The sequence below is a fragment of the Medicago truncatula genome, chromosome 4 (genome assembly GCF_003473485.1).
Source record: "Medicago truncatula cultivar Jemalong A17 chromosome 4, MtrunA17r5.0-ANR, whole genome shotgun sequence".
Taxonomy (NCBI): Eukaryota; Viridiplantae; Streptophyta; class Magnoliopsida; order Fabales; family Fabaceae; genus Medicago; species Medicago truncatula.
Genome location: NC_053045.1, coordinates 13,396,919 through 13,541,097, shown reverse-complemented (window position 1 = coordinate 13,541,097; position 144,179 = coordinate 13,396,919). Strand labels below are relative to the sequence as shown.

Sequence of the window (144,179 nt, the reverse complement as noted above, 5' to 3'; positions counted from 1 at the left end):
TCAAGTCATATTTGGAAATTCATGAGAATATGGTAGCAAGATAGATATATTCCAATGTTTGTTTCAAATTTTTACAATTTTATTCCTGGAAATAGAAGTTTCCTGGGAATGTGGTCATTTCAGGAATACTTTAGATACTAATCGAACACATTTTTACAGTAAATCCAGGAATAAAATTCTTATCCTTATATTTTCAAAAAAATTATTCTCAGGATTATATTTTGTAAACTTGAAACAAACATTTCTTAAGTCCATGCCAAGAGTTTGGAAAAAAGAACGAAATTGTTCCCCTTAGAGTTTAATTTTATAGAATCAAGTTAAGTTTGACACCAAAAATAAGATGAAGTTTACTTTAGATTGTGCAATTGTTTGAAAAAAATATACAAATAATCAAGCTCATTTGAAAGAAAAAAAAAAATGCAAGTCTTATCTCAACGGACAAAAATGCTGAAAATGTTAATTCGAACACTTTGATCAGGGTTCAATCCCGACCCTTCCACATGTGTGTGAATTTCAATGATTATGTATCATTTATTATATTTAAATAAAATGCATTAAAATGCATATTGGACAGAAATTATTGTTTTCAGTTATGGTATGTTATTTCCCAAAATACTTTGCTATCAAATCAATTATTATATTTCTATATTTTCTCAAGAAAAAATTATTACATCTCTGAATCGTTTTGGTTTGGTTGCTAACCTCTCACTATATGATATTGATACTTAGGTGTTTGACTTTGCAAACAATCATCGTGGGTCTTATAATGATTCTATAGGCAGTGGAGTATGCCCCTTCTACTGTGATATCAATGGCTACATGGTATGACTTTCATGACCTTAATTCATAAAAAAAATTGCATATAAAAAATTTAATCAATGTTGAAAAATAGTTTAAAAATAAATAAATATGAAATTCGTCACTAATTCAGTCACAATGAAAGATGATTTTTTCTTAATCACAAATGTTATTATGTTAATTGTTATATTAGTATTTTTTTCTCTTCGTTATGACTTGAACCTGGAACGAAATCCAGGACGAATTGATTTGGGGAGCAGCATGGTTGTATAAGGCAAGTAATAATGAAAATTACATGAAATTTGTAAAATCAAATATACAATCCATACAACCCTATGAATTTGGATGGGATGCCAAGCATGCTGGCATTAATGTTCTTGTTTCTCAGGTTTGTCTCATTTTTTATTATATCTCTGGTTTTTTTAGACAAAATTATGAATTATCTCATTTTTTTAAGCATGTTAGATTAGTTTTTCTCCTTTATCTGAGTCATGTCATTTCTAAAATATCGTTTGTTCTTCGAATTTTGGCAGTGGGTGATGAACATTTCATCAAACCAAAATCCTTTCATTCCCAATGCAGACAACCTCATATGCTCTTTGTTGCCCAAATCACCAACCAAATCAGTCACATACTCCAAAGGTAACACTATATATTTTTTTTTCTTCTTCAAGTAGTCCAGTGATTAGAGCTCACACAATTTAATTATGAAGAAGTGGAGTGTCCGGGGCTTGAACCTCAACCCCTGTATATAATATGCAATATCCCTAGCAACTGAGCTAAGTTTACGGGGATCTAGCACTACTTTTTTTTTTTTTGGTCAAGTAGTCTAGTGACTAGAGCTCACACAATTAAATGTGGAGAAGTGGGATGCTCGAGATTCGAACCCCAGCCCCTGTATATAATATTCAAAATCCTACCAACTAAGCTAGCACTACTTATTTTTTATAGCTATTGCTATGTGGTTAAATTACATAAATTTAAAATACTTTATAATAACTTATAGTATAAAATAAAGTATTAGTCGTAAAATATTAACCCGTACTCCCAGGATACTGGTTAAGGAATTATAAAAGAAAATATTGTTTTGGAAACTGTGTATTCTACTTTTTGAAAGTTAAGAAAGTGTTATTTTCAATGCAAAATTTGATTTTTCTTTCTACTTTTAATTCATGTCTGATTAGAGAATTCTTTAGGGGTATAATAGCCATTCGTTTTCATGGCAGGCTACTCGTTTTGTTGCTATAGGATAGCTTTTGGCTTCCTTTCTCTCTTTTGTGTAAACAGGTTCAGGCCTTAATCCTGATTTGCTTTATATTTTCATTGCTTTGATAAAAAAAATCCATAACTACCGCCCCGGAGCCACGGATTAACAAGACCCTTTCATTATATATTTACTTGAGTATTGATGGTGATTAATTAGGTGGACTTCTATTCAAACGTGGACCAGGTAACCTACAACATGTAACAGCACTATCTTTTCTACTAATTGTGTATGGACGCTACATGCATGCCAACAACAAAATAGTATATTGTGGGAATGTAACTGCCACACCATCTAAACTCATTCATCTTGCAAAAACCCAGGTAACCAACAGTAGTTGAAATCAAGCAATATTCATGGCAAGATAAGTGTACATGTTTTGAAATTTGTTTCTTAAATTCTCTATTGTTGCAGGTGGATTATATACTAGGAAACAACCCACTTGGAATGTCATATATGGTTGGATATGGACAAAAGTATCCTCAGAAGATACATCATCGCGGTTCAACTTTACCATCATTGGATGTACACCCAAAAAATATGGGGTGTCGTGATGGAGACGAACATTTTCAATCATCGAAACCTAATATCAACGTACTAACGGGTGCCATTGTTGGAGGACCAGCCTACGATGACTCTTTTCTCGACTCGCGCCTGAATATTTCTCAATCGGAGCCAACTACATATATCAATGCTCCTTTTGTTGGTGTTTTGGCTTACTTCAAAAAACATATGTAGTGTTACGAAGTTAGCTGCTTTTGACTCTGTTGGATCTAGGTTTGCTTGTTCATTGTTTGAAAGTTAGCTGCTTTTCATTTTATTTCTATTTAGTATTAGTATTTGAATTTTAGCTTTTAGCAAAGTTTTGAATAAAACGTGTGTCGAGAAAATTTAAAATACTCACGTCTTTTAGAGATAAGTTAGACATTCTCTTTCAAACTTACTGTGATACCACCATTAGAGATGTTCAAATTTAAACCGATGAAAAAAACACAATAAATTAAAATAACTTAATGTCGTTCAAAACCGGATTTTTTGGGCCACTTTGAACAAGAACCAATAAGTTAGGTTTGGTGTTCGGACCACAACTCAAAAGTTAAACTGCATCTACCTAAAATCAGTAACTTAGGTACGAGTCCCTTAAAGTTGCAAGCTTAAAATTACTACTTTGTATTTTTCTTTGAATTCTAAAACGGATCTTTTTTTTACACAATATGAAAGTAAAATATTTCCACCAATAAGATGGATGCTGGACATATTTACATATAAGTCTTTAGAGTGGTACACATTAAAGAGTAGAAAATAATATGTTAAAACAGTACCCATGCAAATGACTTCATATTATAATTTAAAATCAATGTTTGGGGATTGAGGAAACATTTAAAATGATTTTTATCCAGACATAAAACGAACTCTAAGAATGAGACAAGGTTTACTATTGATTATTTATATAAATTTCACTAAATTTATGTGAAACACATTTACATTTCAATGATAAATACGTCTATGTTGACAATGGTGTCTTAAATAATGTGTTCATACTTGCTAGCATAATCAATTACCCTTGAGTGAGATAAACCCCACACATAAGGATCATAGTGTGACTAGTAGGTACGACTCAACAAGCGGAAGGATAAACCTTAATCGACTGAGATAGTATAGACCTTTCACATAATGATCACTGTCTGATCAGCAGGTGCAGCTTGCCAACCGATTCGGTTATCACACATCCCACGAACTCATCACTTAAATAGCCCTTACGTGAATTAACTCGAATAAGACTTGACTGTTACGTAAATCCATCAAATGAATAGAGGGGATTCAAAGAATCATAACCGCTGCTAACATTGTTGCAACCAAAACAGGTAACTTGCTTTGTTGCAAACAAATAAAATTTTTAAATCTCTAAACCCTCAACTCTTTATTTTATTTTATTGTTTAAAATAAGTAACACGATTTCTTTAGACGAAATGACATGTAGATACGATACTTTACTTATCACTTTATTACTTAATAAATTTTGTTATTATATTAAAATTTCATCATATTGATCATATTATAGTTGCAATCTCGACAGATTAGGATTATTGGGTGTTGTTTCTTAAAGAAATTCAAAACAAGTGGCTACAAAGAAGACTTATTTTAGTTACACCATAAAAATATCCGATTACACCCAAATCTCTTTAAATTTGATGATAATACCGAAATTACCATGTTCATAAAAAAATTCAAAACCCCTTTTTATCTTTCATTCTAAATCTTTAAATCTTTCACAAACGAAACATCCATGAATACAAGACCAAGTTTGATGAAAGGTTAAATTGACGTACAAAGTTTTCCATTGAAATGATTGTACTGTTTAATTTTATGCGATTAAATGATTTGCTGCATCTTTTTTTTACTTTAATTCAATTTTATATGTGAATACGAATTCTTGTTAAGCCTCATACATGATCCAATTATAACTATGCCTATTTGAATTAAGGGTTAATAGGCTTTTACCTCTTGTAATATATGCCACTTTTGGTTTTTCAAATTTTTTTGTCAAATTTCGTCCTTGTAATTTTTTTTTGTTTTAGAATGCCTCCCCTAGGTCAGCTGACTGTGCATTTTCGCTGATGTGGCATGTTGCGTAACCTTTTCTGATGACGTGGCATGCTTAATGTATAATTATTTTTATTTTTTACTTTTTTATTAGATACACGTGACATTTGTGATTTTTTTAATAAAAATAATAAAAAAACGAAAAAAAATCTTTCAAAAATTAATAAAATGAAAAATACTGAAAAAATTAAAAATTCTGGTAAAATTAATAAAATAAAAAAATGAAAAAAAATCTGGTAAAATGAAAAATATTTTAAAAAATAATAAAAGCTAAAAAATCTCGAAATATTTAAAAAAAATTGTGGAAAAGATTCATATATATATTGAAATTTTTGAAATTTTTTTTTTCAGAATATCATATTAAAAAGATTAATCATTTTTCAAAAAATGAAACTTTTGAAAAAAGATTAATCATATTTACAAAAACTAAATTTTCGAAAAAAAATTCTGGAAAAGATTAAAATAAAACTTCTTACTTTAGAAAAAAAATATATGAATTTTTTTTCATTTTTCAAGGATTTTTTAAAGTTTTCCCTCATTAAAAAAATTATGGAAATATGATTTTTTTTTCTAAATATATTACTTTTTAGAAAACTTCGATATATATTAATCTTGTCCAGAATTTTTTTTAAATATTACCAGTTTTTTTATTCATTTTTTATTTGTATCAATTTTTCCAGAATTTTAATAAAAATTCCGCATTTTATTAATTTTTTTTCCAGATTTTTTTTCATTTTTATTAATTTTTAAAGATGTTTTTTCGTTTTTAAAAAAATTTAAGAATTTTTTATTTTTATTTAAAAGGTTAATTAAGTTTTTAGTCCCTATAAATATTCACAGTTTTGTTTTTAGTCCCAATAAAATAAAATCACACTTTTTAGTCCATATAAAATTTTCCATCAGCATTTTTAGTCCCTATAAATTTTTTCTCCGGCACTTTTAGTCCTGTCAAAAATTTCCATCAATAGTTTTGATCCTTAAAATGCTTAAGAAAAATGTCACAGGGACTAAAAAGTGTGATTTTATTTTGTAGGGACTAAAAACAAAACTGTGAATATTTATAGGGACTAAAAAATTAATTAACCCTTATTTAAAATACACAAATAATGAATTTTTTTTCCAGAATTTTAAATTTATTTCGGTATTTTTTCATTTTATTAATTTTTTTTCCTTTTTTGATTATTTTTATTAAAAAAAACACAAATACCACATGTACCTAATAAAAAAATAAAAAATAAAAATAATTATACATTCAACGTGCTACGTTATCAGAAAAAGGTGACACAACATTTCACATCAGCGAAAATGCACAATCAACTGATTTGAGGGTATTCTAAAACAAAAATATTTTACAAGGACGAAATTTTACAAAAGAAAAACAAAAAATGACCTATATATCCCTTGAATTAATTATAAGTTAACGTTGTTTCGAATCACAATAAACTTCGGTTTCTTATACAACTATGAATCAATTAACCGACTTTTCTTAGGCATTAAACATTTTGTTTGAAATCCATATGTAATCATTGTGCGCTGCAACAATTGATTATTCTATCAAATAGTGAGAGAAGAAATGGATGAAGAAATTAGGTTAAGGGGTGCAAGGGATAGAAAGAGAATTTAAAAAAGGGTAATAATTTAAAATTAGAAAATGAATTAGGGGTGTGTTTTTGTCAATTTAAGGTTTAACCGAAAGTTTATAGGGTGTAATTAGAACAAATCGAATAATAATTGTAGAGTATTGGTTTCGAGTATGTTTTTGAGAACCCCATTACATGGTTTCTTTTCGTCAAGCCAAAAAAATTCATGTGCATTTAATGAATAAAATCATATATATTGTACGAAAAAATATATTTGGCACAAAGGAAGTCACTCGTAGATGATATATTGGTTTAGATTAGAACCAATTTGGACCGCAAATATTCCATAAAGGGCTCGTTGGCCCTCTACAAGGGTGCGCCCCTTGTCCTTGACCCAGAAGCCGCCTATCCAATATTTTGTCCTTGACTCGTCTTGCTATATTTAACCTATTATATTACATTACAGTATCAAGGATGATGTCATGGAAAATTATGTTATGTTGTGGTACAGTACCAACGTCTATGTTCTTAATATTATGAAATACTATATTACAATCTCATCTAAACTATTTTGTTACTTATTACCGTCAAATATTACCTTCCATATGACCCGTACGTTAGCAGTTAGCACAGATCAATGGTCTAGTTAGTCTAAACATACACGCTTCCTTGTAACATAGGGTTTAAGTTGCTAACAAAAGTAACTTAGGCCTCAGTCATGAATTAAAAAGCCCAAAAAGGGCTATAAATATCCCATTGATATCATTCTCAAAACATGACCTAAACATATATTAATCAATATTGTACTCACTAAAGTACACAATTTCTTCTCATTTATTTTAGGTTTAATTGCACTTTTTTTCCTATAGTTTGCCAATTATGTGTTTTTGCACGCCATAGTTTTAAACGAGCAATTTTGCCCCCTATAGTTTTCCCCCTTTCTGATTTTATGGTCCCTATGACATTTAGTGCTAGTTTTTTTATCAATTAATGTGTGCCACGTGTGTAATTCCATTTTTTTAAAAATAAAAAAATGGTATTTTTCAGATTTTGAGAGAAGGGGGCACGTGATTTTTCAGATTTTAAGAAGAAATATCACGTGCCTCCTTCTCTCAAAATCTGAAAAATACCATTTTTTTTATTTTTATAAAAATGGAATTACACACGTGCCACACATTAATTGATAAAAAAAAACAGATATCAGCACTAAATATCATGGGGACCATAAAATCAGAAAGAGGAAAAACTATAGGGGACAAAATCGCTCGTTTAAAACTATGAGATGCAAAATCGCACAATTGACAAACTATAGAAGGAAAAGTACAATTAAACCTTTATTTTATTTTGTGTCTCCGTTGACATAAAATATATGGAGATAATGCGGAGATCCACATGGATGACCACATGTTCATTTTACGTGTGACGTCATAACATATCATAACCGATATTAATAAATAAACATTTTTTCCTTATACGTTTATGAATGTATTTATCAATTTATAAAACTAAATAATCATTAATCTCTTGATTTAAATTGTCGGGTGGTCATCCTGGTTGCTATGGAGTAGAGATCATATTTTCTTAAAAAAAGACATAGATATCTCTATTACTTTATTTTTGTATATAAATGTCCAGCTAATATCCTCTAATTTGAAAATGTATACAATTATATCCTGTATGCACTTTAAAATTATAGAAATCGAGCTCTCTATTTCTTTTATTAAACTCGGAGAATCGTTTTCGTGAGCTTAACTCAGTTCATTAGGACAATGCATAAAATATGTAAGATTTGGTATTCAAACCCGAACCAAAAATCCGGAGAATCTTTACTTGTCAATATGATAATTCTTGAAAACATTATCTATGTAGATTCAAATGGTGTCAAAAGAAACATTCTTATCTTAACGCTTACATATTCTAAATATATTAAAAATATGACTAAGTAAGTTTTTATTCCCTTTAAATATACCAAATTTCAGTTTTCTCCTCATAAAAATAAGTGGCATGTTTGAGTCTCTATAAAAAAATTCAACATAGAATTTTAGTTGGTGCTAAATTCAAATTTGTTTAATTGTCTTTAAATTTTACTTGATTTTTCTCAAACATGATTGGAAAATTATAAAAATAACTCGTTGAAAAATGAGCGCAAAATATGATTTATAGGTATATATTTTCATTACTTTTATATCAAACTTTTGGAAGTTTAAAAGATTCATATTTTATTCATTTCATGTTAATAGTCTAATTTTTTGTGAGAGCTTTTTATGAGGTTTTAAATAAGGCTACAAAAAGTCATTCAAAATTTAAAAATTACTGAATAATTAAACAAATTTAAATTAACGAACACTAAAACTTCATGTTGAAAACATTTATAGGAACCTAAACATGCTACTTTTATTTATGAGGACTAAAAGAAACATTTGATATGTTTATAAGGACTAAAATCTTATTTAACCCTTAAAAAAATATACATCATTCACATATTGTTACGTTCTTTTTATGTTCTGCGGGGTAAACTAAGGTATTTTCCACACACAAGTGCATAGACTAATCACTCAAGGTAACTAAGACCCATTTAAGAGGTTGAGCTCTCCGAACAAATTTTTATGCTATTTAATAGGTATGATATATTATTTGCAAGAACTTATGCCCTAAAAATTTACATGTAAAAGAACAATACCTTTCAAAAAAGGAACTTCTACGGTACACCTCACAAATTGAGGTGTACCGGTATTCCTGCTTCAAATATTTACAATTTAACAATTATTTTATGAAATAAAGAGTTATTTATCAATATTTATATTTTATAAGACATCGTTTTATAAGAATAAACATCATTTCATTGTTTATAAGAATCATATTAAATTTTTAACATTTTCTCATAAAAAATAATAAATATTCTTTGTTATATGTAACAAAAATTTTAAAAATGTAAATTTTATTTTGTCGACACTTTCGGTAACTAAGATCTAATTATTGTAATTGTTAATGATAGAAAAAAAATTCTTTTTCTTCGAAAAAACAACTCGTTTCAATATGAATTTGATGATTTGGTGTACCGATACACTCAAATTTTTGAGTGTACCATAGAATTTGCCTTCAAAAAATGTAAAAGAAGAATAAACAATCAATCTACATAATGGAAGAAATGCTTTAATAAGATACTTTATTATAGTATCTTATTATTACTATATATTATGTATAGGGACGGTGTTGTTTGTGATTTCTTCTATGAGAAAACTAAGGTACATATACTAACATAATATAATGATGCATTGTAGAGCTTTGTTATAAAAATTGAAAGGCTAGAGAAATATAAATTAAATTTTAAAGTAAACTATAAAAGTACAAATACAATTATACCCTTACAAGAAGAACTCACAAACATTACCAACGCACTTCACATTATCAAGAGGTGTAAAAAACTTTAGACAATCTTTGTTAGTAACGCAGGCAATTGCAGCTGCATTAATAAATAAGGAAGAATGGTGTTATAAACATGATATAATAATTTGTAAAAGATGAATTATAAATTCAAAATTGGTGCAAAAAATGACTTACTCTTGGTGGTTACTACAAGATATGGGAAAAGACATATGATCATAGCATAAATCAACATGTAATTTTGAGCCATATTTTTTCTCCTTTGCATATAATATATAAAATTTTGTTAATCCCTTTTTAAATAAAAGTTTCATGATTCGTTAACTTCAATTATTTATGTTTATCCCTTAAGTTGAGCAAGAAGCCATTTATTAAATCAGAATTAATGTTAAATGTTTTTGATAAATATATTTTGTCTATCCTTTTTACCTCCCTCAATCGACCAAGTAATCTTAGTAAAGATCTCCCATCATTTTTTTATATTAAAAATAAATGATATTCAATCATTCAAATTGACATAGTACATAGATACAATAAAAATTCAAAGTCAAAAAAATAAAAAGGATCAATATGCGAACAAAGTCACAACATTCATCTTAATAACATAAAACTGTAGAGCAATGTTTTACAACTCGAGAGTTTACCTCAACTCGTTTTGCTTAGGTAAACTCGACTCGAGACCTCGTACGAGTTTACCTAAAATTAAAATTATATAAAATTTATTGTATGCATGCCATGTATATAAGGTAATATAATATTGTAAATAGGTCAATAGTGCAAAATATGACTTAATTTCAAAGGCAAATTATACCAAACTACCATAATAAAACGTTACGCTCAACCTAACATCAAAATACAAAAATTAACGCACAAAATCATAAGTTTCATAAGTCTAAGTTTAATCCATCCATAAAACCATCCAAACAAGCAAGTTTCACAAGTTGTTAATAAAACGTTTCATTTCAAGAAGCTAGCAACGTGTTACTATAAAGTTAACTATTCAGTAAACATTTCTGTCTTTGGGCTTGTAGAAAAAGAATTGGGTTTTGAAAAAAAATGGGCTAAAAAATGGGCCAATTTTTATTTAGATGTAAAATCGTAAAACTCGGTAAACTCGGTCGAGTTTACCGAGTGTTAACTCGGTCAAACTTTCTGATTTTACCAGAAACAGAGTTTAGTACCTAAAAACGTAAACTCGGCGAGTTAACACTCGATTTGCGGAACATTATTGTAGAGTGCTTATGCCTACTAATATGACTATATTCAAATCTCCGGACTCGTTTTCTCATATTTTTTCAACGTTGACAATACAAAATTCATTGACTAAATCTGCACTTGGTCAAAGTTAATGTTTCAACTTGAATCAAATAAACACCACATTAAGACGGGTAATAAAAATGCATCGCACAAATACAGGAAATCAAAACAAACAAAGTGGTGCAAAGATGATGAAATCACAAAAACAAAATAAGATTGAAAATGTGAAATTCACTTATTTAATTAAGAAAGAAAAACAATTCGGATTGGCGTTTTTGGGTCAAAATTGATCATAAATCACTCATCTTTGATAGAACAAGATGAAAAGTGGTAACGGCTAGTGATTGAAAAGATAGAGTGTGTTATTGAGTAACGTGTACGTTTTCTCACATAATTTTTTTTATGATGATCGAAGTTCATTATTTTTTATTAAAATTTATTTTATATAATATATATTAGCCTTACGTGATATATAGAGGAAAAAATTAAAAAGAGGAAAAACGGCAATGAATGAATAGAAAACTTAGCTGTATAAGTAATGCATAGAAGAGGTAACATTGTTTTTTTTATATGGAACAATATATTTATTTATAAATTGAAATCTGTTATGAATATATATATTAGTGGATGTTCATCTATAACCCTTCCACATGCTTGTAACTCTCACTAGTAAGTGGATTGTAATGTGATCATTCATGTACCTATATGTGTCTTATAAATAGGACCTACATTACAATGTAATGACACACTTGTGAAGTATAATACAATATACTCTCTGGTTCTCCCTTTATCCTTTCTCTCTATTCTTATATACTTTACAATATCTAGCAATGCTCTGGATTAATTTCATAACACGTTATCAGCACGAAGCTATCAATCTGAGATTTATAATTTTTTTTCAATCTAAACCAAAAGAAGAAGAAGAAAAAAAGGAGTAAAAATATAATATTCTTCATCAACCGCGTATGTCTAAAATATAATTGAGTATTGAATCAACTATTAGAATTTTTTACTATTCTAATTTTTCTCTTCTCAATTAGATTTTATTTTGTACATTTATCTTTGTATAATCATCAAAAGTTTTTTGACTTGTATAATTATCATTTGTTTCTTTATTATTCTTGTTAAATTTCAAAGGATTTAACATTGTAGCGTCCTTGAAGGATTGCTTAAACAATGAAAATCTTTTATAATACAGTTCTTGAAAAACTAAATATATATGAAGATCAAAAGAATTGTCCCTGAAGGATTGCAAACAATCAAATTTTTATCATTGTTTATGATGGTTTGAGATATATGTAGTTCTTGAAGAACAAAATATTTAATATCAAACATCCTCGAAGGATGACAAAAATCATGATCTTACTTGATGTTGATAGATTTACGATTGAAAATAAGATCTATTTTATCTTTTAAAAAGGAAAAATAAAAGTATTGAAGAATTAATTTGTTATTTTAAGGATCCCTGAAGGATCGCTCAAATAAAGAATTAATTTGTCACTGAAATTATACTATTGGATGTATGTGGTATAGACTTATGTTTGCTTCGCATATACCCACTGTAAGTCCCTCCCAACCATCTCTTGTTGTTATTTGTTTTAATTAAGTTTATGAAAATATTTCTTTCTTAACATCTATTGTTTATTTACCAATTTTGAATTGTTTTTGATTTTGAGCAACACTTTTTGTCTTCTTGGATATGGATATTAGTGCTACTTTCTAAATTGTGGTGTTTTATTTTCTGAAATTAATTTAGAGAAAAATATTACATTAGATGTTATTCTAATGATCGATAATTGTATCTAAAATATGTTTCTTTTCATGTTGGAGTTTTTACACATTAGGAGCTATTACCATTATGAGTAGCATGTTAAAATATCCATAATTGTTCATGTGTTATACCTGTAATCGTTTCTTTATTTTATGAGCATAATCAGATCATTTGATGTACTGATCATTGCATCATACCCGTGAGTATACTTCCTATGTGTAAACAGAAGAAGAATTAAAATTTAATATTCAAAAATTGCTCAAACAATGAAGATATTTTATGATATAATTCTTGAAAAACGATTTTTTTTTTTTCTTGTGATATTAATGCATCCCGAAGGATTGCTCAAAGAATAATTTTTTGTTGATAGAGGTTTGTGTTTGAGTTCCTGAAGAACAACACATTTAAAACTTGATATTTATAAGATCTATTTGATCTATAAAAATAAAAGAGAGAAAATATGAGATAATATGTATATTTCTATGTCTTTCGAAATGCTCCTGAAGTAGCAAATAAGTGAGTATCTTCAAGAATATTTTTGAAAGATTAGTCACATTTGTAATTGAACAAAGAGTGACTCCTGATCAAAATGGTGAAAGGTCGCATTGAACATCATTCCCAGAAGAGAATGGCTCATACTATTTGTTTCATATAACCAAACCAATGTTTTGGTTATGGTAATTGATTTAGTAGAGTCTACTATTGATACAATACATGCCAAGATCATAAAATTTCATTAGTATGGACTTAGATCGTTTGGGAAATTAGTGTTTGATCAAAGATTTTCTTGATACGATCATGTCTCTCTATTATATGGATTGAAACGTGCAATATTGTTTCCTTATTCTATGATCAAAGTTTGGTTATAATTTTCTTCTTTCTTATTGCATATGACTTCTAGAAGGTCTGAATTACTAGGTAAGTAAGCACAAACTCTTTTCTACATAATTCTTGAAAACATCTTATATGAGTTATGTTCTCTTATTTACTTCTAAATCCTTAAAGATTATTATATGTTAGATATGTATTTATTTTTTTTTTGAAATAAATTTATTTGATTTTGATCTTATATATAATATAAACTTTGGAGATGTCAAACTTTAAAAATATATTATATTGATAGTTTGTGTTTCCTATCTACTCATAGGATAAATGTGTATGATTTATAAAGTCTTATTTGTTGGTTTATAATATTTATTATATAGCTTCACTTTGACATTTTTTTTTCCTTTTTGTTTCAAATAGACAAGAACAAATAAAACACACACTATTGTAAACCAGAAGTTTAGAAATCATGTTTCAAAATGGATTAGAACAAATGAATCATATATTAATGTAAATCAGAAGTTTACAAATCGTTGGCAAGACCGGTTAAGTTCCCGGATCTACTATGATGCATAAATTAATTTGTGAGATTATTAGGTCAATAATTTGACTAAGAGTTTATTTTTTGAACTTTTCAGAAAGCATTTTTATAAGTATCGTTCGTCAAATGCAATTGACATTGAACAGCTTGTAGCATATGCTCATAAAAATGGACTTTAAGATCCATTCTTTAGACGTCTAAAGTTAATTGTATAATTGATACTTATAAGACCATATCTTATAAACTCTAGTTTGATTATGAGACTATGACTTATATACTCTATTTTAGGGAATCAATAATCTTATATGTTGAGATATTGATTTGCATCAAGCCAACACATTACTATATATAAGTTCTCCCCTTAATCTATCATTGGTTTTAGGTTAAGAACCTAATATTTCTCATCTAAGTGGATTTTGGATGTGTTGTGTATATCACAATTGCTCCAATATATTGCACTAAGATAAATCTTGAAAGAATATTGGGAAAATATATTTGATATAAATCTCCATCTATCATTAATTGTGTTGAGCCAACTTATTTACAGCTCAGTACGCTGATTATCAATTGAAGGATTATTTTTTTCCAATATTAGGGGGAGATAATAAGCAGCTGGAAATGTGAACCTGAAGTTCAAATAAATATTATTGTCTCATCTTGATCCTCAAGATATAACTCATTTGCAAAGTCAAACAAATTAAATATCAGCTACTAATGCTCCATGCAAATGAGTCTCAATCGTGCCTGAAGCATGGTAGATCAATCGGTTCCAAATATAAAAAGCATCGAATAAGAAAAGAAGCTTAAAGGAATGATAACTCAAACGAGGATATAGAAACTCTAAAAGAGTTTTCTGACATAATTGATTTTTTTTATGTTCCAGAAGAACTTATCAGGTACCTGAAATGTATGAAAAAGAAAGAGATATCGATAAATTATGTCATGAATTGATGAGATGGAACCGAAATAAAGTCAACGTCGACGTGTTTTTGGATATAATATAGCGCTATATATGATAAGTAATAACGAGGATCATGAATTTAAGTCTATTAAAGATTATAGAAAAAGAAAATATCTACAGATAGAAAGAGACAATTCCAGTGAAATCAAACTCGCTTTGCAAAGCTGAATTTTTCGGACCTGTAGTCCGCACACTCGAAGATGTGAAGTTAATTAGATATGTAAGATTTTTCGCGCAAAAAGAGAATTAGAATGGTAAAACACACACACACACACACACACACACACACACACACACACACACACACACACACACACATATATATATAGTTTGATATGTTCACCCGAAGTGAATTGGTAACTGTCTACCATTTATTTTTAAGAGGCATATATTCTTTAGACACATATTCACCTTGTAACACCCCGTTTTCCCAACATAAAAATTTCGCATAAATAATCAGAGTTTTTCAACATAAACGGAATGTCACATTCTTTTCTTAAAATCATAAACTGAATAAATAACTATTTATCCTTTAAAATTCAAATAAAAGATCTTTAATACTTCGCAGCGGAATTTATTTCAATAACTAAAACAGTCTTTGGCACGAAGGCCTCTTCATAAATGTCGCATAAAAATCCAATCTAAAAACATAGTCATAAATCTTCAAAAACAATACGTAAGGAATAGAAAAGCAATAACAAAGTTCCCATCCCGTTACGTATCAGAGCACCTAAGACACACGAGAAGGAAAGCTCACACGACATCAACTATTCTTGGTTACCTGTTAGTTACCCATGGTGGGCAAACAGAAGGGGTGAGATTTCACAAACAATAATATTAAGCATATAATTCATCAATTACATTTAACAACATAAGCATCATCAATCATATTTAACAACTCATAGACAACATCATGTAATCATCATAATATTCATCATAGATAATAATATATCATAATTCACTTCTTTAATAGTTCATATAAAGAATCTTAACAACTTAACAACTCGACAACTTGATAACTTGACAACTTGACAACTTAACCTCTTGACTATGCAACTTAATCTTCTAATCATGCATGTGGTACCAATCTTTGAGCGTAAATAGGCTCCAGGGCATCAAGCCCTCAACTTTATTTGAGCGTAAAAAGGCTCCCAGGGCATCAAGCCCTCAACTTAATTGAGCAAAGGCTCCAGGGCATCAAGCCCCCAACAATGAAATGCTAATGCATGGACTCGACCTCTTAACATCTTAAATCAACAACCTCTTATATAATCCAATAATTTGGAACTTCATCATCTTAATCAACTTAGACCGACTCATGCAGTTTAGTTAAATAACAACAGCAACACAACAGTATACAAAAACAGCATGACATAATAATATCAAATGCAAGTCAACAACGTCTCAATTATTCACATATAATTCAAGTAATGCATATACAATTATATCACAATATAACAACATCAAATAATAATCAACATCTTAAAACATCATATATACATATAACACTTCATCAATCATGGACAATATCGTATTCACAAACATATACATACATATACTAATTCATCAATCATAATCAATTATTCACTGTGACCTACGTTCAGTAATTTGACCATAACTCAAATTCTATAAATCCTTTTGAAGTCAAACCAACGGCATTAGAAAGCTAACATTTATACCTACAACTTTCGTGTTTACACCTAAGACCAATTCTGTACCAATCAATACCAGTTTTCATTTCAAATTCGGACAAAGTTGTGCTGAAATTCATAAAAATTCACTGTGACCTACGTGCAGTAATTTGACCATAACTCATAAACCGAAAATCATTTTCAAGTCAAACCGACGACACTGGAAAGCTAACACAATTATCTACAACTTTCATGTTTACACCAAAGGCTAATTCAAAACAGAAACGTGTGAAAAAGACGCAAGAACATGGAACAGGACATGCTGTTAGAGAGCAACTCGGGAAAAACACACTTTTCACCCCAAAATCCCAATTTTAACTTCCCTATGCCCAAATTTGATCCAGAAGTTTGTCTAAACATTTATATACATCAAAAGAGACTCAAAACCATATAAAACTTGACCCAAAACATTATTTTAGAAAATCATCAAATAATCACTTTTAACCCTAATTCCCAAATTCTCAAAAACGAAAACCTACAACATGTTAAATCCAATTTTTCAGAATCGATGACTTAAGATTATTGAATGTTAGTCCCACCCTTACCTTATAGATGAAAATCGCAGCACTCCTAGGTCTTCTCCCTCCTCTCGGCTTTTTCTCCCTTTTCTCCAAAATTGATCGTACGTTATGTTTTTTCTAAACTAGGTTTCTCCTATTTATAACCCTTTTTCTATTTTATCTTATTTCTCTTTCTCCCCCAAAACTCTCTAAAATCTCATAACAAACTCTCAACTCAATCTTATTTCTATTTTCAAATCTTAATCTATTAAATAACAACATAAGCCACTTAATAAATCACATAATCAAATAAATATATTTTAAACTCTTCTTAATAAATTTTAGACTCAATTAAATAATTAAATAAATCTAATAATTCAAAGAGGGCGTTACACACCTCAAGTGACTCAAGAACTTTTTCATACTTGATTAAGTTAAGTAGCACATGAAAGACTCAAATTATACGAAAGATGTGCTACAATATATTTGTATGGCTCACTTGATAGTGACATATGAAGCTCCCTGAAGGATTTCATTTGTGTAATAGACACTATCAAAATTATTGAAAAGATGACATCATTTGTCCCATTTTAAAGATATGGAAATGAATTTCTTATAAGCAATTTTATGATAATCGTAAAAATATTATTAGAACACCTGATGAGATTCTAAAATTTGTTATATAAAGGTCGATATGAACAAATCTAGTTGATTATGTAATAAAATGATTGTGATGTCACTTGATATGAGTAAAGATCACGTCCTCAAGAAAATTATGAACAATTTGAATTGGTCAGGTAAGAACACTAATGTATTTTGCTTATTATATATATCATGGTATTTTATTTTTGTCAATGTTAGTAAATACAGATATTGCAGCAAAGTCAAACATGCAATTTATATCTTAAAGAAACAACAGTATCATCCGATCATTTGAAAATGTTAGCAAGTGGAGAATGCTGTTTGTTAAGTATTATGATTTCATACATACAAGAAACTTATGATTTTATAATTTGATAATTGGAGACTCTTTCTACAACTACATATGAAGATAATATCTAAAGAACTTCTAATTTGGAGAAAAGTATGAAGATATATCATATCTTTCTACAGAGTCACCGCCAAGTAAAGATTTTGAGTAACTAATGTGAAAGATTATTTAAACTTCTTTGTTGTATTTATGAGAGGGAGACATTAATGTGTTCTGCACTCTTTTTCCCTTAACCATGGTTTTATCCCACTGGGTTTTTCTGGTAAGGTTTTTAATGAGGCAGATTATGACACAAAATGATGTTGTACTCTTTTTCATTCACTATAATTTTTTTTCCATTGGGTTTTTTTATAGTAAGGTTTTAATGAGGCGTATCCTGATGGACATTCAAGGGGGAGTGTTATGAATAATAAGCTTAGTGGATGTCCATCCTCAATCTTCCACCTTCCTATAACCACTATTAGTGAATGTATACTTAATGGTCCTTAATGACTTTGATCATTCACTTGCTCATTTGCGTCCTATAAATAGAACCTATATTATAATGTGAATGACACACTTATGAAAAGAATAATACAATATACTTTCATCTTCTTCCTCCTCTTCTTCTTTAATCTTGTGTTTTTAGTTTATTTCTTAATAGAAATACAATTAAAATCCCTTCTTGTGTTTCCATTATCTTTACTTATGGTTTTAGTTATCTTAGTCTTTATATGTGTTTGCTTTGGTTCTTCACGAGATATTGGCCTCTCCTTATATCAACCCTTGGTGTTATTTTAACTTTTAACAAAAAAATAAAATAATAATACGTCAATCATATATTTTGCAACAAAATAAAGTGATTATTAAATCAATAATTACATTGATATATAGATTTGGAAGTTATAGTTCAAAACAATCTATATTCTCTAATTATTATTATAAAACAAATAACTATTTTTTAAATTCATTGAATAGTTAATGTATTTAATTAATATTATAGATTATATATATCGATTATTGAATGAACCTAAAAAATGAATTTTGTTTATAATAATAACTGAATGATGTGTATTTTTATGAGTAAAAGCTAACACCATGTGTGACGCAGACTTAAACCATCAACTTCTCTCTTTAGAAGTATTTGTTGTGTATGTCTTCAAATTTGTGAAGTTGAGAATGATAAGAATCGTGACACGATTTAGCAAGCGTGACACGATTTTCTAGGCAGTGAGCTGTTTGGCAGGGTGTCCAATCGTGACATGATTTTGGGAAAACGTGACACGATTTTCGGCTTGCTGGGCAAGTTTTCCAGGATAAGGTTGGTCGTACCTTGGGTCGTACGCGCCAATCGTGTCACGATTTTGACAGCTGAAGACTGCTATATAAGTGTTCTTTGCAGATTTTGAAGTTGAGGTTGAAGAGAGAGAAACTTGGGAAAAAAAAGGAGGTAACTTTAGAGTTGAGGGTCTTTGATTAGAGTTCTCTTGGTTTGGGAAACAATGTAAACACCTTGGGTGAGTGAAAATCATTGAGTGTCTTGTTCATTGGCGAGATTAGGAAAATGGGTAGAAATTAGGGTTGTTCTTTGTGAACTTGTCAAAACTAATTTCTTGTAACCCATTTGTATCTCTTTGTAAGAACTCATTGATAGTGGATTGGAGAGATCAATCTCTTCCCCAGAAAATAGGTAGAAATTAGGGTTGTTCTTTGTGAACTTGTCAAAGCTAATTTCTTGTAACCCATTTGTATCTCTTTGTAAGAACTCATTGATAGTGGATTGGAGAGATCAATCTCTCCCCCATATTAGGTCAAGTTGGACCGAACTGGGTCAACAATCTTTGGTGTGTTTGTTCCTCTCTTTTCTCCTTTTATCTTTTGCTTGTAGTTTTGTGCTTTTCACTTTGATTACTAGATTAGATCTAGGTGTTGTTATTATTGTTGCTTGTGTTTACTTTGAAATTGGTTACTACTTTCCTTTGCTCCACACAACATAGTTTGTATTGGTGTGAGTTTTGAGTCCGAATTCACAACAATTGGCGCCCACCGTGGGGCATAGGAGTAAATTGGTTTAGTGAGTACCATGGGTTCAAAGTGGGATATTGAGAAGTTTACCGGAATTAACGATTTTGGGTTATGGAAGGTGAAGATGCAAGCGGTGTTGATACAACAAAAGTGTGAGAAAGCTTTTAAGGGTGAAGGTGCGCTGCCGGTCACCATGACACATGCGGAGAAGACCGAGATGGTGGACAAGGCTAGAAGTGCCATTGTCGTGTGCCTCGGTGACAAAGTTTTGAGGGATGTCGTGAAGGAACCTACCGCGGCGTCGATGTGGTCAAAGTTGAAATCATTGTATATGACCAAGTCTTTGGCTTATAGGCAATTCCTTAAGAAACAACTATACTCATTCAAGATGGTGGAGTCAAAGACCGTGATGGAGCAATTAACGGAGTTCAACAAAATCATTGATGATTTGGAGAACATTGAGGTGCAACTTGAGGACGAAGACAAGGCTATACTCTTGTTGTGTGCTCTACCGAGATCATTTGAATCCTTCAAGGATACTGTAACACCCCGTTTTCCCAATATAAAAATTTCTAAACATTTATCAGAGTAAACAGCATAAGCGGGATATCACATTCAACATAATCCAAAATCAGTTAAATAACAATTTAACTTCCAACAAATTACTTAAACAATGCAACGGAAATTATTTCATAATCCATAAATCGTTTTGGCACGTAGGCCCCATCAAAATATTTCAACAGTTAATCAACATTATAAAAATAACATAAATGTTCACGTAAGAGAATGAAGCATGCGTAACAAACACCCCATCCCGTTACGTATCAGAGCGACCTAGACGACTCAGTGAGGCAAGGCCACTCACGACAGCAAACTGCACACTTAAGCACGATCACCTACAAGTTACTCATACGAAGAGCAACATTTTCCAGCAGAAGGGGTGAGATTTCATAACACAATAACATTAATCAATATAATTCGAAATCATAATTAACATCATAATCAGTCTTAATCAACATTGCATCTTTGATAACAATTATCAAGTAATCACAACTTCAATCATCATCAATAACATAAACATCTTTAAACTCGACAAATGCGACAATGCAACTTAGACACTTATATGCATGTGGTACCAATCGTCATTATAGTATTAATATACTTTTATCGTGTGGAGGACAAAGCTCCTATCGTGTGGAGGACAAAGCTCCGATCGTGGTGAGGATAAAGCTCAATGTATGCTAATGCATGGACTCTATCAACAAAACATCTTAATCAACTTATCACTTATACATCCAATAATTTGGAGTTCATCATCAACTTAATTCGGACTCATGCAACTTAGTTAAATAACAATTGCAGCATAATCAAATCACATCAAGCTTAATAACAATCCATTTTCAACAAATTCTTGATCATTCAATAATAATTCAAGTAAATGCAATCAATCCATAATTCACTTTATATTCACTTAACATTTCATAAAAGCTTCACAGTTCTCAGTCTATATCTTTAATAGGTCTCAATAGTACCTAAGGTTCATTTCCTAATCAATCCAAGCAACTCAAGTCTCACAATCCTCAAATGCACTCAGTTCTGGAAGTGCTCGCGAGGCGAGAGCATCTGCTCGCCATGGTGAGTACAAGCCAGATTCCCAACTAAGGTTGTTCCAGGTTCAATCTTGTTCTAAATCATTCTCTAATCAATAGTAGACACCTAAAGGTACTCAAAGGCATCTAAGGTTCAACTCAAAAGTCAAAAACTTAGAAAACGACATGCTCTCTGGTCATGCTCGCTATGGCGAGTAGGGTTGCTCGCTATGGCGAGCTACGACATGTAACTCGCGAGGCGAGGGGTTTTGGCTCGCGTGGCGAGCGATGAACTTCATCACTCGCGAGGCGAGGATCATCACTCGCCAGGGCGAGCGATGAACATAGGCTCGGGCAGAATGCAGTTCTTCTCAAAAATCCATCTAATCTTATGGTTTCAAGCCTAATTTCGTTTCCAGAATTCATCCTAAACATATTCTAAGGTTATAGGACAGTTTCTACATCAATCTAACCCAGTTTTACCGTTTGATCATCAATTTTAGGGATTTGACCTAATTTTAAAACTTTTCTAAATCAATCCTAACTTTGTCAATTAATCATCAGAATCATAACAATCAATATTACTGAATTATTAGTCTCACCCTTACCTTAGTTTGAAGAAATCGCAGCCCTCTCTCTAGCTCTTCTCTTGGTTTTCCTTCTTTTCCAAAAACAGTCGTACGTGCAATTGTTTTTCTAAAACTAGGTCTATCTCTTTTATACCTCTTCCTAAAATCTTATCTTATCTCACTTTCTCCCCCAAAACTCTCTAAAATCTCAAAACAGCCCTCAACTAAATATTTTTATTTTCTTATCAAATCTTATTTTATTTAACAATAAAATAAGTCTCATAATCTTATCAAATCATCAAAACACATCAAATCATTCAAATCAACTAAATCATCTTAAATCAACAAAACTCACACGTATATTATATAAATATAATATAATTGCCTAAACTCAATTAAATAACTAATTAAACGAAAGTGGGCGTTACAGATACCATGCTCTATGGCAAAGAAGGCACTGTCACCTTTGAAGAAGTTCAAGCGGCTTTAAGAACCAAGGAGTTGACCAAGTCCAAGGACTTGAGAGCGGATGAAAACAGTGAAGGCCTTAGTGTTTCAAGAGGAAATGGTGGAGGTAGAGGTAACCGAGGAAGCTCAAAGAGCAGTAAAAAGGATAAGTATAAGTGCTTTAAGTGTCATAAGTTTGGTCACTTCAAGAGGGATTGTCTGGAGGACAATGAGAACTCCGCGCAAGTTGTGTCTGAGGAGTATGGGGGTGCGGGTGCTTTGGCGGTGAGTTGTTGGGAGGATGATGAAGGTGAGGTTTCTCACCTTGGTATTGATGCCTTGTAAAGTGGTGATCGTCTGGAGAGACGTTAAACACTCAACATCATCCTGGATAGGCGGTGAGAAGAATACTCATGGTTAGCCTGGAGAGGCGGTGTGAACAATACTCGTGATCAACCTTTGAGGTGGAGTTGCAAGGTGGAAGCATAGTGTGTGTACTCATTTGGAAGTTGAGGTAGAGAAAGCTCAACTTGAGGTAGAGTTGATGATACCGGAAATGGTACAACTATGGAGGCCTTGGGTGTTTATGCTCTAGTTGTAAGCACGTGAATTCTTCATGAGGACGGAAGACATTCCGGGGTTTGAAGAATGTATGGTGTGGCTTGTGTGATTACCTAAAAGACCAAGGGTGATTGGATGCAAGGTGATCTTCAAGGAAGCGGGAGACGTTCCGTGGTTGAAGATGGTTTGGTGTATACTTGTGGAGCTACTTGGTGTAGTTGGATGCAAGGAAAAGAAAAGGGGATTACTGGTTGATGGCTAAAGTGGCATCATTATCAATTTGAAGTCAAGGTGGAGAATGTTGTGTATGCCTTCAAATTTGTGAAGTTGAGAATGATAAGAATCGTGACACGATTTAGCAAACGTGTCACGATTTTCTAGGCACTGAGCTGTTTTGCAGGGTGTCCAACCGCGACACGATTTTGGGAAAACGTAACACAATTTTTGGCTTGCTGGGCAAGTTTTTCAGGATAAGGTTGGTCGTACGCACCAATCGTGTTATGATTTTGGAAAACGTGACACGATTTTGACAGCTGAAGACTGCTATATAAGTGTTCTTTACAGATTTTGAAGTGGAGGTTGAAGAGAGAGAAACTTGAGAAATCAAAGGAGGTAACTTTAGGGTTGAGGGTCTTTGATTAGAGTTCTCTTGGGTTGGGAAACATTGTAAACACCTTAGGTGAGTGGAAATCATTGAGTGTCTTGTTCATTGGTGAGATTGGGAAAATGGATAGAAATTAGGGTTGTTCTTTGTGAACTTGTCAAAGCTAATTTCTTGTAACCCATTTGTATCTATTTGTATGAACTCATTGATAGTGGATTGGAGAGATCAATCTCTCCCCCAGATTAGGTCAAGTTGGACCGAACTGGGTCAACAATCTTTGGTGTGTTTGTTCCTCTCTTCTCTCCTTTTATCTTTTGCTTGTGGTTTTGTGCTTTTCACTTTGATTACTTGATTAGATCTAGGTGTTGTTATTATTATTGCTTGTGTTTACTTTGAAATTGGTTACTACTTTCTTTTACTCCACACATCATAGTTTGTATTGGTGTGAGTTTTGAGTCCGAATTCACAACAATATTCATTAATTTTAAAGTAAAACCCACTAAATGATTGAAAAAAGCTGTTCAATATGATAAGTTTTTTTTTCTTTATATAGCATAAAGTCCCCTCGGTTTTCTATTTCTCCTTTTTTTTTCTTAACAAAAGTTGATAGACAATATTAATTTCAAAATAAATAGAAATGATAGTATTTTTTTTGAACGACACAACAATTGTTAAATTTATTAATAAAAAAGACATTGATTTGTCAACATTTGTTAAACGACACATCAATTGATTTTTTATTTTATTTTAGGGGACACAATAATTGTATTATCAATAGATCGTATTTCAGGAAACTTATTATGGGCATCAGAAACCTAAATGTTTTGTTTAGCTTTACTAAGAGGGCCAATTGTATTTGGATGAAATCTGTTTCAGAATCCATTAAACCCACTTATATCAATGTTTTGCTGAATTAATATATGCAGTCTTTTATTAGAAAAAATAATTGAATTGTCAATCTTCGTTAAAAAAACAATTGTTTTTATTTTGACAAAAAAAAAAAAGATTTTTGTTTTGTGGTGGTTGGAGTTTGAACTACAGACCTTATATATATATATATATATATATATATATATATATATATATATATATATATATTATGTTTTATCGATACCAACTGAACTAAACTTACGAGAACAATTTTGTCAACCTTGTAAAGTTCCACCTTCATGTTCTTTTTTTTTTTTTTTGGTCAAGTCCACCTTCATGTTCTTATAGTAATTATTTTCCTTTTGTAAAAAGTAACCTTTCAACTTCAGCCAAAAAAACAAAAAAAAAACTTCAGCAAAAAAAATATCGTCTTAAAAGACAATCAAGCACATTTAACCACTAATACTGTTTTGATTGTGTTAGTTTAAGCTTTTACAAAATTAATTTTGTTTTCCTTCAAACAAAAATTGTTTTGTCATTAAAAACTATCTTTTTTTTTCTCAAAAAAAAAAATTGTTTTAAAAAATATATTGATTTTCCTATAGATTTAAAAAACAAAATTGAAATTAATTCTGTTTACTATCATTTTTTTTAAATGTAAATTTCCGGCACTTAGGTTCCTTAGTTTTGAAAAAAAAATAAATATTGGAAAAGGTGTTAGGAATAGATAGCTATCTATTCTATGGTTAAAACTAAATTTTTTTAACAGTGAGTAATTAAAAAATCTGAAACTAACACTATTAAAATAAAAAAAATTACTTTTTTCTTTTGAGAGAATAAACAAAAGTTACTTTGGTTAAAAAAATTAAAAATATTTTTTTCTTTAAAAATCTCAAACAAACGGGCTTTTTATCAATGCGAAAAAAGAATTAAAATGGGTAAAATAATTAAAATGACAAAAAAAACATACGTCAAAATTGAAATTGAAAAAGGCAATATTAATAGATTTTTTTTTGTCAAAAAAAAATTGATTTTTTTAAGGAATAATATTTATTGATTTTTTCCTAATTTGTATATTTCCTTTTGTAAAAAGTAAAAGTAAACTATTAACACGCTAAAAAGGAAATAAAATCGGTGAAATACCTAATATGATAAAATTTCAGATATCAATAGTAAATGTTTAAAAAGGAATTAAAAAATTCTATATCAGCAAAGGAATTTCGTCTTAAATAAAATCACACCTTACCAAAAAAAAAAAAAAATCACACACATTTAGCCGCTGGCACTTTTTTATAAAACAATAATAATAATAATAATAATAATAATAACTCTTAAGAATCTTTAAAAAAAAAAAAAAACTCTTAAGGAAATAAAGTGTGCAAAATAATTCATAGCTATATATACTGTTCAGAGATCACACCTATATATACTGTTCAGGTGAATGCTCTCAAATAACATATCTCAAAAAGGAGAAACAAAGAAAATGAGAGGAAACATGGTAGTAGTGTCCAAATTATCATTGTTATTAACAATGATGATGATGGTTACGATAGTAAAATCACTTTCACTAATTAACTATGGTGATGCATTAACAAAAAGCATCTTATTTTTTGAAGGTCAAAGGTCTGGCAAATTGCCACCTTCTCAACGTATGACATGGAGAAAAGACTCTGCCCTTCATGATGGATGTGATATTCTTGTAAGTAAATTCTCTATCATTTTTATTTTTGTGGTAACCCAGCGGTTTTCAAAGAAAAGGGTTCTGATAATCGGTGTAAGTAAAGTCTGACTAAAAAGTTTTTAGTGGAACTTCTCTATTTTTTATGCCAGATATTAACGTTGCTCTACTTACCTTCGATTGAACTCCGGATTATCAACTCTGGTTTATCGAATTCTCACAGTAATTTTCACATCAAAATATAGTATTAATAATGTATATCTTTCACTCTATTTGATTATGCATTAAAATTTTAAGGAGTTATTGATCTGAACCGTTATATATAAATTTTGATGGTTCACGGTTTAATTCTCTATATTTATTCCTTGATTTAATATGTTAGTCAAATATTTGATTTGCTAATCTTGACTTGTATTCCAAACCCAGATGAACATGGTTGGTGGTTACTATGATGCTGGTGACAATGTAAAATTCAATTTCCCAATGGCATATACAACCACCATGCTGGCTTGGAGTGTGGTGGAATTTGGAGAACTCATGGGTCCGGATTTGCAACATGCATTGGAAGCAATTCGTTGGGGAACTGATTATTTCCTCAAAGCAACAAAAAGACCAAATATTGTTGTAGCACAAGTTGGCGATCCCATTAGTGACCATGATTGTTGGGAAAGACCAGAAGACATGGACACTTCTAGGACAACCTATTATTTGTCCGCGACAAGACCTGGTTCGGAGGTTTCAGCCGAGATTGCAGCCGCGCTTGCGGCGTCATCCATTGCTTTCAGAAACATTAATCGTGGATATTCTAGGATTCTTCTTGCTAGGGCTAAACGGGTATACATTTATTTAATTATGTCAAAGAAAGTAACTTTCTCAAATTTGGTAGCAATTTATTTCCATTGCTGATATTTTATTTCTCAAATTGCAACTAATTATTATATCTCTATAATAATATTTAGGTATTTGACTTTGCAAATTATCACCGTGGGTCTTACAATAATGCCATAGGTTCTGGAGCATGCCCCTTCTATTGTGACATTAATGGATACATAGTATGATTTTCATGATCTTAATTCATACAAAAAAATATGAAATTCGTCACTAATTTAATTACATAATTAAAGACGAATTTTATTCCTATTGTCTCTAATTTTTTTAATTTTTTTTTGCTGGTATCTTAATTATTATTATTATTTTTTGGTTGCAACAAAATTCAGGACGAGTTGATTTGGGGTGCAGCATGGTTGTACAAAGCAAGTAATAACCAATATTACATGAACTTTGTAAAATCAAATATAGAATACATACAATCCAATGAATTTGGATGGGATTCCAAGCATGCTGGCATTAATGTGCTTGTTTCTCATGTGAGTCTTATTTTTCATTATCTCTCTGATTATTTGGACAAAATTATTGATCATTATCTTGTTTTAGCATGTTAAGTGTTATCTTATTTATTTTATTGATTTTTTGATAATTAAAAGTTTTTTTTTCTTTCAAATAGCATGGTTTGAACCTTGGCTTTTGTATATAATATGCAATGTCTTTTGCAATATTATGTTTAAAAGGATTTCATTAATAAGTGTGAGTGTCCAACAAAAATACTACACACTTAAGAACACTATGTTTACACCAAAATATATATTAAGAATATTATGTTTACACCAAAAGATATATTTTGACTTGCACTAAAGTTCATGTAAACTCTTTTTTTTTTTGGTCTTAGATGAAGTGGTAATCCACTGAAAATAAACTCACACACAACTGTGAGGTCCTGGGTTCGAACCCGGGTCACAACGTCTGGCCTTACAATTTTGGCATTTGTCAGTTGAGCTAGTACTTCTAGACAGTTCATGTAAACTCTTATTGAACGAAAACATTATTTTCACAAAAATTTTTATTTATTAATTTATTTGTTCATTTATTTTTTGCACCAATTAATTGTTAGCTTATAAGTCATAACATCTCTAATTTTGGCAGTGGATGATGAACGATGCATCAAACCAGAGTCCTTTCATTTCCAATGCAGACAACCTTATATGCTCTTTGTTGCCCAATTCACCAACCAAATCAGTCACATACTCCAAAGGTAACATTATATAGTTAGTTATAGCTTCTCTCAAAAAAAAAAAAAAAAGTTAGTTATAGCTATTTTAAATTGATCAACATACATATATCTTATACAAAATAAAATATAAGTAATCCTTTTATTTACTTGAGTTTTGGGTGATGATTATTATTATTAGGTGGGCTTCTATTCAAAGCTGGACCAAGTAACCTACAACATGTAACAGCACTATCTTTTCTGTTAGTTGTTTATGGACACTACATGGAAGCTAACAACAAAATAGTAAATTGTGGGAATGTAGTTGCCAAACCATGCGATCTTATTAATCTTGCCAAATCACAGGTAATTAACAATTGTTGAAATAAAAAGTACTATTTTATTCGAGTAGCGCGAGCCAATTTTTGCTAAAGAGTCTCATATCAGACAAAAGATAGTCTGAATATGTGTGTATAAGTGGAGGCAACCCTCAGAGCACAACCATACAAAACCGACTTATGAGGAAGTCCCCTCTTCTAGCTCTTTGGATCATCCTTTTTATACATTTTTTAAATAGATTTCTTAAATTCTATATTGTTGTAGGTGGATTATGTACTAGGGAACAATCCACTTGAAATGTCATACATGGTTGGGTATGGACAAAAATACCCTCAGAAGATACATCATCGTGGTTCAACTTTACCATCATTGGATGTACACCCAAAACATATGGGGTGTCGTGATGGCGACAAATATTTTCAATCATCAACACCTAATATCAATGTGCTAATAGGTGCAATTGTTGGAGGACCGGCAAATGATGATTCTTTTCAAGACTCACGCTATAATGTTTCTCAATCGGAGCCAACTACATATATCAATGCTCCTTTTGTTGGTGTTTTAGCTTACTTCAAAAAATATTAGTAGTATTTTTTAGCCAAATACAATTTGCAATCCTTCAAATTTATCATTTGTGACATATTGACAATTTAGATTTTTTTAGTTCTACATTGATTATTTATGTTTTTAATGGTTTACATTGTTACCATTTTGATGTATCTCTGTTGAAAAAAATATAATGTTCATATGGTGATTTTGATGCTGATTTGGCATATCTAAATTAACAAATTTGTTCTAAATATTACAAGCAAGTTGATGTCCACATAACAATTTAGTTATTGGGTCATACTATTAACTCATGCATATTATTGTGTTTGTTCTTCAACTTATTGGTGCTTGTTTTTCAAATTGTTGTATTTCTCTATAAATAGAGCTCACATGTAACCTAATTGGTTATCACAAGAGAATAATAGAATATTTATCTCTCCTATCTCTTCCTCTCCTTCTCTCTATTATTGCTCATATTTCTTTAATTTCATAACAAGTTATCAGCACGAGTTTACCAACTCAGGTATGCAATTCTTAATCTTTTTTATGAAAATAAGTTTTAATTTTTTTTTGTATCGATGATTATAGGCTATACCGTTGAAATTCTATCAATTGAAATCAATGTCTTATAGGGGGTCAATCCAAGCATTGTAAAACACTTATTTCAACTTGTTTAACATCTGTTTGTACTCCTAAACCTATTGGAACATGATTAACTTATTCAAACTTGGGATTTTCTAGTTGGGTTGAAACTTGAAATTTTGATAATTTCGGATTTTGTCGGAAATGAACTTTTGTGAACTAAAAGGGATTACAAACTTGGTCTACAGTCCATGTGGACTTAGGCAAGACTTGTAAAGTTGGTACATGGTCTTAATCATGTCAAACTTGATTTTCGGGTGGGATTACGGAATTTGTGTACTTGGGGTTTTCTCATACGAACTTAGGCTAATCTTTGAACTAATGTTTGATAGTTCGTAAGTGGCTTAAGCTCATGATTACATGATTGATTAAGATTGATCTGTGAGTTTCCAAACTTGAATAAGTTACCTTGTTTTGATAATTATCAATGTTGGCCGTTTTGCCACTTGATACAGACTTTGTCGAAAACGATTCTTTAAAGTCAATTACCTTGTAATCTTTCGTGAATAGCTTTATATGATCAAATGAAGATATGTGAATAATTGTTACGTGTTGAACATGATGTTTATCATAAGGTGTTGTATTTTCTCCTTTACTTGTATTGTGAGAAATGGTGCGAAGTTGTTGAACTATAGGATATAGTTGAAGTTGATTGATGAATACATGTTGATTAATTGTGACATTTTGATGATGACTCTTAATTGAATAATGACATGACGATTGTGTGGACGCAAATACTTAATAATGCAATTGTTGTTGAAGTTGATCAATGTAAATGGAGGTGTACTTTTACATTGTGTTGGTGTATGTATTCGTTGAGTAGTTTGCATTATTGAGTCTTGTTTGTATGTCCATGCATCATAGTCATATCGAGTCATATGAGAAATGTAAAAGAAGGTGTACTTTTACATAGTTGATCGTAAGAGGAGGTGTACTCTTATATAAGATGTGCAGTTGACATCTTGTTGTCGTTGATTGGTATCACATGCATATATGTGTCGGAATTAGGCGCATAACATATTTGACATGAGTCGTAATTGTTGCATGTGAATGATGATTATTGATGATAAGTGTGCTTGATGAGTACTTATTCGTGATATTTGAAATTGTTATGTGAAACTTATATTGAATTAAATGCTTATGTTAAGTACTTGGAACTTGATTTAATTCATTTACATTCAAATTATTCATGTCGATTATGATTGATGTGAAACTTACCCCAGTGATTTTGACCGCCTACCTGTTTGTATGAATGAGTAGACGGAGTGCAGGAGTAGTTTGCTTTTGGTGAGTGCTTGGATAGCGGGAGCTAATCTCCGTTATCATTTCTTGGAGTCCTAGATTTAGGCTCTGATTAGGACGTTGGTCTTTATGTCTTTGTTGGATTTATTTATTATTGAGATTTTACACGTATGTCGAAATTTGGAGAATTTTTTTAATGATGTATTTTGATCTCATGGCATGTAGACTTTGGAGATGTATGATCTATATCTGTAACACCCCGATTTCCCAACATAAATATTATCAAATAAAATCAGAGTTTTTCAACGAACGGAGTGTCACACTGCTTTTCAAAAAATCTTGAATAGGATAAAATTCTATTCACTAAATAATAGTTTCAATAAAACATATCGATTCATCGCAGCGGAAATATTTTTCAACATTAAACATCCTTCAAATAAAACTGGCACATAGCCTCAACATAATTATCCTTAAAGATTTAATCCAACAAAAGGTTGATAATGATACATAAGGAATGATGAAAATTCAACGACAAAGTTTCCTCATCCCTTTACGTATCAGAGCCCTAAGACACATGTGAGGAAAGTTCACTCACGACAGCAAGGAACAACAACTACTCTAGATTACCTGCAAGTTACCCATAGGAAGGGCAACATTTCCAAGCAGAAGGGGTGAGATTTACAAACAATAATAATAGATATATATAAATCATCAAATGCATCTAACTACTTAAAACTCCATCAATTAGTAATAATAATTCTTTTAACGACTCCTAAACCACATCATGTACTCATCATATCAACAGTCATAACTCGATATCATAAACAACATCATAACAGCATCATAATCAACAGCTTAATCATAATCATATAACATCTTACTCATAATTCGTATACAACATGACAACTTCATAATCAATGACATAAACAACGTAACAACATCATATTCATAGTTCATATACAACATAACAACATCATTAATTCGTATTAACATTCTCCACCAAGCACCTTATTAACAACTCATGAATAGAGGGCAACTTAGCAACTATACGTAACATCATCATTTCATAATAATAATTATTCATCAAACATTCCGTTAGCAATTCATGAATAAAAGACAACTTATCAACTTAACATAACCATCATCAAGTACATTTAACAACTCATAGATAACATCACATAATCATCATCACAACATTCATAATCATCATCATGTAACATCATAACAACCTCATATTCAACACCATAAACAGTCATCATAACATCGTAATCAATATTCATAAACATCTTATCATAATAATATAAACGACACAACATAATCATCACATCATAACAATATAAACAACTACATATATTCAACAATAATGTTCTTACTTCTTTAACTTTAGTAACACTTACTAATTCAACCAACAACGACAACAACTCACTCAACAACGACGACAACAACTTAATCAACAACAACAACAACTCAATCAACAACGAAGACCACAACTTAATCAACAACAACAACTACTACAATATGCATGTGGCATCAAGCCCCCAACGTATTGAGCGTAAATAGGCTCACAGGGCATCAAACCCTCAACTTACAGGGCATCCAGCCCTCAACATAATATGTATAAATATACATTATAGGGCATCAAGCCCTCAACTTAAATGAGTATGCAATGGACTCACATTTGTGTATATAAAACTACAACTCAGCAACCTCAACGACAACGTAGACAACGACAACAACAACTGTGCATAAATAATTATGACTTACTCCACAACTTGGTCAACTTAATGATATTAATAATCAACAACAGCAGAGACAGCAACATAAGCAACTTGCAACATAGCAATATTAATAATAACAACTTGAATGATATAAACAACGATACTTTCTATATCATACATTTTCCACATAAAATATATAGCTTAAATTAACCAACAACATCAATCATATTAGTTTATATTGACTGAGAGGCTATACTTTTATAAACAACTTCCATTCCTACCCCAAGGACCAACTCATGAACTCATTGGACCCTTTATACAACGTTATTTCCTTCCTAAAAACATCTCTAGATGGTTAGGATAAAGTCCCTACACTTAGGAAGAAGTTTGGAAGCAATTGGAGTGAAGAAAATTGCATTTTTAAGGTTTCTTGGATGACAGAATCGTGGCACGTTGGTCTCCCATCGTGGCACGATTTTTCCAGATTCGACAGACGACTTCAGATTTTCAACCTTCACGTTTTCGCACATAAAAATCAAACCGTTAACCCGTTTTCGATGCCGTTTTCGCCTAAACGCTCCTGACACTTAGGTCTATCATAATCTACAGAAAAATTCAAGTTTCAACCAACCAAAAATCGATTTCCAAAATCTCACATAATCGCTTATTTGCAAAACGTTTCGACACCGACTCTTCAAACGAAAATCCCAATTTCCATCGACTCAAACCCCAATACTGATTGGAAACTTAGTCTGTGATTAATCTACAATCTAAACATCTTTTATCACCCTAATCCATCAGATTATCTACTTCTTTCCACAATTCAATTCTACATTCTAACCCTAATTCCCAAATTCATAACAACCACATGTTAAATCAATTTCAGAATTCACATACACTATGATTATTGAGAGTTAGCCTCACCCTTACCTTGAATTGATGAACAAAGCTCTACAAAAATCAGATTCTCCCCTCTTGGCTCTTCTCCTAGCTTTCTCTTGGTTTTTCTCCCAAAAACTGTTTTTTACGTGAAAACTTTTCTAAACCTAGTTTCCTCTTTATATCTCTCCTCAATCCATTTTATCTTATTTCCTCTATTTCCACTAAACTCTTCTAAATTCCAAAACAGCCCCACATCTCTATATTTATTTAACTTCAAATCCTATTCTATTAAATAATATAAAACATAAAATATTTCTATAACAAATTAAAATATATATATTATACTAATAAATACCAATATATAACATAACAAAATATCACTCATCAAAATAAATTATATAAATCACACAAATCATATAAGTATATTCTAAACTCATTAAAATTATCAAATAATTAAAGAGGGCGTTACAATATCCGCTGCGACTGTTGAGAATTTTTATATATGCATGTTGATTTTGTTTTTGTTGAAGACGTAGCGTCTATTTCTTAAATATTTATATTATTCGCGTGTTTTATCGCTTTAATAGAAGTAGGGCGTTACATGCATTAATTGAAAAAAAAAATATTGAGAGATATATTCTCAAAAAATTTATCATTTGAGCGTCAAACACATAACATAATAATTGTTTATATTGTCGCTTCCTTAAAAACAATTGTATAAACCGTCTCTATATTATTTCATTCTTATTATATATTGTACCTATCCTATTTAATGAACTTAAATGGAAAGTTTATTTTTTTTTTTATAGAAATATAAAATTTGAAATATTTGATTTAAAATATTTAAAGAGTGACCTGACATTTGCTAAATTGATTTTTTGTTTTTGTTTTTAAGAGTAAGAGAAAAAAAACCATTACTCTCTTTGTTTCATATTAGACGTCACATTTAAATTTTACAGAGATATTAAAAAAAATAATTAATAATGTTGATTTTAATAAAGAAACATGTGTCATTGACTGAAACATTCTTATCAAATATAGTTAGTGGAGTAACTATATGATTGAAATCCAATAAATAATAGTATTTTAGTGGAAAAAATAATTAATGTTGCATTTAAATGGTAAAATAGACAAATAATTTAAGACAAATAAAATTACAAAAGACTAATGTTTAGACAGGCACGGAGTGTCCATCTATTTTCTTTTCTTATTGCAATAACATGTATAAATTATGAACAGTAATTTTTATGAATTTTGATTAAAATTAATTTGATGTGTATATATTATAAACAATAGTTTTTATGAAATTTCGATTAAAATTAATTTGATTTTAATTAAAACTATAAATATAGATAATAAGTATTTTGTACTTTTAACAAACAATGAATTGGTTGAAGGAGGGGGATGCAAATTCGAGGTTCTTTCATAACTATATGTCGAATCGACGACGTCATAATGCCATTCACATGGTGTCGGTTGATGGTGGTGGTGTTGAAGGAGTTCATGATATCCGCACGACTGTTTTCAATCATTTTTCTCATCACTTTAAGTCCACGGGTGCAGCACGGCCAGCAGTTGAGGGCCTCAACTTTCGCAAATTATCTTTTATTGAGGGGGGAACATTAACTAAGCCGTTTTCTATGGAGGAAGTGAAACAAGTCATTTGGGATTGCGACAGTTATAAGAGTCCGGGACCTGATGGTGTTAGCTTTGGTTTTATCAAGGAATTTTGGAATTTATTAAAGGATGATTTGTTACGGTTTATGGTGGAGTTTCATCGAAATGGTAAGTTGACAAAGGGTTTAAATTACAATTTTATTGCTCTCATTCCGAAGGTGACTAGTCCGCAAAGATTGAATGACTTTCGACCTATTTCCTTGGTCGGAAGCCTTTATAAGATTCTTGCTAAGGTTCTTGCAAATAGATTGCGGTCTGTGATAGGGAGTGTGGTTCAGAGTCTCAATCGGCGTTCGTTCGTGGGAAACAGATCTTGGATGGTATTTTAATTGCAAATGAAGTAGTTGATGAAGCGACTCGGTTGAACAAAGAGCTTCTTTTGTTCAAAGTTGATTTTGAGAAAGCTTATGACTCTGTTGATTTAAATTACCTGGATTCCGTGATGGCAAAAATGAATTTTCCAATGTTATGGAGGAAGTGGATATCCGAATGTGTTGGCACGGCCAAGGCGTCAGTTCTGGTTAACGAAAGTTCGACGGATGAGTTTCCTTTAGAGCGGGGACTTCGTCAAGGTGACCCTTTGTCGCCTTTAATTTTTTTATTAGCTGCTGAAGGTCTTAATGTGCTAATGTCTGCAACTGAGGGGGCGCATATTTTTACTGGTTACAGAATTGGTGTTAATGCAGCTGTTCGGTTGACGCATCTTCAGTTTGCGGATGATACTCTCATTATAGGTGAGAAGAGCTAGTTAAATCTTCGCACAATGAGATCGGTGTTGTTGTTATTTGAGGAGTTGTCAGGTCTCAAAGTGAATTTCCACAAAAGCATGTTGACTGTTGTTAATATTCCCGTCTCTTGGTTATCAGAGGCGGCTAAGTTGATGAATTGTCGAAGAGGTGCCATTCCTTTTGTCTATTTAGGGCTGCCTATAGGAGGTGATTCTAGAAAACTTTCTTTTTGGAAACCTGTTATCGACTGCATTGTCTCGCGCCTGTCGTCGTGGAACCATAAGTTTCTATCCTTCGATGGTCGTCTGGTCCTTCTGAAATCAGTCTTGTCCTCTCTTCCGGTTTACTTTCTTTCCTTTTTCAAAGCCCCTGCAGGTACAATTTCTTCTATTGAATCTATTTTTAAATTTTTTTTTTGCGGGGGTGGTGAGGATTTTAGGAAAATTGCTTGGATAAAATGGGAGTCGATTTGTACTCGAAAGGAGGAAGGAGGTTTGGGGGTTAGGAGGATAGACACTTTTAATTTATCTTTATTAGGTAAATGGTGCTGGAGGATGTTGGTAGATAGAGAGGGTTTTTGGTACCGTGTTTTAAAGGCTCGCTACGGGGAGGAGGGGGGTCGGTTGAAAGAGGGAGGTCATCATTGTTCGGCTTGGTGGCGGTCTGTGGGTAGGGTCCGAGAAGGGGTTGGTGAGGGTGTTGAAAGTTGGTTTGATAACAACGTTAGGAAGGAAGTTGGTAATGGGAAGGGGACTTTTTTCTGGCATGACATATGGGTTGGGGATATTCCTTTGCGTTTAAAATTTCCCCGGCTTTTTGACTTGTCCGTTGACAAGGAGTGTTCGGCGGAGAAGATGAGGAGGGATTTAGGGGCGGCTGATGGGAGGGAGTGGGTGTGGCGTCGACGTTTGTTGGCGTGGGAGGAGGAGAGTGTGAGGGAGTGTTTTATGTTACTCCATAATATTGTTTTTCAGGAACATGTCGAAGATACTTGGAAGTGGTTGCTAGACCGTACTCATGGATATTCTATGCATGGGGCTTACCGTTTTCTCACTACTACGACCGAGTTGACGGACAGGTCCTAGTTTGTCGATATTTGGCATCAACATATTCCTTCTAAGGTGTCAGTGTTCGTGTGGCGCCTTCTTCGCAATAGACTTCCAACCAAGGACAATTTGGTGAGGCAGAGGGCTCTATCTCATGAGGAAGCATTTTGTGTGTCTGGTTGTGGCAGCCACGAAACAGCAACACATTTATTTTTGGAGTGTGAAGTCTTTGGTTCCCTTTGGTATCAGGTTTGGCTATGGCTAGGTATTTCTACGGTTTCACCGCGTGATCTTCATCACCATTACACGCAATTTATTACAATGCCTGGTTTGCATCAATCTACGCATCTGTTTTTCAAGATTATTTGGTTCACCTCGGTTTGGATTCTTTAGAAGGAAAGGAACGATCGCGTGTTCAACAACACGGTATCGACACCTTTCAACCTCATAGAAAAGGTTAAAATGACATCTTTTTTATGGTTAAAATCAAAACAGGCAGTTTTCACTTATAGCTATAATGACTGGTGGAAGCAACCCCTCCTTTGTATGGGCGTCCACGTGTAGTTTTTTGTCTGTTTTGTTGTTTTAGTGGTGCCGGATCTTGGTGCCGCTTTATTTCTTGTAAATATTCTTGAGTGGTTTCCCCTTTGCGCGTCTTGTACTGGGTAAACTACAGTTATATATATATATATATATATATATATATATATATATATATATATATATATATATATATATCATTTTTGTTTATTAAAAAAAAAACTTTTTTAAGCATGTAACAAATTAAACTTATCTTTCCCTAAATAAACAAATGAAACTTATTTTAAAAAAAAAAAAAACAAATATAATATAAATTTTTATTTCGTTAATGACTAATAAAATAATATTCTTATCGGAGGTAGGGAGCGAGTATCAAATTGTCTAGATGTGGTGCTAAAATAATTTCTTCTTCCCACTACATTGTACTAAGCTTCCGATTTGAAAAGTGAAAACAAAGAAAAAAGAAGAAAAAATGCAGCAAAGAAAATCAGCGTTGGGAAGACCTTCAGGAACCGATGGTTCTGATTATTCCTACCGTATGGTTGTTGATTCAAGTCAGTATTTCCATTCTCTAAATCCCTAATCATTCCCCTTTTTTCTATTTTATATTAAATTAACCTTAATTCGTTTTGATTTTTTGTTAATTAGGGTATCAACTTGTTGCAAAGGGGAAGAAACGTCTCTCTGTCTTATTTATCATTGAGGTACCATTGATTTTATTTATTTTAGTTTTTATTTTATAATTACAATGGATGCGTGGTAAGACCAGACATGTAGATGGTGGAAACTCGGCTTAGGTGGTTTAGACATGTAGAGAGAATATCGGTAAATTATGTAGTTAGGAGAATAGATCAGTTGGAAGGTAGTCTAATTACTAGAGGCTGAGGAAGACCTTAAGAAACTATGAGAAACTAAAGTTTCGGCAAAGTTGGTGGAATTTTCTGGCTGTTGGACAGTGTTTATCTTGGGGGGACTGGTGGTAGGCTTGGTTTTTGTTCCGGGTTGGGCTTCAGTCCATATCGAGGATGGACAGAGGACTTTGGTGCGCTTGACCGCACAGGAGCGCTGATCATTCAATTAGGATTGTTGATGTAATCCCTATATAAAGATGGTTTCGCGCCACGATTAACACAACACACACATTTCACCAACTCTTCCATCGAGTCCTGTCTATAGTTTCCCTATAATCTCACTGTGAACTAAAACAACTCTGTGGCATTGGAAAACACCTTGTATATACTATGTTGAATATACTTCGATCCGGTTTACACTAGATCAATTTTGATTGGAACTGGACTAATCTCTTACTTCATATTTTGGGGCTCCAGGTTTTGGCTCCAACAGGTTTCTTCATTTGTGTTTTAAGTTGGTTTGGAGAGGTAGTGTTTTTTCTGGTTTGTATTCATGTTAGCTTAGATGTGCATGTGGTTTTCTGGTTTTCGCTTGTCTGGTATAGGCTGTGCGCCTGAGCTTTAGATTTCTGTTGTGGACAAGGGGGTTCTTAGAATGTGTTTTATTTTTCTGTTGTAGTTTCGGCTTTGTACCTTGTTTCAATCGTTCTATCCTTGTAGTTTTCCGTTCCGATAACGTCTTGTGATTGGAAATTCGGGGTTATTAATAGAAGTTCAGTTTTTCAGAATCTTAAATGTGAATTAAAATATCCCTAAACATTATCTGTATAAGGGCTAATTTGATCTATAGTTGCGATTTTAAAGACCAAATTGACATTTTCAATTTTTCAGGACCAAATAGGTCTCTGTATACTTTGCCTCGGACTTAGTTGGGTATTTACTCATATTAGTATACGCCTGTTTCAGAGGCATAGAGACAATTGGAATGCCGTGGAATTGAGAAAACATTGGAGACAAGTTTTTATTTAGAAAAGATTTCTAGCTGAAATTACTGAACATAACAGGTCTATATTGGTTAATTATGCTCCTTCACTTGCAAGAAATGTGTAAAAAAAAGTTATCAATTGGCCGTGTTTTTGGTCCAGTATTACAACAACTCTACAATACATATTTATTTTCCTGCATTGGAAGTTTGGCATATTTGCGAATACGAGATAGTACTAATTGGATTAACTCGGTTTGATGTTAGTTATATTCAATGAAGAATGGTTATGAATTATTATAAAAAACTCAATATGGTTAAACTGTTTTGTTCTGCTCCTCAAGATACATTTGACTAGTAAAGAAACTATCTTAGTAAGGAAGTTTCAGTTGCGAGCCGGGAGTAGTTTTATGTTGTAATATTCTTAGCTTTATAAATGCCGTAGTCTATTTGTTTGATTGATGTTCATAGTTATGCAATAATTTTATTTTTATCTTTTTGAATTTTTTGCGACAAAGAATGAATCTGTATATTTGTATCAACTGCCATCTTTATTTTTGTCTTGTATAGATCTGAAATATTAAATTGTACCCTGCAGGCTTTGTTTCTGTTAATAGGAGTGATATTTGCATTTTTACCAGGAATAAAAGAGGATACACCAAATACAGTTGCCATTTCTTCTGTTATTGCTAGTGTTGTTTTGTTGATCATTGCCGATATAGGTTGCTAAACCTTGAACTTTATTATTTTATTGAGTTTTTTTATATGAACCTTTAAATTGAGCTATCTCTGTCAATTTTGTGTGAAAGGTAGAAGACGAAGCCGGTCGAGTTTATTGAGATTATATGCTGTTCTATCTTCCCTAGCATTGCTTCTATTCGCGGCTACTCTTGCTAACCGGTATTCCCTGCTGAAGGTAAATATGTCAATAATTCATTGAAGTTTTATAAGAAAATGCTTCCTTTTACAGGATATAGTTTTATAAGAAAGTGCTTCCTTTTACTGGATATTTGATGAATAATAGGTGTGTTTTATGTTTTTCTCTTTACATACTCCTTTTTCCCATGCCTTCTACTCTCTAAAGGGGTGCGGTTATGGTGCATAAGGAAATTCTTATGCACCCTGCATAAATCCAGAAATGGTTTTGGAGTACAACTCACAGAAACCATTTCCACAGCAAAATGGTTTTGGCATAATTTTATACAAAACATACTATGATTTATGCAGGGTGCTGGAAACCATTAAGTATATCTAATGGTTTTGGAGTACAACTCACAGAAACCATTTCTGGATTTATGCAAGGGTGCATAAGGATTTCCTTATGCACCATAACCGCAACCTCTCTAAAGTGCAACTTGCATTTCAAACAACCCAAATCCCACAATGACACATGCAATCATTTAAAACAAGCCAAATCCCACAATGACACATGCATTTCAAACAACCCAAATCATAGGACTGTTCAAACAAACTTAAAACCTGAACCGAACCAAACTGCACTAAAATCAACTGATCCATTTCTGTGAGTTACAAACTGAACCTATGTTTCAAACACAGTTTGCTAACCTGACCGAACCCAAATAACCGTACTTAAACTGCAATAACCAAACTGCACAACACTCAATTATTTTCAAGTTTCAGCAGTTCATTTTCAAAACTCAATCACAGCCCAATATAGAGGCCCAAATCAAAGCCATTTGCGGTCGCGACGGCTGCTAAATGCTTGTAATAAACCTTGTTTTAATAGCCATTTTTCCGGATTTGAATGTTTTTGCTCAATTACCTTGAGTCTTATATGCACTATCCCACTATAGCGCTTTTTAGGTCAGCAGCTACGCGCCGCTTTCCGAGGCTGATAACTTTATGTCTTATCAGCTACAACATATGCATATTAATTTCAAATGCATTTGCTACATAAATTTATTGTTGATAGTTCACTTTTTCCTCAGAAATGCCCATTTGATTGAATGGAAATTCTTCTGTAGGTTATCCAGTATTTTAGTAATCGGGGAACAAGCAGTTTTGATGCTGATTTTCCTAGTCTTCAAACTGGTAAAAATTTCTTTCAAATTCTAAATATTTTGTTCATGTACAAATCGGTGTCACAACATTTCTCTTTTAACTTGACTTTACGCCGTACAGGTTTGTTGGTATATATACTCACTTTTTCGCTGTTCAAGATTACTACCATCAAAGCAGTTGTATTCCTTCTTTTTAACATGACGCCTCCCAAGAAAGCCTCTTAGCCTCATGGTCATAGATTTCCTTCCCCACTAATCTGTACTCCATCCGTTTCAAAATATAAGCAAATTTTACTTTTTAGGTTCATTCAATTAATGATGTATGTGGTTCATATATATGAACCACATACATCATTAATTGAATGAACCTAAAAAGTAAAATTTGCTTATATTTTGAAACAGAGGGAGTATGAGTTTATCTTCTTTTAGTGATTGAGGGAATCTGACTTAAGCTCATGTAGGTTTTTCCCTGCAAATCGTTCCAAAGACATTTGCTTTTTTTATGCAACTTTTAGTTTTTGTATTGGAGTCTAGAGCTCCTATTGAACTATTACATCATATTTATTATGTTTGGATGGTGAGTTTCGGAGGGGATGATTTATTTTCTATTTTAAATTATAGACACTAAGAGTAAAAAGTAAGAGTAAAAAAAATTAGTTTTTTTGTTTGTTTAATAGTGCAACATTTCATTAGCTTTTTTAAACATAACAGTGCAATATTTCATTCATAATGGCCAAAAGCTTCGTCCTAATTGGCCGTTCCAGATAAATTTTGCCCGGATTGAAGGATCGAAAGAAAGTAAATTTAAAAACTTCTGTGAACGGGGATGGGTTTTCTTAATGCAAACTCTTAGATAAATCCTTACATATATGTGTTGCTTTTAACTTTTAAATCAATCAATCTAAAATATTTAGACACCAAACATAGACATCTGCTAAGTTAGGTTGAATTTGTTTGCTCGAATCATATAATTGAAAAGTTGAATCATATAATTGAATAGTCTGTCGTTTCTAAAAAATGTTTGAGATTTTGATTTTTTTTTTTTTCTTCTTAAAAAGGGCAAAGATTGGTTTACAATATATTATAATTTTTCGATTTGGTATATCATTATATTTGTGTTCACCATCCCTCCAAATAATCAGCAAAACATAAACTCATTCAATCTATATATTCATTACAACAATAAAAGTTTATAGATTGAATTTAGTCTGTCCAATTGATTTCACGGAGTGTGGTGATAAAATTGATCTCGCGTTCGATTATTAACAATTAATTGTTGATACTCATTAATATTTAAATAAATATCAAATAATATATTTACGTTGTAAATATATTTTAATTTATCTCCGTGAGTTTAGTTCAATTGGTAGGGGTATTGCATTTTATATGCAGGATCCGTGGTTCGAACCCCGGATAAACCCCACTTCTCCACAATTTAATTGTGTGAATTTTAACCACTAGATTACTTAACAAAAAAAAAAAAAAATTAATTTACTCTTTCCAGTTATAATATAGAATATTTCTTTTGTAGTTAAGCGTATAATCTCCTATGTAATAGACCTTTCGTAACGTAATTCAGACAAAACAGTTTTGTTGTATGTCTCTCTTTTCTCTCTTACTCAACATGGTATCTAGAGCCTTTTGAGAGGCAACTCTAAATCGTGTTTACTCAATGGATCCATTGTCATTCGGGGAGAAATTTTTTCGATAAACTATGTTTCAACTCCGGTTTGTCCTCCTTCACTACCATGACACTTTCTGACATCTAAATTCATTAGAAACCACCACTACCATTGTCGTTCATTATGGCGACCTTTCTAAAAACCTACTACACCGCAATCCATAGTTTGTCTTGTCATTGAAATCTCCGCCGCAGATAACCTTTCACGCGGTGACTCTTTGTATGGCGTAAATTCCCACACGTGCCCTTCACATGAGTGCACATTTGGCTGTTTTTTGTCTTGAAGGACTCAAAATTACAAATTCGGTCTCATTTTCAGTTATGATCCACGAAAACACATGCTCATTTCAAGCAGCTTGTAACATGTAACATGTGAGCTCATTTGGTTGAATCAGCTACTCAGAGAACTTCAATTAGAAGAAGCACAAATAATGTCATTTGTATGTGATAGTCAAGGCACGTTGCATATTGCCTTAAGTCTATTTGGCGGATGTTTTTACAAAATCCATCACAAACTTTGCCAATTCAAATGATCAATTGAAAATGTTTTTACAAAATCTGTGCAAGGTCCTAGAAGAAGTTATATATGTGGCTTGCTATTAAAAAAAAGGCTTAATAGCAGTTTTAACCCCCTAACTTTCCCAAAGTTGATATTTTGGCCCCCTAAGAAAAAAAAACTACAAAACCACCCCCTAAGTTTTGCATCTGTGGCAGTTTTGGCCTCCAAGACCAATTTTGACTCGGTCTACGCTGATGTGGCACCCCAAGTGAGGTGCCACATGTTATTTTTTTTGACCAAAAATTGGCATTGGGGACCAAAACTGCAGTTGCAAAACTTAGGGGGCAATTTTGTAGTTTTTTTTAGGGGGCCAAAATCGTAAATTTATGAAAATTAAGGGGCGAAAACTGCTATTAAACCTTAAAAAAAATGTTACATATGTCTCAAGCTTGACACATTTAACTTATATGCTCCGGCTTGAGGGGAGTGTTGATATCCATTGATATTTAAAGAAATAGTAAATAATTATATTTACATTGTTTATAGATTTTAGTTTACTCTCTAAGTTACTTATCATAGAATATGATCTAAAATATTCCTTTGTAATTAAGTGTATAAATCTTCTATATAATAGACATTCTGTAGGACTATCCAGACACACAATTTTATCACATATCTCTATTTTCTTTCATACTCAACATTAACTGTTTAAAAAAAAAAAAGTCATTATATTTCTATATATTAAATAAAATAACATTCAATGGGGTGATTTAATCGACAACAGGCAGACCAACAATAAATTTTTGAATTTTTTTATTCTATCAATTGTAAAACAAAATTTTATTCAAATATTTGACTTCTAGTAGGTATTCACAATGACGTAGTTAGCAGATGAACACTCATTTATTTTTGTATAAATTTGACTGCCTTCTAAATCAAACTCATGTTTTTTCATGAAGAATAGTTTTTGTTTTTGTGACGGCTATAAACTTAACTCGTTTCATCAATAATAAAAGTACTGAAACAAGTACAATCTATGGGCGGCCTTAGTGAAAATAAAGCTTAACTCGTTTCATCAATAATAAACATCTCTAGGTCGGATTTTCAACCCACCACAATTCATCAATAATAAAAGTACTAATGCAATTGTGTATATCGGCGAAAATAAGAAAACTAGCTATAGATGTTTGCTAACACATAAACAACCTTATTGACTTGTCTGTCTTCTAATAAACTCAATACACGAGCCATGTTACCAAATCTCCGATACTATATTCTTCTTAATTGGCTCAACAGTCCAAAATATCTAGAGTCTGCAACTTGGAGGTTGCAGTCCAAAATATTTTCGAAAAAAATCAGAATGTGTAACTGCAACTTGGAGGTGTGCTATTTGCATCTTACGTAGAATCTGTAGATGATTTGAACAAAACAATTGGCCCATAACGTATCTTACTCTGTCCACGTTGTTCAAATGTTTGTTTTTTTTTTTTTTTTTCTCTCAAATAGAGCTTCGAATTGATGACATTAGTTGAAAAAAATGTGTTGTTTCCCTATCATCTAGAAAGGAAATGAAACTCATACCCCACGTCAATTACAACTTGAGAGATGATTTTAACATCGTATATATCCGCACAAAATTAATATCTTCTATAATTCTCTATTCTTTTCCGGTTTTGAAAGTATTCTAGCGGTTAGAATATCTTCTATAATTCTCTTAGTTGGTTCTAGACGTTTAGCTCATTGCCGCTTTAAGCGCTCTTAGTCTCCCCAATAAATTGGTATTAGAGCCTAGTTAGGCTTGCTGGGGGAGTGGGAGCAGGATCCTAGTATGGATCATCCTAGTGATGTGGGTTAGTCACACTTGAGGAGGAAATTGTTAGAAATCAAGTGTGAGAGATAATGTTCCACATTGATTAGAAATGGAGCAAACGTTGAATATATATAAGAGGAAACCTATAAAAATTCAGTCTTAGGGTTTTGGGTAAGAGTGTGGTCATGTCTCTCTCTTTTGACAGGTCCTAGATGTATAACCCATTGCCGCTCCAAGCGTTCACTGATCTCCCAAACACAATAAATATAATTTTTCATTCGAAAGAAAATTATATCTACTGCATTAATCCATGTACATTTCCACTTGATTTAAGTTCAATCGGATGGTGAGACATAGACCCCAAACCATTTTTCTTCATCTACGCAAGTCCCAAATGATATATAGACCTAGTTTCGTTAAATAGTTTAATTAAGTGTTTATAACTCATTATATAAGTTCTTAAAAAAAAAAAAAAAACTCATTTAATATAAGTGTCAAACTATTATCATATAAATTATAAACGGTTTTCAAAGTTATCTAGAACAAATTATTCTTGCTTGCTCTTGAATTTACATAATCTCCCTCCTTCGTTGTCAACTATTTAAAATAATAATCTCTAATGTTTGAAATATTTGTCTTGTTAGTTCTTATTGATTTGTAAATATGTAACAATATGTGTTATCCAAAATATTAGAGATTACTTGAGCATTATAGTTATTTGAGAGCATATCGTGTCTCTTTCTCTTTCTTCTCTCCTTCTCAAATCCTAGCCATCGATTTTTTCTTCTTCTTGTCTATTGAAAGAGGTGATTTAGAGTCAATTTTGACCCAAAATCATCCGTCCGACTTGTTTTTTCTTCTATCCTAATTAAATAAGTGATTTCCACATATTTTCAGTTTTCTTTCGTTTGTTTTTGTGATTTCTTCGTCTCAGCACGACTCTATTTGTTTTGATTTCTCGTCTTTGTGCGGTGTGTTTTTGATTTTCCGTCTTAGTGCGGTGTTTATTTGATTCAGGTTGAAGGATTAGCTTTGATTAAGTGCAGATCTGATTAATGACTTTGGCGTCGTAGCCGTTGCAGATCCAAAGACATGAATATTCTAGAGACTTTAATATAGTCATATGTGTAGGCATAAATACTTTGTTGTTTTATACTATTAATATGGATGTTGTGAGTTTCTTCGCAGATTCATCATTCTTATTTTTAGTGCCTTTGAATATGTATTGTATCGATGTAATTTATCAATTTGAATAAATGAATATCGTTTATTTTTATAAAAAAAAAAAAAAAAGTTATTTGAGAGTAGGGAATGGATAAACCCATTGCCAATTAGGGGAAGTTGACCCCACTTATAAAACAAATTCAAAACTAATAATGAGATGATTTTATACTTTGACTCCTCATGAAATATGATGGATGATGCCCCCACATGGTCCCATTAAAAACGCTCCAAGACAAACTAAACGGAGGTTTTGGTGTAGAATCTTGGAAAAAGTATAGTTTTTTTAATCCTTAAAAAAAAGTATAGTTTTTTAAACTTGCATTTTTCGTTATTTAAGTAAAATTAAATAAACAATTTTGTTAATAAGTGTCTCCGAGGTATTCTTTAAAGATTCAAAAAGAAGAATTTATTTTATAAAAAGTTAAATATTATAATTTCTAATGCATTGGTTATATAAATTTTTAAAATTTACCATTTAAAGATCTTAAAAGTTTTTTTGAAGAAATCAAAATGAAATATATAACTGAAAACGGCTTCTTTTCAAGGTACAAGGTGTACCATAGAAGACAACCAAAAGATACAATAACAGTTCAGATGTAACAAAACAAAAATGAGCCAACACCGCACAAAAGAAAGGGTTTTAACACCAATTATGAAAACTATAAGGAAAAGCAACAAATTTAACTTTATACCACCAAATGATAGGAGTTCAACGGCCTCCAAAATCTGATAGGGAGATCGTTCTTGACCACGGAATAACATTTCGTTCCTTTCCTTCCATAACATCCACACATTTGCAAACCAAATCAAATGCAAAAGAGGGCATCTTGATTTGCCAAAACGTAAAGAAGTGTCAAACTGATAAAAATGATTGACAATATTACAAGGATCCGCCGCATAAACACAACCAATTCCGAATAAGCTGTCAACTCTGGACGAAAAAATTACGAGATAAAAACAAGTGAGTCTCCGACTCCTGATGACCACAACCAATGACACACAGCTGGTCCTCTAAAGGAATAATGCCACGACAAAACATATTTGTCTTAGAACGCAATCTGTGCCTAAAAAGACGCCAAACAAACACCGACACCTTCAACGGAACATCCTTTCTCCATAAGAGAGCCGCTCAGACATGATCATTGGGAGGCATCCTATCAGTGAGCGTGCGATAAGCCCCAGTGACCGTATACTCGACACCAGGATCAGGAGCCCAAGATCTTAAAAGTATCATAGGAGCACCCGTTAACATTTTTTTAAAATAAAAGCCGGTAGCCGAACAAACATATTATCCATGTAAGTTGTGCTCTTTTTGTTCTTATTTTTGAATTATATTGTATTGTTGAGATTTAGCAGATTTTATCCCAACTTTTGTTATATTCTAAACTTATACATGTATTAAAATTAAGGAATTAATTAGTGCTATTTTATATTAATATATAGAAATTGAAAACTTTGTAAAGAAGATCAAAATTTGAGTCTCACTTAATTAATGAAGTGGAAAAAACAATAACACAAAAATTAGGACAATCTTTTAAAAAAATCTTACAACACTTTTAAAATATGTTAAATTATACTTTTGATCTTTTAAGTAATTTTTTTGTTTTATGGTGGTCCTTTTTGTTTTTTGTTACAAACACTGTGTATTTTTTTTTTTTTTCGAGGAAAAACACTGTTTTAATTTGGATAGTGTTTGAAACTTAAGAAGTTAAAATGTAACAAGAAAACTGATGAAAGGATCAAAGTGAAAACTGCAATGCAATTAACCGAATGTTGTATCAAAACTTTAGAATAAGTTAATCTCCTCTAACACATAATATTAAGTTTAATAAAATAAAAAAATTTAAAAATCTTTCAAAACCGGTTGGATGGATTAGATGGATGATGAATTGATGAATTAAATGGTTATCCTCAACTCATTCTCTATACGGCTAAATGATGGAAGAGACTAATTTATTTTAATATATGTAACGTTTTAAACCAACTTAAAACTTTTAAAACATAAGAGATCAATTTAAAACTCTTAAACCATAAATGACCAACTTAAAAATTCAAATAAACATAAGAAACCATCATTTAAACCAAACATTATCCCCGTGAATTTAGTTCAGTTGATAAAGACAATATATACAATATCCGAGATTCGAAAAAAAAAAAAACCAAACATTCGAAACTTGAAGTTGTGCTAGTCGGCAGTCGCACCAAACGTAGAATCTGTAGATGATGAGAACTTGAATAACTAATTTAAACAAAATAATTGGCCCATAACGTGTCTAAGTTCACGTTGTGCAAATTTTTTGTTTCTTTCTCAACTGAGCCTTCGAATTGATAGCATTAATTGAAAAATTGTGATGTTTCCCAATCATCGTCTAGAAAGGAAATGAAACTCATATACCCCACGTCAATTACAACTTGAGAGATGATTTTAACATCGTATATATCCACAAAAAATAATATCTTTTGCAATTCTCTAATATTTCTAGTTAATTTTTTTTTCTTTCTTTTTCGCTAAACCTAAATCAGGAGAAATGACAGACATCAAGGGGAAGCAACGATATCCCAACTAGGTTAACATCCCGTTGGATCCCATCATCTACCGCAAAACTCAATATTATTAAAAAAGGGGAAAAAGATAAAAGAGGAGGACTAGACTAAAACCCTCGGAAAAAACGAAAAAAAAAGAAGAAAATACAGAAACAAAAAGAAAACAACCGCCTAAGGAAACCTATAACAAGGCATACCACAACGGTCCAAATAAAACTCCTCCTGCAAGTTAGGAGGTAAAACCGACAACCACACTGCCCCATGAACCGAGTGACCCAAATTAACAAACTTATCCGCACAACAATTACCTTCACTGAAAAATATGACAGGAAATAATCCGAATTCAAAGAGAACAAGCAATATGCCAACTGTTTCAAAGCAAAACCGGCACCAACGAGCCCCAAAGAGCCCAAAGGCTCGACAACAAATTTCCTTTGTCATTAGAACAAAATTTTGTGACTCTAAACATGTCAATACCAAGAAGGAATGTGCCAAAAAAAATAACACAAGCTTTTTTTAAAGCAATTTCGTGTCTGAGTTACCAAACCACATACATTCCAATACAAAACAATCATTGATTAGTTTGAGAGGTATCACCCCTAGAGCGGGTGTTGTACGGTGGCTTACTAACATTAATCTTCTTCAGTTGTTGCTTTTGGTTCTTGGTTAAAACCAGGATGAATGGCATTTTAGCTGACTTTTTATCATAATCACGAATACAACGCCATAACTCCATGTGTTGCTGAATTCTCGGATTACTATGAATGTCTTCCTGTGTTGCCATCACCAAACTATCTGGGGGCCGAAACTTGCACCAAATCCGTAGACACATCTTTAGACCGCTCCTCAACATCTACTACCAAAACCGGCTCTACAATGGACCGAACTATGAGAGGGCCAACTAGGGATCCAGAATGCACGTCATCATGTGTTACATCATAATGGTGATCCGTATGAACCGGTGATATTTCCCTACATGCGAAAGAAACCAATTCAACATATCTCTCTTGCGCGTCATCGTGCGCTACAAGGGATGAAAGTGTCGCAGTCGCATCAGAAATCTTGGGACTCTCCACCAGCTCTCGCGATTTCGAACGCTCTTGTTCCATAACATTAGAATGCACATCATTGTGCTCTACTTGAGTAACCAACATCAACTGGGATGAGAGTGCAACAGAAACATCAGAAACCTTGGGGTTTTCCACCACCTCCAGTGGTTCTGGATGCAACTGCTCCACCATTCTCTATTCGAATGAATTATGGTGATATTTACATGATGTTAGTATTCTAGTAGTGATGAATATATATATATATATATATATATATATATATATATATATATATATATATATATATATATATATATATGCTACACTTGCAATCTTTGAATGTTATCTTATTGATTGTATGTTATGTGGAATATAATCTAACCCCAGTAGTCGTTTGGTTGACCGCCTATCCATTTGTATGAATGGCATAGACGGCGTGCATGATTGAGATCTTATTGCTTGTGAGTATTCGAGGACTAGCTTGGTGCTACCTCTTTGTCTTTTGCTTGGTGTCTAGTTAGGCTTTGATTATGAGTGTCAGAACTTTTTCTTTTTATGTTGTTTATCTGTTATTGAATTTTATTTGATGAGACTATTGTTATGTTTATGAGGCCTGAGACATGATGTTGAGATTTTATTATGCATGTACTTGAGGATTATTACATGTTGATGAAATATTTATGTATGATGATTTTTCGTTGCGAGTTTTATAAAAACTGTGTATATGCATGTTTTGAAAAATTGATGACGTGACATTCTTAAACTCTTTTGAATAATTGATTTATTTAAATGATTTATTACATTGGGGTTTAAGGATGTTACAATATGCATGTTTGAATAAACTAACAAATTTAAAATAAGTTTAAAATAACAGAAAAAAGTTAACAAATTTATAATTTAATCCAAAGTATAAAACTTAATAAAATAGTAGTAATAGTAACAAAGAATATTATTCATTCCTTCAAAAAAGTAACTATTATTCATACTTATTTAAGTAGATTAATTTGATAGATTTAAATGACTTTTCTCATGCTTTGTAGTATGACATTTTTTTTCTATTTTAAAAAAATCTGATTTGATTTTGGCCAAAAGCTAAACTTATGAACATGTAATAAGTTGTTTTAATAAGTTTCGACAAACAATCTCTCAAATATTTATACCATATGTAAATCTGTATGGTCCTCGTGAACTTAACTCATTTGATAGAGACAATGCATAATATATGCAAGATTTGGAGTTCAAACTCCCGACTACCACAAAAAAAATCTATACGGCCGCCAACTTCTATTTTAGGGTGTCAATTTTATAATATCTTAAACTCGCAAAAGTTTCTCAATCCATTGCCACCACTATGTGGGGACTAAGTTCAAATCGTAGAATCACATACGTGATGGCAAATACTACTCCAAAAGAAGAATCATACTCAACTTGGACAAAGATTTATTGCTCCTAATTGGGCATGTTGGTCCTACTCACATAAATGTCACTCTTTTTTGTTCGAATTGAGACGAACTACAAACCCCACCGGTCCCAATTTTTTGGAACGAAGCTTAATTAGTTCATGCATATAGTACGTGAAAAATCACATCCTTTTACCGAATGGCACCTTGGTCCTAAAATAATTTTGAAACCCTTTGCGTAAGTGGTAAAGTTGTTGTTGTCATGTGATTGGAAGATTACATGTTCAAGTCCTAGAAACAACAAACAACATCTTGTGTAAAAAAATAGGGTAAGACTGCGTACAATACACCAAATGGCGGGACCCCTTCTCAGACCTAGCGTATGCGGAAACTTTAGTGCACCCAGTTGCCCTTCTCTAAAATATCTTCATAGTGGCGTAATTATCTTCATTTTATAAGAACGTGTATGTGACTAATTAAAAATTCTACATACCACAAAAAATTAATTAAAAAACCCAAAAGATTAGATTTTTTGAGTCCTATATATAGTGTACCTTCCTTCCCATTTTCCTCAACCACCCCAATTGAGATATAGAGTAAGATTAGAAAGAAAAAAAATGGAGGCTTTTTCTTCAAAGATGCTTCTAATAATTTTTGCCTTTAGTTTCATTACACACTTTATCCAAGCAATTGAAAGACCATACCAACAAGCAAACACATTATTCATTAAAAATTCTTGCAGCTCTACAACTTATCCAAGACTATGCTACACCTCCCTAGTGAAGCACGCTGATTCCATTCAAACGAATCACGTGCTTTTAACATGTACGGCCCTAAACGTGACTCTTGCGTCCGCGAAATCAACATCGGCTATGATATCAACTCTCTCAAAAAGCCAGGGGCTGAAGCCAAGAGAGGCTGCAGCTATGAAGGATTGCGTCGAAGAGCTGAGTGACTCCGTGGATGAACTACGAAGGTCTATCGGTGAAATGAGTCGCCTTAGGACTTCAAATTTCGAGTTAACAATGAGTGATGTACAAACTTGGGTCAGTGCCGCTTTGACGGATGAGAGTACTTGTACCGACGGATTCCAAGAGGTTAATGCTCCGGGTAATGTTCAGACAACAGTGAGAGGGAAAATTGTGCAAGTAGCTCAATTGACTAGCAATGCTTTGGCTTTGATAAATAAACTTGCCACTTCACATGAATGAACTAGATCAATTAAGGTATTGTTTTGGTAGATTCATATTTCCAGCATTATTAATGTAATTGGTGTTGCATTCTCAAGTTATGTAGCATCAAGTTGGCGTGGTTAAACCTAAGTGTGTAAAAGATTGTAAATGTGTGGTAATTAGTTGTTTAGATTTATGCCAATATAAGTGAGTGAATTTGGCATGTGTATTGTAAATTTGTACACAAATTAGTGGTTGAGATTTATACGAATATTCAAAACTCTTGCTCATCAACTCTTTTTTTTTTTTTTTTTTTTAAACTCGGTATCCGATCCAAGGACCGATTAATCTGAGGTGACCAATCCCTCCGCTCACTTGCCAGAGCAGTTCTAAGCCAGAGCAAAGCACTGTATGGACTTGTCCACCGAAATTGACATTAAAGGGAATCGAACCTGAGACCTTAAGAGAAGCATACTCCAAGATCCCAAACCAACCACTAGGCTCATCAACACTGCAATGATTCATTCTTTTGCAATCCAAATTCCAAACCATTTTGGGAGCCATGACTACTCCCAACACCAAACATCCTACTATATTTGAAACCAGTCTGCCTAATGTTATCTAGATGTGACACTGATATATGTGTTTACGTTCAATTAATTTATTTTCTCAAATTATTACCGATATCGACGTATCCGTATCTATTGGTCTAAGTCGGTATTTCATAGCTCCGTTGCGTTGGAGTCTTAGGTGTCTACCGGTGCTGATAATTTTGCTAAGATGTAATCCCACACTCCCATGTGGACATTCTCATCAAATTTTCTAATGGTATACCATCCAACCACTTATTTAGCCAAATCTTAACTTTTTTACCGCCACCTATTCCCATCAACCAACCATCCCTTATAACTTGATCAAATTTGTCTCCTCATCTAGTCATTGACAATATTATACTCCATAGCCTAATTAATATATTTTTACTTATGTCTTGCTTCAATATAGAGGTTTCTAGCTGCATATTGTGTACCGAACATATAACCGTCTTCCAAAGTACATTACCTTATTTAGAAAATCTCGACTACCATTCTAGAAGTAAGGCAACATTTTTTATTACTCAAGTCGCCATACCAAGACCACCTTTAACCCAAAACGTGAAGACTACTCAACGTAACATTGAATCCATCTCTAAGAATCATGAGGAAGCTCAAAGAAACACCGAGGCTTCAGTAAAGTATTTAGAGACTCAATGGACAGATTTCTACACAACTTGCTAAAACTTGACAAAAACCGGACACTTTGGTAATGCCTTTAACAATTCAAGGAGCGAGATGTGCAAGATGATTATAATGGGTAAGTGTGCTCAATAAAAGAGACAGAAGGCAGCCGAAGGTACGGAAGAAGGTAAGACGGAACAACCAACAAGTTAAATAACTTCGTTGGTGGCGCAAGCCGAGATACCTAGGAAGGAAGGCAAGAATGAGAAGCAAATGCAAGAAGGAAGATGAAAACGAAAGTAAAGATCCAATTGAAAAGGAAAGAAAGGAAGAAGCTTTCCATGAAGAGGTAAGTGAAGAGGAAAATCCTAGTGAAATTGGGGAGGATTCTAATGAAGTGAAAACCGAAGAAGAGGACCCCATTCTGACCTTAAGGCTTTGTTTGCGAGTTTGGAGGGGATTGGAGGGGAAGGCTTGGGAAAAAAAGAATAAGTAAGTGGAAGAAATAGAGGAAAATGGGAGAGGAGGGCTTTGGGGGGTTAACTTTTCTTCATAATACAAAACCCTCCTCATTTGGAGGAACTAAAAAATTGTATTGGAGGAGGGTTTTGGGGGGTTTTGGAGGGTTAATAAGAATTCTTCAAATTTAATTTATGTTGTTATAATATTTTTAAAATTAAAAATAAAGTAATCATATGCATTAATTTATCATTCTCTAAATAACTACTCTTTTAAATTTTTTGAAAGATTTCTCTATTTTTCCTCATATTTTGCACCCCTCAAAGCCTTTCCTTTCCTTTCCCTCCAAACTCCCAAACAAAGTCTAAGAGGTAGTTATGAGGGAGAAGAGATACCAATAATGGAAGTAAAATCAATTCAACGTAAAAAGAAGTTTGACGAAGATGAAACACCAAAAATGGAAGAAAAACTTTCAGCAGCTGATCAAAATCTTAGAAAGATTTAAAGAAGGTTCACTCGATTGGCCCATTACGCATTTCAGTCCCTAAATCGATTTCCCTCGTGATTAATGAACTAGAAAACCCCCTAGAAGAAAGCTTCTTATGTCCCTTGGAATTTTGAGCATCTCAAATTCCTTGAAAGATTCAAACCATTGCACAACCAACAATTGTCCTGTAGATCTAGATCCAAATTCTCACGGATTAATGAAGAAAGTGTTATTTTATATTTCTGAGAGAAGGAGAGCAGAGAGAAAAGCTATGAAGCACGGACGCTCCTCGGATTAGGCGTGTTCCGATGTCCGACATAGACACGACATCGACACTTGTAATTACACTGAATTATTTCATTTTTTAAAAATTATTAGTTGTGTCTGCGTGTCAGTGTCTGCGTCGTGTCTGATGTCCGTGTCCGTATTCGTGCTTCATAGGAGAATAGTAATGGATGAATTCAATAAATGGGTACAATGAGGGGAAGTTATATTTATAGGTGGAGGGTTTCAGAACAAGAGAAAGCCGATTTTTAGTGAAAAACAAAATCTGAATCGATTCAGAGAAAGTGTGAATCGACTAAGAGACTATAATGGGTTCTGGGAATCATTTGAAGATTGAATTGATTCAGATGAATATTGAATCAATTCGATGACCAAACTACGAAGATTGAAGGATTCATATTGTCTCCTACATGTTTTAAAACGATTCAAAAGTGTTCCAAAACCTTCCTATTTTCACTGAATCGATTCAAGATGTCTTTTATGCCATTGAATCAATTCACAAGTGTAAAAGTGCATAAAATATAGTTTGAAAACACAATAAAACTATACACTTTGTAATATATGATTTCCATCTCAAAGCATGTTCAATAACAAGTTTATCAAAAGTTTTATGTGTGCAAACTATATTTTTGCAAGGTGAGAATAAGTCCTAAAATTAAAGGTACACATTACACATAATCTAAAACTATCAAAGAGCAAGAGACATCACTGAACCCTAAGAAAACGAATACGATACTACAGTGAGGACCTTTAATTTTTAGGATGCCAATTTATCTTGAGTTTTCTTTAGTACAAGATTCCAAGCTTTTGGTTTTGTTAGGTTCACTACCTAATGGAATACCCAAATACAAAGCTGATAAGTCTACCATTGTTATGCATTCTCTTTCAAAATATTTTTTTTGTTAAGATCATAAAAATAGGGCATCTTAGTTGTTAAAGAAATTGTTGATATGAATATACAATTTCTTGTATATATTAGTATTGACTTCCCTTAAAAAAGTATTGAATTTAATCACTGTAAAATAAAAGTGTTGATTTTAATTTGTATACACTAAAGTTGCATTTAATTTTAATTTTTTTACGCCTGCATACACCATGCTGTGAATGCTTCGATGGAATTACGTTAAAAAATTGATCAACAAACTTGATCTTCCCAGACCTAATATATCTGGATAGTGGTGTTGATTGGCTTTTGGATAGGGACTTTCGTCAACGGCCTTCTTCTTCGATGGCAGCACTCCAAATGATCCTTCTGGAGATGTATGTATGAGTGGCGAAGGCTAAACTTAACACTCATTTGTGCCTGGACCCAGACTATAATAGTTTCCCCCAAGTTATTAATTAAGGGAGTTAAGTGATAGTTTTCGTCCAGAGCTTTCGAGTGCAAAGTCTAACCTCTTTAATCGAGCTAAATGGCATTCCAGTCCTGAAGCCTTCAGACCTATGTGCTAAGAGTAATTAGCATAAGATTCGACCTTTAGGAGGCTCAAGTGAGATTGACTTTTGTGATGAGTAATGGTTCGTTTAGAAGCCCATAAGGGATCGACTTGTGTGTATATCGGTCTTCGCCTTGCAGGTATCGCTTGCTTTGATGAGCTATGTCCTGCTCCCATTTCTCCGGATGTGGTTATATCGCATTTGCTCCTTGTTGTGGTCTAATCAAACGATCATTATATCAAATTGGGGACGCAAATGAGGCCTGGACATATGATTCTTCATTTGTAGTCTTTAACTAGCGTGGCTGCAATACTTATGTTGGATTTTTTGAATTCGTTACCTGAATTTTGAAGCTTGGGTCATGGAAGAATGATGTAGAGATTTCAACTCAGATGTTGCATTGTGTTTGGATTTTTTGCGCCGGTTCCTAGCTATTCTCACTCATGTCATTTCTTTGTAATGAAGAATGATATTTGTACAACCAATTTTAAACATTTTTTATGACAACCTTTTTTCCTCTCTTATAATTGAACAATAACAATAGAGAGAGAAAGAGGAAGAGAGAGAATATGAGTACAATGAGAGTATGAGAGAGAGAGATTTGTTTAAAAAGTTGTTGAAAATGGATGTTCAAATATCATTTCTCCTTTGTAATTGATGCTTTATTGTTCCTTGTCACTTTTTGATGTTTGACTATGTTAAAATTGAACAATAACAATAGAGAGAGAAAGAGGAAGAGAGAGAATAAGAGTACAATGAGAGTATGAGAGAGATTTGTGATACAAAATTAGCAAGTGTACTAACTTATCACAAGGTTTTAAGTCCGTTAATTCAATCTGTCCCTATAATCATCAAAGGTTTTAAGTCCGTTAATTCAATTATCACAACCTAACAACGCTTCATCCCTAGATTGTCCGTTAGATTGAACTGTATAGATATTTATGAGTTACACGCTAGTGTCAATAGTCATATATACTATTGAATTGATTATATTGGGTCAGAATCATAAAAGCATTAAGAATAGTTTATAATGAATAAACTAGAATGGCATTCATAAAGATTAAGAGTTACAAGTTACATAAACATGAGTTAGAACAAAATCATCTCTTGACCTAATCACAGAGGATCTAGCTACTCATGGCTAAAACACAAATAACTAATGTAAAAGAATGACTCATTACATGAAATTGGTGACCGAATATGAGTTTTGATGTTCTCCCACCTTCTCTCCAGATCTCCAGCTCCAAAAGTCAGTTTCTTTCTCCAAAATTTCGGACCCTTCCTTAAGAAAACAATTTCCCTTTTAAAGGAAAATTCTCAAATACGCCAAAATCGTACTCTGATAATGTAAATTAGAGCATGATTGCTTCATTAAACTCAAATCTTAGCTGGAGCGACTGCCAAATTATAGCCCGATGCTCATAAATCGGAGCACGATTTTTTACGAGACCAAATGTCACAAAACAGCTTCATAAATCGGACTCCAATGCTACAAATCGGAGTACGATTTCCTACTAGCTTCAGCATAAAAAATCAGTCTTTTTGCAGCTTCTAACTCATACAGAATCACCTGAACTCAACCAAAATTATATAAAAACTATAACGAAAGTGCTATATGACCTAGTGTCATCAATTTGTTTCAAAAGTTGTTTGAAAAATGGATGTTCAAGTATCATTTCTCCTTTGAAAAATGGAAAGATAACTATTTACCTGGTTCAAAAGCTTGGGGTACTCCGAGAGCGATTGAAGAGCGTTTGGATAAAGCTTTAGTTAATAATGTTTGGTTTGAGTTTTTCCCTCGTGCTATTCTTGAGAATCTTGCTTCCCCATATCAGATATGTTGGAACATTTCTTGAACACTTTAAATAGTTGTTGCATCTGTCGAACACTTGAAAACAATTCTGCAAAAAATTCAAACTTGAAAGCACACAAAATAATTATGTTAGATACAAAATTCGGGCTGAGTCGCGGACTAGGTCGCTCTCTTTAAGACCTTTTGCGGCTCTGCCTCAATGGTGCAACATTTATTTCTTGCCTCGTTGTCCCCAACATAGTTTTAAAACTCGGCTCGGTCATCGACTAGGCATGGGTACTGGGTCACTAAGTCAATGGTCGAACCACTGAGTCATTGATCGAACCGCATTACTGAACCGGATCAACTCGGATGACTCGGTTAGATAACTCGGTCTTGAGATTAAATTTATATAACTATTTAACCGGATTAAATCGGATTTAATCGGTGACTAGTTCATTTAAAAACTAAAAAAACTGACATGTAATATGTATATTAATAATTTTACAACTATATTTTAATGACATGAAATAGATTTTGTTTTGCATATATATTAATATTAATATAATACGTAGATTTTCTAAAAAAAATATGATGGGTATATTATTATTATTTTTGTGTAAATATTATATTTAACATTAATTTGCTCTCTTTAAAAGAAAAAAAATGATGTGTTCTTTCCTCTTATAAAATTAAAATGTAATATATTTACATATATAATATATTTCAAATTTATAATCAAGATTAGAAGTTGTTGTAGTGGTTAAGCTTCCAATTGTTGATTTTAATGTACACGGTTCGATTCCTGTTGTCCCCAATTTTTTCATATTTCAGATTTTTTTACAAGAGTCCAAGTTGTTGAAGCATTTATCGGTATTAAATGTATTAAACCGAGCATTAATTAGTATTAATTCGTGTGCTTAACGACTAATTATGACAAATTGAAAAGAAAAAAATACTAAACCGGATTGACTCGGAAAATCGGCCGAGTCATCGGTTTCCACCGGTTTTTACCAAGCCAAATCGATTTTAACCGGTTCAATTGCATAACCGATCTGATAAACAGCTCGAATCAGGTACACCACCGATTCACGGTTCAACCAGTCGGACTGGCCGGTCCTAGCCGGGTTTTAAAACTATGGTCCCCAGAATAAAACAACCCTTCCAAACTTAAGTATGAATACTCTCTGCACAAAGAGAATTCACCAAACCAACACATCACCAAAACTGCTTGGTATACGAAACAAAAGATTAAAGAATTTCTTTTAGAAATCAACTATTTTCTTGTCACTAAAAAATTGTTTTCTCAACCAAGTTGCTTGGGCTCCAGTGGCAAGGAGATCCTTCAAAGGACGTACTCGAGGAATACTGAGTTCGATTTCCAGTGGGAACAACGCTTGACCAGTGTGTATGTCTCTACGCATAAGCCGGATTAGTCGCCCATCTTTAAAGGATCGGAAACCGATGTGAAAGCCAAAAAAAAAAAAAAATTGCTTTCCCCGTATTCTCAAATTTCACTTCTTTCTATTTTTCTGAAACTGATTTCTCATCTTAGTCTATGGAGCTATCCACCTTTATAAAACCCTTTAGCAACGTTAAAACAATTTAATAATAATCAATGTCATTCAAGGATGGTTTAAAACATATTAAGGTCTTTCAAAACATTAGAAGTTTTGTAACCAAAACTAACCTATTTAAGACCAAATGATGTTCACGGTCAAAGAGGGTAATAACCAAAAGATATATACTTATTTTATTTATTAATTTTGACAAAATCACCAACAATCCTCCACTTAAATCAACCGTGGCTAAAAGGTTTGCTTTGTCTTCAGCCTATTACAGAAGTGCAGGTCATGTGGGATGCTTTCACCGTTGGTCATCTTTTCAAGCCAAATACAAAGAAGTGGAATGAGAATTTTATCCTGTATATGTTTAATGTAGAAACATCTAATCAGATTCTACAAACTCCCATTTTACAATCAGTTCATATGGATAAAGCAACATGGAGATTTGAAAAGAATGGCTTGTGCTCGGTGCGCAACGCATATCGAGAGATTATTAACAGTAACAATGTTCTACTCTAACATAGGGTTTCAAGGAATTGGAATATAATTTGGAACCTTAAACTCCCACCCAAAATTAAGAATTTTTTGTGGCGTATATGTCGAAATTGTTTACCAACTCGTATGCGGTTGATCACAAAAGGAGTCCAGTGCCCCCCAACTTGTGCCATATGCGACAATCATGAGGAAGATGGGAAACATCTGTTTTTTGCGTGCAGTAAGAGTGTTGGGTGTTGGAAGCGGCTGGGATTTTGGCCCTCAATTCAGCAGATGTGGTCTCATACTGCCTCTTGTGCTGATGTAATTTTTTCTTTACTCCAGCAGCTAGACATCGCTCAGCAGCAGATTTTTGCGGTTACCCTTTGAAGCTTATGGAAACACGGGAACAACAAAGTGTGGAATAATATTGTAGAAACAACTCAGCAGATTGGTGACCAAGCGGTGGCTTTCCTAAATAGTTGGAAGACCGCGCAAGAGACAAGGATTCACAACTCGCCGGAAATCCCGCACTTCGACATACGTAAGTGGTCAAAACCAAGCGTCGGGAGATTCAAGTGCAATGTTGATACTTCCTTTTCTGCTTCTCTCAATAAAGTAGGCTTTGGAGCTTGTATTCGCGATGCAAATGGAAATCATGTTATAAGCCGTACTGAGTGTTTCACACCTTTACTTGATGTGGAAATGGGAGAAGCTACATGACTCCTACATGCTATTCGATGAGCGAAAGACCTAAATTTGGTAAATATGGATTTCGAAACGGACTCAAAAGTGGTAGCAGAAAGTATCTATAAGGGAGATGGGGTCTCAAATTTCATGGCCATAATACACGATTGTAGACACCTATTAATGACTGATTTAGCGAACTCTGATGTGAAGTTCATTAGGAGACAAACCAATAGTTTTGCCTATAATCTAACTAGGGAAGCACTAAATCATCCTAGTTTCCATTATCATCCTAATATTCCACATTCTATACATACTTTGATTAATAATGAAAGGGAAATGTTAACTGGTGCCCCCGGGGCACTGGTTAAGGAAGCCAAATATAGCATAAGTACCTTGAAACTTGTATAGTCAAAGTTTAAAAAGTGTAAAGAATGATGTTTTCAATGCAAATATTTCCTATTTCCTTTTTTGTTTCCTTAGCCAGTGCCTTGAGAGCACTAGTTAATAAGACCCATAATGAAAAGCTATAAGCTTATTTCCCTAAAAAAAAAAAAAAACAATCCTCCACTTAATTTTATTAAAATTCATTTCATCAAGCAGTAAGATAATCCAACATAAGATTGAACATAAACAATAGTGTCCGTAGACTTGAACTATTGCGTAGTGATGATGCTTTCGAATATACTAGAGTGACTCGTAGTCTTGAACTCAATCTCAGACAATATTACACGCTCAATCTTTCAGGGTGCAGTTCAATAGCCCTTACATTATGATCATACACGTTATCCCCGTGTAGTGAACGCTCTAAATTTTTTTCCCAATTTTACGTGAAGCGGCAAAACCTCCACATTCACATAGGTGAGTCTATCAAGAGTATTGATGTAGCTCTCCATATGGAGTATAGAACTCAAAATTAATTCAACCTTTTCATTCACTACATGATATCATGCTCCAAAAACTAAATGAGACTTAAAAAAATTCTTTGCATGATTCACATCTCTATATAAGTTGTTATTACCCTAAGAAACCAAAGAGCCTGTTTAAAACACTTCCAAAAAACTCTTTTTTAGTTTTTAAAAACTTGAAAATTAAAAACTTTTTTGCTATATTATTTTTTAAAATTACAGTTTTGGAAACTAATTTGAATTTTTTAAGTTTGAGGACTAAAACTAAAACATGTAAAAGAATAACTATTGTAAGAAGAAGACTTGTATATTTCAAAAACTGAAAACAAAAACTATTTCAAACCGACTCTAAAGAATTTCTTTTAGAAATCAACTATTTTCATGTCACTGAAAAATTGCTTTCTCGGTGTTCTCAAATTTTACTTCTTTCTATTTTTCTAAAACTGATTTACCATCTTAGTCTATGGAGCTATCCACCTTTATAAAACCATTTAGCAACGTTAAAACAATTTAATAATAATCAATGTCATTCAAGATGGTTTAAAACATATTAAGGTCTTTCAAAACAATGATGGTACGGTAGAATGAAGTTTTGTAACCAAAACTAACCTATTTAAGACCAAATGATGTTCACAATCAAAGAGGGTATGGCTCGACTCCAATGTATTCGGTGGCGGAGCCCTTCATGGGCTGGCCCACCCGGAAAATTGAAAAATCAACGATTATAGGTTTATTTTGCGAGACTTTATGCAATTTTGTGTCGATTTTATGTTTTGGTTGATCCAAATTCCTGCAAAGTGGTGTAGTGGCCCACCCGAAAATTTAAATAGTTAAATTATAGGTCTATTTTGCGAGATTTTATACAATTTTATGTCGATTTTAGGTTTCGGTTGATCCAAATTCCCGCAAATTGGTGTAGTGGCACATCCGAAAAATTTAAATAATTCAATTATAGGTCTAATTTGCGAGACTTTAAACAATTTTTCAATAGTTAATTTTAGTGGCCCACCCTGACATTTTTTGCTGACTCCGCCACTGAATGTATTGGGCGGAATTTTAGGTATAAAAATGCATGGAAGCTTGAACTTGGCTTTAATTATTTGTGTGATAGGTGGACTATCTATAATGGAATTTTGGTACCTGAGAGACTTCAGTGTTGCGCAGAAGATATGTCCCCTTGGAGATGCAATAATTCTAAACTCTACAAATGTCGGGCTCATTCCAAGAGGTAACTCCCAAACCACTATGAAGACTTTAACCATGTTTTTTTATTGTTCTTTTGCTGTGCAGGTTTGGTATCAGAAAGACCCTAGGGATATGATTCAGCGTGCGATTTCCCACGCAAGCACCACACCTGACACCATATTTGATCAAGAAGAGAGAAAGAACGCGGGTGAAAAGAATGACTAATATCGTATTTGTTTATTTTTTATTTGTTTTCCCTTCGGCTGACTGTATTCACTGATGTGAACAATGTTTGTTGTAAAGAGCACTAATATTACGAAATTGTCACCGCGTTTATCTTTTCCCTCAGTCATTTAGTTCCACAGATGTGAAAACTATTTAGTATCTATTATTCCTCTTAGGCATTTCCTCAGCTGGTGTGAAAACCTTCTCCAAAGTTCTTTCCCTTCAAGTATTTCTCCACTGATGTGAAAGCCCTGATGTCAAATGTAAATTTTCTAGTAGTGTTTCATCTTTTACATGAGCTATAGAGCGAAAATTCCCAAAGCCTTGCTTCCACTCTTTGAAGCCTTTGGAAACACAGTAACCTTAAGCTTTGGCAAGAAATATCATAACACAGTTGCTCAGGTAATTGATTGTGTTGTTCATTTATTGGAAGACTTGAAACTAGCGAATCCACATGTTGCAACAACTCGACATTAAAGCACGGATCGACAACTTTATAGCAGCGTTGCTCTGACAATTATACCTTTATGGTCGGTTCACACCGCTGATCAAGATGATGCTGACTCCAGGTTCAATTTGGTGACAAGGCAATTTTGCGGTGGCAGCCACCATGGCGTTGTCGTGTTAAATGAAATGTTGACGCATCTTTCTTTGATCAACTAAAAGAACAAGTATATGTACTTGTATCCGTGACGAGGAAGGAACTTTTGTGTTGGCAAAAACTATTCCCATATCTCTGAAATGTCATGTACCCATGGGGGAAGCGTTGACGTTATATTATGCAATGCAATGGCTGAGCGACATGTCCTTCAACAACGTGGATTTCACATCTGATTCCAAAGTTACTATAGATGCTTTCCATCAGGCAGGTTGATGTTACGGAGATAGTCAAATTAGATCCGTGTGTCGACATTTGTTCACTTCACAATTTACAAACTCCAAGGGCGAGTTCTATAGACGACAAACAAATGAGGTAGCTCACATTCTGGTAGGGTTGCCACATCATTAGCTAGTTCCACTACTTATTATAATGTACCTCGTTATATTAAACAACTTATTATTAAAGGTTAAATATGTTTTTGATCCCTATAAATATGTCAACTTTTCATTTTAGTCCCTCTAAAATTTTCTTTCAACTTTTCTATTAATGAAATGATAAATATTTTTCCTTAAAAAAATTAAAAAATTTATCTTCTAATGATTTAGTTCTCTCTAATTTGCATTACTGATTGAAGCTCCATCCCTTGGAGATTCTCTTAGCCTATGAAATGTTCTAACAAACTTCTACCATCTTTTTTTTTTTTTGTGGTGGCCAGATTCGAACCCCAGACCTTGCATATATTATGCATTGTCCAAATCAACTGAGCTAAGCTCACGAAGACAAACTTCTACCATCCGATACGATTCTAGGGGACCAATCAATCCGAAGTTATCTACAAAATCTGCTGAATAAGATAAAGAAGAACCGACCAAGTGGGATGTGTCCTAACTAACTAACTAATTTGAACAAAATAATTGGCCCATATTGTGTCCTACTTTGTTCACATTGTGCAAATGCTTGTTTCTTTATCAAATAGTGCTTTGAATTGATAGCATGAATTAAAAATTGTGATGTTTCCCCATCACGTAGAAAAGGAAATGAACCTCATACCCCACGTCAATTACAACTTGATAGATGATTTTAGCCTCAAAAATCCGAAAAAAGAAATATCTTCAATAATTCTCTAATCTCCTTTCACTAAATAGGCCCCATGGTCTTTAGGGTATCGATTCCATCGCCACCACCATGTGGGGACTATCCAAATAGTAGAATTACAAACGTGGTGGCAAATACTTCCTCAAATAAAAAGGCTAAAGAGGTCTTAAGTTTGAGATCGATAACAGATTTATCATTTAAGTTATTTTATTTACACACGAGTCTTTGTAACAGATTAATTTTAAGTTATTTTGGTCACACATAAGTATCTTAAACGTTTTCAATTTAGTTCTGGTTATACTGTTCGTGGTGTATATGACTTGTTGACATCACAGGAACAACCTCATGTTCATCAAAATATGAAATTAATTTGGCATAAACAGGTTCCTTTAAAAGTTTCTATCCTTGCTTGGCGACTGTTGAGGGATCGTTTACCTACTAAATCAAATTTGGTGGAACGTGGGATTATAGCTGTGGAAAATCGGTTTTGTGTAACGGGATGCGGGCAGGTTGAAGATGTGAATCATTTATTTTTGTCTTGTCCAATTTTTGGTGCATTATGGCCTTTGGTGCGGGCTTGGCTTGGTGTCGAAGGGGTCGATTCTCATACTATCTCCGATCACTTTGTGCAATTTATTGAATATGCAGGTGGTTTGAAATCGCGTCAATCATTATTTCATTTGATTTGGTTTCAATGTGTCTCGGTTTTATGGAAAGAACGGAATGATAGGTTATTTCAGAATCGTCAAAGTTCTATACCACTATTGTTAGATAAAGTAAAATCAAATACCTTGTGGTGGTTGAAAGCTAGCAACATAGTCTTTATTTTTGGTACACATAGTTGGTGGTCGAGCCCGCTTCTATGTATGGGCATTGACTATCCTTGATATAATTTTGACAGGGCTGTAGTCTTTATGTGATTGTTTTGGCACGTCTTGTGCTTCAACAATTACAGTGTTTATCGTAATATATTCCATTTTTGTTTCTTCAAAAAAAAATTAGTTCTTCTATTAATCAAACATTACAAAAACGATGATGTGACATAAGGACTAAATAAAAAATGTTTACAAACTTAAAAGGACTTATGTGTGATAACTTAAATGATCAATCTAATACAAACATCAAACTTAAAGGACTTATGTGGTGACCAAAATAACTTAAAAGATCCAGTATAATTTAGTAAAAAAAAAAATCAAACTCAACTTGGACAAGATATGTTTCACTCATTTAGGCTTGAGGCCCTACTCACATAAATGTCACTCTTATCAGTTAAAATTGAAAGGAAAGATAAACACCAACTAGCTACTCCTAATTATTGACACAAGCTTCATTATTAGTTCATAGTATGTGCACAATTGAAATTCACATCCTTCCCGCATGGCACACCTCGGTCCTCATAAAAAACCGAATTTTTTAGTATGGAACAAATTCTCAGATCCTTTTTCTAAAATATCTTCCTATTGGCTTAATGTAGGACCAATTAAAATTCCACAAGTAACAAAAAAAAAAATTCCATAAGATTTGTTTTTTGTGCTCTCAACAAAAAATAAATAAATTTGAGTCCTATATATAGGTCACATTCCTTCCCATTTTTCCTCAACCACCCAAGACCCAATTGAGTTATAGAGATTAGATTAAGATTAAAAAAATGGAGGCCTTTTCTTCAAGGATCCTTCTAACAATTTTTGCCTTTAGTTTCATCACACACTCTATCCAAGCAAATGAAAGACCATACCAACAATCCAACACCTTATTCATTAGAAATTCTTGTAGTTCCACAACTTACCCAAGACTATGCTACACATCCCTAGTGAAGCATGCCGATTTCATACAAACAAATCAAATGCTTTTAACAGGAACGGCCCTCAACGTGACTCTTGCATCGGCAAAATCAACCTCGGCTTTGATGTCAACTCTCTCTAAAGGTCAGCAGTTGAACCCAAGAGAGGCTGCAGCTATGAAGGATTGCGTCGAGGTGCTGAGTGACTCCGTTGATGAACTACGAAGGTCTATCGATGAAATGAGTCGTCTTAGGACTTCAAATTTTGAGATAACAATGAGTGATGTACAAACATGGGTTAGTGCTGCTTTGACGGATCAAAACACTTGTACCGACGGATTTCAAGAGATTAATGCTACGGAGAATGTTAAGACATTGGTAAGAGGGAGCATTGTGCAAGTAGCTCAGTTAACTAGCAATGCTTTGGCTTTGATAAATAAACTTGCCACTTCACATGGTTAAAATAGCTCAATTAAGGTATTGTTTTGGTAGATTCATAATTCCAGCATTATTAATGTAATTAGTGTTGCATTCTCAAGTTATGCAGCTTCAAGTTGGTGTGGTTAAACTTAAGTGTGTGAAAGATTGTAAATGTGTAGCAATTAGTTGTTGAGACTTATGCCAATACAAGTGAGTGAATTTGGCATTTATGTTGATTTTTATATGCATTTGCCCTTTGGTAAAGATTTTTTTTTTTTATGTAGTAGTTGTTGCTCAATGGTTATGTGAGGGTTATAAAATGTGAAAAAGGTTAAGTGAAATTTTAATGTAAAGGAGAAAAAAGCACCACACTCAATTTTTTTTTTGTTACAAAGCTAAACAAAGACAAGAAAAAGAAAGCAAGAAAAAACAGAAACTAGGCTCTAGGAAAAAAGACTCAATTAAAAAAAACTAAAGATTATTAATACACACTAAATCTATGTAAGTACGAAAATGCTTATAAATGAACTCAAATAAATCTCTGAAAAAATTATTCGAACGTTAACTGAAAACAGAACATAACTAACTTCAAAGTATAGTATCGTTAGCGAAAGTAAAATAAATCCCAACCATGATCGGTAAGATGAATCTTTTAGTCACATCAGTAATTTATAGTTCTCTCTGAGCTTGCATTAGATGTGTCTTCCATAATCTATTTTTCTTTGTTATGACAAAAAAAAAAAAACAGAAAATTGCAATAGAGGGGTTGAATTGATCAGTTTTTAAAAACCTTTGTCTAATCTCTTTGCAAATACAAACTTTAAGACATATGGACCGGTAAGTGGCGCAATATGTTGCATAGACCGGTTAAAATTGAATCAGATATATCAGCTTATGTTGACCCAGATATAAATAGGATCGGAAGGAGTAATTCTCTATTATTAAATAATCACAATAACTTCAATGCTTGTAACGAAGGATGAGCATTTTTAAGTCCTGAAATTTATTTGTGAACCTTAAGACATACTAGTACGGCCAAATACCTCTTTTGGTATTTGAAACTTAATTAACAAATTTAAAGGACGACCTCGATATTTTTGTCAAACTTAAATGATCAAAACATGTATTTTGCATACCGGTACATATTCAACTTAGAAAATGTATTGGAAATTCTAAAGGTTTTGTACATTTAATCCTTAACTATCCAACATCTCTGAAGTTTCTACATTCATGAAGGAAACCACATTCTTGTCCTATAAGTATGAGGACTTGCTAGGAGTTGGATCATCTCTTCTAAGACAAGCAAGCTAAGAAGGTTGGATAGAAAGATATTTTTATTTTCAATTTAGTTTAAAAAATACTTATTATTTAATTTTTTTTATATTTTTTTTCATTTATGAAGTGTGTCCAAACTCTTGTGATCATACAAGAGTTTCTCAATCACAGATAGAGGTGTCTTTTTTTTTTTGGTGGAGGTATCGGGATTCGAACCCCGGTCATGGCATCCGGCCTAACAGTTTCAGCATTTTGTCAGTTGAGCTAGGACTTCTGGATAGATAAAGGTGTCTCTTACTTTAAAAAATGATATTTGTACAACCATTTTGTGACAACTTTTTGATAACTTTCTCTCTCATATTCACATTTTGTTCTTATCCTCTATCTTCCTTTTTCTCTCTCCAACGTGTTCGACCGATAAGAAGAGAGAAACACATGATTATCACCAAAATTGTCATTAGATAGATATACAAATATCATTGCTCAAAAATAAAATAGAAAAAAACAACAACAAATAGATGAATCAGAACAGGGCAATTGGATATGGTCCTACTTCTTAGGATGTGTAGATGGATGAGAACTAACTAACTAACGAAATTTGAAAGGAAATGAAACTCATATACCCTACGTTAATTACAACTTGAGAGATAACTTTAACATCGCATATACATCTCGCAAATACTATTATGGTATAGAATTCTCTAATCTGCTCCAAACAAAAAATATCTCTAATCCTTTCCAATGTAGAGATTGGTTACTAGGAATCATTATTGTCTTCTGCAATTATTGATAATATCAGTCGGCTTATAGTGAATTATTTGGCTAGTTTCATTAAGTACATGTCAGTATCTGACAAGGCCTATAGGAAGAGATCATTTAGACTTAGGTCTGACCCATGCATAAAATCAAACCATTTATTGATTTGGACGTTTATTTTAAGCTGTAATATCTCTAAGACCCTTTAAATACACATATGATAATTATCTATCAGATGTATATTTGACAATAAAACGTACATCCAATATATTACTACCAGATGTGTATTTAGAAGGCCTTCGAGATATTAGGTCATAAGGAGAAGCGCCCCATTGATTTAACCAAGGTTATCTTTATTTTCCCATAAATTTTTCAAGTTATCTTTATTTTCCCTTAAATTTTTCAAGTTATCTTTATTTTCCCTTAAATTTTTCTTCTACAGTTATACTGCCATAATTATGAGCAATGTTATTTGTGATAGGAGAAAAGTGTTTATATTATCATACGTTATGTAAAATACATCAAGTAGGTAATAGTAAAGTATCAAGTGAAAAAATCTAGCTTTCTTTACAAGTAAACCATGCAAGCTTAGACTAAACACAAACTAATCAAGTTTTTAGCACTTAACCTAATATACTCTCCCTTAAAGTATATATTTATCAATAATAGTTTACAAGTATGCATCATTCTTAATCCAAATCATCAACAACTCCCAACTTTGCTCTCTTGCAGAAGTTTTCAAGCTTAAGAGGCTTGATCCTTATATTTGCCACTGGATCTTGTAAATTGCAGTGTAACAATTCTATGATTCCATCTTTAGTCAAGTCCCTGAGAAAATAAAATCTCACATCTATGTGCTTGCATCTTTTATGCATAACAGTACTATTATTTTGAACCTCTCCTAGGTAATTAACTATCCTTCTTAACCATATTCTCTCACATGAGCAAGAAGTTATTGCAACATACTCAGCTTTGGTAGTAGAAAGAGTCATAATTGGTTGCTTCTTAGATGATCAAGATATAGCTCCATTTTCCACCATGGACACATACCCTGAGGTACTTACACCGTATAAAATCTGAATCACCAACATAATCTGAATTATACTTACACCGTATAAAATTGAGTTGAATTCGAATTATTTAAGCGTTTAAATGAACATCTTTTACGTAAAATTAAACATAATGAAAATTTAAATAATATATATTATTTAAAACATAATAAAACAACTTAATTCAACAACGTATAACTAACACGTAATAAAAATAACATAAAACACATAATTAAATAAAACATAGCACATCATCTAAATTAATGTCTTCGTGTGGTGCATCCATTAGTGCCCTGATCTCTTCGTAGTTCATAGATCAGCCCTCAAGTACTGTACTGACCAAAGATCGAGAACATGGTTCTCACGCCGTCTTCGTTCATGATCTTCATCGTCCGTCTGAACCGCACACTTCTGACCGAGTCGGTCGACGGACGTTGATACTCAACATCATCCATCCTCTGTGTCTCTGTAGTTGAGTTCGAAATTGATTTGATTCAAGGACGCCTATTTATAGAGGTCTCTAGGCGTCTTGGACCACAGAAAATGTCGGTGCAATGTAAACCACATGAAAAAAAATCATGTTTCGGATTATATAATCTGAAATGTCCCGCACCCTACATAAGGTACGCAGTTTCCTTCATTTTTCACAAGTGTCGAATAAATTCGGTTTCATTTCGCCAAAGACAATGCACTGCAAAGAAGTGCGGTTTGTCTAGGTGTCATGTTGATATGTTTGGGTGCAAGGTTGGCCATCAAGATCTCTTTCTGTAACACCCAAGGCTGACGAGGGCGGGGAGTGGTCGCCGGTGCACAAGGCACGACAATGAGCGGCTCCTGACAGCTTCTAGAGGAACCGAATCACACCGGAATGAGAGGGTTCCTGAGGCCGTGCAGGTATGGGACTGCATGGTTGAAGGAAGGCTTATAAGAATTGTTTGGTACTACCTATATCAACAAGATGCATCTTCTTTTCGGTAGCTCATTCCATAAGAACTCCACAGTTAAGCGTGCTTGACTTGGAGCAATTTTGGGATGGGTGACCTACTGGGAAGTTTCCCGGTAAGCGTGCGAGTGAGGACAAAACACGCTATTTTGCTTTACCCCATCACCTCCATCTTCTTCAGAAGCAGATGTAGTTACACCCAAATCCTCCTTCCCTATACAAGAAAAATATTTTATTGTAAATGTATCGATATAATAATAAAAGGGTTAAATATGTCTTTCGTCCCTGCAAATATAGGTCATTTGAATTTTTGTCCCTGAAGTTACTAATCCTTCCAATCCGCCCCTGCAAATATTAATCATTTGACTTTTGGTCCTAATTAGTTTTTTTGCTGAGGTGGGCTGTCATTAGCGACGTGGTGCCCATGTGGCAAGTGATGATTGGGCGAGGTGGTTTGCTTAAATAAGTCTTTCATCCCTGCAAATATAGGTCATTTGAATTTTCGTCCCTGAAGTTACTAATCAGATGTAATTAGGACCAAAAGTCAAATGATTAATATTTGTAGGGACAGATTGGAAGGATTAGTAACTTCAGGGACGAAAATTCAAATGGCCTATATTTGCATGGACGAAAGACCTATTTAAGCCATAATAAAATGAGATTTTATGTGTATCAATTTTGTTCTTTTATTTATTTTATGATTTTGGCATCTAAATAATATAAAATAAACCAAAGTGTATTTAAAATTCTGGTAAAAGGAATTTTTGGATTATATAATCCGAAAAGTTATGGGAATCAAATTCGGATTATATAATCCGAAGGGTATTTTGAGAGTTTTACAAGACGTGCGAGTAGCACATAGTGTGGGAAAAGTAATTGTCAATCAATTAATAGTTTCGTTTTATGTTTGGATCAGACCCAAATCCAAATCTCTTCATATAGTCCCTGTGACTATTTTCGAATCAATTTGAGGATACTGATTTTTGGTGTAAGGATTAAAGCGACTATTTATTACTTTCACTTTAGTCCCTGTAATACCTCATGCACCTTGTAAACACAAACATTTGTAACCTCATCAATTAACAGAAGTTTTTTGCATCAGAGACTAAACTGATCACGAAAAAGCACATTCAATGACTATTTTATTTTTAATCCTTAATCAATAATCTATGTGACAACGAGATGCAGAGTTAAGATTAAAATGACCATTTACTTTAAAAAAATCTCTATAAGTCGACTGATTATTATCAACAATTGCAGAAGACAATAATGACTGCTAGTAATAGCCAATCACTGCATTGGAAAAGATTAGAGAATTCTAGACCATATTTTTTGCGGGATAAGTTGTAATTGACGTGGGGTATAGGAGTTTCATTTCCTTTTTAGGTGATTGGGAAACATCAAATTTTTTAAATAACAATGTGAACAAGTCCTTCTGAGCTTAATTCAGTTGGTATAGACAATATATAATGCATGTAAGATCTGGTGTTCAAATCCCATCACCACAAAAAAGTGAACAAAGTAAGCAACGTTATTATTAGCCAATATTTTGTCCAAATTTCGTTAGTTAGTTGGGAGTTATATCGCACTTGGCCAGTTCTAAATACTATCTCCTCTTCTTCCAATAAGCTCTAACAACAAACATTATAATTATTTCTTAAAAAAACAAACATTATAATTATTCTCTCAAAAAATTAAATAAAAAACATTATATTTTTTTTTTGCTCTTTTAAAAAAAATGTGTTTTTATTTTGACTAGGGGCCTATTTTTATTTGAGAGTCAAGCCTCCATTTTTGTAGGAATGGCCCTGCACGTGACCTATGCTTCCATCACCAAAACAAACACTTACTAAATATATCCCATGGTCTATGTTAGGGTGGCGATTCTATGTCACATTTAAAAGGTTTAATAGTAGTTTTGGTCATCTAAGTATCATGAAGTTGCGATTTTCACCTCTTAAGAAAATAAAATACAATTCAGCCCCCTAAGTACTGCTCATTTTGCAGTTTTGGCCCCAGGGCAATTTTGACCAAGTCAATGCTGACGTGGACGCCACATGTGTAATTTTTTATTTTATTTTAATGTTTTTTTATTTTTTTAATTAAAAAATAATTATTTTAACTTATTTTATTTTTTTAATAATTAAAAAAAATTACACATGTGGCGACCACTAGCATTGACATGGTCAAAATTGGTCTAGGGGGCCAAAACTGCAAAAGGGACAGCAATTAGAGGGACTGAATTTAATTTTATTTTGTTATTAGGACGCCAAAATCGCAACTTTCAAATACATAGGCTTTGTTTGCGAGTTGGGTTTTGGAGGGGAAGGGAAGGAAATGTTTATTGAGTGGTAAACCCTTGTTTGCGAGTTTTAAAAAAACAAGGGAAAGATTTTGGAGGGTTTTGAAAGGCTTCATTTGTCCAATTTTAAAGTTCCCCCAAATTGAGGGGTTAAACATACAAATTGACGATTTTGCCCTCTTAATAATTCAAAATTCCAATTTTAGACATTACTAAAATTATTACCATCTTTTTTAAAAACATCTTATTCAAAACAACTTATTTATACAAAACAGTTTATTACGACCTCATTTTCAAAAACAGCTTATTCAAAACAGCTTATTTATACAAAACAGCTTAATACGACCTCATTTTCTAAAACCACTTATTTAAAACAACTTATTTATGCAAAACAGCTTAATACGATCTCTTTTTCAAAAACAGCTTATTTATATAAAACAGCTTATTAAGACCTCATTTTCAAAAACCGCTTATTCAAAACAACTTATTTATAGAAAACATCTTATTACGACCTCATTTTCAAAAACTGCTTATTCAAAACAGCTTATTGATACAAAACAGCTTAATACGACCTCATTTTCTAAAACCACTTATTCAAAACAACTTATTTATGCAAAACAGCTTAATACGATCTCTTTTTCAAAAAAAACTTATTCAAAACAGCTTATTTATATAAAACAGCTTATTACGACCTCATTTTCAAAAACCGCTTATTCAAAACAGCTTATTTATACAAAACAGCTTAATACGACCTCATTTTCTAAAATCGCTTATTCAAAACAGCTTATTACAGAACAGCTTAATACGACCTCATTTTCTAAAACCGCTTATTCAAAACAACTTATTTATAAAAAAAAACAGCTTATTACGACCTCATTTTCAAACATCGCTTATCCAAAACAACTTATTTATACAAAACAGCTTAATATGACCTCATTTTCAAAAACAGCTTATTCAAAACAACTTATTTATACAAAACATCTTATTACGACCTCATTTTCAAAAACTGCTTATTTATACAAAACAGCTTAATACGACCTCATTTTTTAAAACCGCTTATTCAAAACAACTTATTTATGCAAAACAACTTAATACGATCTCTTATTCAAAAACAGCTTATTCAAAACAGCTTATTACGACCTCATTTTCAAAAACTCCTTATTCAAAACAGCTTATTTATACAAAACAGCTTAATACGACCTCATTTTCTAAAACCGCTTATTCAAAACTGTTTATTTATGCAAAACAACTTAATACGATCTCTTTTTCTAAAACCGCTTATTCAAAACAACTTATTTATGCAAAACAGCTTATTACAACCTCATTTTCAAAAAACCGCTTATTCAAAACAGCTTATGTATACAAAACTGCTTAATACGACCTCATTTTCTAAAACTGCTTATTCAAAACAGCTTATTTATACAAAATAACTTAATACGACCTTATTTTCTAAAACCACTTATTCAAAACAACTTATTTATGCAAAACAACTTAATACGATATCTTTTTCAAAAAAAACTTATTCAAAACAGCTTATTTATATAAAACAGCTTATTACGACCTCATTTTCAAAAACCGCTTATTCAAAACAGCTTATTTATACAAAACAGCTTAATACGACCTCATTTTCTAAAATCGCTTGTTCAAAACAGCTTATTACAGAACAGCTTAATACGACCTCATTTTCTAAAACCGCTTACTCAAAACAACTTATTTATAAAAAAAAAAACAGCTTATTACGACCTCATTTTCAAACATCGCTTATCCAAAACAACTTATTTATACAAAACAGCTTAATATGACCTCATTTTTAAAAACAGCTTATTCAAAACAACTTATTTATACAAAACATCTTATTACAACCTCATTTTCAAAAACTGCTTATTTATACAAAACAGCTTAATACGACCTCATTTTTTAAAACCGCTTATTCAAAACAACTTATTTATGCAAAACAACTTAATACGATCTCTTATTCAAAAACAGCTTATTCAAAACAGCTTAATACGACCTCATTTTCTAAAACTGCTTATTCAAAACAGCTTATTTATACAAAATAACTTAATACGACCTTATTTTCTAAAACCACTTATTCAAAACAACTTATTTATGCAAAACAACTTAATACGATATCTTTTTCAAAAAAAACTTATTCAAAACAGCTTATTTATATAAAACAGCTTATTACGACCTCATTTTCAAAAACCGCTTATTCAAAACAGCTTATTTATACAAAACAGCTTAATACGACCTCATTTTCTAAAATCGCTTGTTCAAAACAGCTTATTACAGAACAGCTTAATACGACCTCATTTTCTAAAACCGCTTATTCAAAACAACTTATTTATAAAAAAAAAAAAAAACAGCTTATTACGACCTCATTTTCAAACATCGCTTATCCAAAACAACTTATTTATACAAAACAGCTTAATATGACCTCATTTTTAAAAACAGCTTATTCAAAACAACTTATTTATACAAAACATCTTATTACAACCTCATTTTCAAAAACTGCTTATTTATACAAAACAGCTTAATACGACCTCATTTTTTAAAACCGCTTATTCAAAACAACTTATTTATGCAAAACAACTTAATACGATCTCTTATTCAAAAACAGCTTATTCAAAACAGCTTATTACGACCTCATTTTCAAAAACTACTTATTCAAAACAGCTTATTTATGCAAAACAGCTTAATACGACCTCATTTTCTAAAACCGCTTATTCAAAACTGCTTATTTATGCAAAACAACTTAATACGATCTCTTTTTCTAAAACCGCTTATTCAAAACAACTTATTTATGCAAAACAGCTTATTACAACCTCATTTTCAAAAACCGCTTATTCAAAACAGCTTATGTATACAAAACGGCTTAATACGACCTCATTTTCTAAAACTGCTTATTCAAAACAGCTTATTTATACAAAATAACTTAATACGACCTCATTTTCTAAAACAGCTTATTCAAAACAACTTATTTATGCAAAACAACTTAATACGATATCTTTTTCAAAAACAGCTTATTCAAAACAGCTTATTTATATAAATCAGCTTATTACGACCTCATTTTCAAAAATTGCTTATTCAGAACAACTTATTTATACAAAACAGCTTAATATGACCTCATTTTCAAAAACAACTTATTTATGCAAAACAGCTTAATACGATATCTTTTTCAAAAACAGCTTATTCAAAACAGCTTATATATAAATAAACTGTTTTGAATAAGTTATGTTTTGAAAAGAGGACGTAGTAAGTTGTTTTGCATAAATAAGGTGTTTTGAATAACCGGTTTTAGAAAATGAGGTTGTATTAAGCTGTTTTGTATAAATAAGCTGTTTTTGAAAAAGAGATCGTATTAATCTGTTTTGCATAAATAAGCTGTTTTGAATAAGCTCTTTTTGAAAAAGAGGTCGTAATAAGCTGTTTTGTATAAATAAGTTGTTTTGAATAAGCGATTTTAGAAAATGAAGTCGTATTAAGCTGTTTTGTAAAAATAAGTTGTGTTTGAAAAAGAGATCCTATTAAGCTGTTTTGTCTGTTTTGAATAAGCTCTCTTTGAAAAAGAGGTCGTAATAAGTTGTTTTGTATAAATAAGCTGTTTTGAATAAGCGGTTTTAGAAAATGAGGTCGTATTAAGTTGTTTTGTATAAATAAGCTGTTTTGAATAAGTTGTTTTTGAAAAAGAGATCGTATTAAGCTGTTTTACATAAATAAGCTGTTTTGAATAAGCTGTTTTTGAAAAGTGGTTGTAATAAGCTTTTTTTTTTTTATAAATAAGTTGTTTTACAAGAATAGATCGTAATAATTTGTTTTTCATGAGATAAGTTGTTTTGAATAAATTAGAAGGTAAATTTATGAAGTATAACAATGTATTGATTTTAAGAGGAAAAAGGGTAAAATAGTAAAATTATAACATAAGCCCTGCATCTCTCCTTACCTTATTGGCTTTTTAGCTCCCAAACAAGGGAAAGGTTTTCCCTCCTTTCTCCCTTCCGTCCCTTTCCTTCCCTCCCCCTCCTTAACCTTTTCTTTCCTTCCCCTCAAAACTCGCAAACAAAGCCTTAGGGGACCAAAACTTCTATTAAACCAATTTAAAACCTACAATTTTATGAATCCATCAACACCAATATGTGTTTCACCCATTTAGACTTGTGGCCCTACTCACATAAATGTCCCTCTTTCGGTTCAAACTGAGAGATGCTAGAAAGCCTAGTTATCCCAATTATTTTATTTTGGCATTTTCCTTTTTTTTTTTACCGTATGGGTTTCTCGCCACTTTATTGAAATTCTAAAATCTAAAATGTGTTGACATGTTGTGGAGAATTTTATAACGTGATTATGCCGTTTTTATTCTATAATATGAATTACATAGAGCACATGAGATGCTCGGTATGATGAGAAAATATGTCTTTTATGATAAAATAAATTTCAGATGAGGAGATGATGTCACATTCCAAAATTTTAAGACCCTTGTGTTTAAGAAAACACCTGCAAATGTATTTACACGGATCTTTTTTCAAAGTCATTAGCACCTTGGTCCTCATAAAAACCCGAATTTTTTAGTTTGGATCACATTTTGAGATCCTTCTCTAAAATATCCTCTTAGTTGCTTAATTATTTTCATTTCATAATAACAGGTGTGGGACCGGTAAAACAATTCCAAATGCCACAAAAAAAAAATCCATAAGATTTATTTTGTCTTCTCAACATTAAAAATAAGATTATTTTGAGTCCTATATATAGTTAACATTCCTTCCCATATTTCCTCAACTACCCAATTCTCAATTGAGTTATAGAGTTAGATTGGAAAAAAAAAATGGAGGCTTTTTCTTCAAAGATCCTTCTAATAATTTTTTCCTTTAGTTTCATCACACACTCTATCCAAGCAAATGACAGACCATACCAACAATCCAACACCTTATTCATTAGAAATTCTTGTAGTTCCACAACTTACCCAAGACTATGCTACACATCCCTAGTGAAGCATGCCGATTTCATACAAACAAATCGCATGCTTTTAACAGGAACGGCCCTCAACGTGACTCTTGCATCGGCAAAATCAACCTCGGCTTTGATGTCAACTCTATCTAAAGGTCAGGGGTTGAACCCAAGAGAGGCTGCAGCTATGAAGGATTGCGTCGAAGTGCTGAGTGACTCCGTGGATGAACTACGAAGGTCTATCGATGAAATGAGTCGTCTTAGGACTTCAAATTTTGAGCTAACAATGAGTGATGTACAAACATGGGTTAGTGCTGCTTTGACGGATCAGAACACTTGTACCGACGGATTTCAAGAGATTAATGCTACGGAGAATGTTAAGACATTGGTAAGAGGGAGCATTGTGCAAGTTGCTCAATTAACTAGCAATGCTTTGGCTTTGATAAATAAACTTTCCACTTCACATGGTTAAAATAGCTTAATTAACGTATTGTTTATGTAGATTCATTATTCCAGCATTATCAATGTAATTGTGTGGTTCAACTTAAGTGTGTAAAAGATTGTAAATGTGTAGCAATTAGTTGTTGAGATTTATGTTGTTTTTTTATGAGTTAGGTTTTGTTGTTGATTGGTAGTTGTGGAATACCAAAGTAGTTTTGAAGTAATACTTTGAAGTTCAGCATACCCTTTGGTGAAGAGAGAAAAATTTATGTAGTAGTTGTTGCTCAATGGCTATGTGAGGATTCTGAAATGTGGAAATGTAAAGTGAAATTATTATTTAAAAGAGGAAAAAGCTCATTTTAAAGCGAAAATAGTTATATAGTTAACTGTTAAATATAAACACCACACTCAATTATGAAAACTAAAGATTATTAATACACATTAAATCAATCAGTTCTGGATCGGTCATAAGACCAATCACACGTTGACACGTGGCATAAACTTACATCGTATTAAGGGTCCGCTCCTGAAGAAACACGCCAGCTCAAGTGCACCGCGCCACACAAAAGTGTCCCCCCGCGTGAGGATCACCTTACATGTGTCCTCTAGCTGTCCGTAATCATACGTCGCATAACTCGGAGACGGTTATGCTTAATGCGCGCCTAGATAAGGGTGAACTTGCTTCACCCTTAAGGTATGATTCACTTTTCACAACACTTTCTACACACTCTTTCTCAGTTTCATTACTAACTTGAGCGTTGGAGTGCTAACGTGCCTGCAGGCACCTTTCGTTCCACCGCAAAGACTCATCGTCGTCGTACGGAAACCGTCACCGTCACACTGGAACATTATCCGCCACCTTTGCCACTCATCCATCCTCACCGGACATATCAGAATTTATGTACGAAAATGCTTATAAAAGAATCTAATAAAATGAATACAAATAAGTATCTGAAAATAGATTCAAACTTACTTCAAAACAAAACATAACTAACTTCAATGTATAGTATTGTAAAAGAAAGTCAAATAAATTCGTCGGCCAAATGGTTGAATCTTTCAATCAAATCAGTAATTTACAGTTCTCTCTGACCTTGCATGTGGTGTGTCTCCCTTTTATGGGGTTTAATATTAGTGATGACTTATTGGGTTTGGCGGAGAATTTTTTTCATTATAGAACAAGGTCCCTGCCTTTTAGACCTGACAACCTCTCATAGATTTACTTTCTAGATGGCTGAGTTCTTAAGGGAATAGATTTATCAGCTTGGATGCTAACATTATCATCCTTAATTCGGTCCTCAATTCAATACCCATCTTTTACATGTCCTTTATGAAATTATCGGTCAATGTTTGAAAGTGGATTGTCAGCTTACAAAGGGAGTTTATGTGTGTGTGGGTGAGGGGTGTGGCGGCTAGCAGAAAGAAAAAGATTGACTGAGTTCAATGGGAGAGAGTTTGTAAGACTAAAAAGGATGGCAGATTGGCGGCGAGAGATCTTCGTCTAGTGAACGTCGCCCTTCTTATGAAACGGAGGTGGAGGATTATTCAAGGACGAACAATTTTTGGAATGATATGCTAATAGTCATGTATGCCTCTTTATCCTCCTCTCCCCCTATTGAGGGTCATCCGGGTGATCTTCGAGTGGCTTCTCATTGATGAAAATATGTTTCCCGATTGGGTTGTACTTTGGAGTCCACTTCAGATTTATTCTTCAAGAGCATGGAATCTATATACTAATATAAAAGTTAATGTCCATTGATTTTACCATTTTGCCCCTATGAGGGGCAATTTGGTAAATTATAAATTGGTTGAGTTTTTTTTTTTGGAGGTTGGCCTATGAATTTCCATTTTTACCCCTAACCAATTTTTTAATTATTTTCTAATTTTTATATTTTTAATAACTTTTAATTATTTTCCAATTTTTATATTTTTAACCATTTTTAAATTTTTTCTCCCAAATTCAGTTGCTTCTACATTGCCGTTGTGGGAGATTAAGGTATCGTTTGACAAACTTCTCTACATTTTTAAGAAGAAGTTAGGCCAAATACAATATCAATTAAGTACTTACTAAAAAATGTACTTTTTTTAATCCATAAAATTGAATGGAACGAGCTTTGGCCAAAAGTTGTTGAATGATACTTCAAAAAACTATTTCTCGACAATTTATTTCACAAGTATCTCTCTTCAATTCACGTTGGGAACCTTTTCTTTTATTTTTTAATATTATTTTTGGATAATATGTAATCATAATTCACACATCATTGATCCTTTTTGGTTCCAATTGTTTTCATCCTAAACATTATGTCAATTCCTAATCTCATAAACTGATTAAATGATCTCTAAATCAACTCATACATATTTTATGATGAATCACAATGTTCCGTTGTTTAAACATCTTTTCTTTCGAAGAATTTTTTTTATGTCGTGATTATCTAAGATTATTATTTGACCTTAGATAAACATTAAATGTAAAAGTGTGGAGGGAAAAATTAGGTTAAAATTAGAGCTGACATTTGCATAAATTAAATCTAGGGTTAATATAGTAAAGTCATGCAAAAAAATAGGTTAAATCTAGGGTTAATATTACGTCACGGATTAACATTTAGAAATAAGATATGACATTTTGCATAAATTAAATCTAGGGTTAATATAGTAAAGTCACACGAAAAAATTAGGTTAAATTTAGGGTTAATATTGCGTCACGGGTTAACATTTAGAAATAAGAGATGCCATTTTGCATAAATTAAATATAGGGTTAATATAATTTGTTTAGTAAAATTAAAGAGAAAAATTATGAGCGATTTGTTTATTTTGATTTCCCTAACAATTAACGTTAACATTTTGATTAAATTAAACAGGGTTAATTAAATAGGGTTAATACAGTAAAATTAAACAAAGAAGTTAGGTTAAATCTAGGGCAAAATTTTTCGTTCGGGTTAACTTTAAGAAATAAAATAGGTTAAGTATAGCAAGACGGGTTAACATTTATAAGTAAGAGATTATGTTAAGTATAGCGAGACGGGTTAACGGTTATTCCTTTCCAAAAAAAAACAGCATATAATTGGGAACATCATTTTATTTTACTTTAGATAAACAGTAAATGCAAAAGTGTGGAGGGAAAAATTAGGTTAAAATTAGATATGAGATTTTGCATAAATTAAATCTAGAGTTAATATAGTAAAGTCACGCGAAAAAATAGGTTAAATCTAGGGTTAATATTGCGTCACAGATTAACATTTAGAAATAAGATATGAAATTTTGCATAAATTAAATCTAGGGTTAATATAGTAAAGTCACACGAAAAAATTAGGTTAAATCTAGGGTTAATATTGCGTCACGGGTTAGCATTTAAAAATATAAGAGATGACATTTTGCATAAATTAAATCTAGGGTTAATATAGTAAAGTCACACGAAAAAATTAGGTTAAATCTAGCGTTAATATTGCGTCACGGGTTAACGTTTATAAATAAGATATGGCATTTTGCATAAATTAAATATAGAGTTAATATAATTTGTTTAGTAAAATTAAGGAGAAAAATTACGTGCGATTTGTTTATTTTGATTTCCCTAATAATTAACGTTAACATTTTGATTAAATTAAATAGGGTTAATACAGTAAAATTAAGCAAAGAAGTTAGGTTAAATCTATGGCAAAATTTTGCGTTCGGATTAACTTTAAGGAATAAGATATTACAATAGTTGTTATGTTATTTTTTATGTAGTGCTTTAGGCTCTATGTTGCAAAATTTTGGTTTACGCAACTTTGATTTTCACATTTATAAAGGACAATAATTTTCCGTAATTTATAAGATTTCTCCTTCTGGGCTAAATTTTTTTAAAAAAAAATACGTTATTCAACCCGTGCGAAGCACGGGTTTGTAACTAGTGCAAAGTTGAAAATGGTCTTTTGACCTCACACTTAATTCATAAAAATAAAAATAAAATAAAAATAAAAAAATCGGGTATGATCTTTGGGTTTGGGGCGTGTTGTTGAGGATGTTGCATCAACAATTGTTTCTTGTCTTGGAGAAATAGAATTGTAGGGTTGGGGAGACGGACTACTGAGAGGGTGATGAGTGGGTGTGGGATCTTAGTGGAGGAGGTTGTTGTGTGTTTGGGAAGTGGAGTAACTCGAGGGTCTCCGTAATGGGTTACCTCATATAGGCTCCCATGATAGGGAAAATGCTTGGTTGTACAAGCACGATCATTCATGGGTTTTCTCGGTGAAGTTGGTGTGCTTGATCCTTGTTAGGAGGGTAGGGGACAACAGGGGCGGTTTCACCGCCCAGCAACCCCAGGCGGTGGCCCGGGCTCGATCGATAATCAGTGGCGTATCTTCCTTGGGACCCATGGTACCCCAATATTTCTATATATATTATATCAGGCATATTATTTACATATTTTCCAGTTAGCGCAGTGGAAAAGCAGTTGCTTTTTCTCCCAGACGTCACGAGTTTGATTCTTCCTTCTTCTCCCTTTTTTATATTTTTGTATATATTTACTTTTTTATATTCATGTAAATTAAACCACTACAACAGTTAACATTTTTGATAAATCTTTCAAACAGCTTAATATATATTTCAAAGAATTTTGGTACCCCCGAGAAAATAACTCAAGATCCGCCACTGTCGATAAATCCTTCAAACAACTTAATATGACGATCCTTTTTTATTTTTATATATGACTATTTATCTATCTATATATATATATATATATATATATATATATATATATATATATTGAAGGAAGGAATTTATATATATTATGTCACATGTGAATTTGCGATAAATTTTTCACCCAAGCTCTATGTAATTCCTGGCTCCGCCACTGGACAACATGGTAACGTCAGCTGCATGGGAGAATTCTTTGGCTAGGGTGTGAAAGTCTTAGGCTCCTTCTAAGGAAATTATTTTCACTTGGTAACTTCTTAACAATAAGGAATCGATTAAGGAGAATCGTCTTAGACGAATATTGGTGGTTCACGGGGGCACAATATAGTTGGGTGTCAAAGTTAGTAGTTTGTGCCCCACCATGATCTTATTTGCTTTTTGAGTGGTTATGAGGGTTGGATTCTAAGAAGAGATTCATATTAAGTTTGACCCTAGTTTAACATGTTGTTGTGTGAAGTACCTCAAACTCTCGCAATGATCTAATCTTTGTTGGGTGACCTACATATATCAAGCTTTTGATAGGCTGAAATTCTCGTCGTGGAAGAGGTTCATAGGTAATAACACCAACAACCTCTTCTCCTTCACGAGTGGGAGGCACCACCCATCTTGTGTTGGAATCAATAGAGTCAGAGTCGGGTTGTGGTGTTTCTCTTCGAAGGTAAGGGGCATATTGGTTTATTTTCATTCGTTTCTTGTTTATGTTTGTTTTTTTTTTTTTGTTTGCCTTCTAATGAGTTGGGTACCTCTAGTCCTTGGCCTACTATTTCTGTTTGATTGTACTATGTCTCCCCTTTTGTTATGTGTATGTCTATAGAGTGAGATGTTAGGAACACTTTCTTTCTAACATTCACTCTTATATTAGATGAAACTCATATGAGTCTCACCACTTTATATGAGATCCATTTCTAAAGTGTAGGACTCTATTTCACATGAGTTTTTCTTAAAAAGAGAATGAGTGTTAGAGAGAGTTTATAAAAGAGTGTCCATAGCAGATTTGGATCCTCTCAATTGTGAAAAAAAAACTTGAATGTTATTTAAATGATATTACCATTAAAAAGCATTGGACTCTACAACTTATAAAAATTATAAGTTAGGTTGAATTCATCTTAATGGTGAGATCTCATCCACATAGCCCTCTCAAATTTCATTTTATTCGTTTCTCAATTTTCTCGATAATTATTTTTCTCGTAGTTGTAAACAAGATTGTATATCAAACCGTGACACAACATGACTTTGTCTAACATCTACAAATAAAATGATTTTGTCACACTTTTTAAATGTGGATAAGTGGGGTGTCTGGGTTTCGAATTCCAGCCCCTGCATATAATATGCAATATCTCTACCAACTGAGTCAAACTCATGAGATTATCCCTCATTTAGTCTAATGATGATATTTATTAATTCAATGATATAAAGTAACTTGTATATAATGTAAAACATGTTTACATGTGCACTATAGAACTAACGGTGGTCATAAAAAACAATCCGGTCCAGTTCTATTATTACCTCTTACTTTAGATAATTGAGAAGACTATTGTGAGCGATGTGGGACATTTCTTGTAACATTTTTGTCACGCAACACCTCATCTTCATTCAATTCACTTCTCATTTAATTCAATTCAATATTATTATCTTTTGAAACTATTGTGGTTTAGACAATATGTCTTCGTTTACTCAAAGCTTAACAATCCATGCACATGGTGTCTTGGTGGGAGCTATGGTTGGTAAAGTTGGATAATTAGTTGCAAGTTTGGTGTATATCAAGGAGGGGATAATGTTGATACCCGTGGGAGGAGGAGAAGGTTGAAAAGCTATTGGAATACACAAGTCTTTGGGGATATGTATGTAGGGGATGGTAAAAGTAGGTAGATTACTAATCTTTTGTGTCTGCTACTCTATTGCTTTTATTGGCTGATGTACATTGTTGTATGGACTCAAATGATCTGATCTTAGAGTTTTATTATCTAGAGTCTTGTTATCTTGTGCCTTTAGAGCATAAGTTAAGGAATTCAAAATTAGAAACTTTTTACAGAAAATAATGAAATTTTAACTTTTAAAAGTTGAATACGTAACTTTTGAGACAATTGTTTCTATTTTAAATTTCTTAACATGTGCCATTGGGGCACATGTTATCATTTTCCTATTATTTATTATTTGTTTACCCGGTTCAACCAATTAAATTATGATCTTAAGGTCTTTTTAATTTAATATTCAGATTGATTTTTTTAAAATAGCTAGATAAGAATATATACACATTGACTTCTTTTTTTCTTAGAGTGGTCCATCAAAGAGAGGATAGTACCATATCCCCATCCTAAAACATAAGATAAGAGCAACATGATGTATATCATGTGTTCGACATGGGCTAGGTGACTCAATAAGTCACAAACGAAACACTGAACAAGGGAGTCTAGTTTTGGAGTTGTCTCCTTTGTGTTTTGGGGTTACATCAGTATAATGTGATGTGTGAATTCTTACATGGATCTCAAGCATCGGAGTTTAGCGCAAATAGTTGATGCAATGATGCACATGGCGTAAGTATTGTACAAGTTCGATTTCTTCCATTAAAAAAGTATATATGTAGGTCTCAAAACTCTATTTCATGAATAGATGCTATCATTAGATGATACGATTAGGAGTTTATGGTTTGTGCTAGAACCTTAAGATCACAATTTTCATAAGCGCATTAACCGGCCCATTGGAGTTGAGTTAACTTGATGCGATAGATAATAGCTCCGACACAGACTACCTTTCTGAACACTTTTGGAAATACGCATTCACTTAAAGTATATAAATCTTCTTTAAGAAGAATCTTAATACTATTTTTAAAGAAAAATCAGCTCAATATTGTAGACTAAATTAGAGAGATAATAATAGGTTAGAAACTAAATTAACGACCAATTTTTTTTTTGTTTTGTATTTCAACACATTCCGATCAAAGTCAATTATTAGATCATGTGCAATCCCTGTTTTTCCCCCTTAATTATTTGATCTTATAGTATATCCAACGGGATCTATATTCTTGTTATTACGTGTACTTTGACAATATCACGAAATCAACATGTGCCACGTGCAATCCCTTCTTGTACGGTTTATAGTTGCTTGTGTACAAAATCGATTTATCATACCAACTTATCAAATTTGCCACATTTAATTTTAGTATAAAAGCCACCTTATGCATTTGTATTGAACCAATTGAAAGAAGAAGAAAAAAACATGGCATTGCAATTACATAATCTCTTCATAATAATTTTTACCCTTCTATTCCTCTCAACTCTTATTCAATCTACAACATGTGCATCAAACTCCACCACAAAATCCACTTCAACAACCTACAAAAAGTTTTTAAAGACTCAATGCAATTCAACCACATACCCAAATGATTGTTACAAGTCACTTTCTCCATACACATCAAAAATCAAAACAAACCAAATGACACTCACCAAAGTCTCTATCTATCTAGCTCTAAAATCAGCAAGAAGTGCATCAACCACATTGAAGAAACTAAGTTCCAAGAAGCTAACACATGATGAAACATTGGTCATTGCCGATTGCAGAGAAAACATCGATGACACGGTGGATCTACTCGAGCAATCGTCTGACGGGCTCGTGCATTTGAATGGTACTACAACTAGTGATGATAGGTTTAAATGGGATACCATAAAGACATGGATGAGTGCTGCTATAACTGATGAGGGAACATGTACGGATGAGTTGGATGAAATGGAAGTGAGATCTTCAATAAAGAAGATGGTTAACACAAGTGTTGGTAAAGTTACTTCTTTGACAAGCAATGCTTTGGCTTTTGTTAATAGGCTTGCCTATTAATCATGGTTTTAAATGTGTTCAACCGCCATTGTGGCCGCAATATAAAAGATTTTGAAGTCTCTGCAATGGCATCGCAATTGCGAGCATATGGCTGCATTTTGTGTAATATAAAGATTTGCAGCATTACTTCAATTGAAATTTAAAAACCTGTTTATTAGTCATTCAATCAAGGAAACCATTATGTTGTATGATATATGTTTTGTTTTTTAAACAGTCAAAATTGATTATTAGTATTTGTTAGAATATGATATATGTTTCCATTCCATATATACGACAATTGGGCGTGTAATTTTTCATTTTTTATTTTAGATATAGTTTATACTAGTGTTGTTTCATACCAAGGTTAATGTAAAATTTGTGGCTTTTACAATGTGATTATTATTCCTATTTTTTAGAGTAATTTATATTGTTCTCTCTTGATAAATGTTTAAATTACATTGTGTATATACCCTCTTTTTTTACCTCTCTTTTTATGTTAAAATAAATATTTTTCTATGAAGTAGCCGCTTCCACCCTTTCCTAGAGTTTGAGGGAGAAAATTCCTTGCGCCACTCCCACCCTTTTCTAGGGTTCGAGGAGAATGACGTATAATGTCTTTTTTATCCCTTTGAATTGTACTATTCCATCTGTTTTTCCTGCCTCTCAATCATCACTATGTCAGCTTTCTACCTTCATCTTCGTTTCGATTTCCATCCCAAATCATTTACCCCCCAAAATCACTTTTATGCTTAAACTTCATTCAACCTCAAATTACTTCCGGCCTTAACCGCCTTCATCCGCAACCCGTTTACAGTGTTGTTCGCTTCCCCATGAACTGTGTTGTGACTACCGGTTTGTGCTTCCCCTCATTGTGCTCCAACGGTGATATCAATTCCTCCACGCCTCATTCAAGCGTTCATCCCACGGATCGTCCAACACCTCCTCCATATCTGGTTGTTATGGTTGTGTCAAGTGAAAAGTCGTATAAGCGGCCTCCTTGAAAGTCCCCATGGACTACTCTATCTTCACCGGGTTTGAGATTCAACATCTTTTTGGTTGTTTTATTTGTTTCATTGTTCTGTATCTTTATCTATTTTGGTATTACTTAATTTGCTTCATTTGCTTCAAGTTTGTACCTTATATGTTTGCTACAATGCTTGAGAATATCTCGCTTGCCATCACTAAATTCAGCTTCCTTTCAACTACGCAAATGTCTTGTCAATATGTGTGAGAATTGGTCATCTCATAAATCACAAATGGTCGATTTGATCGAGCACCTGCAAATATCTTGTTCCGAAGTTGGATTACATCAAAGACGGTGAATCTCGATTTATTATTTTGACTTACAGTCATATGAGTAAGAATTTAGCTTGGTTGTTAGGATTTTTAATTTTTTTTTTTTCCTATTGCCTTAATTCCTTCAAGAAAGTTTAATATGTACCTTTAGCATATCTTCAGCTATTTTAATAATTTCTAACGTATGGATGTGGAATGTCCAAACCTATGGTTCTTTCGATTGTATTGTTGCTATATGAGGTTGTATCAAGTGAGAGGAGTATTTATTTATGGTGAGAGATGAGAGGATTGATTAATGACCATGAGATTAAAATCAATGGTTGAAATTTAATTAATCGATAAAAAGTGCATGTGTTCTATGCAACACGCAATCAATGTCTTTGACTGTCCTTCTTCCTTGTTTCTGCACATTCAACTCCTTCAATTCAAATAAGTCGACATGTGCAAAACAGATATAACAGTGGCAACAAAGTGATGACCCCTACCACCAATTTTAGAACGAAATGGGGAAACTGATTTTGCGTCTCCGTAATGGGATCCAGATTTTATTATCGGCACCATGGAACTGGAGGAAACGAGGAAGAAGAAGATGAGCGCATAAGAGAGAGAAAAAAAGAAAATAGAGACCACATGCAATCTTATAAAAATTTCAATCCAACGGTTGTGATCTCCTTAGACTATCCGCAATGGTGAGATCTTAATTATTTAAGATCCGGTAATAGGTACCCTCGCTGAAGAGAAATTTTTTGGATACATCACTTTCAATTGTTCCCTTCTTTGAATTTACCCTGATATATAACCAAAATCTTACTAAAGCCACTAAAAGATGACTACTTAAAACTGGATTTTATATTTTAAAATCTTAAAATTAATAACCAAATGTTCAAAGTTAATTATCATTGGCATTAAAAGTTATGAAGAAGAATTATCCTGAAAGTTAATTATCTTAGGCTCGTAGTTAGGGTTGAAAATGAGTCGAGTCGAGTCGAACCTGTCTGAGCTCGACTCAACTCGATAAGAATTAGTTCGGCTCGAAACTCGACTCGAGTTTGAAACGAACCTTTTATTTTAACTCAATTTCGGCTCGTTTAAAGTTCGCGAACAACTCGGTTCGACTCGTTAGGTTCAACTCGTCTACTCGAATTGTATACTTCAAAAGCTTTTTTTCTTCAAAAAATTTTTTTGTCAAAAATACATGTCTTTGACTTAAAAAAAAAAAAATAATATAAATTAAATAAAACTATGAAGGTAGAAAGGAAGTAGCACTTACTACTGTAGCGCATACCATGTTTTACATTGTACTCATTATCATCCACCTCTCTTATATATACACTCTTACTCTCTAATATTATCAAAACACCCGATGTGGGACTATTTGTGTACAAATGTTTGTTTAAAAGCCTTCAAAAGATATTAACTTTTTTCTTCTATCATAACAATTATCGTTGATTATTAATTAAATTAGTAATAATTCCTATGAAAAAAGTACATAATTATTAGAAGCTTGTAATAAATTACATATTATATAACAATATGTAAAATAATATTTTACATATATCAAGCTGGTTCATGAACCAAACGAGTCGAACCATACTCAACTCAAGTTCGACTCATTTATTTAATGAGCTTAATTTTCAACTCAAGTTCGACTCATTTGGTTCATGAACCAAGTTCAACGAGTCAATTATCGAATCGAATCTCGAACTATTTTCGAGTTGGTTCGGTTCATTGCCAACTCTACTCGTAGTTAATTGATATCATAAATATATCTTCCAACTCAAAATTTATAAACTATTTTGATTGATGCCAACAATTTTCATGTTATTCAAGTTTGATCTGAAGTTCGATATCAACTATGAATGGACTAAATGTTTAATATATAAGAGAGGTGGTTATCTTATCTATACATTGAGATGTTAGGTGGAGATGTAGTGTTTAGATCACTTGGTGATCCTTGATTCATTAGTCAGTTGTTGCTCCCAAGCTCCCAATGCTTTTCACTGAATCTACAACAATTGTTATCAAAACCCTATTCAGTTTGATGGGGAACGGGAATGATATCTTAGTGTATGAATAAATTTTAGTGATGTGAGGTACTCGCACTTGAGCGAAATACTGTTGGTATTCAAGTGTTGGTGGTAGTTCCACGTTGATTATGATTGAACTAAATTGTGAGATACACCCTCCAGTCACTATTATAAAGAAAAATCAATATTTTAGATTTATTCATTAAATGATGTATGTGGTCCACAATAAAGACTATACGATATTAATTGAATGAATCTAAAATGTAAATTTTTGTTTATAATAATGATCGGAAGGTGTATATATCAGAGATGACCTATATTACTAATGTCTTCGAACTTTGAATGGTATCTCAATCTCTTAATGGTCTTGAATCAATTAGTTGGTAGTTGACTCCCGATCTTTCTCTGGACTCGCCAACATACTTTAACAACCAGTTTACATATTCACTCTACTATTATACTTGTCCCTGGGTGCACCAACTACTTAGGGTATGTGCTGGAAGAATCAATTTATGTGGTGGTGTTAGTCCATTGTTTTTGTTCTACGTTTAAGCTTGTATTAAATAATTTCTTGATTTCAACAGTAACAGAAAATGTCAGAATTTTATATTTTTTAGCCTTTGAGGGATAGGAATTGTATTAGATAATCAACAGCTACGTGATAAGAGTTTTCTTATAAAAACAGCTCTCTTAGCTAGCTATGTGAAGATAATCATATTAAAATAATAATATTAAATTTTCTTTAATTTGATCAAGGAAGTTAGGTGATGCTCCTGTACATCAAAGAATCTTTATTGTAACTGTAACCATCGCATTTTATGGTACAATCTGGAATTCAAATGGAGCATGCATCAAGCACATGTGGTGATTCATTATTCAAGAAACACACGTATTATACAATGTGGTGTTAAGTCTTTGCATGTTTGTCCTCGTGAGTTTAGCTCAGTTGGTATAGACAATGCATAAAATATGCAAGATCCGGGGTTCGAACCTCGACCACCACAAAAAAAAAAAAAAAAAAAAAAGTCTTTGCATGTTTAGTTATCTAATAAATCCACCTTCTATCAATTCCAACTCAACCAAAAAAAAAAAGTCTTAACTAGAAGAAACGAGTAAATATGCAACCTTAAACATGCTCTTAAGTTCATAGTTTGTTGAATGAGATAGGATATATTTTAGCCAAGAGTTCGGTTCCTTTCAAGTTATTTTCTTTCTTTTGATGTTGTTTTATTACAATACAGTTTTAAATCCAACAAATAAATACCCCTTCTTTAAGTACCTAACACATTTAAGATACTAAAGGCAAAATTCCTCCATATATATTTTTTTATACGCAAATGTAAATCGAATTCAAAATTACAAATTCAAAAGAATCCAAATCCTTTCACTAGAACCAACATATAGTTGGTATTAACTCAACAATGTTAGCTTGTGTATCAAACATTTACATTCATCTACTGTTATTCCTGTCGAGGGATACGATTCAACAGCATTATAAAACTCGAACCGTTACAACCAGTCACTTTAAAATTCTCCGGTGGATGAGTTTTACGGTAATTTCCAGAGCAAATCAGCCAGGAATTTGGATCTTGTAGCTAACTAGAAGTTAACTAGGAAATATAGAGTTCCCACAAAATCCAAACTTCACCCAAATTTACAATGCTCTCACAAACAGCCTATTCACGCAGCTTTCATGCAGCCGTTTGCTGCACAGAGTGATACAAGTGATTAGAGGTTTTAAATAATAAAATACAATATTAATATTTAATACACAAAGAGATGTAAGCCAAGGTGGACTTATAATTTAGAATTACAAGTTATCAACTACCCAAAAAATAGTGTTTTGGAATATTCCTTTTCTTCCCCGCAGAAGCAAATAAAGGCAATGCTTAATAAAACACATGTTGATGGATGTATGGATTTGTGCAGCTAATAAAACACTTTAGAGGGTTAGTAGCCTTAACCTTAATAACTTGTAATACTAATGAACAAGGTCGGTCCTAAGTCCTAACATTTTAGGTGCTCAGGGAGAGACAAAGAGATCACTGCCCTCATTATAAAACAATTAACTGTGTACGTGGCACCAAACATCTTGAGCATTTGTAACTAACATTATATTATAAGTTTATAATTGAATGTATACCTCACATGCCGCAAAAACTGGCCGAACTTGCTCAAATATTTCATCCTCTGTTCCCACAGCATTGATCTGCAGAGATTAGTTTGTCATATAATTAACTTATAATTTACCAGAAAGAAATGTACAATCATGTGACAAGCTGATTTTTTTAAACAAGAAAAATCCATCACATAACTATCACAATTTAACACCCAACTAGAAACCGAGAAAACTGAGAAAGACTAGTTTTGCCATCTGATACAAACGGGTGTCAAGTCATCCCACAATACAAAACAATTAAAGACAGATTTACTTGGACAGTTTCAGTTCGGTAACATCTATATCAACGGGTTCAGAACCCGTCCAATGCAATAACGTGAATGCATTTTTTGGAGCACCCATCACACGGAATACCCAGACCCGCAATTCCACCAGACTGGCCATCCATCCTAACAGTTAAAAATGGATGGAAATGGATGCCGGTTTATACACTTTAGTTATTTATCGGGTGGATGATATTCCGACCGAATCTGACTGTGACCACTCTTAATCACATCGTTATATAAACCACAACAAACATACATCTAAATCCCAAGTCAAGTCATAATTTAAGCCAAATGCACAAAAGACTATCTTGTGAATTTTCCCAACCGGAAGAAATTAAACTGAATATTGAACCAGCACAGCAACACACACCTTAAGGGATAGTTAATAAAATATCTATAACCAAAAGATTAAGAAAGGGCAGCTTTTCTATGCAAGTCAAGGTCATATAAGTCTCTCTATAATGTCAAGACTGTTGAATTCAAATGAAAACTGAAAATAAACAATTACCCTATGAAGTCTCCCTCTTCTTGCATAATGATCGATTACAGGAAGATTTAATGCCTCAAATACTTTAAGACGTTTCTTGATTGTATCTATATTGTCATCAATTCGACCCTGCGTAAAATAGCAGCATATATCAAACAGAAGTTTCTATCAGTTGCTGAAATACGTCATCAAGAATTTGATAATAACCTGATTACGGCTCAGCACCCGTTTCACCATCTCTTCTTCAGGGCAATCAAAGAAAAGAACAAAATCTGGTTCTGTTCCAGTCTGCATAATAAAGAGTGATTATGTGGTAGAATAGAAGAAATTATTCAAACACATTATCTGTTTAATACGTAAAAATAGTGCATTTGTAAAGGTATAATTAACAATAAAGAGGATGTGGCAAATTTGTAGTCAATTCAAAGCATACAAAATCAGAGCTGGCACAAAAATAACCCTATACTATAACAACTCATTAACATTAGAAAGAAAAGGCGAAAGAGGAGAGAACATTACTTTCTATAACCCAAATTTAAGGGATAAAGAGTTAAGAAAATCAAACTTACAATATGTTCAAAAGCTATGCGGTTCTCCTCACTTCTAGGGAAACCATCAATAAGAAACTTACGATTGTCACCATATTGCATCTCTCTTAGAATCAATCTGACAGTCACCGCTGATGGAACGATTCTTCCTTCTCTTATTGTTTCCAGAATCATCGCGCTGTTTTGATGTTTTCATTGTTAAACCCTCAAATATGCACCGAGGAAACATATAAAAAAAATTAGAATATGACAAAATTACCCATATTCACTGTCAGAAACCATTTCCTTCCTCAAAAGATCTCCAGCACTCAGATGCTTAAATCCAAATGTTTCAACAATTCTTGCACATTGTGTACCTTTTCCACTACCAGGCCCCCCTGAGAGCATGAAAACAGTATTTGATTATCAGTATGACTTATTTAAAGCCAACCAAAAACAATAGTGAATAGAATCATTAAAAACTTGCAGCGCTCTGTTTCTAAGATGAAAAATAAAAATATCTGAAGTATGTAACAGGAGTTTGTATTCCTTAATTCATTTTAGTCGGTTTTATTTCAAGATTCAAGATAAGTTAAGCTTAGCCATTGTATCGTTAGCTTTTAGTCATGCCCATTTGTGTAATAATATCCTGATAGATAATGAGAACAAATGAACAATCAGTTGAGTGATTAATTTGAACCATTTCAAATAACTTTTAAATTTCTTTACACGACTTCTATCAGACTCAAGAGTTCAAACACAGAATTAGAAAATTACGGCTACTAATTGTTCTAGGATAAACCAGAATTGTAATTCTTGTTACAATAACATGCCAACAAACAGAGTTTCCACCTAACAAGGAGTTTTGTACTTCAAATACTGCATAAACAGCCACATTACTGCCATAACCACTAACAGAACAACTACATTAAATGCAAAAATAATCTAATTAGGCCTTGGTAGACCGTGATCGACAAGTACCTGCCAATTCTAATAATAAATATGAAGACATTACATCCATAAATAATGCTAATTGCAAACATAGAAACACAGGGTATGCAAGTAGAGAACAGCATGAAACTCACTTTGAGACATTCACAAAATTGCGGTCTATTGAGATTGAAAAAATTGTTTTGTATTGCCATTTCTTATTTTCATTTTAATTATAAAAATGCTACTTTGGATTTCACTGCAATTCAGCCAATATTTTAAACAATAAATGCATCTTTATTTACCTAAAACAAAAGTTATAACCGAATCCATATGTTTGGGAGAAACCACGTCCTTTTCCTGCAACAAAGGGAACAAAGAAAGGCAGGAGATCACTAAAGTATCATACTCAGAGACAATATTATTTGAAAGACAAACTCTTCGGTCATATGACAGTAAATCATTGACGTTCACAAACTGCAATTAGAAGTTATTTCAGTGCTAACCAATTTAACAATTGAATATTTCCTCAAACTCGTAATTGTATTATAACAAAAACCAAAGAATGAACGATGATATTAAAATGAAAAGTTTATCTAACCAATTAGAAAGGAACAAAAAAACATTACTTAGATGAATTCACACAAGTAACTGATTTTAACACACTGATAATGATATAAACATGCAATTGAAGGGAAATAGCATCCAGCACTACGTCTCAAGTACAAAAAAGTATAAAACCTCAATTTAGTCCTTCAAGTATCACTATCTCTCCTACTTAGTCACTAGAGTATATGAAAATCTGTTTCATTAGTCTCTGCTGTTATATATTGAAATGATGCTAGAGACTAACAAGACAAATTTTTATATACTAACTTCAAAGGCTATTGGGATGGATTTCGAGGTTGGTTGTTATGTTCCAACTTTTTAATTAGAAAACACACTTTTTAAAAACTAAATCATTTTAAGTGTATGTTTGGTTTCACATTGGAGGAGTGAAGATTGATTTTAGATGTATATAAAATTGATTTTGTTACGTATGGATATTCTCAAATAGAATTGATTCAACTTGAACCTAGAATTTGTAACTTATGGTTTCTATAATTAATGTTTGCCTTGGATTTTATTCAATTCACTTTCACATGAATGTATCCAAAGGTAAATCACTTTACATTCAAATCACTTTTAGTCAAATTGCCAATTCATTTAAAATCAACTTTTGTCATCCACTTTTTAAAAGATGAGAATCCAGACAAAAATCAGAAAACTACTCCTTTCATCCACTACAAGGACTCTTTGAAGAAGAAGAAAAACTACCCATAAATTTTTCAAATTACTATAGGCATTTATTAATTTTTTCCAATTTTTTCCCAAACATAGTCACGGGTTCAAGTCCCCTGTAAACAAACAGTCTCTTGTGTAAAAAGAGGGTAAGGCTGGGACCCCTTGTCGGACCATGCGTATGCAGGAGCTTTAGTACACCGGGTTGCCCTTATAGTCTATCATTTGTCTAGTAAGATAGAATGTCAGTATCAAGTATCTGATACATCTATTCACGAAGAGAATAGTTACTCCTCTGGTCTCAAATATAAGCAAAAATTCTTTTTTTTTTTCTTTTTTTTCTTTGTCAGGTTCATTGAATAACCAATGAATCCAATTAACCAGATACATCAATTATTCAATGAAACTGATAAAAAGAATATTTGCTTATATATTTGAGGATAGATAACATACACATAATACATAACCTTAATTACCCTACCAACTTTTCTTAATAGACTGTAAAAGTTAAAAGGATTATGAAGTGACATTAGATACAGTGAATGTGTGAGTTTCCTCGTTAAACTCTTGGAACTCAGAAATAAAGTTGAACCAAATTACTTAAAATAGAATATATATATAAGTAACTTTGCGTAAAATCATTTTCCATAGATGCTTTTCTAAAAGAAGTGATTCTAATCTACTTTTCACAAAAATCTGCAAAAAAATAATCTTTAAATCAATAAAAAATTAACAATCGTGAAAGTGTAATATAGTACCTGAAAGTGTAAAGGCGATCCTGAGATAAATCTATGGCAATGAAAAGCGTTGTTGAGTTTAGAACCTTCCTAGAATCAGAGAAACGAATAAAATTCAAAATCTGAATCGAAGAAGTGAAAGAGAATCGATAGTTAAGTTAGTTACCTGTGTGATGTGAAAGGAAAGTAATGATTTCAAAGAAGAGGTTGCGCGTTTCCACATTTTCTGTTTCTTGAATTGATGATTTTGTGGGGTTATTGGAACTGATTTCAGTTTCTTACGGTGGGGTTACCTTGCGCGAATGGAGATTTTCTGGTACTTGTAAAGTGTTAGGAAATGGGCACCTACACATGCATATATCATGAGGAAATTGACACCTCGATTGTTTTAACTTTTAATATTATAATTTAATTTAGGCTTAAATATGATGATGGTCCATGTAATTTTGACCAGTTTTGATTTTTATCCTGTAATAAATATTAATAGTGGATGTTGTCCAAATAATAAATGTGTTATTGGGCCATACTACTAGGTTATTGGCTTAGTTCATAAGCTACTCTATTTTCTTATAAATAGAGCTCATTTGTAGATACACACATTAGTGAATAAGAATACTGCTCCTATTCTCTCTTCTTCTCCTTCTTTCTATTACTCTCTCTATTTACTTATTTTCATAACACGTTATCAGCACATGCTCTAACCAACTGAGAGGTATTGGTATAATCTATTTCACTAATTGATAGTTTTTCCCCTTGCATATAATTTAGTTGTTTGTATACGTGATAGCATACATGATATCTATGTACCTCTTTAATCGCTATTATAAATTCATATAACAACATGACTCTTTTGGTGATAATCGTTTGTATTTTTGAATCGATGGCTTTAATTTGTTAAAAACGTACATGACTCTTTTTAATTATTATAATATATAAAATAAGATGTAATTTTGTATCGATGATTTCCATCAATTGGAATAAGTGTCTTATAGATACACATAATTGTTATTGTGCAAGTTATTTATTCGTGATTCAACATCCATGCATCACTGAAATCCTTGCAGGATAGTGTAAGAGATTGATCACATCTATAATATAATTCCTGAAGAACTATATTATATTAAAAAGAAAAAAAAGCATCCTTGAAGGATTGCTTATAAAAACTCAATCTTTCCTAATGAATTCCTGAAGTGAAGAATTCAACCATAGTGCATCCCTGAAGGATTACTTAAAAAAAAAAAATCTATTTTTTTAATTCCTGAAGAATTCAATATGCACATCTGAAGGATTGAAACGAAAAAAAAACATTTTGATTTGATTATGTATAGTTCCTGGAGAACTTAAAAACTTTTTATCAAATAGTTGATTTAATTGTGTATAATTCTGAAGTAAAACTCATGTTTGTTTACCTTGAATTTCTGAAAATTCAATTAGATGTTACATAGTTATCGGAGAACTAATTTGTACTGTTTGAATTCATTCCAGCCGCGATGTGAAATTAGCATGGATTCTTCGTTCAAAACCAAACAAATTAACAAGAGATTAGTTCATGAATAATTTGTAACCTACTTTGAAATGTATATTACTCCTAATTTGAAACGTATGTTATTCTTAATTTGTTCCTAAGAATATATATAACTTTATTACTTGATTTGTTGCCTAATTTATGAAACATAGTTTGAAAAGTTTGATACCTCATCGTGAGATTTAAATTGGAATTTGGATCACCGATTCACCATGAAAGAAAAGGGTTCGACAAGATTTGGTCCACAATTTTGTTTTGTTTTGAAAACTGAAAATTAATTTTCCTATATTTATGGATTCAATTGGCACGTCAGTGTAGTGGTTGTTTGTTTCCTTAATCTTTGGTAGCTAATTTCTCTATAACAATCTGATTTTTTATTTTAAATATATTAATGTAGATTTGATTGTAAGCTTCCGAAGAACTACGCATATACATCTATGATATATGCGTTTGAGTTTCTGAAGAACTATTTATTTAACCTAAAAATTCTTGAATGATTATATGTATATAAACAAAATTTTCTTAATGAATTCAACACTAATACTAATTCATCCATGAAGGATTGCACATATAAAATCTTCTTAATGAATTCCTGAAGGATTCGACAGTAGTACTAATGCATCCCTGAAGGATTGCACATACAAAATTATGCATCCCTGAATGATTGCACATACAAAATTTCTTAATGAATTCCTGAAGAATTCAGTACCTAGATCATCCTTAAAGGATCAATTAAAAATCTTTTTTTTTTTATGAATTTCTGATGAATTCAACAGTAAATGCATCCCTGAAGGATTGAACAAACGTTTTATCAAATTTGGTATATAGTTCTTGAAGAACTTAAAAAAAAAACTATTTTTTCAGCTATGAATTCCTGCAGAATTCAACGTCCACGCATCATTGAAGGATTGCACAAGGATTGGTTTTTTTTAGAAGGCATGAGGATTCATCTCATATTGAGATCTATTATAAAGTTACTGTAGAACTCAGTGAATTCTTGCAGAATTCAATCCAATAGTGAAGCATCTTTGAAATATTGGCAAAATAATTGATATGATTGTTTATAGTTCATGAAGAACTTAAAAACTCAATTTTTATTGCTTCCTCGCAGGATTGCATAAATAATTGATATTGAATGAATTGAGATCAATTACAATTTATGCATGAAGTAGTGGATTTTTGTGTTGTGTGCGTTATTGTATTTTTTTAATTCAATTAAAAAAAAACGCTGTTTATTGTGTATTGATACATGGTGTTGTGTTTCGATTATTATTAGTTTTAGATCCAAAATTTTGGCTTAAAAATCTAGTATAAGTAAAAAACATAGAATTATTTGGTTGACCGGATAGACAATTTATTTAGCCATGAAATCATATTTTACCGATTGCTGCTTTACTATCGTTAATTACGTCTTGACTTTTATAATTATGATTTTTATTATTGTAATTATTAATATCATTGATTGGTTCTAGATCTCTTGTGACATAATTTCGAATTTGAAGAACTAATTTCTTGTATTATCAAAGCATATATGAAAGATTGGTCAACGAAGCAATTTTTTCATTGATTATTAATATCATTTATGATATACTCCCAAAGAACTACAATTTTTTCAAGAACATCCTTGAAGGATCACTTAAAGAATGATTTTTCAAAGATCATTGCTTATGAACATTTGTGATATAGTTCTTGAAGAACTAAAATAAACATATTATTAAAAGCATTCATGAAGGACTACTCAAGGAATGAATTATCTCAATCATTGTTCATGAAGATTTGTGGCATAGTTTCTGAAGAACTAATACTTTAGTATCAAACACCCTTGTCATCGTGTTTGTAAATTTGATGTTGAGTTCCCGAAGAACTATACATTTAAATCATAATAGAAACTTTTTATTTGATCATCATATTAATCTGGAAAGAAAAAGAAAACTAAGAGGGGATGTGTGTATTTCTATACCACTCAACTATGTGTTCTTGAATTAGTCACATTTGTAATTGAACAAAATAGTGGGAATTGATTAAAATGGTGAAAGGTCACATCATAAATTGAACGTCATTCGCAGAAGTGAATGGTTCATGCTATTTGTTTTATATATCCAACACCGTGGTTATGGAAGTTGATTTAGTAGATATTACTATTGATATGATACAAGTCAAAGTCATAAAGTTCCACTAGTATGAACTTAGATGAGTTGAAAATTAGTATCAAAGAATTTTTGTTTGAGGTAATATTTTAAACTTCTATGCTTTGTTTTCTTTCATAAACTTGCAAGATTGTTCTCTCATTCTATGAACAAAAATATATTTGATTAAGATTTTCTTCTTCCTTATTCCACAAGATTTTTATCTCGTAAATATTACATGAGAGATATCCATATTTTCTTATGTCAAACTTTGAAAATATATCTTATTAACAGTTTGTGTTGCCTTATTACTCACCTGAGAAATGTGTATGATTTATAAAGTCTTGTTTATTGGAGAAATTTTGTGTTAATCTATATTTCTATCGATGGTAATGCAAAAGATAAATTTAGAATATTTATTATATAGTTTCACTTGGATATTTTTTTTTTGGTCATTATTGTTTCAAATAGATAAGAACATATGAAACACGTAATATTGTAAACCAGAAGTTTACAAATCATGTTTAGAATGCTCATTTTGAGTGTATTAAAGATTGCTCAAATAATGATTTATCTTGATCATTTATGATATAGTTCCTCAAGAACTACATGATTAATGAAGGCTTCTGAAGAGCATGATTTTTTCTTTTGTTATTCGGTGAAATATACTTTGAAGAAAATAAGTGTTGTGGAAAAGTTATTTTCCTCTGATTTGTACTACACTTATATTAGTGCAATGGAAGCACATATTATTTTAAACCAGAAGTTTACAAACAAATTATATTAAGTTTGTAGTTGGCAATACCGGTTGGGTTATCCCGGATTCATTATGATGCGAAAAATAAATAAATTTTAATGAATTTGTATTGAAGAGCCAGAAGATTCTTCAATAAAATACTTTTTGTGTCTTAACTATTTTTTTTTCAAAGTAGAAAATTTGAGAATTTTGGTCTCTCAATATATGTAAATGCGTATAAGTTGATATTTGTGAATCAATACATCGAAAGTGTAGATGAACTAAATGACATGTATGGTTATTATTAACCCACAAACCAGAAGCGTGTGCGATTATCTTGTCAACAAATTTGACAAAGAGTTTATTTTCTGAACTTTTCAAAAAAACATTTGATAAGTATCATTTATCAATTGAAATTGATATTAAATAACTTGTAGCATATGCTCATAAAATGGACTTGAAGATCCATTCTTTAGACGTCTAAAGTTAATTGTATGATTTATACTTATGAGACCATACCTTCAAAACTCTACTTTGGGAATAACCAATATGTTGAAATATTGATTCGCATCAAGCCAACAAGTTACCATATGTAAGTCCTCCCCTTATTTTATAATTTATATTTTGGTTAAGAACTTAATATTTCTCACCTAAGTAAATTTTTGGATGTGTTGTGTCTATCACAATTACTCCAATATAATGCACTTAGATTGAATATGATAGAATATTGGGAAAATCTATTTGATATGAATCTTCATCTATTATAAATTGTATTGAGCCAACTTGTTTACAGCCTAGTAGGCTGATTAGTTTTCCCAATATTAGGGGGAGAGAATAAGCAGCTGAAAATGTGAACCTGAAGTTCAAATGAATTATTTGAAAGAAAATATTATTGTCTCATCTTGATCCTCAAAATATAACTCATTTGCAAAGTTAAACAAATAAAATAAGCAACTGCGCATGAAGCGTGGTAGACCAATCAGTTCCACATATAAAATCCTCAAACAATAAAAGGAGCTAAAAAATAAAGATAACCCAAATAAGGATGTGTAAACTCTAAAAGAGTCATCTGACATATTTGATTTTAAGTTCCAGAAGAACCGACCAGGTACCTGAGATGTATGAAAAATAAAGAGATCTCGATAAATTATGTCATGAATGGAATGAGGTGGAATAAAATTTAAAGTCAACGTTGACGATGTTTTTGCTTATAACATAGCGCTATATGTGATGAGTGTTAACGAGGATCATGGATTAAAACATGAAATCAAACTCGCTTTGTAAAGTCGAACTTTTTGGACTTGTGGTTCGCACACTTGAAGATGTGAAGTTAATTAGATATATAAGATTTTTCGCGCGAAAGAGAATTACATTGATAAAATACATATGTAAAGAGTTTGATATGTTCACCGGAAGTGAGCTGATATATGTCTAACGTTTATGTTTAAGAGACATATTTACCTGAAGTTAATTCAAGAACTTTTTCTTGCTTGATTAAGTTTAGTATTACATGAAAGGCTCAATTTATATGAAAGATGTGTTGCAATATAGTTGTATGACTCACGTGTTAGTGATGAGTATATGAAACTCTCCGATAAAAATTAATTTTCGCGAGATATTGAAGAAATGACATCATATGTCCATTCTAAATCTTTGAAAATGAATTTGTTATAATCATTTTAATGATGATGGTATAAATATTATTGAACTCCTGAAGAGATTCTAACAGCTATTGATTATAGAAATATTTGAAATTAAATATGTTGCATGCACAAAGTTTGTTTGGATTTGAAGATTTATTATTTAATTGAGATTTTGTGCATCAAGAAACTTATATAACAAATGTATTTGATATGGACACATCTAGTTTGATTGTACTATAATGATTGTGATGTCACTTGATATTAGTATAGATCATGTCCTCAAGAAAATGATAAACAACTTGAATTGGTCCTGAAGTACCATATCTTAGTTCAAACGAGGACATCAATGTATTTTGTTAATGATATTTATTGTGGTATTTTGGTTTGCCAATGTTAGTAAATACAGATATCAGAACAAAGTCAAGCATATATTTTGTATCTTAAAGAAGCAACATAATCAAGGAAGTGAAGAATGCCCTTTTATCAAGGATGATGATTTTACAAGTACAAGAAACTTGTTGATTTCTTAAAGGGGGTCTTGCAACAACTCAATATGAAGAAAATTCTCAAGCACTACTAATTTGAAGAACACTATGAAGTTAAACCAGATATTTCAACAAAGTCGCTGCAAGTAAACTTTTGAGTAACTAGAACAAATATTATTGGATTTTCTTCGTCTCATAGATGATTGTCTTTATGAGGGGGAGACATAAATGTGTTCTGCACTCTTTTTCCCTTAACCATGGTTTTGTCCCATTGGGTTTTCCTGGTAAGGTTTTTAACGAGGCAGATTATCATACACAAGATATTGTACTCTTTTTCCTTCACTAGAATTTTCTCCTATTAGGTTTTTCTCTAGTAAGGTTTTAATGAGGCATATCTTCAATGGACATCCAAGGGGGAGTGTTATAAATATTAATAGTGGATGTCCAAAAAGCAAATGTGTTATTGGGCCATACTACTAGGTTATTGGGCTTAGTTCATAAGCTACTCTATTTTCTTATAAATAGAGCTCATTTGTAACACTGAGATACACACATTAGTGAATAAGAATACTGCTCATATTCTCTCTTCTTCTCATTCTTTCTATTACTCTCTCTATTTACTTATTTTCATAACAGAAATATATTTCTATAAAAAAAATTGTTTGAAAAAAGGTCTCTGGCCCCACTATCAGCTTATTTGGCATGGTTTTGGCCACGTGGCAGTTTGTAACTGTCCAACTTTTGTCACGTGACGTGCCCCATAATATTAATTTTTTTAAAAAAATAAAATTCTGAAAATTGTTTTTAAAATTAAAAAACAATTTAAAAAATCAGAAAATATTAAAATAATTTTCTGATTTATTTTTTTGTATAATTTTTTAATAAAATATATTTTGAGATTTAAGAAAAAAAAAATTTAGAATTAAAATTTTCGTAAAAGACCATGAAATTAGAATTTTTTTTAAATTATAATTTATTTTCAAAATTTTTTAATTTATAACTTTTGCAAAATATAATTGTCATTATTTTCGAAAAAAATTTAATATATAATTTTTCAAATTAAAAAAATACATTTTTTCGAAAATTTAATTTTCACATTTTTTTAAAAAATTTATAATTTTAACAGTTTTTATGTCAAAAAATTAAGTTTTTAAAAATTTTAATTTTCAAAGTTTTTTTTTCGGAAATATTTTATGATTTTTAAATTTTTAATTATGTGAACTGGCACGTGGCAAAAGTTGCACAGTCAGCAACTGTCACGTGGCGAATAACATGCCAAGTCATTTATGAATTGTGGCCAGGGACCTTTTTCAAACAATTTTTTTTTTACAGGGACGAAAATAAAAAAATGGCCCAAATTACATGGACGATTATCATATTTAAGCCTTTAATTTAAAAAATGTTAACGAGTGTCTTAAGGGTTTTAAATGTTAATTATTTTTATAAAAACATGTGTATTTAATGCATTAAAAATTGTAATATTTAAATTTTTTAAAGAATAGTTTTTTAATTTAGAATTTTTTGATGAAAGTGCAAAATTAGTTTTACACTATCGTCTAATAAGGCAACTCTATTTGGTAAAAAAAAATTATAGATAATTGAAAAGTTAATTTTATAATTAATGGGTTTATAGGGAATGATTTAAAAGCTACATTACTAACGATCACTTAATTGTTTTTCGTAAAATATTGCTACTAAAAAAATCCGATGTTTTTCGGTAATTTTATAATTAATGGGCTTATTTGGTTTTTAGATAAACTTAGATGTTTCCAACCATGCCTATATATGCAGACCCCAATGGATAGTTTTTTCATTCTCATAAAAACCTAAATCATGTTTGCTTTCTTTTCCACGATCTTACTGCTTTAATAACATTTCTATTCATGCTTGCCTTTTCGTCATCGTTACCATGTTTGTTTCTAAACTCAACTTGAAGGCTTAACCTTGACAGATGAAGGCTTAACCCTAAACCTTGATTTCATTTCTACTGATACCTAAATCCTTGACCATTGTCTTATTGGTCAATTGTTGTCTGAGAAAGAGGTCATGTTTTCTTACTCAAGGGGCTGATGTAGACGACTTTTTGTTTCAATTCCACCATCGTCTTGATGATGCAAAAGTTCTCAATGGAGGACCTTGGGTTTATGATAACTTTAACATGGTGATTGAAATGTACTGCACTGCACATGACGTGGTTTCGACGAGTGTGAATTTGAACACATGGATATGGTTCAGGTTCATCAGTAATCGTTTGGTCTCATTCAATCTAGAGTAGGAAACGGTATTGGGAAATTTCTTGGATAACTTAAAGAATTTGATGCTCGAAATATTGTGCATAGCTCCTCTATGCGGCTGAAGGTTGGTATAGATGTTGCGACGCCCTTGTGACAAGAATGGCATGTGCATGATGGAACCTATGTTAATATATGGTTCAAATACGAGAAGTTAGGTGTGTTTTTTTGAATTCTGCTCTCCACCCAGCACATTTTGCTCGCGCGCCCTGCAGCCGTTCCAAATTTACCCTTGCGCTAGTTAACTAACACAAGTGAAAAACTATGTGTTAGTTAACTAACGCTTCGCAAGTTAAGATGCATAGTGTTACCGACCAACCTATAAGTGTCCTAACCTATAATAACCTATCTAAGAGGTCTAGTGAAATTCCTAAATTGTCGTCTTCTTCCATGTCTTCCATCCATTCAAGATCTTCAATTTTACCAATTCGAGCTTGAATTGGAATTTGGACTTTAAACGGTTTCAAATTAACGGTTGGTTTGACATCGCCGGAACCTTCACCGGAAGCTTCATTTTTGGCTGGTTTCGGTTCAACGTCATCATCCGCGACATTGTCAACCATCTCACTATATATCTATTAAATAAAAAAAATTTACAAAAGAAGAATAAATAAATTACTTGTGGAACAAGCTAACCAAGAACAAAAGTGGCGCAAAAAATTCAAAAACATGACTGTGCACAGTAGCGTGACTTAAGTCACGCAACACTTTAACGCTTGCGTGACTTAAGTCACGCACCCTTTACCACTTGCGCACCTAGCCCTATTGCCTACGAAAACCAGACGAACCAAGCACAAAAACCAGCAAAATGAGATGAGTTTTGATGATATAATACCTGATATTTGGTGCTTGATGAGCGTAGAAACTTGCTTTCTGACGATTTGCAATGATTTGGGATAAGGATTTTGACCCAAAAAATCGCACTTCGCACTTTTTGGGTTTTTGAAGGTGGAGGGAAAGAAAATGGTGCTTGGAGTTTGGACTGATGGATTTTGTACGAAAACAGTAACACTGCGTCACTTAACATGCGCTGCGTGAGTTAAGTTACGCATCATTATTTAAGGCGCACAAGGGTAAATTTAGAACGGCTGCAGGGTGCGAGCAAAATGTGCAGGGTGGAGAGCAGGATTCTTTTTTTTTTTTTTATATGTGTGGTGTTTTGGGCCATACAAATAAACGTTGTGCATAACTGTATGAAATGGAGGAAGATGATGGTTCGAGAGGATGGGGAGAGATGTTGCATCCACTTAAGGACACCTTATAGATTTTCTAAAAAGTTATCCTTAGATGACGAGGCTGCTAAGGCACCTGCAATACTTACTATTTAATTGAGAAGTTTACACGTGTCTGGATCTGCAACCTACAAATATTTTGGATTAGTTTTGAACCATATGTTGACACTTTCTTCAGTTGCTTTTGAGGTATCAACACAGGGCCACCACTTGACAAAAGCTTGTTTTTGTAGCATTGGTAAAACATTTGGTTTGAGCTTTGCCCATATTTGTATTGCCATGAAAATATCCATGTTAAAGAGAATTTGGCGAAGAAGTTTAGTTCAATTGGAAGATTGTCAAGATCTTTCTTGAACCTTTTATTAAAAACTTGAAATTCTTCTTGGACTTCGGAAGGAAATATTTGATGAATTGGTCCAAAGTACTCCTGCCAAGGAACCAATTTTGTCGGCTTTATTTTGTTTCCAGAAGATATGTGTCCAAGCTTGGACATAATCCCAATAATTGCAGTTGATGGGATCAAAGACCTGAGAATTTTTTTTTGGATTTTGCCCAAACGATGTGGGCGTGAGAATTTAGATAATTTAGTGTGTAATGTTTGACGCATCTTTATAATGTTGGATGGAAATTGAGTCTGAATCTACCAGGATAAATTCATTAAACTGTTGTGTTTTAGTAAACGCTAAAGGTTGGTGAAGGAATCCTGGTCGTAAAATCTTTAAATAGACCTTGTTTGGGTTTTTACCCCAAAATTCAGGTTCCATTTGGATAACGGGTAGGAACTTGGACTTTGAAGTATACTGAAACTAGGTAGTTTGGTTGTTATTGAATTGTGTTTGGCTAGTTCCTTCTTGAATTTGATTAGTTTGGGTTTTTGGATTGAGCTGCAAGGCTTTATTTTTTAGGTTTTTGACGATGAGGTCTAAGGACACTTGTTCCTCTTCTTCATCAGCAACATCTGCCTAAGTCTTGCTGGGGAGACTAACTAAACCTTGTTCTTGAAAGGCTAAAAGAGTTTGGATTGGGATAACATAGTCTACTCTAGTTTGTTTTGATGTTCCAATGAATGTTTTTTCAAAGGGGATTTGATTTTGGAGATTTTGGGAAGATGACCCGATTGAGGGATTTTGGGTTAATGCCCCAATAGATTGGTTTTGGGTGGATGATCCTGATTGTCTTGTTTCTCTTGTTGTTAGTTCTACTAGGACTAAATTTGTTGAAGTCATACCTCCTCGAAAGGAGGTGGATCTAGCCGCTTTTGGCATCCTACTTTTTACCCTATAAGTTTTCGCGAGTGAGATAGCTAAGGAGATCATTATTTGAACCTTTGAGATATTCAATTTCAAAATAAAAAAATTCTTAAAATTGCTTGCCATCTGGAAAAAATTTCTTTGAAGCTAGATTTTTAACTTCCTTTAGTAAAATATCTTTTGTTGACTTGCAACTAAAAACTTTTGGTTAAGTAAATCAGATTGAAATTTTGAAATAGATAAAACTATAGCTAAAACTTCTTTTTTAACTTTGGAATATTTTTGTTGTGCAGCATTCCAGTCATGGAAGTATTAGCAATAATTTGTTTTTTACCTTTTATAATTTTGACAACATTTGTATGGACGTCAGTCCAAGGAGGAGGATCCTTTTTAAGCCTATCATGGAGAGGTTTGATGATATTACTTAGTTGGGGAAAAAAGTGAGAAACATAATTTAGGCATCCTAAAATCTTTGTAATTGTGTTTTGTCAATGATTTAATTAGGAAATTTATCAGCAAACTTAATTGCTCGATGAACGGGGACAATGGTTCCTTGGTGAATGTTATGATCGAGAAATCTAATCATTGTTTGAAAGAGATTGATTTTTGTTTTAGAAATAACAAGATCATTTCTTTTATTGTGGATATGAAAGTATTAATATGCTTTAAATGTTGGTCCAGAGATTTGGAGAAGACTAACACATCATCAATATAAACTATTGTAAATTTTGAAAATGGATTAAAAATGTCATTCATTATTCTCTTAAATTTTGAAGGAGCATTTTTTAGCCCAAAAGACATAAGAGTCCAGTCGTATTGTCCAAAAGGAAAATAGTAGAAGTTGTTTTGTAGTGATCTTCTTCTTTGATTTGGATTTGCCAAAATCCAGATTTCATATCAAATTTAGAGAATTTTTTTTGCATCATTTATGCGATTGAGGAGATTTTTCTTGTTAAGGATAGGGTGATAAATCCAACTTAAGGATTGATTAAGAGGTTTATAATTAATAATTAAATGAGTAACACCTCTTTCCATTTCAGCTTGGTTGTTAACGTAAAAGGTTGAACATGACCAAGGATTCGACCAAGGATTTTTGCTTTTCCTAATAAATCCTTTTACTAAGAGATCTTTGATTTCTTTTTGACAAATTTGAAGAAGTTCTTCATTCATTTGAATAGGTCTAGCTTTTGTTGGTATAAGTTGTTCTTGAAAATCTTTTTCATAAGGAAGGTCCACAATATGTACCAGAGTCAGGCATTAAAGGTCAAACATTGAAATGGTTCTCAACAAAACAACAGAAAAACCAAACAAAATACAAACTAAAAATGCAGCTTAAGAAACATAAACAAGGCACTTAAGAGGATTAAGCCACCGATTGTGATGGTCTAATCAAAAGATGGATATTCCCTTTTTAACCACCAAAACGATTGAAGTTTAATTTTAATAGATAAGATTTGTTTGTTTCTTATTAGGTAAAATTACTCCAAGGTCCTTTAGCTTTTTATTTGTAAAATTTGGTCCTTTATCTTCTTTTTCATTTCAATCCTTTATCTTTTAAAATGTGCCCATATTAATCATTTGGTTCAATTTTCTATTAAAAAATGATGAGGTGGACTGCCACATATAATTCTTAATATAATTTTTTTAAAAATAATTATTTCAATGTTTTTATCAATACATATAAATCAAGTATTTAATTACAATTTTTTTGTCACCGTATTCATCAGTGCATATAAATTAATTTTCAATCTTTCAAAAAAATAAATGAATTTTCAATTTTTTTTATGGTGTCAAATCCCATACCTTGCATATATTAAGCATTATCTTTAATAACTAAGTTAAGCTCGTGAAGATAATTTTCAAATTTAGTTTTACTCATACATATTTGAAGGGGCATATAACTTTCGGAATCACCAAAAGAGTAGGTAAAATATTTGATTGGACCAATACTAATTTGGAGGCACAAGATTTAAGACATTCGTTCACCCAAACGGCTTGTAATAATAACAATAAATAAACAAATAAACTCCTTCAAAAATAAACAAATAAATTAAAAAATAAAAAAAAAAAATAAATTCCCTCAAAAAAATTAAAAATAAATCTCACAACTTTTTTTTGCAATCTAATTTATCCATTCTCTAAAAATTTAAAATTAGTTCTAAAATGTTTATACACTGATTAATCTTTTAATTCTAATGAAATAACAACTACTTTTTATTGGATAGATAGACGAGATGATAAGGTAATCATAAACTCACATACACAAAATTTAAATATTGAACTTTGAACTCCAGTTATGATGTCTGGTCTAACAATTTCAACATTTTTAACAATTGATCTATGACTTACGGGAATCAAAACCTAATTTATCTTTGATATAACTAATTTATCTTTGATATAATTTGTGACAAAAGAAAGTTGATGTATTTCATTCCATAATTAAATAGAGGAATAAACAATACACAATGCACTTGTTTCGCGGGAAGGACGATTAACAAACTATCTTCTCCTTCCATCCTTCCATAACTGAAAATCAAATCCCGCTTTTCTCTCTCTCTCTCTCTCTCTCTCTCTCTCTCTCTCTCTCTCTCTCTCTCTCTTCCATTTCTCGATTCAAACCTTCTCTCTCTTCCTTTCATCTCTCACAATGCTATGAAGAATCCCAATCCATGTCTTCCAACCTTCCCCCACCGGAAAATGATCCACCACCAGCGACATCGTCGCCGGTATCCGCCAAATCCAGAACTCTTCAGAAATTCCCTCCCATTGTAAACCGCCGCACCGCGACATTATCATCGAACAATGTAGACGACGAATGCAAAGAAGAGAATAATAAGAACAAGAATCATGACAATGAGGAGGAAAGTGAAGAAGAAGAAGAAGAAGAAGAAGACGTTCTCGTAACTGAAAGTGAATTCGAACGTGCTGAATGTTCTTATTCTTCTTCCATTTTGCAAGCTTCGTCGTTAGGTCTTAATCAAATTCGAACGCGATTCTCTTCGCCTCTTCGTCATTCTTCTTCTGCTGGTGCTCCATCTTTCCCTATAAAAGATGTTGTCAACAATGTCGCTAAATTTAGATCTAGAGTTTCACATCCTAAAGACCTAGGTATATATATACAACGAGGTTTTATATTGCGATTGCGGTTATGCTAGCTGCGAAATTTTATATTGCTACAAAATGTTCCGGTTGCAATCTAAGAATGCTGACACAGACATGGCACCGATACGTAGAACAAATATCTGAAAAAAAATGGATTAATTAAACATAATCACTTCTGTTGGTGTTGTGTCTGTGTCGGGTCAGATACCAGACACGTCTTCGAACAAAAGTGTCGGTGCTCTAAAGATTGCAATGTCATTGCAATGGCTCAGATCATATATGTTGGGGCTGTAATTGAGGTTTCGGAATACAATTTAAAACCACGTTCTAGTTTTAGATTCTATAATAATATGAACCAAAAAGTGATTTTAGATTTTATTGTTAAATCTACCTCAGATGTATCTTTAATTTAATTTAATTTTGCAATAAATTGGTTAGTGAAATATTTCATTGTTGTTCTTTTTTAGGGGGAAAAGTTCATTGGAATCAATCCAAATCGTTGAAAGCTCGTTCACAACTCCTCATATTGGAGGTGATATGTTATACTTTTGTTTTTATATATAATATTCAGTAAATATTATGTATATAAGTTGTGTTCAATGTCCAAGACGTGTCAATGTCTGGACACAAACAATTATACATTCAATTGTGCCATATTTTCTAATTGTTATTGTTGCGACATGATGTGACGTGTCGTGTCTAATTGATATTGTTGCCGACATGTCGTGTCTAATTGTTATTGTTACCGATGTATTGTGTTTGGTGTTCGAGAAGTGTCGGTGTCTGATATCAAAACGACACCAACACATGTGATTACATTCAATTATGACATATTTTCTTTTTGTTATTGTTGCCGACATGTTGTGTCTAATTGTTATTGTTGTCGACGTGTCATGTTTGGTGTTCAAGACGTGTCGTGTTTGGTGTTCAAGAAGTGTTGGTGTCTGATACCAAAATGGCACCAACACATGTGATTACATTCAATTATGGCATATTTTCTATTTGTTATTGTTGTCGACGTGTCTGGCGTCCGTGTACACAAATGCTTCAAAAATCTTTATTCAATTTCAGTGAGTATGTGTGTGTTTAGTTTAGTAATATTTTGTGTGTGTGTGTGTGTTCAATAGTTGGAGAAATGTAGGTAGCTCAGGTTCATGGCGTGTGTTTTTGTACAGGGAAATCATGCAGCTTATGCCAAAGATTTTCAATCCCCACGTTATCAGGAAATTCTTCGACTTACAAGTGGTAAGAAAAGGAAAAACCGGCCTGATATTAAAAGCTTTTCCCATGAACTTAACTCCAAAGGAGTTAGGCCTTTTCCAGTCTGGAAACATCGTGCCTTTGGGCAGGTACTCTTTTTGTTTCAATTTCTTTATCATCAATTTGAAACATAAACAACCTAATTAAGCGCTTACAGCATAACGAAGCGCTTATCATGTATGCGTTTATATATACGCTATTGAGCACCAGGAAAATTCAATATTATGAATTCCGGGTTCATTCCCCGGCTATGGAATCAAACTTTTTTTTAAGCTATAAGCTGTTTTCATAACCTATCCTGGAGAGCTTATGGAAATTAGCTAAACTTGACTTATTGAAATGTCATAAGCGTTCCCAAACAGTCTCAGAAGTACATACGTGATCATTAGATAAGCTCAAATAAATCTGTTTTAAAACACTAAATTTGTTAAACTACCTTCTATGGTTTTTCAATGAAATGAATTGTTACAGGAAATCATGGTGGAGATTAGAGCTAAGTTTGAAAAACTAAAGGAAGAAGTTGATTCTGATTTGGGTGGTTTTGCTGGTGATTTGGTGGGTACTCTTGAAAAAATACCTGGGTCTCATCCTGAATGGAAAGAGGGGTTGGAAGATTTGTTGGTTGTTGCTCGACAATGTGCAAAGATGACAGCGGCTGAGTTTTGGATCAACTGTGAAACTATTGTTCAAAAACTAGATGATAAACGTCAAGATATACCGGTGGGGATCCTCAAGCAAGCACATACGCGCCTGTTGTTTATTCTCTCTAGGTGCACTCGTCTAGTGCAATTCCAGAAGGAAAGTGTTAAAGAACAAGATCACATTCTTGGTCTTCACCAACTCAGCGATCTTGGAGTATATTCCGAGCAAATTATGAAGGCTGAAGAGAGTTGCGGTTTTCCACCTAGTGACCATGAGATGGCTGAGAAGCTGATAAAAAAGTCACATGGGAAAGAGCAAGACAAACCGATTACAAAACAAAGTCAAGCTGATCAACATGCAAGTGTTGTGATTGATAATGTGGAAGTTACTACGGCAAGTACTGATTCGACTCCTGGAAGCAGCTATAAGATGGCTTCTTGGAGAAAGCTTCCATCTGCTGCGGAGAAAAATCGTGTAGGTCAAGATGCAGTAAAAGATGAAAATGCTGAAAACTGGGATACTTTGTCATGTCACCCTGATCAACATTCACAGCCGTCATCTAGAACGCGGAGGCCTTCTTGGGGATATTGGGGAGATCAGCAAAATCTATTACATGATGATTCAATGATCTGCAGGATTTGTGAGGTTGAAATACCAATATTACATGTGGAGGAGCATTCTCGAATATGTACAATAGCTGATAAATGTGATTTGAAAGGCTTAAATGTAAATGAACGGCTTGAAAGAGTTGCCGAAACAATTGAAATGTTACTTGATTCCTTGACACCAACATCAAGTTTGCATGAAGAGTTCAATGAGTTATCTCTAGAAAGAAATAACATGTCATCTAGATGCTCTGAAGATATGCTTGACCTTGCTCCTGACAATACTTTTGTTGCGGATGATCTAAACCTTTCACGGGAAATATCATGCGAGGCTCATAGCTTAAAACCTGATCATGGCGCAAAGATATCTTCTCCTGAAAGCTTGACACCGCGATCACCGTTGATTACACCCAGAACAAGTCAGATAGAAATGTTACTAAGTGTAAGTGGAAGAAGACCAATATCTGAACTTGAGAGTTACGACCAGGTATACACTTCCATATGGTTATTCTTCATATTAAATCATTACATGCACAAAAAAAGTACACTACATGAAAGCATATATCATTAACTTATATATATTATAATCCATGAGATTCATCTCTGAAATTTTTGTCTGATTCATTTTCTGAATTTGCGACATGCTACTATACTAGTGATACACTCTTTTGAATACTCACTTGAACACATTGTTTGTGATTGGTCTTTTTTTTAAAAAAAATTCAAGATGGTTTTCTCCTTAATTGATGACCTTTTAAAAAGTGTTCACTTTTGAAAAAATGAATGCAAGAGTGGGTACAAAGAATGGGGGCTTCCATTCGTCCATTCCTCTCTGAACTTTTATATTGATAATTAGACCGTCAAATGACAGATAAACAAGCTAGTTGAAATAGCTCGTGCTGTTGCAAATGCGAACAGCTGTGACGAAAGTGCTTTCCAGTATATCGTTGATTGCGTGGAAGACCTGAGATGTGTAATTCAGAACAGAAAAGAGGATGCACTTATTGTGGATACTTTCGGTCGACGAATAGAGAAACTTTTGCAGTAAGCATTTGTCACTTTTTCATCAGGTTTCAGGACAACCATGTATTTTGGTGATTTTTATGATCGATAAGATTTTTCCAGATATTTTCTAAAACCGCTAATGTCAATATTAGACACAGGGTCAGCCCAAGGGTCAAGCGACCCAAGTCAGAGCTTTAGGCCTCAAAATTTTGGGCTGAAAAAATGCCTCGAAAAAATTTAATATAGTTATAAACATATAATATGACAAACTAATTATAGATGTTTGTCTAGCTCAGTTAGGCAAGATCAAGGCCTCAAATCCTCTCGGTCAAACTTGATATTATTGTTCTTTTTATAAGCATTGTGTTTATTTATTTAAATTTTAAAAGGCCTGATCATAAATTTGCTTTAGGCCTCTTAACACGTTGGGCCGGCCCTGATTAGGTAGTATAAACAGAAAATTGTGTTCCCATTTTTTGAGATTTTTTTCTTTTACTGCTATCATAATAATGCTTGAAATCTTCTGCACCATATAGAGAAAAATATTTAACTCTTTGTGAGCAAATACACGATGAAAGGGCAGAATCATCAAATAGCATGGCTGATGAAGAGAGTTCAGTGGATGATGATACAATCCGTAGCCTTCGTGCTAGCCCAATTAATGGTTTTTCTAAGGACAGAACCTCTATTGAAGATTTTGAAATAATAAAACCAATAAGCAGAGGTGCGTTTGGACGAGTTTTTCTTGCCCAGAAAAGATCGACTGGTGATTTATTTGCTATTAAGGTAAGCTTCCTTAAACCGAAATGAATCAAATAATTACTTTGCAGAAACAAAGCTAGAGAGATTGATTTAGCAAACTATGTTATTAAACAGTGCATACAAAAAGCATGTATCCATTCCTGAAGTTGTAAAATAAAACTAGTATTATTCAGTCCAGCAACGGTGTTATAGCTTATAGAAACCATTAGAATAGAAAGTCTTGTCAAATTAACTAACTGAATAATTAGAAAACGTTTAAACTATTCCTTGATATTTTTGTAGGTTCTGAAAAAGGCAGATATGATTCGTAAAAATGCAGTTGAAGGTATTTTGGCTGAGCGAGACATTCTTATATCTGTTCGAAATCCTTTTGTGGTAAGCAGGCCATACCATGTCATTCATTACTTCATTTATGAAGTTGATGTTCGTTGTTAACAAATCTAATTTTCATGTATCTGTGACAAACAGGTCCGATTTTACTATTCTTTCACATGTAAAGAAAATCTGTATTTGGTTATGGAGTACTTAAATGGTGGAGATCTCTATTCTATGTTGAGAAACTTAGGTTGCTTAGATGAAGATATGGCTCGTGTATATATTGCAGAAGTTGTAAGCATATTGGCTTTTGTAGTTTGTTGGTTCAACTTTTTTTTGTTCTGTTTATCGTAATGTTTTCATTTTTTGTCGCTCCACAGGTTCTTGCGTTGGAGTATTTGCATTCGCAAAGTATAATTCACAGAGACTTAAAGCCAGATAACTTACTGATCGGACAAGATGGTCATATTAAGGTTAGTATCATGGATTCGATTCTTTTACATACTTGTCCCTTCCTCGTCACTTTTTGTAAATGTTTAATCCTTGTTATTACAGTTGACAGACTTTGGACTCTCAAAAGTTGGTCTCATCAACAGCACGGAGGATTTATCAGCACCCGCATCTTTCACTAATGGTTTTTTAGTCGATGATGAACCAAAACCTCGACATGTTTCAAAAAGGGAGGCACGTCAACAACAATCAATAGTTGGCACTCCAGATTATTTGGCACCCGAAATACTTTTGGGCATGGGACATGGTCTGTAGTAACATCTTATCAAAAATAAATAACTAAATTTAGTTTTTCGTTCTAATTTCTTTTAATTTTCAATACATTCTTATATACGTTTGCACTTCTGTAGGTACAACTGCAGATTGGTGGTCTGTGGGTGTCATACTTTACGAGCTTCTTGTGGGTATTCCACCTTTTAATGCAGATCATGCACAGGTAGGTGAATTTTTAGCCTATATGTTTCTTCTCTATTTCTTTTCCTTTACTCTTTTTTTACTGTTGACGGTAAACAAATTCGTTCAAATACAAAATCAATGTTTATTACAAACTATTAGGGACAATCCCAATCCAAGTTGCAGAGTCGATTCTAACGATTAATGTTAGTATTTTCAAGTGTGAGTAAGAATCTCACATTGGATGATAAAGTGGATGTTCAGCCACAAAGGCTCCACACACATTGTGTTTTCCAATCATCCAAAACTTTTTTGTGGCTTTTTTTTTTAAACGTCTCTAGCGAAGACTTATGTTTAACAACATCCCACACAGAAAAGAGTCTACAGAGGCACCAAGAAGTAAGAACAACATATTTATGTTTAAAATATAATCATGGTGGTTTGGCCTAGAGGTTCTCAAACTTGCAAAAACTTGTGTTCCTTTCAAAATAGTTCCTCTGACAAGAGATGGTAGCTCAGGTTTGGGTCTCATTTTTAGAGGGGACAACATGACGCTTGCCCGTGAAGGGAGGAAATTGTCTTCCGAACGATAGGGAAGCTCCATTAGATGATAGAGGTGCAACATAGGGGTTCTTGAAGGTGGTTCAAAGTCCAGATCAGTGACAGTGGACTTGATCTGAACATAGGAAAAATTATTTTCCTACGGTGATTAATAGTACTCAACATAGGAAAATAATTTAAATTAATATAATTGACTATGTTATGTCTTCTAAGTAAAATAAGATGATAAATAATATGAAAAATAATGACAACTTTTCCACCTTTTTACCAATTCAACTGGTTCTCCACTGGTCAAACTGGCAGATCCAGTTTACAAAAACAATCTGCTACCTTTGTTTGGGGCACTATTGATACTTGATATATATCCGCATTTTGCATTTTTACGTAGTTCTCTTTATATGGTTTATATTTGTTTAGAGTTTTAGTTTCGTTTGTTTAGAGTTTTAATTTCATTACAAGTACCTATGGATTTGTTGGATCTTAAAAGGTTAAGAATTTTATTTTGAAATTTTTGAAGAATATCACATCTAAATACTATTGCTCATTGTTTTTTTGCTTGCAGCAAATATTTGATAACATAATTAACAGAGACATACAATGGCCAAAGTATCCTGAGGAGATTAGCTTTGAAGCATACGATTTGATGAACAAGTAAGCATTATCAAAGTAGATATGTATTTTATGGATGTTTAAAAGCGAATATGCTTTGTAACTGCAAAATTAATATGAACATTCTATTTGTATTTACCTCAGTAATTTTAACTCTAGGCATCAAAGTCCTGGTAAAAATTGATACGTAAATCCAGAGGGTTTGCTCGATATGTTTTGATAGGACTATAGGAGAGTATGCTGATGCTGCTGGTAAAAATGGTGATAGATTAAGAGCATAGTAAATGATTTGTAGATTGATTGTTTTCAGTGATTAGCATGAATACGATAGAATCTGGTAGATGTCCGAACCATTTTTTTCAAAGGGCTTTGTTCCATCCAGCAATGCATCCAGTATCTTGTTGAACATTTGTGACACGAACTCATCATATCCTCTACCTGTAAGAGAAGTCGCTGTAAAGATGTGGTTAGCAGTAGCTTACGATTGAACACTATTTGTTAGAACAAGCTAGACAAATATGAGAAAACATGCTTTTGTTAAATTGTATAAGCAACTTCTTCAAGTGTTATGCATTCCTATGATAGAACATGCTTTTGTTAAATTGTATAGAAACTTCTTCAATTTAGCAGTGGCTTACAATCCTCTTTTCACTTGATACATTATGTTTCCTGTCATGTTGATTATAGCTGACAGTGAAGTTCTCTTTCAGATTACTGATCGAAAACCCAGTCCAAAGATTAGGTGTAACAGGAGCTACAGAAGTGAGTTATTCAGTGCCTTTTGAAACGGAGTACTCACAAATTATGGTATTACATATACACAATCAAATAATATATTATTTTGTGCAGGTTAAACGCCATGCTTTCTTCAAGGATGTTAATTGGGATACGCTAGCAAGGCAGAAGGTCGTCATTTTAATTTTATTTGAGTTTGATTGGTTTGCGCCATACTCTTGATTTCTCACACTTGGGATCCAACCAATTTCCTGCAGGCTATGTTCATACCATCAGCTGAAGCTCACGATACAAGTTATTTCATGAGCCGCTACATTTGGAATGTAGAGGATGATGAACATTGTGCTGGAGGTAGTGATTTTTATGACCATTCTGAAACATCCAGCAGTGGTTCAGGAAGCGATTCATTAGATGAAGATGTAAGAATAATTTTTAATTTTATTTTCTTGATTTTAAGTATATGATAATGTGTTTCAATTTGTCTGAACATAAGCCGCAAACCTATATTTCACAAATGAAAAATTACTTCTGAAACAATCAGAAGTAATTTTTCTCATTGTTTTTTTTTTTCTCATTTTGAAATTATTTTTTTAATATAGTTTGAAAAAAAAGATTTCACCTCATGTCATTTTTCTGTCAGTCCTCTTTTACCATGATTTTTCTGACGATATCTGGTTAAGCAGGGCGATGAATGCGCTAGTTTAACAGAATTCAGTAATTCAGCTCTTGGCGTGCAGTACTCGTTTAGTAACTTCTCGTTTAAGGTAATACCTATGATGCTTGTCCTCATATTTTGTAAATATAATCACATTAGGCCAATATTATTGTACTTTGAAGTTATCCTAAATTACTTTGTTTATTTGTTTGTACTGTTCCACATGGATTGACAAAAAATATCTTATTACTTTTTTGCTTACAGAATATAAGTCAGCTAGTGTCTATCAATATGATGCATATCTCCAAAGAAACACCGGACGACTCCAACCCATCTGTGTCGTGATATAGCAGAAGAGGTTTGTAAATTTCTCCAAGCAGTGAGGTTCAATTTGGCGAACTTCTTATAGAAAATAGTATGAACATTTTCAGTACTACCACGGACGCTACATCCACGCAATTACTATAATATAGTATTGATACCATTTTAGCAGTAATCCGACGTGCCTCTGAAATTCATTTTTGTTTTCTGCTGCTCTAGTTTAGAAATGACAATTATTTTCTATAGGACTCAATAGAGTGAAACAGACAGTGTAATGTCTTTCACCCTTTGCTGATATTAGAGTCTTTGTAAAAAATGCTTCTTAAACGTTTTTTTTTTTTTTTTGAAGGGGCTTCTTAAACGTTCTTGATTGAATTATTTCTTGTTCATGTACATACACACATATATTGCAGTAGAACAACGAATAGATGAAAGTATTCTTGGTGTTGTTTCACGTGCATTTTTATATATGCTACAGCCTAATTATTTAATATTATGAAATAGAAATTTTCAACCATCCAAATCAAGATGTGCTAGAGTATTAAATGAAACTGCTTACAATATATTATACATCTCTAATTCTACTTGATTTACTATTTCCCTTTAGGTTTTACGAGCAACTAACTTCGAAGAATGCAACAAAACCAAATTTACAAAAACCTAAAATATTAATCAAAATCATATCATTTGGTTATGTTTGGATAAATAGTTCAATCAAGTGCTTATTCAACAAGTGTTTTAAAAAAAAGAGATAAGTATTTAAGTTTTATAAGCTAAACGTAGTTTGGATAATTCATCATATTACAACTTCTAAGATGTTGTAGAGCATCTCCATCGGAGAGTCCTTTATTTAAAAAAAAGAGATAAGTATTTAAGTTTTATAAGCTAAACGTAGTTTGGATAATTCATCATATTACAATTTCTAAGATGTTGTAGAGCATCTCCATCGGAGAGTCCTTTATTTAACAAGGACATTAACATATTAAGGACCCCGTTGGTAGAAAAAAAAAGTACCTACCTATTAGTTATTGGCAATTATGTTTTTTCTTTAACAACTAACATGTCACATGATTAAAATAAAAAATAAATTATATAAAAGTTGATTTCACCATCTCAAGTTTACGTGATTTTTTCCTCTTTTCAATTTTTTTATTTTATTTTTTCTAATGTACATGCTAAAATACATATTAATTGATCTATTTAAGGATTTTTTTTTTAGTTTTGTATCGTTGAAATCATTGAGTTCTTAACTGTACTTTTATTTAAAAAGTATAAATAAATGATTTTTGTTAGTTTATTACATTACAGATGTTTTTAGACACTTTCTTAAAAATAATATCAATCCATGAATAAAATCTGGATGCAATACTTCCAACAAAAAAACTGGGTGTGTGTTTACATGGGTAACCTTAAAGCTTTCCCACTATGGGAAAATTGTGTTTTTACCCACATATGGCAGTTGATCAGGTTATTTTTGGTTTGTTGGAAGGGACAAACAGCTTATAGTACACAATATTAAACTGAAGTTGGTATCACACCCCCCTTTAATAAATTTTACTTCTTACACCCAATAAATTAAACCACGTTAAATTAATTTTTTTTTTTTTTTAGGGAAGAAGTAATAAAAGGTCTTATTACCATTTTTTTGTGCACACAATGCGAAGCCTTAAAACTATTATTTTTGTTATCCTTATTTGTTTATTTCATAATTCTTAATTTCTCATCTTACATCTTACTTTATTTCATAATTCTTAATTTTTCATCTTACATCTTACGCCAACCTAAACTAAAGAGACTTCCATAAACTGGAATCTGAACTATAGCCAAATAAAAATAATTTAACTCTTCAAAAAATCTGATTCTAATTTCGTTTTCCCTCTGATGAGTATATTTGTAAAGTATGCTAAATGATGTACAATTTAACATTCTTCATTGTTACATTATTGTCAATTGCTACAATACTGTTAAAAAAAGTACGTCTAATTTTCTTTTGTTAGTTAAATTTAACATTCTTTTTATTAAGTTTATAGTTTATAATTTTATTCATAGGTTTATAGTTTTTTTGGTTACGTTGTAAAACTTAAATGAATAAAAGTTTGAACTAGAATGACTTAACAATTTATTTAACCACATTTTAATTAATGTCTTTGTTATGCAAAGTGAGACGAAACTTCTAAGGGGATGTTAATATACCGTTTTCATTCGGACTTCATAAAATTTGTATTCAATCAAATAGGTCCATAACTATATAAGCTCTTAGTCCATTAAATAATTTACATTAAACTAAGACAAGGTGGGGTCCAAATTTTTGAAAATTTTGTAGAACCAAAAAGTAAAGTAAAGGTTACAGGTAAAAGATCTGAACCATTGAATATTTATATTAGGCTTAATTGCACTTTTGGACCCCTATCTTTCCAAAAGTTGCGGTTATGGACCCTTAACTAATTTAAATACAAAACAACGCCCTATGTTTTGATTCTTTAGCAGTTTTGGACCCCCAAGGCAAAAAAATTAAAAAAATTGACACGTGACACCTCACTTAGGGTGCCACGTCAGCGTTGACCGAGTCAACAATGGACTCGGGGTCCAAAACTGCCAAAGAATATAAACATAGGGGGCTGATTTGTATTTAAATTAGTTGGAGGTCCATAACCGCAACTTTTGAAAAGATAGGGGTCCAAAAGTGCAATTAAGCCTTTATATTATTATATCTATGGTCAAAACACAACTTTCCCATGAAGGGAAAGCTTTAAGGTTACCCATGTGAAATGCCACCAAAAAACTAATGCAATACTTGCTCAACAAACAATTGGATGCAATACTAAATGACAAATAATAATTGGGGTGTGTGTTCACATGGGAAAGCTTAATCCTTTCCCACCATGGGAAAGTTGGATTCAATGATTAGATTAAGCGAAGAACATATTTTTAACATGTTCTCTCAACACTAAATTTTTCTTCACACTATTTTCCAACAATTTAAAAATTCTGAAAATTAATTTTCAGAAATTAAAAAAATATAAAAAAATTCAGATAATTTTTTTTAAAAATTCTGTAATTCATTTATTGAATGTTAGAATTTTTTTTTTGAAAAAAAAAAATATTTCAATAAAATTCAAATTTTGGAAACTAAGATAAGTTTTTATTTTTCTAAATAGAATATATTTTTTTAATTTCATAATAAAATAAGATATTCTGAAAAATAAAATAAAAATCCTAAAAAAAATATTTTGAAATTAAATTTTTTTATTTTTCTAAGAAAATAAAATTCTGGAAAATAAGGTTTTTGAAATAAAATTCAGAATAATTTTTTTTTTTCATTTTTTCAATAAATGAATTACAGAATTTAAAAAAAAAATATCTGAATTTTTTTATATTTTTTTAATTTCTGAAAATTAATTTTCAGAATTTTTAAACTGTTGGAAGACAGTGTGAAGAAAAATCTAGTGTTGAGAGAGCATGTTAAGAATATGTTCTTCACTTAATCTAATCATTGAATCCAACTTTCCCATGGTGGAAAAGGATTAACCTTTCCCATGTGAAATGCCACCAATAATTGGACCTATTTATAATCTTTCATTCAACTTGTTAAACTTTAGGACCCGTCTCAGAGCATAATATATGCAGAACTTGCGGTTTAAACGTCCCTTCTAATGGGTAATGCTAACCATCGGGGTACTGGATAAGGAACAATAAATAGGCAATAAATAAATGGATCTCACTTAATTCACCTCAATTAAAGTGTAAAATATGTCAACTAATTAAAAATAATAAAAGCTATATTCAATACTCTTTCAATTCTCAAAGGTACGTCTATTATTATAGAGACGCATCCTTTCCATTCCATCTGTTTACACAACCATATGATTGCTATCTATTATCTCTCTGTCATCATCAATACTATATTCAATTATGCAGGTATTATTCAAACTTCTTTTTTTTTTTTTACACAATTTCTTTTATACGCTCAATTTATTGGAAGTCCCAACTTATTAGGTATTATTCAAACTTCTTTTTTTTCTTCTTCTTGTTTTTATATGTTATTGTTTTTACATCACGTAAATAAAATTCCCTTGAGTAAAATTTGCAGGGAAAAAAAGTATTAAAAAATCAAGGCTGTATATAATGGGAGTGATTCCGAAATTGAAATCACAATGGAAAAGAATGAGAAGCACGCGCGCGTGTGGTATTTAGATGTGTAAAGGAAAGAAAATTTGCAGTATTAAATACAACTATTTTTTATTTTAATTAGTTGACATATTTTACACATTAATTGAGGTAAATTAAGTGAGATCCATTTATTTATTGTTCCTTATCCAGTGCTCCGAAGACATTGGTTAGCAACACCCTATTCTAATTAAAATGAGAATTTCTATCCACTAAATTACTCAACCAAAAATAACTTTAGGACCCGATTACTCTTAAATAAAATAAAATTCTTTCTTGACCAAAAAACACAAAATTCTTTAAAATAAATATTAAAAAAATATTACGTAAAGGTAAAGAAAAGAGAAATGATATTTGAACAACTATTTGTTACAACCTATTTGACAACCTTCATTTTCTCTCTTTTCATTGGTCAAAAACAATGGAGAGAGAAACAGAAGAGAAAGATTAAAAATAAAATGTGAGTATGAGAGAGAAAGTTGTCTAAAAATTGTTACAAAGTAGTTGTACAAATATCATTTCTCTAACGAAATATGATAGGAGGTGAGGTATCATTATCATCATCAGAAGGAAAAAGAAACTATGTGGTGAAGTTGAGCTCCAACTCCAACAAAACAAAAATGGCGCTACAAACACAATTCGTAACTTCCTTCACCACCAAACTACAACACTCATTCTCTCCCACCTTCACAATCAAATCCGAAAAACCATCTGAACCGTCCGATTCAATTCCCAACAAAACCGGTGTGGGTTTTGGTCCATCAAATGGCAACAACACTAAAAGGAAACAGAAGGGGCAAAGAGATAGAGCTTCCATAATTCGGCGTAATCCGGTTGAAAAACCTGCTTTCGTTTCGGAACAATTACAACAACAACCACAAGTTCAAGAAGAGAGTGCTGTTGAAAAAGGTTTCATTCTTGCGTGGCTTGGTTTTGGTTCGGTTATTCTTGTTGAGGGTATTGCTCTTGCTGCTTCAGGTCAGGTTTTTTTTTTTTTTTTTTAATCCTAATTTTGAAAACTCATTACATTTATTTAATTTTGTAGCATTGAAAAAAATTATGTTGTAGATAAGCCAATCTTGTGAGACTGTTTAGGAGAACTTGCCTTTATTTGGTAAAAAATAGCGAATAGCGGATAAACCAGCTATTATAGAAGATGAGCTTATAGCGAATGATTGATAAGCTAGCTAATACGACCCAATTCGAGTAGGTATCGCACTCCAGAAATTAAGAGAGAAATCTAGATATAAAAGAAAGGAAATTTGTTATTTTTCATTGATTATTATCATGAGGCATACAATGCTTTTATAAGCTTGTGGATCCTCATTATAAGATAACTACAACGGCTACACAATAGCGCTTCTTAGTCACTAACTAATAGAATATGCTTAAAAGATCCTCCTAGAATCTAGCCGAGTCATTATTCTTTTACTAGAATAAGATGAAGTCACCCATGAACCTTTCTTCGGGCTTGTACGCTCTCTGTAACTTCTTATGATCGTATCACTGGTTTATAGCTGATAACAGATAAACTAGCTAATTGAATTGAATTAGTAATGTTTGGTAAAATTAGCTGTTTAACTTGCTTATAAATATGAAATGACTAAAAAATGATATAGTTAATTAATATTTAATTTTTTTTTCTTTCAATTAAGGTTATAGGGGAAAATTAGGATAGATAATGATAAGGTATAAACTTTAAGCTATTAGCTACTTGAATTAGTTTATCAAAAATCGCAATAAGCTTGTGAGAAAGTGACGGTTACTAAATAGGTCTTACCAAAAAGACCCTTAAGAAAACAGCTTATTAGATGTTCATAAGTTGTGTTCTGCGGATTTCGATAAGCTTTCTAGGATAACTTAAGAAAATAGCTTAGTTTAATTTTTTTTTTAATCTTTTGTTTAGTATGATAAGAGATTATGCTATAAGCGGCAAGTACACGAACTGACAATTATTTAAAAGAAAAGCTTAGATATATCCCTAAAAGAAAGAGAAGTACGAATTTGCAATCAACGTGGTTGACTTGAGAGATAACCATGTCTCTTTTATGGATTTCCGTACCTCAAGAGAAACTAGTCTCTGGTTTTCTGGTTGGAGGATAACTTGGGCAACAGAGAAAAATAGAGCCTGTAAATTTATAGTAAAGATGATAACCTATGATGCACAAACATGACATGAGTATTAGATGTATAAGATATGACACGCATATTTGACACCGCAATACGTCACTTCTTAAAGAATTTAGGATATGATAAGTTTAGCATACCTATGTAAAAAATCACAAAATATGACAAATATTCTATTGAAGTTTAGTGATGGTTATTGAAAATAGTGTTGAAAGTTTGAATATGGCTGAAGAATTGGTGAAATGTTGATATAATCACATAAATTGCAACAAATATATTAGTGAGAAAATAACCCAAGTCCGACCCACTCGGCCAAACCCAATGTTCGAAGGCCCACAGTCCCTGTTGGCCCAAATTGGTAAAAGAAAGGACCCGGATAATCTGATAATTTCTGTAATCTGATAAGTTTGTAATCTGATATCAAACATCTTAGACTATCAAACATAGAGAATTATTGTAATGTGATAAGCTCTGTTCACTTGTATTTGAATGCTATGTTTTGAGCTTAGGCCCCCTTTTTATAGCATTAACACAACCAGAGATTAGAATTTAGGATCTAAATGGGAAAAGTAGGGATGTAAATTGCATTTGTTGAAATTAATGATTGAGGTTTAACATTCGACAAAACTTATGTATATGTGACATGTGAAGAACCATGAAGAAGAAGAGTTAGACGACGTGTCTAGAGCCTATCGACAACATATCGAGTGTTTGTAAGGATTTATTTTTATTCTCTCTGGAAAAATGTCTTTGATACTGCACTGACACATAATAACAGAGTATTAGAGACTATCAAGTACAAGATGGGAGGAAAAATAAAGTATCGGTGCATCATATAATACTTGAGAAAAAATACGCCCGAAAATGAAAGTATCAATGTGTACTAAAAATTTCTAGTATTGTCAAATTTTATACTATTTATTATTCAAGGACATTTTTGAATGATAATTCTGATGTTTATTTAAAAAATTTGAGGACTAAACTAATGTTTTTCATTTATCAGACAAGAAAAATGTATCTGCTTTTTTTTCAAGATCGTTTTAGTATTTAAACCTTTATTCTAAAGAATGACGTACTTGTGAGTTTGACTATGACCCAAACCTAAGATGGTCTCCAAGCTATTGTATCTCAATCAGTTAGTTGACTTAGGTTCAAGCCTAGGACCAAAGAATTAATGTCATTTTACATCGATATTGTGGCTGATACTTTGATGTGTTATTGCAGGCTTTTTTCCAGATGAGTGGGACAATTTCCTTGTCAAGTATCTCTATCCATCCTTTACCCCTTCAGTGTTATTGTTTCTTGCTGGAGCAGTAGCATTTGGAGTGGTGAAATATAAGCAGAATGAGAAACTCACGGATCAAAAATAGTGTGTTTGATGTCATAATGTTAGAAATCTCTAATGTCTGGAAAAAGTACTATGAGTGACGATGATTGCAATCCTATTCTGGCTTCAATTTACCAGAATCGAAGATGACAGGTGACAAGAATGATGATTGAACAATTTCTGTTGGATCCTAAGCAGCAACCCCATATTGCATCATATGGCCAAGTAAATAAGGTTTTTGAAAGGAATTCAATCCCATTTGTAATTAATTGGATTACTTCTTTTTATTAAATTATGTACTGAGCTCTCATCTAATCCCTTACACTTAAAATCTCTTACATTATTATTTCTGCCAATTGAAACTTCCTTGCAAGAATTCAGGTTCCATGTTTTGTTTTAGCAGAATGTAGTCAACTATTAATGATGGCAAACTTAGAACTGTATTACTGGATGCAAAAGTTTTGCATGGAAAAGTTTTTACTGTGACCGAGTGTGGGTAGGGTGTGGTGCTTAAGGTGCCCAGCCAGACTTTGAGAAGCTTGATGCATCCAATTATGAAGGTGTTCCTTTTATAACATTGCAGTTGCCGAAGAATAGAGAACTTAGTTGACTAGGAGATTGTTTAGATTGACTTATTTGAACTTATATACCAATATAATCACTTGTGAGTCTGTTTGACTTTATTGTATCCTATAAAATAGATTGTACATAAACACTTCTATGATAAGTGTTTGTGCGATAAATGCTTAATTAAGTTGCTTACCCCAACATAGTCTAAGTGTATGTTTGGATACACGTTTAATGCTGATTTCTCGCGTCCCATCACAATTTTGATGTATCCCTCGAATGACTCAAACAACTTTAGGTGAGGCTGAGACAAGGAAACCCGTTTTTTACAGATTTAATTTCCACCAAAGGTTGAAAAAGGTGACAGGAAACTGTAACAGATGGAGGCACTCCTAGGAAAGTGCACAACTTCTGAAGATTGATGTTGGGGTGAAATTGATCTCAGGGGTTGTTAGTCGAGATCAAGGTTTATAGAGGGATTGTCCACAAAGAGAGCAATTAGGACTGTTCACTTAATTCATCTTATTCCAAAGTTTAAGAGATCTACAAAGTGAGCTTCTTCTACTTCAATAATGCATGTGTATCGCCAAACTATTTATTAGCCTAAGGACGTTATTACCGATTAACACGAAAGGGACATATATTTTGTTTGATAAAAAGTTGGGATGGGTGGTTGAAGATATTGTGGCTGGTAGAGGTCCTTTATTGAGGGACCTTCACTTGAGGGTGGCTTCTTTACCTACCTATTAAGATTGGGGGCTGAGTTTGTACTCAGCAGTAGATGCTTCCTTGTACGCTTTTGTGGCTTCCAGAGCTTAATCTTAAGTGTTACAATATCATATATTGAGAGACAGTTGGATATAAGTATGGGTCTGATTTTGACAATGGTTTGGATGATATTCGTGGTACAATTTTGACTATTGACATGAACAATTTTACTAGCAAGGACATGGATTAGGTATGGGTGAAGTTTGATATTGTTATTTCATCATCTCAAATATCAAATGAATGACCGAAATGTGAAGTTTGATATTAGAACAAATGAGATTAGACAAGATAAACAAAACATGAGAGTAATTTTATGAGTTTTGAGACAATAAGGTTTGCACTTAAAGGGTCTCAATAATAATCAACCATGAGAATAGGTTTGATTATTATTGAGATACATTCATGTATTCTGAAAGGAAACTTAAAAGGTCAAAGAAAATCTTGTCTTTAAAAATGAATTTAACATTAAATAGAAAAATAGATAGGGAATGTTTATTATTTAGCATTATGATGGAAACAACAATCTCATGACACTTTTGATCTAAACCTTAAACCAATAAATCATTGAACTTATAAAACTTTTAAGAATTAGATTGGTTATCACATAAACTCCTTGTAGATCGATAACTTTTACTACTCAATAAAACCATACACTTGCAGATTCATATCAGGCGTCGACTCCGATCTAGCCAAAAAGGTGCTCGAAGGACCGAGCCCAAAATAGAAACACAAAAACGAAAATAGATCCCACCAAACAACGCAGCAATGACAACGTGGGCAGATTCAAAGGTCGCGGCGGCGGCGTTGACAACCAACAACCCTTTAAGGGGGAGTGATGGAGAAGCCTTCATATAGATATGGTCGAAGGAAGAAGAAATTATTTATTAAGTACTCCTATAAGAAAAGGGAATGTAGTGAGTTAGGATCGTTATTGTTTGAACCAGTTAGTTGATGCGGGTTTCGTCAATTACCCCTCGAAATTCACAAAACGTCAATTACCCCCCCGAAATTTTACACCGTCAGTCAATTTGGTCCTTCTGTTAAGTGGTTTAGTTAAAGGTGATGATGTGGCTATTTGATGTTGACGTGTCAATGCTTGCTGGCAAGGAGTAAATGACTGAATTATAAAAGTCACTTTTAACATTTTTTTTATGGGTAATGCTATCCAGTGGGGCACTGGTTAAGGAACAATAAAATCAATGGGCCCCACTTAATTTACTTCAATTAAAATTAAAAATTGGTCAACTTAATTAAAGTAGGAAAGAATGTATTGAATACTAATTAAAAGACAACATTAATATACAGGCGCCTCACATATGTTACAGTTGTCCTTTTAACCTTCCTTCTCCTTTTTTCTTCTGAATTTCGTAAGTAAATTCTCCGCCACCACTTTTCAACAAATTTCCATTTTACACTTTTTCTATGAAATCCTACGACACCGCTTTCTACAGGTACCAACTCTCTTTTTTATAATCATTTTTTATGCTCATTTATATATATGAAATCCTACGGTATGCATTTGTATATATAATATAAAAAACTTCTTGTCTTTTACGTTTCAAACTTTAGGTACTATTCAAGGTTTTTTTTTTTTTTTTACCTTCTTGTTTTATTATGTTATATGTTATAGTGTTTATATCTTGTCTTTATGTTATTGGTTTATATGTTTTTGTTTTTATTTGTAGATGATAAATAACATAATGGATAATATTAGTGCTACAAAGACAAACAATAAAATAAGTTTTGATTTGAATGAATATCCAATAGAAGATATTTTTATAGATAATGGTTCTTCAGAAATAATTAGTGAGCAACTTGATCATAATTTAGTGGAGAATGTTGAGAAAGAAAACTCTGTTTTAAGTCTGAATAATGGAACAAATGAAGAAGTCGATAAAGACGGAACTGAGACAAATTGTGTTCCATTTGTTGGTCAAATTTTTCTTAGTGAAGAAGAAGCCTATGTCTTTTATAAGAGATATGCTTATCAACAAGGGTTCTCAATTAAAAAAGGTAGATTCGTAAAAAAGAATGGGGTTATTTGCAGACGTGATATTTTTTGTCATCGTGAAGGTAAAGCATCCTTGAAAATAATGGAACCATCAAAAGAGCAGAGAAATAGACAATCCTCAAAGTGTGAATGCAAAGCTCATTTACGAATCAAATTACAAAAATCTCATGATATGTTTCCAATTGAGTGGCGAGTCACATCGTTTATTGTCGAACATAACCATGGTTTGCTAAACCAAACAGAGGTGCGTTTTTTACCGGCTTATCGAATTATCTTAGAAGATGACCGTGAATGCATTTTCTTATTAAAAGAAGGTGGGCTTTCGGTTAGACAAATAATGCGGGTTATAGAACTAGAGAAAAATGTGAAGCATGGTTATCTTCCATATACTGAAAAGGACATTCGCAATCTTTATGTGAAAGCTAATAAAAAAACTGAAGGAAGTGATGTCATGGATCTTTTGAAGTATTGTGAGGGTGCAAAAAAAACTTCCTCTAAATTTCAATATGCTTATACACTTGATGAAGAAAGAAGGTTAGAGCATATTTTTTGGTCCTCGGCTTCTTGTTTTGATTGGTACCAAAAATACGGTGATGTTGTTGTATTTGATACTACATACAAGGTCAATTCTTATGAAATGCCATTTGGGATTTTTTGCGGGTATGAATAATCATGGAAAGACTACTTTTTGGATGTGCACTCTTACGGAACGAAACGGTGTCTGCATTTCGTTGGCTAATGAAGGTAACTATTTCTCAAATATCTTTTATTAAAAAAATATTTGATTATATGTGCCTTTCTGGTATGCATATGCTTCTCGTCTTTAATTAACATAGAAAATCTAAATGCTTTTAAATTCTCTATAGACTTTTATATCTTTGATGAAAAAGCCACCAGCGACTATACTAACCGATCAAGATCCATGGATGAAAGAAGTAATCTCAAAAGAGTTTCCATCGACAAAACATAGTTTCTGCATATGGCACATAACTTTCAAGTTTAGTTCTTGGTTTAATGCTCTACTTCGAGACAAATATGCAAAATGGTGTTCTGAATTTTATGAGTTGTATAAGTTAGAGACATGTGAAGAATTTGAGCATCAATGGCCAGAAGTTGTTGCTAAGTTTAACTTGTAGTCAAATAAACATGTGAAAGGATTGTATGAAATCAGAAATTATTGGGCACTCGCTTATCTTCGTGATCATTTCTTTGGTGGAATGACAACCACAGGAAGATCGGAGAGTATTAATGCTTTCATTAAAAGATTCATCAATTCTCACACAAGTTTAACTGACTTTGCAAAGCAGGTATGTTGTATTGATCATTATATTAGAGCTCGTTAGTTTGGAAGGTATGATGCATTAATGTTTATTCCCAAAACTCCATATTAATTCATTTATATTAACTTTAGGTTGATGTAGCAATTGATGATATTAAGCAAAAAGAAGACCACGATATAATGTTAGAGAAGTGCAAAGGATCAAATATGAAGTTGATGTCACCTTTACAAGAGCAAGCTCATAGTGCTCTCACTCGTTTTTCTTTTCAAAAGTTTCAAGAGGAGCTTGCGAGGTCCTCATAATATTTAATTGATCATGAAAATGGTAATGTGTTTGTGGTGCGGTTTTATAAAGATATTAATAGTAGGAAACATGTAGTGTTTTGGGATGGTAAGGTAGCTACATGTAGTTGCAAGCTCTTTGAATTTTGGGGGATATTATGTCGTCATATTCTTAGTATTTTTCTTCATAAAGATTGTCATGAAATCCCTTCTAACTATTTGCCTTCACGGTGGTTGCTTCAAGTATCATACGATGATAATGATGTGGAGTCTCAAGTTAATGTTGTTGGTGAGGAGCAAGTACTAGATTGTAACAATGAACCTCAACCACAACATGTTGTTCGTTGTCCTCCAAAATCCAAACCTAAAGGTCGTCCCAAACGACGACGACTTAAAGGTGGAAAAGAGCTATCACATAATATGAACACTGTTGATTATGCAGAGGTTTAGGACATAACATTGCCACATGCCCACTTAAGGAAAAGAAAAAGGCAAAAAAGAAAAAGAAAATTTGTGACGATCCAAATTTAAATCCAATTCTCCTTCCAAAAGTTTAGGTACACATTTATTATTCATTTATTTATTAAATTCTCTATATTTCTAATTTTTGTATAATTATGTTTATTTGTTACTAATTAAAATTAATTTATTTGGTTATATTGATTGTTCTTTTAATAGGAATATGCATACCACCTGGAGTGGAATTTCTACAAGTTTTGAAAAGGAGGTTGACTATACAAAGCATGGAATCCTATTTTATTTTGAAGAGGATTTAATTACACATTTGAAAATTTTGTATTTTATATTTTATTTGGATATGTTTTATCTTTGAATATTTTAATTTGATATGTTTTATCTTTGGAATTGTTAATTTATTTTCAATTTATTTGGATATGTTACTAATTATATGCATAGGCTTTCAAAAAATGATTAAAAAAAAATCACGTAAAACAAATTTTCTTGAATAAAATTGCTGGAATTTTTTTTATTAAAAATGAAGGCATTAATACAATGGGAGTGGGACAAGAAATTTGACCCATTAAATATAATTGTTTCTTATTTTAATTAGTTGATTTATTTCCTATTTTAATTGAGGTAAATCATGTAAGATCTATTCATTTATTGTCTATTTAATGTTCCTTATCCAGTGCCCCAGGGCACCGGTTAGCAGTACCCTTTTTTTTTATTACTTTCCCCCAAATATAACCCTAATTTAACACACAACGTTCCAAAATCCTTCTTCTTTTTCTCTCCCTTTCAACACCGGTATCCAACGAAGAATCACCGGAAACCACCACCAATCGCCGCCGTGAAGCCCATCGCCGTCGTCTAAAACGTCGTCGTCGCACCTTCAGTTCTAGATATCACCATCTTCATCATTCTGTCACCATAAGAGAACACGTATGTAAGGTACACTTCTCATAAGTCCTGAAACTTTGTTGCTTTGTTTTTGGTCTAAAAAAAAACTACCATAGTGGTGGAAATCTTACTGTTTTTATATCTAAATCTTACTATTTGATGGATTTTGCATGTTAAAGATTAGATTTTTTGACAAATAAGGTTGATATGGAAATTATCTCTTTTACCATTTTAATCATCCTATTATTGTTTATATGTGATATTATAGTATTTGAATGTTATTAATTTCTTTGATTTTGCATGTTTATCTGATGTTTGTTTTTTTAGGGTTAAGTTGTTATTATTCTGATTGAATGTTATTTTTCTGGATGTATAGGATGAATGAGGACATATCACTTATCATGTATCATGGAGGGAGGTTTGTAAGAAATGGAAGAGGTAACCGGGAATATACAGGGAAAGGAAGACGTGTGTGGGATGTAGACACATACCTCGTTTGCATACCTGATCTTAAAAAAATGGTTGTGGAGTGTGGTAATTATGGGAATGTTGAGGGTATGCAGTGGATGAGGAAAGAATTTGGCGAAGATTATGATTTGGGGTTAAGACCATTGTCCGTTGATAGTGACGTTAATGCTAGTTTTGAATATGTGTAGAATAATGCTTCTGCTATAGTTAATGCTTCTGCTATAGTTTATGACCGAGTGATATATGCTTCTGCTATGGTTAAATGTGGCCTAAAATATAACTTCATGTGTTGTAGTAGCATGACTATTATTCTGTAACAAACTAGCACCATATTTTCTCATTCATTTGAAGAGAAAATAGGATCTATTATTCTGTAGCATGACTATTATTTTGTGTTAAGTATGTTGGTGGATTATGGCCAGTACTATGAATCTTATTCCTTCTATATGCTGATATAATGTTTATGTCTATGAAGCACGGATACGGATACGGACATGACACTGACACTGACATGCCGACACAGTTAATAATTTGAAAAAATCACGATTACTAGTTATATTACTTTATGTGCTTCTGTTATTACTAAATTGACTATATGTGCAGTTTATATAAAGTGCTTCTGTTATTACTAGTTATATGTGCTTTAAATGACTAGAGTGACTAAAGTGCTTCTGTTATTACTATATGTGCTTCTGTTAGTTACTAATGAATAATGATATAAGTGACTAAATATATAATGAAATAATGAAATAAAAGTGACTAAATACTTCTGTCTGTTATTACTAGTTTCGAATATGTGCATAATAATAACAGTGCAGAATATGCTATATGTGCTGATATGCATAGTAACTCATTACTGAATAAGTCCGGGGTTTTGACCATTACTGAATAACTATAGGGGGTTTTGACATAATATTTTCGTGTACTTGCAATCCATTTTAAATTTTTGGTTGTGCATAGGGACTTATACCTGCTGTTCAGGAAGTGATGCCTGGTGTTGCACATAGGTACTGTGGAATGCACTTGTGGAAAAACTTTACAAAGAACTGGAAAGATAAGGAGTTAAGAGGTGTGGTTTGGGATTGTGCTAAGTCAACTACTGTGTCTCAGTTCAATAGGTATATGGATAGAGTTAAAGGCTGAACCAGAGTGCTTGGGATTATCTAAACAAGTGGCCAAAAGAAGCTTGGACAAGGGCATACTTCAAAGAAAACTCAAAGGATTGTGGTTTAAACTTATTTTGGAAGTTATAATATTTTGATGATGTATTGGGTATTTTATGACCTGATGGTTAACCCTTATATTTTAAAAGTTATCATGTATCGAGTAGTTATGAACTCATGGTTTATGGTTATATTTTGTAAGTTATCATGTATTAAGTACTTTAACAACTTATGGTTTATGCTTCAATAGAAGTTTTATTATAAATTAAATATTCCAATGCACTGATAAACTTCATGTGTCAATTTGATTATAAGTTAATTACTGAAAAACTACAGGGGACTTTTGACCATTATTGATAAACTATAGGGGGCTTTTGATCGTTACTGATAAACTACAGGGGGTTTTTGACAGAAAGTTAATTATTTTTTCTTTTCAAAAGTTAATTATGAAAAGAAAAAAAAATCAGATTGTTTTCAATATATATATATATATATATATATATATATATATATATATATATGTAGTCAATTATCCCTGTATGACGTGACATGACTTTTAACGGCAGCATGTTGGATGGAGGAAATTATCGGATTGGGTAATTGATAGATGTCTAATAGGGGTTTTTGACGAAACCTGCAATTTCGGGGGGGGGGGGGGGGGGTAATTGACTATTTGACTCATTATTGTTTTCTTTTCGGGACATATATATGGACCACTCAATCTTAAGTTGGTTTTAGATAAAGTATTACCTAGGCACAAATACAAATGAATAATGTTTGGGTACACTCACATGAATGGAGAAAAATAAATGAGAAAAAATCAAGTCACATCATTCAATTATTTTTTTTCTTTTAACTTTATCAATTTATGTATATGTGTCCAACCATTTTTCATTTGTATTTGTGTCTATGTAAGACTTTCTTGTTGGTTTTAACAGCAGCTAGGTTAGATGTCGGAAATGCCAATTCCATTAAATGTTGCGTGTATCTATTCATCAAAATTATGTGAAGTTTCAGATGAATTGAACCAACCTCTCATCCCATATTCTAGTTATTGCATTTCTTTCTCACGCAAAGAAATTTGCAATAACTATATCTTCATGTCTCTTACTTTAGGTCAATAATGATATTTGCAATAACTCTATCTTCATGCTTCTAAAGTTAGGTCGGTGATGATATTTGCAATAACATACGGTATATATATATGTCCCACATTCTTTTAACCCTCACCGGTAATATCTACCATTTCATAATGATATTCAATAGAAGAATGAAATCCTAGTGTAGCTTATGCCTTAGATGTTTAAGTGTTTACAATCAACCATGTGTGGTTTTAAAATTAATATGGTTACAATCAAATGTTCTTAATAATTCGATGATTATGACTGATTAATAATGTAAACAATCTTCACACCTACTTTATATTATAGTTTTAAAAAAATGGATCAGTTATTAGGTCAATGGTGGAACCATTGGATTTTTGATTGAACTGTATGACTGAATCTTATTAGATTGGATGTTTCGTTTGTATAACTCAGTCTTTACAATAACAATTTGTATGGATGTTAAACCAGATTGATCCAAAAGACTTGATTTGTATCAATAATTATAAATATAATAAATATGTTAATATATCGTGAAAAATATTGTATAAGTGATTTTTTTTTTTTTTTTGACAAAATATGGTACAAGTGATTTAAATATTTTAATTCTAAAGATAAAAATTCCTCAATTTAAAAATAAAAAAATTTAACAAAAGCTTGCAGTAGCCTAGAGATAGATTAGCATCATATTTTGTCAAAGGTACCTGATTTGATTCTTGTGCCAGCCATATTTCTATTTTTTACACATTTTTAGTTTCTAACACTAAAAAAAAAAGGCCAACTTATCGAATCGGTTCTTTTGTACCAGTTCGATGATGTGGCATCTGAGCTAATAGCATAGGTGATCCAATAGCTGGTTCAGACCGGTAATGAGTCTGGTTCACAGTTGAATCGGCCAATCCAAGCAGATTTTTAGAACTATGTTTTTTTTTGTCTAATAGCCTAGTGGCTAGAGTTCACACAATTAAATGTGGAGAAGTGGGGTGTCCGGTGTTCGAACTCCGACCCCTGCATAAATTATGCAACGTCCTTACCAACTGAGTAAAGCTCACATAGACAAAAAACTATGCTTTAAGAAGAAGAAGAACATATTCTCATCAGTTTTTTATTTTTATTTTTATCCCTTCAAATAGAATTCTCATTTTTACACATTTCTCATTAAAAACAGAGAGGATCATAACATTTTCTCATCAATTTAGATCAAATAGCTACCTACATGTGGAGTGGATAATGGTTTGTGGTCACACAAAAAACAAATACATATATTATTCTCATCCTGTCACATTTATAAAGAAAAAACAATTTTTTAGGTTGATTAATGAATTAATGTAGCCGATCATATTTATAGGTCAGATACATTAGTTATGTAATACTCCCTCCGTTTCAAAATACATGTTCAAGTCAACCACTCCACATATGCTAATGCACAATTTTGACCGTTAATATATTTAATTATCTAAAGTAAAAAATTATAAAAATTTAATATTTAAAAAATATTTTTCGAGACAAATCAAACAACATCTTACATGCTAATATTTGTATTTATACATTAGTTAAAAAGTATGGTCAAAGTAAGTCAGATGAATAGTGCATATTGCAAAAATTGAACATGTATTTTGAAACGAAGAGATTATACTTAAAAAATTATTTTTTACTTATAAATATGAACGGAAGAAGTATATGACTTGAGCAACAATAAAACATTATATGTGGTTTGGCTATTCTAGCTGCTCGAAAGGTTCAATCAAGCTCCCTCTTCTAAAGTAGAAGATAAACAAACTCAACAAAATTATCTACAAAACACTTTTTCTAAGTACTCTAAATTAAAAATTTCAAAATTAATCTACAAATTTTTAAATAACAAAATTATCTACAAAAGTTGTTATTTAAAGTTCTTAATGAATTTTTTAGAGGCATTCTTAACATTTTCCCCTATATACTACTCCCTCCGTCCCTATATGTAAGCACCCATTTGATTTTATTTTTGTCCTTAAATGTAAACTCCTTTTCAAATTACTAGATGCATTTACTATTATTTTCCTAAACATACCCCTCATTAATCCTACTAATTTGTCTTAAAATACAAAAAGTCAAATTTAATACACATACAAACAAAGGACAATTTAGTAATATTAACACATAAAATAGACACATTAACTACACTAACAACTTTTCTTAAGAAATGTGAAAAAAGCAACGGGGGGTTACATATAGGGACGGAGGGAGTACATGAGGACAAAGTTTTTCATGGACAAGATCCTACATGAGAGTGTGAACAGACATGAATATCAAACATCAAGATCAGGCGCCGCTACTACCACTTTTCCAATTGCCAATGTTGTTTTGAGCTGATGATAAATCTCAATGATTACGTTCTTTAAAAAGAAAGCTCAATGATTATGTATTAAAATAATTTGATATAATTAAAACTTTCTTTTGACTGGACTAAAATTAAGTGAAGAAAATTAGACAATCTTTCCTTGAAAAACAAGAAAAAATAAAAGAAAAATGTTAACCGATGCCCTAGAACATTGGTTAAGAAAATGAGAAAAGCTTTGATAATCTACTATGCATAACTAAAGTAGGAAAAGTGATCAAGTGGTTTAGTGATCCTTTGGACAAGCATTATAAGACTTTAAGGGATAAAAAAATATTGTTTCCTGATGCATAACTAGATAAGGCCTTAGTTAACAATTTCTGCATGCAGTTTGGAGTACTACCATGTTCTTTCTTTTATTTTCCAGACTTTGTTTTGAAATTTATATTTGAATTCGATTTAATTGTTATGAGGATGTGACAATGTTTTAGAACTTAATTCCGCTGCATTATTTTTATTAAAATGGGTGTATTTTTGAATGATGAGAATGTGTGACACCTTTGTATGATTAAATATTATTTGTTTAATAGCTTATAAAATTACTAGTTGGGGTTAGGGTGTTACACGGGAGGCCCATCGCGTTGTGTGTTCTCTATAAGCTATTGTCGAAAGTCCTTGTGAATCGACTGAAGAGGATCCTGCACAAATGTATTGTTGATACTCAATCAGCTTTTGTGCCTGGTAGATCCATCCTAGATAATGTACTAGTTGTAACGCCCTATTTTATTATTTATTTATTTTATTGAGTTTATATATCTTTTTATAATTTAGTCGATTTATTTTGATGAGTGATATTTTGTTATGTTATATGTTGGTATTTATTAGTATAATATATATGTTATGTGATGTAGAAATATATTTGTTATTTGGTGTAGAAATATATGTTATCCGGTGTAGAAATATATTTGTTATTTGAAGGGTAGAGATATATTTGTTATTTGTTATAGAAATATTATATATATATATATTAAAATAGAATATTGAGATGTGAGGGGCAGATTTGGAATAAGAGATAATATGTTAGGTTTATAAAAAGAGGGGTTAGTAATAGAGAAACAGAATACGTGAAAACAGTTTTTGGGAGAAAATGGAGAAACCAAGAGAAGAGAAAGCGGTAGAACCTTGCGATCAATCAATCTAAGGTAAGGGTGGGACTAACCTTCTTTAATCATAGGTATGTAATCCTGAAAAAGGGTTTAACCTTGTAGTTGTTAATAGGTTTTGATGTTGTAGAATTAGGGTTTGAAACTAAAATTGATTGTAGAAAGAGTAGATAATGCGATGAATTAGGTTGATAATTTGTGATTTTCTAAAATAATGTTTTGGGTCAATTTTTATATGGTTTTGAGTGCATTATCATGTATAGAAATGGTTATACAAGTTTTGGAATCAAATTTGGGCATTGGGAAGTCAAAATTGGGATTTTGGGGGTGAAAAATGGTTTTTTTTCCCGAGAGCTGCACAGTGACAGCATCTCCTGTTTCATATTCTTGCGTCTTTTTCACACATTTCTGTTTTGAATTGGCCTTTGGTGTAAACATGAAAGTTGTAGATAATTGTGTTAGCTTTCCTGTGGAGGTCTTAGTGAAATTTTATGAAAATTCCGCATAACTATTTTTAGGTCAACCCAAAACTTATGGATTGTCTCCAAACTTCAAAGCTTGTGTACTATGAGTTCAATTAAGGTGTTTAAGAGTATTTAACCTATTTTATGATGTTATATGATGCTGTTCATGATTGATGAATTATTATATGAATGTATACGTTAATGAATATGATGTCCTATGATGTTGTTCATGATTGATGAATTATTATATGAATGTATATGTTGATGAATATGACGTTACATGATGCTGTTCATAATTGATGAATTATGATATTATGATGCGAAGTCGTTGTTGTTGTCGTTGCCGCTGTTGTCGTCAATGTCGTTAAAGTTGTAAGTTGTTGTTCTAAGTTGTTGAAGTCGTATAAGTTGTTGAATTTGTCGAAGCTGTCTAAGTTGTTAAAGTTGTTGGTTGCTGAGTCCATGCATACTCATTAAAGTTGAGGGCTTGATGCCCTGTGAGCCTATTTGCTCTATTAAGTTGAGGGCTTGATGCCCTGTGAGCCTATTTGCTCTATACGTTGGGGGCTTGATGCCCTGATTGGTACGACATGCATATTGCATTTGTCAAGTTGATGTTGTTGTTGTTACATCGTTGATGTCGGTGTTGTCGTCGTTTTGTCAAGTTGTCGAAATAATTAATGATTTATAGTTGGAATTATGTGAAGTATCAATATTATTTATTGTTGTTGTTTATGTTGTTTATGTGAAGCATTGTTAATGATGATTTGAAGTTAATTGATGATTTATAGTTGGAATTATGTAAAGCATTAACATTGTTTAATTGTTGTTGTTTATGTTGATAAATTCTCTTACTTAAATTATTGTTTATTAGTTTTACTAATGATGAATAGATGTTGTTATGTGTTGTTGAATTCTTTTAAGAATTATATGCTTATTATTATTGAATGTGAAATCTCACCCCTTCTGTTTGAATGTTGCCTCTACGTGGGTAACGTGCAGATAACTTGGAGTAACCGCTGATGTGAGTTCATTCCTCGTGTCATCTTAGGAGTCGCTCTGATACGTAACGGGATGGAGATATTTGTATTGTTTTTCATTTGTTACGTATTATTATGAATTATGTTGATGAACCATTTGAAATGGAATTTTTTAGAAGTTGTTTATGTTGAGGCCGTAGTGTCTTTTTATTGAACAAAGAAATGTTTCCGCTGCGATGTAATTTGAATTATTGATAAAAGTTGTTTAAATAAATAGTAATTTTACTCTATTTATCTTTTAAATAAGTGTGTCATTCTGTTTAAGCTGAATACTCTGATTATTTTATATTATTTATAAGTTGGGAAAACGGGGTGTTACACTAGTAGCTATTGAGTTGTTCCATTATATGAAGACAAAGACTAGAAGTATTGATAAAAGTGTCACGTTTAAGCTAGATATTCGTAAAGCGTATGATAGGATAAACTGATCTTATCTTAAAGATGTGATGTGCAAAATTGGGTTCTCTGACAAGTGGATTGGTTGGATCATTATGTGTGTGGAATCATCTGATTACTCAGTCAAAGTAAACTAAGATATGGTGGGTCCTATTATTCTAGGGCATGGTATGAGGAAAGTAGATCCTCCGTCACCTTACATATATCATTCTATGTGATGAAGGCTTATCAGCATTGATCATAATTGCTAAAAACCAAGGGGAACTACATGGTGTGCGTATTTATCGTAATGCCCCGGTGGTGTCTGACTTATTGTTTGCTGATGAATGTTTCCTATTGTTTCAAGTAGAAGAAAGTTAAGCTCATGTGATGAAGAAAATTTTAACAATTTATGAGGAAGCATCGGATCAAGCCATCAACCTTACTAAGTCCGAAATATTCTATAGTAGGAATATCCAAGATTCGTTGCATCAATCAATTACCAACATCTTAGGAGCATGTGATCTACTTGGAACCGGAAAATACCTTGGTTTACCACCGATGATAGGGAGAAGTAAGAAGGCAATATTCAGCTTTATCAAAGACAAGCTGTGGTAGAAAATAAACAGCTGGAGTAGTAAATGTCTGTCAAAAGCAGAAAGGGAAGTAATGATTAAAGTTGTTCTGCAGTCAATCCCTTCGTATGTGATGACCATCTTAAGATTACCTAACACTCTCTTAGATTAGATTGAGAAGATGGATGAATGTGTTCTAGTGAGGAAATGGGGGAACAAGAAAAAGAGGCTTGCATTGCTTGTCATGGGAAAAATTATCGATGCATAAGAACAATAGAGGTATGGGTTTTAAAGATCTAGCAGCATTTAACGTTGCAATGCTTGGTGAACAGGTGTGGAAATTTCATACCAAAATTGATAGCCTAGTGGCAAGGATCTTCAAAGCTTGCTATTACCCCAATAATAGGTACTTGGGGTCGAAACTGGGACATAATCCTAGCTTTGTGTGGAAGAGTATTTTGAATGCAAAGATTGTCATCATGCAAGGTGCTCGATGCAGAACTGGCTTAGGGCACAACATTCCTCTTATTGGCGAACCATAGTTGGGGGTCGGCACGAGTATCCCTCTATTGGCTGAAGGAGTGTGTTACATGCAATAATCCACACGAAGATAGTTATCATATTTTCTTTGACCGTGGTACTGCAATTGATGCATGGCACACTGCAAATGTCTAACATGAGATCGAACCGCTTCTGCACTAGTTTGATAATGCACAAACCATTATTTTTAATCTATTAAAGCAAGTGCTAGCATCTCAGACAAAGCTAATTACCACTAATTTGTGGAGTATATGGAAACCTAGAAATCTCAATCTATATGTGATACATGTATAAGATAAAAAAATTAAATATATATTTATATTAATTAGGTGTGTATATATATATATATTAGTATTATGTCAATTAACATGCAATATAAAAATAAAAAATCAAACACTTGTCTAAAAATAACATGCAATATATAACATTTTCCTATTGTTATAAGTGTTGGTGCATAAACTTTGTACTCCCTAGGTTCTAAATTAAGTGAGTTATTTGTTCATTTCATACTTATTAAGAAAAATGTATAAGTGAAAGAGCGAGAAAAATGTTTTAAGTGCTCTTGTCAATTATTAGTTTATTTACTATTATCATAAATACAAAATGAAATATATTGAATTTAAAGTGATGAAAGTAGTATTAATTAGAATTATAAGTGGAAAA

At 32.4% G+C, this 144,179-nt stretch overlaps 10 protein-coding genes and 3 long non-coding RNA genes across 15 annotated transcripts in view; 11 read left to right on the top strand and 2 right to left on the bottom strand.

The window, feature by feature from the left end:
* LOC25491847 (endoglucanase 8) overlaps window positions 1–2,800 on the top strand; it is a 4,919-nt gene extending 2,119 nt beyond the window's left edge. Inside the window, exons 3-7 of the mRNA XM_013599887.2 lie at window positions 730–822; window positions 1,037–1,186; window positions 1,332–1,440; window positions 2,222–2,385; window positions 2,477–2,800. Of these exons, the coding sequence (XP_013455341.1) occupies window positions 730–822; window positions 1,037–1,186; window positions 1,332–1,440; window positions 2,222–2,385; window positions 2,477–2,800 (840 nt within the window). The remainder of the gene's footprint in view (window positions 1–729; window positions 823–1,036; window positions 1,187–1,331; window positions 1,441–2,221; window positions 2,386–2,476) is intronic.
* Window positions 2,801–9,379: 6,579 nt separating this feature from the next.
* On the bottom strand, window positions 9,380–9,938 carry LOC25491846 (uncharacterized). The gene is made up of 2 exons (XR_003010903.2): window positions 9,808–9,938; window positions 9,380–9,709 (listed from the first exon to the last, which is right to left on the bottom strand). It is a non-coding gene; the product is annotated as an uncharacterized lncRNA (long non-coding RNA).
* A 16,368-nt stretch (window positions 9,939–26,306) lies between these two features.
* Window positions 26,307–29,457, top strand: LOC25491844 (endoglucanase 8). Its single transcript, XM_013599884.3, has 7 exons — window positions 26,307–26,510; window positions 26,916–27,323; window positions 27,449–27,541; window positions 27,707–27,856; window positions 28,470–28,578; window positions 28,736–28,899; window positions 29,137–29,457. Exons 1-7 carry the CDS (start codon window positions 26,307–26,309, stop codon window positions 29,455–29,457), a joined length of 1,449 nt encoding a protein of 482 aa, XP_013455338.2.
* Window positions 29,458–38,270: 8,813 nt separating this feature from the next.
* Window positions 38,271–42,084, top strand: LOC112421070 (uncharacterized). Its single transcript, XM_024781166.2, has 6 exons — window positions 38,271–38,450; window positions 38,545–38,600; window positions 40,328–40,451; window positions 40,539–40,645; window positions 41,715–41,781; window positions 41,872–42,084. The coding sequence occupies exons 1-6, from the start codon at window positions 38,369–38,371 to the stop codon at window positions 41,973–41,975; spliced, it is 540 nt and encodes a 179-aa protein (XP_024636934.1). The 5' UTR covers window positions 38,271–38,368; the 3' UTR covers window positions 41,976–42,084.
* Window positions 42,085–52,535: 10,451 nt separating this feature from the next.
* LOC25491842 (21 kDa protein) lies at window positions 52,536–53,423 on the top strand. The gene has a single exon (XM_013599882.3). It carries the CDS (start codon window positions 52,575–52,577, stop codon window positions 53,166–53,168), a length of 594 nt encoding a protein of 197 aa, XP_013455336.1. The 5' UTR covers window positions 52,536–52,574; the 3' UTR covers window positions 53,169–53,423.
* A 10,119-nt stretch (window positions 53,424–63,542) lies between these two features.
* Window positions 63,543–63,970, top strand: LOC120580060 (uncharacterized). Its single transcript, XR_005645694.1, has 2 exons — window positions 63,543–63,665; window positions 63,728–63,970. It is a non-coding gene; the product is annotated as an uncharacterized lncRNA (long non-coding RNA).
* Window positions 63,971–67,121: 3,151 nt separating this feature from the next.
* LOC25491837 (21 kDa protein) lies at window positions 67,122–68,020 on the top strand. The gene has a single exon (XM_013599877.3). The coding sequence runs from the start codon at window positions 67,192–67,194 to the stop codon at window positions 67,783–67,785; it is 594 nt and encodes a 197-aa protein (XP_013455331.1). The 5' UTR covers window positions 67,122–67,191; the 3' UTR covers window positions 67,786–68,020.
* Window positions 68,021–78,866: 10,846 nt separating this feature from the next.
* Window positions 78,867–79,796, top strand: LOC25491836 (21 kDa protein). Its single transcript, XM_013599876.3, has one exon. It carries the CDS (start codon window positions 78,891–78,893, stop codon window positions 79,482–79,484), a length of 594 nt encoding a protein of 197 aa, XP_013455330.1. The 5' UTR covers window positions 78,867–78,890; the 3' UTR covers window positions 79,485–79,796.
* A 7,502-nt stretch (window positions 79,797–87,298) lies between these two features.
* LOC25491835 (pectinesterase inhibitor 4) lies at window positions 87,299–88,336 on the top strand. The gene has a single exon (XM_013599875.3). It carries the CDS (start codon window positions 87,338–87,340, stop codon window positions 87,947–87,949), a length of 612 nt encoding a protein of 203 aa, XP_013455329.1. The 5' UTR covers window positions 87,299–87,337; the 3' UTR covers window positions 87,950–88,336.
* A 4,209-nt stretch (window positions 88,337–92,545) lies between these two features.
* Window positions 92,546–97,994, bottom strand: LOC25491834 (UMP-CMP kinase). 2 transcript variants are annotated; one of them, XM_013599874.3, is made up of 9 exons: window positions 97,825–97,994; window positions 97,680–97,748; window positions 95,946–96,000; window positions 94,991–95,108; window positions 94,753–94,909; window positions 94,391–94,471; window positions 94,205–94,312; window positions 93,395–93,460; window positions 92,546–92,957 (listed from the first exon to the last, which is right to left on the bottom strand). In XM_013599874.3, exons 1-9 carry the CDS (start codon window positions 97,879–97,881, stop codon window positions 92,943–92,945), a joined length of 726 nt encoding a protein of 241 aa, XP_013455328.1. In that variant the 5' UTR covers window positions 97,882–97,994; the 3' UTR covers window positions 92,546–92,942. The 2 variants fall into 2 exon arrangements, with proteins under 2 accessions (XP_013455328.1, XP_039689911.1); XM_039833977.1 differs by having other exon boundaries at window positions 97,680–97,744; window positions 97,825–97,967.
* Window positions 97,995–111,416: 13,422 nt separating this feature from the next.
* On the top strand, window positions 111,417–120,765 carry LOC25491832 (probable serine/threonine protein kinase IRE). Of its 2 annotated transcripts, none has more exons than XM_039832900.1 (17): window positions 111,417–111,973; window positions 112,516–112,580; window positions 113,224–113,397; window positions 113,780–115,042; window positions 115,427–115,599; window positions 116,097–116,346; window positions 116,605–116,697; window positions 116,791–116,931; window positions 117,018–117,110; window positions 117,193–117,394; window positions 117,498–117,583; window positions 118,664–118,752; window positions 119,421–119,472; window positions 119,560–119,616; window positions 119,703–119,864; window positions 120,129–120,209; window positions 120,365–120,765. In XM_039832900.1, the coding sequence occupies exons 1-17, from the start codon at window positions 111,616–111,618 to the stop codon at window positions 120,443–120,445; spliced, it is 3,420 nt and encodes a 1,139-aa protein (XP_039688834.1). In that variant the 5' UTR covers window positions 111,417–111,615; the 3' UTR covers window positions 120,446–120,765. The 2 variants fall into 2 exon arrangements, with proteins under 2 accessions (XP_039688834.1, XP_013455325.2); XM_013599871.3 differs by having other exon boundaries at window positions 111,417–112,054.
* Window positions 120,766–125,123: 4,358 nt separating this feature from the next.
* LOC25491831 (protein LOW PSII ACCUMULATION 2, chloroplastic) lies at window positions 125,124–128,441 on the top strand. Its single transcript, XM_013599870.3, has 2 exons — window positions 125,124–125,566; window positions 127,940–128,441. The coding sequence occupies exons 1-2, from the start codon at window positions 125,209–125,211 to the stop codon at window positions 128,083–128,085; spliced, it is 504 nt and encodes a 167-aa protein (XP_013455324.2). The 5' UTR covers window positions 125,124–125,208; the 3' UTR covers window positions 128,086–128,441.
* A 5,775-nt stretch (window positions 128,442–134,216) lies between these two features.
* LOC120580058 (uncharacterized) lies at window positions 134,217–135,120 on the top strand. The gene is made up of 2 exons (XR_005645692.1): window positions 134,217–134,359; window positions 134,685–135,120. It is a non-coding gene; the product is annotated as an uncharacterized lncRNA (long non-coding RNA).
* Window positions 135,121–144,179: the final 9,059 nt, after the last annotated feature.

Bases quoted from the DNA above. Each gene is read 5' to 3' on its own strand.
- LOC25491844 (XM_013599884.3), top strand. From the start codon at position 26,307: ATGGTAGTAGTGTCCAAATTATCATTGTTATTAACAATGATGATGATG. The intron at 26,511-26,915 runs GTAAGTAAATTC...TTCCAAACCCAG, and splicing joins ATGATGGATGTGATATTCTT to ATGAACATGGTTGGTGGTTA. The intron at 28,900-29,136 runs GTAATTAACAAT...ATATTGTTGTAG, and splicing joins TTAATCTTGCCAAATCACAG to GTGGATTATGTACTAGGGAA.
- LOC25491831 (XM_013599870.3), top strand. From the start codon at position 125,209: ATGGCGCTACAAACACAATTCGTAACTTCCTTCACCACCAAACTACAA. The intron at 125,567-127,939 runs GTCAGGTTTTTT...GTGTTATTGCAG, and splicing joins TATTGCTCTTGCTGCTTCAG to GCTTTTTTCCAGATGAGTGG.
- LOC25491834 (XM_013599874.3), bottom strand. From the start codon at position 97,881: ATGTGGAAACGCGCAACCTCTTCTTTGAAATCATTACTTTCCTTTCAC. The intron at 95,109-95,945 runs GTAAATAAAGAT...TCATGCTCTCAG, and splicing joins GGTTATAACTTTTGTTTTAG to GGGGGCCTGGTAGTGGAAAA. The intron at 94,313-94,390 runs GTTATTATCAAA...TATTTTACGCAG, and splicing joins GGGTGCTGAGCCGTAATCAG to GGTCGAATTGATGACAATAT.
- LOC25491832 (XM_013599871.3), top strand. From the start codon at position 111,616: ATGTCTTCCAACCTTCCCCCACCGGAAAATGATCCACCACCAGCGACA. The intron at 118,753-119,420 runs GTAAGCATTATC...GTTCTCTTTCAG, and splicing joins GCATACGATTTGATGAACAA to ATTACTGATCGAAAACCCAG. The intron at 119,865-120,128 runs GTAAGAATAATT...CTGGTTAAGCAG, and splicing joins GCGATTCATTAGATGAAGAT to GGCGATGAATGCGCTAGTTT.
- LOC25491835 (XM_013599875.3), top strand. From the start codon at position 87,338: ATGGCATTGCAATTACATAATCTCTTCATAATAATTTTTACCCTTCTA.
- LOC25491837 (XM_013599877.3), top strand. From the start codon at position 67,192: ATGGAGGCCTTTTCTTCAAGGATCCTTCTAACAATTTTTGCCTTTAGT.
- LOC25491842 (XM_013599882.3), top strand. From the start codon at position 52,575: ATGGAGGCTTTTTCTTCAAAGATGCTTCTAATAATTTTTGCCTTTAGT.
- LOC25491836 (XM_013599876.3), top strand. From the start codon at position 78,891: ATGGAGGCTTTTTCTTCAAAGATCCTTCTAATAATTTTTTCCTTTAGT.
- LOC112421070 (XM_024781166.2), top strand. From the start codon at position 38,369: ATGCAGCAAAGAAAATCAGCGTTGGGAAGACCTTCAGGAACCGATGGT. The intron at 38,451-38,544 runs GTCAGTATTTCC...TTTGTTAATTAG, and splicing joins CCGTATGGTTGTTGATTCAA to GGTATCAACTTGTTGCAAAG. The intron at 40,646-41,714 runs GTAAATATGTCA...ATTCTTCTGTAG, and splicing joins ACCGGTATTCCCTGCTGAAG to GTTATCCAGTATTTTAGTAA.